This window comes from Lactuca sativa, chromosome 1 (genome assembly GCF_002870075.4).
Source record: "Lactuca sativa cultivar Salinas chromosome 1, Lsat_Salinas_v11, whole genome shotgun sequence".
Taxonomy (NCBI): domain Eukaryota; kingdom Viridiplantae; phylum Streptophyta; class Magnoliopsida; order Asterales; family Asteraceae; genus Lactuca; species Lactuca sativa.
In genome coordinates this window covers 54,766,112-54,910,290 of record NC_056623.2, presented here as the reverse complement: position 1 = coordinate 54,910,290, position 144,179 = coordinate 54,766,112, and the positions used below count along the sequence as shown (strand labels likewise).

Here is a 144,179-nt window from a genome sequence, read left to right as displayed (position 1 = left end):
CTCAAAACTCATCAATAGTATCAGAGCCTAGGTTTAGTTTTCTATTGAATTGATACCCATACGAATTTGAACAAGGAGTGAACAGAATCGTCATTTTTTCATCAAACACGTCGTGGTGTTCTTCGAACACGGTATGTTGTCTTGCGAAATCGACTCAACACGACGTGGCGATCATTTATAACAGCGTGTTGAGCTGTCAAATCCAAAAATATCATTTTTAATGATATATTATGAATTTATTAGGATAATTACCTTTAATAATATCGTTTAATTGTATAAATACAAATATTTTGAAATGTAATGTGATATCCTTATCTTAATTCATAAATTGGTTTATATTTTTCAATTTAATTAGTTGAATATTAATTTTGAAATTTTAAAATATAATCTTAGTATTTTTGAAAAGTTTCTAAAAATACACCATTATATTATATGTAACATTAAAAGTCTAATATATATATATATATATATATATATATATATATATATATATATATATATATATATATATATATATATATATATATATATATAAGACAAATTGGTTGTACTGCTAGTACCCCTCATTCACGAAGCCGATCTATAAGGGGGCATAAGGAAATTGCTTATAAAATGACGATTGAATGGGTGTCCACTCTTACCCACCGTGTGACATCCCCAAAATCTCGGCCAGAAAAGACCGATTTTCATTTATGCTTTTAAATATTTTCAGAGTAAATCCTTTTGATTTGAAAGAGTTGCGGAATTTGTTCCCAAAACAAAACATGATAAAATAATATTTATCAAAGAATTTCATCAAGAGATGCATTTCATTATATAATCAAAACTCGGGATGTCATGTTCCGATACAGACCATAAAGCATAAACGATAAACATTACAAGTCATTCAACAAATATATACATATACAGACTTGTAAACAAAACAACAAGATGATCCATCCATCTTACGCCCTTGTGCCACTTCCTGTAATACAAATAAAACTGAGTGGGTCAGGCTTGGGAGCCTGGTGAGCATATAGGGTTTTCAACCCACAATAAATAAGTTATATTTAATTTCACCAACCAATCACTATCCCGATTACCCATTCCCGTTATCCTCACTTTACGTCCCTAAAACAACTATCTCAAGGGACCTAATCTAGGATTTTCATCGGGACGGACATCACTGCGAAGGGGTTTCCTCAACAATAGATATCCTAAAGGCAACCATGAGGGGGATAGAGTACACCGGTGAACACATCGTTCACAACACCTACAGGTTATGAACCTGCTAGCGTTCCACTGGACTGTCTAGAAAGAGTCCGTGGTCGTTATCCATACTCCGCTGAATAACTAGATCAACAACAACAACAACATCGAGGCCTCTCATCTGTTTATTACACACCAACTATCTACCCATGTTCTACCCAACATATTAGTAGATAAAATATATATTTTCATACGTAGTTTAAAGAAAACCTGTATAGCATGCTTTAATCAACACATATATCGCATAACAGATGAGGCACACACACACATAACACATATCTCATAACGAAATAAGCAGATCTATAAGATAGAAGAGAGTGAATACTCATTCACACATAACACAACCAAATATATACACATAGCACGTATTTTTATATAAAATACTTCGTATTATTGTATTAGAAGAAATAACTACACACTCACTTGATCAGAAGACGATCCGACAGCACTACGGCTTATAGAAGTAGTAATCCACAGCAGATCTGGAAGATCTCCTCGAAAATCGAACTTCTCGCGGGCAGAGCTTCGACTCGGGAACCGCGCTTCTCGGGATCTTCGGGATCTCGGGACTTGCCTCGGGGCTAGAGTATGATACCGGGGCTTCGGGGTAGCTTCGGGGGTAAAAATGCAGAGCTTCGACATGAAAATGAGAGGGAATTGGCAAAAATACCCGGAACCCTCGCATCCTATTTATAGGAGGCTGGAGCCTCGGAGTACGCGGGGCGTACTGCGTTACGCGGGGCGTACTGCCCAAAACGTCATTGCTTACGTATCCGAAGTGCTCGAGTGCGAGTGTCGACATCCCTCGGAGTACGCTGGGCGTACTCGAGTACGCGGGGCGTACCTCGGATCAGATCGGTGACTCCTTCGGATAATGCTTCCGAATTTCCAATTAAATTTAAATACAAAATATTAAATAAACTTCGGAAATTCATATCTTCTTCATACGAACTCCGTTTTCGACGTTCTTTATATCCACGCGAAGGTGAGACTACGCTCTACAACTTTCGTTTAGACTCTGTCGGCTAATTTTGAATTTATTTTTTATTACTTATTTTTAATAGGCCGCGACAGAAACTTTCGTTATAAATTCATAACTTCTTCGTTTGAGGTCCGTTCTCGCCTAACTTTTTATCGCTTTGATACCAACAATGAGATCTTTGATTCTCATTTAGATTGCTTCGGCTAAAAACCGCTCGATCTCAAATCGAGTATTTCGGGCTGCACACCGCTAAGCCGGAACTTCGATAAATCATAACTTCCTCATACGAAGTCAGATTTGGGCGTTCTATATATATTCGGAAACCTCGTTTCGACTACTACAACATTAACCAAGGATATTAAGTTTATTTTACACTTAAATTTTGACGCTTATTTTTTTTTATTCTTAATTAATCATACCACATAATTAAGCAATTAAGCACAAAATACATAATACTCAAATAATACATTCTTATTATTTCAAAACGGGTTACAAAGGTTAACCTAGACTATTATATTGCTAAAAACGGCAAGCCCGGAAACACAGGCGTTACAATTCTCTCCACCTTAGAATGATTCCGTCCCCGGAATCACACATCAACAAACAAATGCGGATAGCGACCCATCATGTCACTCTCCGTCTCCCAGGTGAGATTCGGCCCATTCGTGTGTTTCCATCGGACAAGCACTAACCCAACCATCTTGCGTCGCAATTTCTTAGTCTTTCGGTCAACAATTGCCTCTGGTTCTTCAATCAACCTTTTGTTCTCATCAATTCTCAATTCAGAAATTGGAATTATGTCGGGAACTTCTCCCGTGAACTTCCTCAAATAACACACATGAAAAGTGTTATGAATTCCATTCAGTTCTTCTGGTAGTTCGAGCTTGTAAGCTTGGTTCCCAATCCTCTGAAGAACTTTAAAAGGTCCAATAAACCTTGGACTTAACTTTCCCCTTTTACCAAATCTTATAAGTCCCTTCCACGGCGAGACTTTAAGCAAAACCAAATCTCCAACTTCAAAAGTCATCGGTCTTCGCTTTTTGTCAGCATAGCTCTTTTGACGATCCTGAGCCGCTAACATTCTTTCCCTAATTATTTTCAACTTTTCAGCAGTTTGATGAACCAACTCCGGTCCCATAAACTGCTTTTCCCCAGCCTCAAGCCAACAAGACGGCGTACGACACTTCTGTCCATACAAAGCTTGGTAAGGTGCCATCTTAATGCTCGAGTGGAAACTATTATTATAGGAAAATTCTACCAACGGTAAATGTTCATCCCAATTACCTAGGAATTCCAGAGTACATGCTCTCAGCATATCTTCAAGTGTTTGTATCGTTCGTTCGCTCTGACCATCAGTATGCGGATGGTAAGCTGTACTTAAACACAACTTGGTACCCAATTCCTCTTGTAGACTTTTCCAAAACCTCGATGTGAAACGGCTATCACGATCCGACACAATCGTCAATGGAACACCGTGAAGCCTCACAATTTCCTTCACGTAAGAATTCGCAAGCTTCTCCATAGACCATTTCTCCCCGGCCGCTATGAAATGCGCACTCTTAGTGAATCGATCAACGACCACCCAAATCATGTCGTGACCATTCTTTGTTCTGGGCAGTTTAGTGACAAAATCCATAGCAATGTCTTCCCACTTACCCATAGGCACAGGCAAAGGTTCTAAACTCCCGTACGGTTTCTGATGTTGTGTCTTTACTCTCGCACAAGTCACACACTCAGCCACATACTTTGCAACATCAAGCTTCATCGTCGGCCACCAGTAGTAGGGTTTCAGGTCCCTATACATTTTAGTGCTACCCGGATGAATCGAGTACATGGTCTTGTGAGCTTCTTCCATCAGAAGATCTCTGACTCCTCCTGTCTTAGGTATCCAAATCCGATCTTGGAACACCTTCAGTCCATGACTGTTTACACCGAACACCAACGTTTTGCCCAAAAGTTCCTCCTTTCTGTCATTCTTCTCAGAAGCTTCCCTCTGAGCTTTCTTTATACTTTCCAAAATAGTTGACACAACTTCAATTCTCAACGCTCTTGGCCTTTTCCTTTCGGGATTGACTTTCCGACTGAGAGCATCAGCAACAACATTAGCTTTACCGGGATGGTAAAGTATCTCACAGTCGTAGTCTTTGAGTAACTCTAGCCAGCGTCGTTTCCTCATATTCAATTCTTTCTGATTAAAGAGGTATTGGAGACTCTTATGATCAGTGAAAAGTTTGCACTTCGTGCCATAGAGGTAATGCCTCCATATTTTCAGAGCGAAAACTACCGCTGCCAACTCCAAATCATGAGTCGGGTAGTTCTTTTCATGCTCTTTCAGCTGTCGAGACGCATATGCTATCACCTTTTCTCTTTGGGTCAAAACACAACCCAAACCAACACCAGACGCATCACTATAAACAGCGAAGTCTTCAACTCCATCGGGTAGAGAAAGTATCGGTGCCTCGCATAGCTTCTTCTTTAGCTTCTCAAATGCTTCATGATGCTTCTCACCCCAAGCATAAGTAGCTCCTTTGTGGGTCAAAGCTGACAATGGACTAGCGATCGAAGAAAAGCCTTGGATAAACCTTCGGTAATATCCGGCTAATCCTAAAAAGCTTCGAATCTCCGTGGGACTTTTCGGTTGTTCCCACTTCGTCACAGCTTCGATCTTCGCTGGATCAACCATTATCCCTTCTTGGTTGACCACGTGACCCAAGAATTGGACTTCACGAATCCAAAAATCACATTTGGGGAACTTAGCATACAGCTTCTCCTTCTTCAAGACTTCTAACACTTCTCGCAAGTGTCTGCCATGCTTCTCCTGGCTTTTCGAGTAAATCAGAATGTCGTCTATAAACACTATCACGGATTTATCAAGGAACGGGTTACAAACCCTATTCATCAAATCCATGAACGCTGCTGGAGCATTGGTTAGTCCAAACGACATAACCAAGAACTCGTAGTGTCCATATCTAGTTCTGAATGCAGTCTTCTCGATATCTTGCTCTCTTACTTTTAGCTGATGATATCCTGACCTAAGATCGATCTTCGAGAAATAGCTCGAACCTTGCAATTGATCAAACAGGTCATAGGATGTTGTTATGCGATAATGATTTGTAGATTTATATGTTGCATGTTGACTATTTATATGTTTATTTGTTGTATATGTCGACATAGTACTGTTTTGAGTTGAGGCTTTATTGTTATGTGCGTGAGCCACCAAACTGGGATACCGAGGATCACAAACAAGATGTGAATAACCATACAAATTAGCTTGGTACTCTCGATGTCATTTATCAATTTATCAATGTGTCGGTTAGCCACATGCGCTCCATTAATCTATGATAATTTACGAGACACCAATTTCCATCCTTTATTAGTTTGTATTAGTGTGCCGGTTAACCACACACGTTCCACTAATGAATTATATAAAGTGTAATGTGTAATTTCATGAATTAACATCAAATTCACATTTTTCCTAAAGTAACTAAGATTGGGAATTTTATAAAAACATTTAGTTACTATAATTTCATTATACTTATTAATGAGAATTATTTGTCCTATCAAACACGTTCGGCTAACGACCTTCCACCAATCAAGGAAGCGGTGTGTAACGCCTGTGTTTCCGGGCTTGCCGTTTTTAGCAATATAATAGTCTAGGTTAACCTTTGTAACCCGTTTTGAAATAATAAGAATGTATTATTTGAGTATTATGTATTTTGTGCTTAATTGCTTAATTATGTGGTATGATTAATTAAGAATAAAAAAAAATAAGCGTCAAAATTTAAGTGTAAAATAAACTTAATATCCTTGGTTAATGTTGTAGTAGTCGAAACGAGGTTTCCGAATATATATAGAACGCCCAAATCTGACTTCGTGTGTGGTTAACCGGCACACTAATACAAACTAATAAAGGATGGAAATTGGTGTCTCGTAAATTATCATAGATTAATGGAGCGCATGTGGCTAACCGACACATTGATAAATTGATAAATGACATCGAGAGTACCAAGCTAATTTGTATGGTTATTCACATCTTGTTTGTGATCCTCGGTATCCCAGTTTGGTGGCTCACGCACATAACAATAAAGCCTCAACTCAAAACAGTACTATGTCGACATATACAACAAATAAACATATAAATAGTCAACATGCAACATATAAATCTACAAATCATTATCGCATAATAACATTCCATATACCAGGATACATATAGGGATGAAAGTGGGTCCAAACCCTGACCGGATGGACCTGGACCCGGAAAACCCGGAACCGGTTAACGAGATTTTGTAGAATCGGAAACCAGACCGGTATATAGGAACCGGTTCCGCGTAAAGTGGGTCTAGAACCGGAAAACCCGGAAACATCAAAGTGGGTAGGTTGGAACAGGATAAAGTGGGTTTAGAACCAGAAAACCCGGAAAAACCGGAAATTTTTGGTAATTACTTACTATTTAGTGGGTTAAACTTTGAAAATTTTCATATTTATATCCCGACTTTGGGTGACTGTAACTCAATGAATATGAAACCAAAATTAACAAAATTATAGTCTAAAATCATGTACAAACTCTAAAATACACTCTAGAAGTAACCGCATGTCAATCCGACTTTAAATAAATGAGATTTTCATGTGTAAACGTTTTCACATAATACAAAGTACAAAAACAAATAGCTGAAAAGTTGAAAAGTTTCAGTTTTGAGATCCCGACTTCGGAGGGCTGTAAATTATTGAATGTTAAACCAAAAATGACAAAATTATAGTCTAAACTCATGTACAAACTGTAAACTACAATTTGGAAAAAACCACATGTCAATAGAAATTCAAACGAATTAGATATGCATGTTTTAAAACTTTCACCGAATATAAAAAAATTGAAAAACTAAAAACTTTCAGCTTTGATATCTCGACTTTGGAGGACTGTAAGTCAATGAATATATAATACTAGAAATGGCAAATTTATAGTCTAAAATCATGTACAAACTCTAAACTATATGCTGGAAAAAACCGCATGTTAATCGGAGTTGAAATGGATGAGATATGCATCTTTTAAACGTTTCACAAAAACCGGTTTCGGCCAAAAAAGTGGTTCCGGTTCCAAACATCGGTTCCGGTTTTTAGACCCGTTTTACCCAGACCCGATAGACCCAAACCAGGAACCCGGATAAAGCCAATTTTTGAACCCGGAACCGAAACTGGTTCTATATATTCCGGTTCTAACGGTTCTGGTTCCGGTCCGATTTCAGTTCCGGTCCGGTTTTCCGGTTCTAAATCTCATCCCTAGATACATATCTAACAGGTCGCTACAACATAACAACATCCTATATACCAAGATATAGACATAACATATCATTATCCCATAGCAACATTCCATATACCAGGATATAGATCTAACAGTTCGCTACATCATAACAACATCCTATATACCAGTATATAAATCTAGCAGATCACTACCACATAACAACATCCTATATACCAGGATACATAACCTAGTAGGTCGGCATTGGTGCCTTCGACCAACAAGTACAACGAGGAAAACTCATCTCTCAGCCTGAAAAGATACCTGGATGCAACACCGCTTTGTATACCAACTCTACAGGTCACCTGTACAAAAAATATTAACCTTGTCTGAAACCATTTCTCACATACCCAAAATACCCTTAGGTCAAACTTGTTCTAAATCTTAGTCAAAGGGGAAACTAAGTTAACTCAGCCGAGTACACCCAACGTACTTAGCTTATACACGCGACGTACTACACCTTGACCATATAACAGGGAGTCGACCACATGCGTGAAACGTACCATTAAGTACTCCCAGCATACGTGTTTGCTAACTACCTTTTCTAATAAGTGCTTAATTAATTAATCCCTTTCATCCAAAATCCAGATCTAGTCCTCAATTGATGTTCTTAATCATAAAGTTTCCAACTTTATGATCTTGCATGGCTATAAAGTGCCCAATACCAAAAACCATAACTCATCAACAAATTAAAACATCATAGTCCATTCATGGAAGGAAACTAAGGACCGAGATTAAATTTTTATGGCTCTAAACACTCCAAAATGTATAAAAGGCCAACTCATATGATTTAGAGTAAACCATACACTTAAACACCAAGCTTATGGGACCAACATGAACACAAATTCATGGATAACAAGATCTAAGCAAAAACTTCAACAAGGTTAGAGCTTTTTACCTCCAAGTGAAGCTTGATGGCAAGCTACTTTTGGATCCAAAATGCTTTACTTTCCTAAGATGGTCTCTTCTCTTTCTCCTTCCTTCAAAGACACCACAAAACACACTTTCAAGCTCAAAATGCACACACAAGTAAATAGGGTTTTCTTGGGATGAAAATGGGGATGGAGGTTGATGAATGAAGGGTCTCAAAGAGTTAAGGATGTTTAAATAGGCTCCAAACCCTAAAAATTAGGGTTTAAATCACTGCCACGTACGCCTAACGTACCAAGCATACGCTCAACGTATGTGATCAAATCTGAATTTTTGTTTAAATGTCATTTGTGACCAATTTGCAAAAAGTTCTCATACCAAGGGTCAAAAAATAAATACCCGGAAATCGAGGTGTTACAACTCTCCCCCACTTAAATTAGACTTCATCCTTGAAGTCCGTCGCCGCGAATAACTCATGGTAGTGCTCTGTTATCTCCGCCTCGGGTTCCTATGTCCATTCGGAACCCTTTTGATGAAACCACTAGATCTTGACCAATGTTACCACCTTTTTGCAAAAGGCTTCGTCTTCTTATCCAAAATTGCCACCATCCTCTCAACATAGTTCAGGCGATCATCGACCTGAATATCATCCAAAGGAACCACTATTGGATCGTCAGCTACACACTTTCGTAGCTGCGAAACATGAAAGGTGTTGTGAATCTAACTGACTCCTCAGGCAGATCCAACGGATAGGCTACCCTACCAACCCTGGAAATCACTCGAAACAACCCAATATATCAGGGCCCCAACTTGCCCCTCTTCTTGAAGCGTATTACACCTTTCCAGGGTGATACCTTCAGTAATACCATATCACCGACATGGAACTCCAAATCAGATTGACGTCTAACAACATAGGTCTTCTGCAGACTCTGAAATTTATGCAACCTCTGCCTATTCATTTTTGTTATACCCTCCACTTGAAAACAAATGGGACTCCTAAAACGAGTCTCAACTACATAACTGTCATAGAGGAACACAAACCATGTTAACATATTCCACAAACGCTTTTAAACATTTTGATATCTAGGCATCTTATAAAGAAAACTTGAGAGACCACTTAAAAACCCACAGCTGCTAACAAACAACCCAAAATTTTGAGAATACTCATTCGCAACGACTATCTTTCTCCCCTAACTGAAAGATCCAACTTCCAGTGAGGACCATGCAACGAGGTAACTCTTAAAACTACAACCATAAACCAACTCTATTAATGTGCCCTCGAAACCAGGACCCATCTGTTCTAAACTTCGGAAACCATGCTCTAGGAATGTTGATCATTCATTCGTCACACCTACCCCTAGTCCTTGACTAGGAAAACCACTAAAACATGCAAAAAGAATACTCACAACATGCCGATCATGAATTTTGCCAAATCCCAAATCTAGAAATTATATCCAAAAACTTTAGATACACACTTGACTTCCTAAAAACTCATCACCAACCCACTGCTCCCACAATCATAATGATTTTCCACCCCAAGAATTTCACGTTGCATCCAAATCCCTTAAAAACTCAGGTGTACCTCCATATGAAAAATCACCCCATACATTCACAATGACTTTTATGACTTGAGATTCTATAACTGATACCCAACGTTGGTTACCAAACTCTTACTAAATAGCCTGCAAAGCAAACGTGATTCATAATGTAAACACACTACAAGAGACTTCTAATGCACAATTGTTACTCCTAGCAACCTTTAACTACCCCCATGATCCAGAACAACTGATCATTAAGTCTTCCGACTGCCACAACGTACTAACACCCAAACATGACTAGAAAACTAAGGATCTGAGACCTAAGAGCCTTAATCAATTGACTACCAGGTCTCTCCCATATGCGTCATTCTGCCATTGGTTCATGATACATCGTGACACCATCCAACCATCGAGATGAGAAGCACGGTTCCTTACCATTTTTTTTGCCAAATCTCGATCTCAGCCATGAAGATCCCCAACCAGTATCATGTGAGCCTATGTACATACAACCATGATCCCACCGAGCTGCATGAATCTAGGTAATGTCTCACTTAACACTTACCAAAACCACATGAGCCATACCACACTACAATACACATTCATCCCACATTCTTACAACCATTCATGGTACGACCTCATTCATCCCATAAAATGCTACGTTCCAAGTCGTAGACTTACCACACTTTCACGCCCGTATACCACCTAGTGAACGCTACAGTTACCCCATGTTCTTACTACACTTCCACAACTACAATGGGCACTGCCCATGGTTTCACCAACCATCTACAAGAATACCTAATTGAAGATCAATATGAGCCAGAACCCCTACCGAGATACACAAATCCTCAATGTCCGATTCTCTGATTATGATCAAAACAAACTATTCTATTTCCCTTAGATATGAATTTCAAGTTAATCCGCATTTGAAATTATTATCGATATTTCTAAGAGATTCTCCATACTTGGAATCAGCCCATCTCTAATAGCTTCAAGACTTTTACTATAAATTTACAATCCATAGCATATGTACCCTAAACTTTCTAGTTTAATCACCATCCATATCAATAAACTTCCCATAGAACCTTCTCAACCATAAAATCGAAACCCACTCAAAAGTACATCAATTACATCTTGAAGTAGATTGATAAATCAACATTTGATCTACACCCTACTAATAATAGTGATTGATTCAATGAGCCAACCCCACCTTAAATTGATAATCAACTCGAGGAATACGCACTCCTCTTAACTCTATTTCATTGTCCCAGAAGGGACAACCGGCTACAATGAGATCTTGTCTAAAAGCTTTTGGCGCAAGAACTGTGTGCACAACCCCAAGCGCATGAATCTAACCCCAACTCACCCTGCACCCACTTCAGATCAATTCACAATCTTATCCACCATAAAAGATCTCAATAGTCTCAAACACCAGAAATCCAACGAACTTAAACTGCAACTTCCTTCGGCCCATCGCGTGGAAACCATCAAAATCAAGCTGGTTGTTGATCCTTCAAGTTGAATGCTCAGTCCTCCCCCGATCAGGTCTTACTCCTCATTATCCGACGTCTTCCACGTCGAAGCCTAAAACCAGTTCATCCAGGTACTCTCTAACATAGCTCTCGGTATGCAAATGGCATATGACAATTCTCGAATAATAACAAGTAATCGCAAGGAAAATCTCGATCCATAGATGGAGACGTCAGAAGTTTTCCCAACATTAGAGCTTCCAAACTTTTACAAATGATCCTCTTACTCTTATGATTTACGAAGCACCCTAAATGCCAAAACCCTGACCCATTAAAACCTATTGATGCTAACATAATAGTTCTAATAAGCTAACTATACGAATGACTATCCATTCAATATTAACCTGAGGATCAAAATTTGTGCCTGCCTTTTCTTGCGTTTCAACCTTGACCCCCTGTCGAACGGTGGGTATCTGGGATTTTACTCCCTCTACTACCCATGAAGGACAACAGGTTTGAGATGACCCAACTGGTGATAGTGGAAACATATTCAATCCTTCTTGCAGTCGCAAACGACATGCCCTTTCTCTCCGTATTTGTAGAATTTAAACTTGTGACAAGCAAACCCGTGGGTTCCACCATACTTCCCATATATATATCAAAGCCTCTTGACTTCCAATACCTAGGTTAGCAGCCTCAAACTCTTCATCCATCACTGAATGAGCCCTTTTTCTCTTTCTGGGTCACGTTTCCACATCAAGATCTCCCCCGGTACTCACCATAGCAGTCCCACTTACAATCTGCATGGCTGCAATTCACTCCTCAAACTTGGCAATTGGCCTGTCAGTTATCCGATCCATGACGCTAGATAACTCTTCCTTTAATATTTGTGAAACCTCAGTGGAAATCATCTGCCGTATCTTATCAAAACCCCAGCCTATCCTGGCCACTAGATCCCCTCGTGAACACCATATTGAAAATGAACCAAAATATATCAGAAAGGCCACAACTCATACCATTTTAGCCAAAACAGAGAGACTAAACTCTCAGGTTTGTAACTTCCTTGCTACGCATACGTGTCCTATGCTCTTAGTAACACGGGCCCATACTACCTTCCACACTTACCCGTATTTGTCTCAATGGATCATCACAAACTACCCGAAAACAATCCCAGAACTAGGATACTTATACATCATATGCTCACTCTCTCGAGAGTGGCTAAACATTCCTTAGTTGTCCTGCTACACACACTCACCCAATATGACACTCCCAACACTCGCTAAATAGCGCAACATGAGTACTACACACTCCCTAGGTTAATTTAGGATCCCCATCTCACCCCTGCCATCAACTACCGAAAGACCCTTATTGGTGCCAGTTAACTACTTCATGAATACAATCACATGCAACATAACTTAAATAATCAAAATTAAAAGATTCAACCCTACAACGGTTGGACTCAGACAAGAGTTACGCAATAGGACCAAATACTTCACTCTAAGATTATTTAACACATGCAACATGTGAATTAATGTATTCAATTAGTAGTTAATTCGCACCCGAAAGAGTCGTACAAACAACAAGCAAGGGACATACGAGTAGAAAAACTCTATAGGCATAAGGCATCAAAATTCAGGCAATTCTATCATGCAATTCCTAAAGATCCCAACCCTACAACTAGCATGCAGTTATATCATAAGCAAATAACAATATGGTTAATTTGGGGTATACTTTCTTTCTCCGGTTGATCGTATATGTCTCGTCCTTCCTTGGTTACTTTTGAAAACCATTTTGAAAACAAATTGGAAACTTTTGCAGATCCTTAGTTTAAGTATGGAGTCACATGAATGTTCGTCCAATTCTCTCAAACCAGAGCTCTGATACCAACTTGTAACATCCCAAAATTCAGAATAAATTTTTCATCTTTGCAAAAACAATCCGACAACCACAATTGTTTACAAAACATTGTTTGCAAGAATAATAGTCACAATCAGAGTATCCCAAAATCAAAAATCATAAAACCAAGAGGATATGCACGGTCACATCTTTTCTTTCCCACGGTCGTCTGAAGTACCTGAAATAATAAACCGAAACTGTAAGCCAACACTTAGTGAGTTCCCCCAAAGTAGCACACACAACATATAACATATACAATCATGCATGCTAGGTCCAATCAGTCATCGAACTAGAATACCTTCGGGTCCACAGCCATCAGACTGTATTACTCCTGGCCCAAATAGTCAGCAGACTGGAATACCATCGGATCCACAACCATCAAGCTGGATTGCCTCCGACCCAGTTACTCATTGGACTGCAATACCTTCTGGTCCATAAACATCGAGTTGGATTACCCCCACCCCAAGTATGATGGGTTTTGGGCATTCTAACACTTCCTAAGTGTACATGCAACCCTAATAACCTTGAATCTATGTTTTCTCTATATACATGCAAATTTCTTTTTCAAGGTTATTTCCTAACTAGCATGGCATGGAGAATAAATAAAATATAAAACTAGTAGAAATACATACCTTGATGTTGCTTGGATTCCTTCAAGACTTTGTGAGCCTAGCACCCCAAATGTTGTGCCTCAAATGCTTCACACAACACCACAAAACTTGGAATAACTTGAGAGAATACTTCTAGCACTCAAAATCGGTTATGCCCTCTCTAGTAACCCTAGGTCACGATTTTGCTAGCCAAAGGGTTCCTTTTATAATGGTGTCACAATTAGGGTTTCATTAAGAAGACCCATAATTGTCATGACTCTTCATTTCTCATGACCCATGGGTTTGTAACTCCCATGGACTATCCATGGAGCTCCAAGTGGTTACATCCATAACCCATAAACCATGGATCATTAATCCACTATAAAAGAATTGATGATTGTCATAATCAACCCTATATATTTAATTAGTCTCATTTCGATCACCAAATTAATACTAGATTAATACTTGATCAAATACAAATTAAATAATACTATTATTAATATATTAGAACTTATAATATATTAATAATCATAAGTGTCATATTCTCTCATTTACTCTATCCAAGTATTGCAATGCCATGCAACCCAGATGGACCATGCCGGGTCGAGTCAAGTACATACCAAATATAGTTATGGACTTAGACACTATATCCAACAGTCTCCCACTAGGATAAGTCTAATAACTATATTTGAAAATATGACTTCAAAATCCGACTAGCAATCGTAGCTCTTTCAAAGTCTCTCGGAACTGAGATGATGATAATACGTCATTTAAGATAAGTGATCATATAATCCTTTGCTCTCATGATATCAGCCGGACAAACACTTGGAACATGGTCTTACTTATTGTCCAGCATTTGTTTCTCGATCTCCGATTTGTTTCGACATAGAACTAAATTCAACACATCAATTAGGTTCTGACTGGGCCCGGTACATAGGTCAAAACAAAATCATCGAGGGGCCCAGATATCGCTTCTATTTCTAGAAGGAACAAATAAACTTCGACTGATATGCTTGTACTAACTACTTGTTGAATTACTCACAAAGGCACGTTTTATAACATCGAGTTACCAATGCGTTTTCGTACAATAAATGAATAACCAACTCATATCTCTAGGTTTGAAGATTTATATGATATTACCGTCTCACGGTCACTCGAGATAAATTCCATGAAGTGATGCAAGTGAGCGTGGGTTGAATCCAATACTCAGCCCTTATGAGTACTCATGAATGTTGTAGCAACCATTGCATTGTCTAAAGCACTTTAGCCAAATCATACAAGCCAAATTCATGACAGTCTTAAATCAATACTTACTTCCAAAGTTTGACTGACTGTGGATGGTTTGAATAATAACATGATTATTCTGGAAGTAAAAACATGCAAAATTGAAACATAGTAAACAATCAACACAAGATAGTAACACCTTACTCATAAATAAATAACAACTTTTATTTATCATCAAATGTCAATTACATTTTACAAGTTTCAGGAATCTAATTATTGACACTAAAATCATCCTTCAGCCCAATGTGCCTCGCATGCTGTAAATGCTTAACCATGCTCAGTCCCTTCGTGAGGGGATATGTCGGGTTCTCATCTGATGATACCCTCTTTGCCACGAGGAGTCCTTCTTCTATTCTATGTCTGATGAAATGGAATTTTCTGTCAATGTGCCTAGATCTCCCGTGATCTCTTGGTTCTTTCGCCAAAGCAACCGCACTTTCACTGTCACAAAAAATTTCCATTGGCTCCTTTATAGTTGGTACAACTCCAAGGTCTCCGATGAAGTTCTTTAGCCATATTGCCTCTTTTACTGCCTCGCTTGCTGCTATGTACTCTGATTCACAAGTTGAATCAACTACTGTCTCCTGCTTGGAACTTTTCCAAGTAATTGCTCCTCCATTTAGCATAAAGACCCAGCCTGACTGAGAGCGGAAATTATCCCTATCAGTTTGAAATCTAGCATCACTATATCCTTCCACTCTCAAGTCATCACTGCCTCCGAGGGTAAGGACCCAGTCCTTAGTCCTCCGCAAATACTTGAGAATGTTCATTACCACTGTCCAGTGTGCCTTGCCAGGGTTCCCTTGATATCTACTGACCATGCTCAAAGAAAAGGCCACATCAGGGTGAGTACAAGTCATAGCATACATGATCGAGCCCACAACGGTAACATATTGTATCTGGCAAATTTCAGCTATCTCAGCCTCTGTGCTCGGACTCTGAGTCTTACTTAGCTTGGCAATACTCTGGATTGGTAATTCTCCTTTCTTGGAATCTTGCATACTGAACCTCTTCATTACCTTATCCACATAAGTAATTTGACTAAGTCCAATTAGTCTCTTACTCCTATCTATCAATATCCTTATCCCTAGGATATAGGCAGCTTCCCCAAGGTCTTTCATAGCAAAACACTTCCCAAGCCAGGCCTTAACCTCCTGCAAAGTTGGGATGTCGTTTCCTATGAGAAGTATGTCATCCACATACAACACCAAGAAGCTAACTATGCTCCCACTTTCCCTGATATACACACAAGACTCATCCTCACTCCTAGAAAGCCAAACTCTTTGACTTTCTCATCAAAGCAAAGATTCCACCTGCGAGATGCTTGTTTCAATCCATAGATGGATTTTTCAAGCTTACACACTCTATTAGGGTATTTTGGATCGACAAAACCCTCTAGCTGAGCCATGTAAACATCCTCAGCCAACTTTCCATTAAGGAAAGCAGTTTTGACATCCATTTGCCATATTTCATAGTCATGAAATGCAGCTATGGCTAACAACACTCTAATAGACTTAATCTTAGATACTGGTGAGAAGTTCTCATCATAGTCAACTCCTCGAGTTTGAGTAAAGCCCTTCGCAACCAGTCACGCTTTATAAGTGTGTACTTTCCCATCCATGTCGGTCTTCTTCTTGAAGATCCATTTACACCCAACTGTCTTACGACCTGGTACATTGTCAACCAAGTTCCAAACTTGATTGTCATACATGGACTGAATCTCGTTGTCCATAGCCTCCTTCCATTTCGCAGACTCAGGGCCTGCCATGGCTTCCTTATAATTATTAGGTTCATCCAAATCTATCAGTGTACTATCACTGATAAATGTATCACCTTTAGTGGTGATGTGATAACCATAATAAAATTCAGGTCTGTTCCTCACCCTAGTGGAACGTCTTGGAGGTACAGACTCATCTATCGGCTCAATAGGAGTTTCCTCCTCAGGTTGGCTGATAGCATTTGAGGTTCCTTCACCACTTGACTCTTGAAGCTCCTCAAGGTCAATTTGCCTCCCACTGTCCCCTTGGCTTATGAATTCTCTCTCACGAAAGACTCCTCTTCTTGCTACAAAGACCACATTATCACTGGGTTTGCAGAAGAGGTAACCAAAGGATCTCTGTGGGTAGCCGATGAAAATACACCTCTCGCTTTGGGGCTCAAGCTTGTCATGAGTCTCACGCCTCACAAAGGCTTCACAACCCCAAATCTTGATGTGGTCCAAATTGGGCACTTTCCCAGTCCACATCTCGTGAGGTGTTTTGGCAACCTTTTTAGTAGGTACTAGATTAAGGATATGGGCGGCAGTCTCTAAGGCATACCCCCAGAAAGAGATTGGTAACGAAGCTCGACTCATCATGGAACGAACCATATCTAACAGGGTTCGATTGCGCCTCTCAGCTACACCATTCAACTGTGGGGTCCTGGGAGGTGTCAATTGTGAGACAATCCCACATTCCTTAAGATAGTCAAGGAACTCAATGCTAAGATACTCTCCTCCCCGATCGGATTGGAGCATCTTGATGTTCCTGCCCAATTGATTCTCAACTTCCTGCTTAAACTCTTTGAACTTTTCAAAGGTTTCTGACTTGTGCTTGATTAAGTAAATATATCCATATCTACTATAATCATCAGTAAAAGTCACATAATAACGATTAGCATCCCTTGTAGCAACTCTGAAGGGCCCACACACATCCGTGTGTACAAGGTCCAACAAACCTTCACCCCTATCACAAGTACATGTGAAGGGTGACTTTGTCATTTTTCCAAGTAAACAAGACTCGCAACTATCATCTGACTTGAGGTCAAATGATTCCAAGACTCCAGCCTTTTGGAGTTGGCCTATGCGCTTCTTGCTAACATGTCCAAGACGACAATGCCACAAGGATGCTTTGTCCAAGCTATCAGAAGAATAAATATACAACACATTATTTCCTAAATTGTCTACAACATTCACAGCTTCATATACACCATCACAAGGTATTGCTTTAAAGTAAAATACATCATTGTAATAAACATTAATAGCACCATTTTTATTATCAAATGAAAATGTAAAACCTTGTTTGTACAAGCCATGAAAATAAATAATATTTCTCGCCATTTCGGGAGAGTAACAACACTTATTCAAATCTAACATTAACCCATTATTAAGCAATAAAAAATAAACTCCTATCTTGGTTACAGGTGATGCTTTCCGGTTGCCCATGACTAAGTTTATCTTCTTGTGCTCCACTTGCTCACTTCTTCTTAGTGCCTGCAAATCAGTACAAATGTGAATACCACACCCTGTATCAAGCACCCAAGAATTAGCATTAGATGAGTTGTTAGACAATATTGTGTAAATACCTGCATGGGTGGGTTTAACCTTCCCATCCTTTACATCTTGCAGATATTTGGCGCAGCTTCGCTTGAAGTGTCCCTTATCCTGGCAATAGAAGCACTGTGCTTCCTTTGGGTTTGAAGAAGGAGTAATGGGACCTTTCTTTGTCCCACTTGAAGAGGAACCATCAAGAGTCTTACCCTTGGTACCCTTCGCAGGCCTTTTCCTCTTCTTACCCTTCCCTTGCCCAATTGCAAGAATAGGGGTTGTTAAAGGAGTAGAAGTAGCAACCGCTTTACCCTTAAGGCCATTTTCAGCTGTCCTTAAGAGTCCTTGAAGTTTGCTAAGTGTGACTTCCTCCTTGTTCATATGATAAGTCATACGAAACTGATCATAACTTGGAGGTAAGGAACGGAGAATGATGTCAATCGCCAATTCCTCAGGGAAGTCAACATTGAGCTTTAGCAACCGGTCAACGAACCTCTGCATCTTCTGCAAGTGACCGGTGATGGGTTCACCATCCTTCATCCTTGCGGTTATCATGGAGGAAATGATTTCATACCTCTCTTGACGCGCGCTCTGATGGTACCTTTCCATCAGATCTAGGTGCATCTCATAGGGGTAGAAATCTTCATAAGATTTTTGGAGTTCCGGAGTCATTGTGGCCATCATGATGCAGGGGACCTTGGTGGCATCCTTTTCATGTGCAATGAACTCCGCAAGCTCTTCTGGAGTAGCAGTGGCTTCATTAACAACCTTAAGCTCCCTGTCAAGGACATATTCTTTGTCCTCATAGCGGGTAATCATCCTGATGTTTCTGATCCACTCATTAAAGTTGGATCACCATCCATATCAATAAACTTCCCATAAAACCTTCTCAACCATAAAATCGAAACCCACTCAAAAGTACATCAATTACATCTTGAAATAGATTGATAACTCAACAGTTGATCTACACCCTACTAATAATAATGATTGATTCAATGAGCCAACCCCACCTTAAATTGATAATCAACTCGAGGAATACGCACTCCTCTTAACTCTATTTCGTTGTCCCAGAAGGGACAACCGGCTACAATGAGATCTTGTCTAAAAGCTTTTGGTGCAAGAACTGTGTGCACAACCCCGAGAGCATGAATCTAACCCCAACTCACCCTGCACCCACTTCAGATCAATTCTCAATCTTATCCACCATAAAAGATCTCAGTAGTCTCAAACACCAGAAATCCAACGAACTTAAACTGCAACTTCCTTCGGCCCATCGCGTGGAAACCATCAAAATCTAGCTGGTTGTTGATCCTTCAAGTTGAACGCTCAGTCCTCCCCCGATCAGGTCTTACTCCTCATTATCCGCCGTCTTCCACGTCGAAGCCTAAAACCAGTTCATCCAGGTACTCTCTAACATAGCTCTCGGTATGCAAATGGCATATGACAATTCTCGAATAATAACAAGTAATCGCAAGGAAAATCTCGATCCATAGATGGAGACGTCAGAAGCTTTCCCAACATTTGAGCTTCCAAACTTTTACAAATGATCCTCTTACTCTTATGATTTACGAAGCACCCTAAAAGCCAAAACCCTAACCCATTAAAACCTATTGATGCTAACATAATAGTTCTAATAAGCTAACTATACGAATGACTATCCATTCAAGATTAACCTGAGGATCAAAATTTGTGCCTGCCTTTTCTTTCGTTTCAACCTTGACCCCCTGTCGAACGGTGGGTATCTGGGATTTTACTCCCTCTGCTACCCATGAAGGACAACAGGTTTGAGATGACCCAACTGGTGATAGTGGAAACATATTCAATCCTTCTTGCAGTCGCAAACGACATGCCCTTTCTCTCCGTATTTGTAGAATTTAAACTTGTGACAAGCAAACCCGTGGGTTCCACCATACTTCCCATATATATCAAAGCCTCTTGACTTCCAATACCTAGGTTAGCAGCCTCAAACTCTTCATCCATCACTGAATGAGCCCTTTTTCTCTTTCTGGGTCACGTTTCCACATCAAGATCTCCCCCGGTACTCACCATAGCAGTCCCACTTACAATCTGCATGGCTGCAATTCACTCCTCAAACTTGGCAATTGGCCTGTCAGTTATCCGATCCATGACGCTAGATAACTCTTCCTTTAATATTTGTGAAACCTCAGTGGAAATCATCTGCCGTATCTTATCAAAACCCCAGCCTATCCTGGCCACTAGATCCCCTCGTGAACACCATATTGAAAATGAACCAAAATATATCAGAAAGGCCACAACTCATACCATTTTAGCCAAAACAGAGAGACTAAACTCTCAGGTTTGTAACTTCCTTGCTACGCATACGTGTCCTATGCTCTTAGTAACACGGGCCCATACTACCTTCCACACTTACCCGTATTTGTCTCAATGGATCATCACAAACTACCCGAAAACAATCCCAGAACTAGGATACTTATACATCATATGCTCACTCTCTCGAGAGTGGCTAAACATTCCTTAGTTGTCCTGCTACACACACTCACCCAATATGACACTCCCAACACTCGCTAAATAGCGCAACATGAGTACTACACACTCCCTAGGTTAATTTAGGATCCCCATCTCACCCCTGCCATCAACTACCGAAAGACCCTTATTGGTGCCAGTTAACTACTTCATGAATACAATCACATGCAACATAACTTAAATAATCAAAATTAAAAGATTCAACCCTACAACGGTTAGACTCAGACAAGAGTTACGCAATAGGACCAAATACTTCACTCTAAGATTATTTAACACATGCAACATGTGAATTAACGTATTCAATTAGTAGTTAATTCGCACCCGAAAGAGTCCTACAAACAACAAGCAAGCGACATACGAGTAGAAAAACTCTATAGGCATAAGGCATCAAAATTCAGGCAATTCTATCATGCAATTCCTAAAGATCCCAACCCTACAACTAGCATGCAGTTATATCATAAGCAAATAACAATATGGTTAATTTGAGGTATACTTTCTTTCTCCGGTTGATCGTATATGTCTCGTCCTTCCTTGGTTACTTTTGAAAACCATTTTGAAAACAAATTGGAAACTTTTGCAGATCCTTAGTTTAAGTATGGAGTCATATGAATGTTCGTCCAATTCTCTCAAACCAGAGCTCTGATACCAACTTGTAACATCCCAAAATTCAGAATAAATTTTTCATCTTTGCAAAAACAATCCTACAACCACAATTGTTTACAAAACATTGTTTGCAAGAATAATAGTCACAATCAGAGTATCCCAAAATCAAAAATCATAAAACCAAGAGGATATGCACGGTCACATCTTTTCTTTCCCACGGTCGTCTGAAGTACCTGAAATAATAAACCGAAACTGTAAGCCAACACTTAGTGAGTTCCCCCAAAGTAGCACACACAACATATAACATATACAATCATGCATGCTAGGTCCAATCAGTCATCGAACTAGAATACCTTTGGGTCCACAGCCATCAGACTGTATTACTCCTGGCCCAAATAGTCATCAGACTGGAATACCATCGGATCCACAACCATCAAGCTGGATTGCCTCCGACCCAGTTAGTCATTGGACTGCAATACCTTCTGGTCCATAAACATCGAGTTGGATTACCCCCACCCCAATTATGATGGGTTTTGGGCATTCTAACACTTCCTAAGTGTACATGCAACCCTAATAACCTTGAATCTATGTTTTCTCTATATACATGCAAATTTCTTTTTCAAGGTTATTTCCTAACTAGCATGGCATGGGGAATAAATAAAATATAAAACTAGTAGAAATACATACCTTGATGTTGCTTGGATTCCTTCAAGACTTTGTGAGCCTAGCACCCCAAATGTTGTGCCTCAAATGCTTCACACAACACCACAAAACTTGGAATAACTTGAGAGAATACTTCTAGCACTCAAAATCGGTTATGCCCTCTCTAGTAACCCTAGGTCACGATTTTGCTAGCCAAAGGGTTCCTTTTATAATGGTGTCACAATTAGGGTTTCATTAAGAAGACCCATAATTGTCATGACTCTTCATTTCTCATGACCCATGGGTTTGTAACTCCCATGGACTATCCATGGAGCTCCAAGTGGTTACATCCATAACCCATAAACCATGGATCATTAATCCACTATAAAAGAATTGATGATTGTCATAATCAACCCTATATATTTAATTAGTCTCATTTCGATCACCAAATTAATACTAGATTAATACTTGATCAAATACAAATTAAATAATACTATTATTAATATATTAGAACTTATAATATATTAATAATCATAAGTGTCATATTCTCTCATTTACTCTATCCAAGTATTGCAATGCCATGCAACCCAGATGGACCATGCCGGGTCGAGTCAAGTACATACCAAATATAGTTATGGACTTAGACACTATATCCAACAGTCTCCCACTAGGATAAGTCTAATAACTATATTTGAAAATATGACTTCAAAATCCGACTAGCAATCGTAGCTCTTTCAAAGTCTCTCGGAACTGAGATGATGATAATACGTCATTTAAGATAAGTGATCATATAATCCTTTGCTCTCATGATATCAGCCGGACAAACACTTGGAACATGGTCTTACTTATTGTCCAGCATTTGTTTCTCGATCTCCGATTTGTTTCGACATAGAACTAAATTCAACACATCAATTAGGTTCTGACTGGGCCCGGTACATAGGTCAAAACAAAATCATCGAGGGGCCCAGATATCGCTTCTATTTCTAGAAGGAACAAATAAACTTCGACTGATATGCTTGTACTAACTACTTGTTGAATTACTCACAAAGGCACGTTTTATAACATCGAGTTACCAATGCGTTTTCGTACAATAAATGAATAACCAACTCATATCTCTAGGTTTGAAGATTTATATGATATTACCGTCTCACGGTCACTCGAGATAAATTCCATGAAGTGATGCAAGTGAGCGTGGGTTGAATCCAATACTCAGCCCTTATGAGTACTCATGAATGTTGTAGCAACCATTGCATTGTCTAAAGCACTTTAGCCAAATCATACAAGCCAAATTCATGACAGTCTTAAATCAATACTTACTTCCAAAGTTTGACTGACTGTGGATGGTTTGAATAATAACATGATTATTCTGGAAGTAAAAACATGCAAAATTGAAACATAGTAAACAATCAACACAAGATAGTAACACCTTACTCATAAATAAATAACAACTTTTATTTATCATCAAATGTCAATTACATTTTACAAGTTTCAGGAATCTAATTATTGACACTAAAATCATCCTTCAGCCCAATGTGCCTCGCATGCTGTAAATGCTTAACCATGCTCAGTCCCTTCGTGAGGGGATATGTCGGGTTCTCATCTGATGATACCCTCTTTGCCACGAGGAGTCCTTCTTCTATTCTATGTCTGATGAAATGGAATTTTCTGTCAATGTGCCTAGATCTCCCGTGATCTCTTGGTTCTTTCGCCAAAGCAACCGCACTTTCACTGTCACAAAAAATTTCCATTGGCTCCTTTATAGTTGGTACAACTCCAAGGTCTCCGATGAAGTTCTTTAGCCATATTGCCTCTTTTACTGCCTCGCTTGCTGCTATGTACTCTGATTCACAAGTTGAATCAACTACTGTCTCCTGCTTGGAACTTTTCCAAGTAATTGCTCCTCCATTTAGCATAAAGACCCAGCCTGACTGAGAGCGGAAATTATCCCTATCAGTTTGAAATCTAGCATCACTATATCCTTCCACTCTCAAGTCATCACTGCCTCCGAGGGTAAGGACCCAGTCCTTAGTCCTCCGCAAATACTTGAGAATGTTCATTACCACTGTCCAGTGTGCCTTGCCAGGGTTCCCTTGATATCTACTGACCATGCTCAAAGAAAAGGCCACATCAGGGTGAGTACAAGTCATAGCATACATGATCGAGCCCACAACGGTAACATATTGTATCTGGCAAATTTCAGCTATCTCAGCCTCTGTGCTCGGACTCTGAGTCTTACTTAGCTTGGCAATACTCTGGATTGGTAATTCTCCTTTCTTGGAATCTTGCATACTGAACCTCTTCATTACCTTATCCACATAAGTAATTTGACTAAGTCCAATTAGTCTCTTACTCCTATCTATCAATATCCTTATCCCTAGGATATAGGCAGCTTCCCCAAGGTCTTTCATAGCAAAACACTTCCCAAGCCAGGCCTTAACCTCCTGCAAAGTTGGGATGTCGTTTCCTATGAGAAGTATGTCATCCACATACAACACCAAGAAGCTAACTATGCTCCCACTTTCCCTGATATACACACAAGACTCATCCTCACTCCTAGAAAGCCAAACTCTTTGACTTTCTCATCAAAGCAAAGATTCCACCTGCGAGATGCTTGTTTCAATCCATAGATGGATTTTTCAAGCTTACACACTCTATTAGGGTATTTTGGATCGACAAAACCCTCTAGCTGAGCCATGTAAACATCCTCAGCCAACTTTCCATTAAGGAAAGCAGTTTTGACATCCATTTGCCATATTTCATAGTCATGAAATGCAGCTATGGCTAACAACACTCTAATAGACTTAATCTTAGATACTGGTGAGAAGTTCTCATCATAGTCAACTCCTCGAGTTTGAGTAAAGCCCTTCGCAACCAGTCACGCTTTATAAGTGTGTACTTTCCCATCCATGTCGGTCTTCTTCTTGAAGATCCATTTACACCCAACTGTCTTACGACCTGGTACATTGTCAACCAAGTTCCAAACTTGATTGTCATACATGGACTGAATCTCGTTGTCCATAGCCTCCTTCCATTTCGCAGACTCAGGGCCTGCCATGGCTTCCTTATAATTATTAGGTTCATCCAAATCTATCAGTGTACTATCACTGATAAATGTATCACCTTTAGTGGTGATGTGATAACCATAATAAAATTCAGGTCTGTTCCTCACCCTAGTGGAACGTCTTGGAGGTACAGACTCATCTATCGGCTCAATAGGAGTTTCCTCCTCAGGTTGGCTGATAGCATTTGAGGTTCCTTCACCACTTGACTCTTGAAGCTCCTCAAGGTCAATTTGCCTCCCACTGTCCCCTTGGCTTATGAATTCTCTCTCACGAAAGACTCCTCTTCTTGCTACAAAGACCACATTATCACTGGGTTTGCAGAAGAGGTAACCAAAGGATCTCTGTGGGTAGCCGATGAAAATACACCTCTCGCTTTGGGGCTCAAGCTTGTCATGAGTCTCACGCCTCACAAAGGCTTCACAACCCCAAATCTTGATGTGGTCCAAATTGGGCACTTTCCCAGTCCACATCTCGTGAGGTGTTTTGGCAACCTTTTTAGTAGGTACTAGATTAAGGATATGGGCGGCAGTCTCTAAGGCATACCCCCAGAAAGAGATTGGTAACGAAGCTCGACTCATCATGGAACGAACCATATCTAACAGGGTTCGATTGCGCCTCTCAGCTACACCATTCAACTGTGGGGTCCTGGGAGGTGTCAATTGTGAGACAATCCCACATTCCTTAAGATAGTCAAGGAACTCAATGCTAAGATACTCTCCTCCCCGATCGGATTGGAGCATCTTGATGTTCCTGCCCAATTGATTCTCAACTTCCTGCTTAAACTCTTTGAACTTTTCAAAGGTTTCTGACTTGTGCTTGATTAAGTAAATATATCCATATCTACTATAATCATCAGTAAAAGTCACATAATAACGATTAGCATCCCTTGTAGCAACTCTGAAGGGCCCACACACATCCGTGTGTACAAGGTCCAACAAACCTTCACCCCTATCACAAGTACATGTGAAGGGTGACTTTGTCATTTTTCCAAGTAAACAAGACTCGCAACTATCATCTGACTTGAGGTCAAATGATTCCAAGACTCCAGCCTTTTGGAGTTGGCCTATGCGCTTCTTGCTAACATGTCCAAGACGACAATGCCACAAGGATGCTTTGTCCAAGCTATCAGAAGAATAAATATACAACACATTATTTCCTAAATTGTCTACAACATTCACAGCTTCATATACACCATCACAAGGTATTGCTTTAAAGTAAAATACATCATTGTAATAAACATTAATAGCACCATTTTTATTATCAAATGAAAATGTAAAACCTTGTTTGTACAAGCCATGAAAATAAATAATATTTCTCGCCATTTCGGGAGAGTAACAACACTTATTCAAATCTAACATTAACCCATTATTAAGCAATAAAAAATAAACTCCTATCTTGGTTACAGGTGATGCTTTCCGGTTGCCCATGACTAAGTTTATCTTCTTGTGCTCCACTTGCTCACTTCTTCTTAGTGCCTGCAAATCAGTACAAATGTGAATACCACACCCTGTATCAAGCACCCAAGAATTAGCATTAGATGAGTTGTTAGACAATATTGTGTAAATACCTGCATGGGTGGGTTTAACCTTCCCATCCTTTACATCTTGCAGATATTTGGCGCAGCTTCGCTTGAAGTGTCCCTTATCCTGGCAATAGAAGCACTGTGCTTCCTTTGGGTTTGAAGAAGGAGTAATGGGACCTTTCTTTGTCCCACTTGAAGAGGAACCATCAAGAGTCTTACCCTTGGTACCCTTCGCAGGCCTTTTCCTCTTCTTACCCTTCCCTTGCCCAATTGCAAGAATAGGGGTTGTTAAAGGAGTAGAAGTAGCAACCGCTTTACCCTTAAGGCCATTTTCAGCTGTCCTTAAGAGTCCTTGAAGTTTGCTAAGTGTGACTTCCTCCTTGTTCATATGATAAGTCATACGAAACTGATCATAACTTGGAGGTAAGGAACGGAGAATGATGTCAATCGCCAATTCCTCAGGGAAGTCAACATTGAGCTTTAGCAACCGGTCAACGAACCTCTGCATCTTCTGCAAGTGACCGGTGATGGGTTCACCATCCTTCATCCTTGCGGTTATCATGGAGGAAATGATTTCATACCTCTCTTGACGCGCGCTCTGATGGTACCTTTCCATCAGATCTAGGTGCATCTCATAGGGGTAGAAATCTTCATAAGATTTTTGGAGTTCCGGAGTCATTGTGGCCATCATGATGCAGGGGACCTTGGTGGCATCCTTTTCATGTGCAATGAACTCCGCAAGCTCTTCTGGAGTAGCAGTGGCTTCATTAACAACCTTAAGCTCCCTGTCAAGGACATATTCTTTGTCCTCATAGCGGGTAATCATCCTGATGTTTCTGATCCACTCATTAAAGTTGGATCACCATCCATATCAATAAACTTCCCATAAAACCTTCTCAACCATAAAATCGAAACCCACTCAAAAGTACATCAATTACATCTTGAAATAGATTGATAACTCAACAGTTGATCTACACCCTACTAATAATAATGATTGATTCAATGAGCCAACCCCACCTTAAATTGATAATCAACTCGAGGAATACGCACTCCTCTTAACTCTATTTCGTTGTCCCAGAAGGGACAACCGGCTACAATGAGATCTTGTCTAAAAGCTTTTGGTGCAAGAACTGTGTGCACAACCCCGAGAGCATGAATCTAACCCCAACTCACCCTGCACCCACTTCAGATCAATTCTCAATCTTATCCACCATAAAAGATCTCAGTAGTCTCAAACACCAGAAATCCAACGAACTTAAACTGCAACTTCCTTCGGCCCATCGCGTGGAAACCATCAAAATCTAGCTGGTTGTTGATCCTTCAAGTTGAACGCTCAGTCCTCCCCCGATCAGGTCTTACTCCTCATTATCCGCCGTCTTCCACGTCGAAGCCTAAAACCAGTTCATCCAGGTACTCTCTAACATAGCTCTCGGTATGCAAATGGCATATGACAATTCTCGAATAATAACAAGTAATCGCAAGGAAAATCTCGATCCATAGATGGAGACGTCAGAAGCTTTCCCAACATTTGAGCTTCCAAACTTTTACAAATGATCCTCTTACTCTTATGATTTACGAAGCACCCTAAAAGCCAAAACCCTAACCCATTAAAACCTATTGATGCTAACATAATAGTTCTAATAAGCTAACTATACGAATGACTATCCATTCAAGATTAACCTGAGGATCAAAATTTGTGCCTGCCTTTTCTTTCGTTTCAACCTTGACCCCCTGTCGAACGGTGGGTATCTGGGATTTTACTCCCTCTGCTACCCATGAAGGACAACAGGTTTGAGATGACCCAACTGGTGATAGTGGAAACATATTCAATCCTTCTTGCAGTCGCAAACGACATGCCCTTTCTCTCCGTATTTGTAGAATTTAAACTTGTGACAAGCAAACCCGTGGGTTCCACCATACTTCCCATATATATCAAAGCCTCTTGACTTCCAATACCTAGGTTAGCAGCCTCAAACTCTTCATCCATCACTGAATGAGCCCTTTTTCTCTTTCTGGGTCACGTTTCCACATCAAGATCTCCCCCGGTACTCACCATAGCAGTCCCACTTACAATCTGCATGGCTGCAATTCACTCCTCAAACTTGGCAATTGGCCTGTCAGTTATCCGATCCATGACGCTAGATAACTCTTCCTTTAATATTTGTGAAACCTCAGTGGAAATCATCTGCCGTATCTTATCAAAACCCCAGCCTATCCTGGCCACTAGATCCCCTCGTGAACACCATATTGAAAATGAACCAAAATATATCAGAAAGGCCACAACTCATACCATTTTAGCCAAAACAGAGAGACTAAACTCTCAGGTTTGTAACTTCCTTGCTACGCATACGTGTCCTATGCTCTTAGTAACACGGGCCCATACTACCTTCCACACTTACCCGTATTTGTCTCAATGGATCATCACAAACTACCCGAAAACAATCCCAGAACTAGGATACTTATACATCATATGCTCACTCTCTCGAGAGTGGCTAAACATTCCTTAGTTGTCCTGCTACACACACTCACCCAATATGACACTCCCAACACTCGCTAAATAGCGCAACATGAGTACTACACACTCCCTAGGTTAATTTAGGATCCCCATCTCACCCCTGCCATCAACTACCGAAAGACCCTTATTGGTGCCAGTTAACTACTTCATGAATACAATCACATGCAACATAACTTAAATAATCAAAATTAAAAGATTCAACCCTACAACGGTTAGACTCAGACAAGAGTTACGCAATAGGACCAAATACTTCACTCTAAGATTATTTAACACATGCAACATGTGAATTAACGTATTCAATTAGTAGTTAATTCGCACCCGAAAGAGTCCTACAAACAACAAGCAAGCGACATACGAGTAGAAAAACTCTATAGGCATAAGGCATCAAAATTCAGGCAATTCTATCATGCAATTCCTAAAGATCCCAACCCTACAACTAGCATGCAGTTATATCATAAGCAAATAACAATATGGTTAATTTGAGGTATACTTTCTTTCTCCGGTTGATCGTATATGTCTCGTCCTTCCTTGGTTACTTTTGAAAACCATTTTGAAAACAAATTGGAAACTTTTGCAGATCCTTAGTTTAAGTATGGAGTCATATGAATGTTCGTCCAATTCTCTCAAACCAGAGCTCTGATACCAACTTGTAACATCCCAAAATTCAGAATAAATTTTTCATCTTTGCAAAAACAATCCTACAACCACAATTGTTTACAAAACATTGTTTGCAAGAATAATAGTCACAATCAGAGTATCCCAAAATCAAAAATCATAAAACCAAGAGGATATGCACGGTCACATCTTTTCTTTCCCACGGTCGTCTGAAGTACCTGAAATAATAAACCGAAACTGTAAGCCAACACTTAGTGAGTTCCCCCAAAGTAGCACACACAACATATAACATATACAATCATGCATGCTAGGTCCAATCAGTCATCGAACTAGAATACCTTTGGGTCCACAGCCATCAGACTGTATTACTCCTGGCCCAAATAGTCATCAGACTGGAATACCATCGGATCCACAACCATCAAGCTGGATTGCCTCCGACCCAGTTAGTCATTGGACTGCAATACCTTCTGGTCCATAAACATCGAGTTGGATTACCCCCACCCCAATTATGATGGGTTTTGGGCATTCTAACACTTCCTAAGTGTACATGCAACCCTAATAACCTTGAATCTATGTTTTCTCTATATACATGCAAATTTCTTTTTCAAGGTTATTTCCTAACTAGCATGGCATGGGGAATAAATAAAATATAAAACTAGTAGAAATACATACCTTGATGTTGCTTGGATTCCTTCAAGACTTTGTGAGCCTAGCACCCCAAATGTTGTGCCTCAAATGCTTCACACAACACCACAAAACTTGGAATAACTTGAGAGAATACTTCTAGCACTCAAAATCGGTTATGCCCTCTCTAGTAACCCTAGGTCACGATTTTGCTAGCCAAAGGGTTCCTTTTATAGTGGTGTCACAATTAGGGTTTCATTAAGAAGACCCATAATTGTCATGACTCTTCATTTCTCATGACCCATGGGTTTGTAACTCCCATGGACTATCCATGGAGCTCCAAGTGGTTACATCCATAACCCATAAACCATGGATCATTAATCCACCATAAAAGAATTGATGATTGTCATAATCAACCCTATATATTTAATTAGTCTCATTTCGATCACCAAATTAATACTAGATTAATACTTGATCAAATACTAATTAAATAATATATTATTAATATATTAGAACTTATAATATATTAATAATCATAAGTGCCATATTCTCTCATTTACTCTATCCAAGTATTGCAATGCCATGCAATCCAGATGGACCATGCCGGGTCGGGTCAAGTACATACCAAATATAGTTATGGACTTAGACACTATATCCAACAAATTATTCATTAGGCTGGAATGCAACTATGAAACGGGTCCAATTAGTCATCAGACTGGTGTACCCTCGGGTCCACAACCATCAGACTGGATTACCTTCGGTCTGTTGGCTTACGCACATAGCAACAAAGCCTCAACCCAAAACAATAATTTGTCGACATATGCAACTAATAAACGTCTAAATAGTCAACATGCGATAGGCAGATCTACATATCACTATTGTATAACAACATTCCATATACCAGGATATAGATCTAACATGTCGCTACAACATAACAACATCCTATATTCCAGGATACAGATCTAACAGATCACCATCACATAGCAACATTCCATATACCGGATACTGATCTAACAAATCGCTACATCATAACAACATCTTATATACCAGGATACAGATCTAAAAGATCACTACCACATAATAACATCTTATATACCAGGATACATAACCTAGTGGGTCGGTATTGGTTCCTTCGAACCACAAGTACAATGAGGAAAACTCACCTCTCAGTCTAAAAAGATATCTGGATACACCACCGCTATGTATACCAACTATACAGGTCAAACCATTACTAAAATACCCAAAATACCCTTAGGTTAAACTTGGTCAAAGTCAAGAGTCAAAGGGTAAACTGTGTTAGCTCAGCCGAGTACGCCCAACGTACTCAGCTTGTACGTGCAACATACTAAACCTTGACCATATAATGGGGAGTTAACCACATACGCACAACATACCATTAGGTACTCCCAGCATACACGTCTGCCAACTACCTTTTCTAATAAGTGCTTAATCCATTAACCCCTTTCGTTTAAAATCCATATATAGTCCTCAAATGATTTTCTTAATCATAAAGTTTCCAACTTTAGGATCTTGCATGGCTATAAAGTGCCCAATACCAAAAACCCTAACTCCTCAACTCATTAAAACATCATAGTTCATGCATGGAAGGAAACTAAGGACCAATATTACATTTTGATGACTCTAAACACTCCAAAACGTTTGAAAGGACAGCTCAAATGAATTAGATTATACCATACTCATAAACACCAAGCTTATGGGACCAAAATGAACACGAATCCATGGATAAGAAGATCTAAGCAAAAACTTCATCAAGGTTAGAGCTTTTTACCTCCAGGTAAAGCTTTATGGCAAGGTACTTTTGCATCCAAAGTGCTTTACTCTCCTAAGATGTCCTCTTCTCTTCCATTTCCTTTAAAGACACCACAAAGCACGCTTTCAAGCTCAAAATGCACGCACAAGGAAATAAGATTTGCTTGGGACGAAAATGAGGATGGAGGCTGATGAATGAAGGGGTCTCAAAGAGTTAAAGATGTTTAAATAGGGTCCAAACACTAAAAATTAGGGTTTGAGTCTCTACCACGTACTCCTAGTATACCAAGCATATGCCCAGCATACGTGATCAAATCCAAAATTTCATTTAAATGTCATTCGTGGCCAATTTGCAAACAATACTCTTACCAAGGGTCAAAATCTAAATACCTAGAAATCGAGTTGTTACATGTTCATATGAACCAAACGTGTTTGCTTTTCTTATTTTTTCCTACTCATGACTGTTGTTTTTTGTTAATATATTTTGAACTTCTTTTTGTTATTCTTAGGATGAACATTAGTAGTGATATGTATTGAAAGGACCCACAATCCAACATATATATTCTTACCGAGTAGTAATACATTAGCAACCAGAGCAAATTTGGGATGGAGCCAAGACACACTTGAGTCCAAAGTTACATTGAGGCAAAGAAAACTTCCTGTCTAATTTGAATTAAGGATAACATGCCACCCACGATCACTTGCAAAAACATATGTGATAAAAGTATATAAATCATAAATATGGACATATATTGTCCGCCTCTTCAACACTACAAACACATTTTCCATAGAAGTTATCACTGTTGGATTAGTGTCTAAGCCCGTAACTATATTTTGTATGTACTTGACCCGGTTGTGCATGGTCCTTTTGGGTTGCCTTCACCAAAGCAACATGGTTGGAAGAACTCGACGAGTCCATAAGAGGACTCGACGAGTCGGAGCGTCAGACAGAGAGAATTTCGGGATTTCTTGTTGTTTTGCTTAAGGATAATTACCTAAATTGTTTTAGTCTAATAAAATCCGAATTTTATTACCTTTTTATCAATATCCTCATCAAAACAAAAGATAATTACCAATTGTTTAAATAATAATTTCCTTATTTGATAATACTTGATTATTTAAATTAATTATTGAGTTATCTTGCATGTAATATTGACTAGGTCAAATTTATATAATTATTAAATTAAATGTTTAATTGAAAATTATTTGCTATTTGATTTTTGTGTTTTGAAAAATTTCAAAACTTATCCTCAAGTTTTGAAATTTAAATTTTATGATCAAAATGTTTAATTTGAACTATTTAAATTTCAAACCCTAGAATTTTACAAGTTTAAAATTCGACCTTATACTTTATAATATTATAAGATTAATATATATATATATATATATATATATATATATATATATATATATATATATATATATATATATATATATATATATATATTAGGTGTGAAACCCGTGTATTACACGGGTTTTTTTAAAAAATAAAAAATTAATATGAATATATAAACATTAAATATTTTATAAAATAATGTTTTCCATAACAAAATGTAATATTTTGGAGTATTTATGAAAAAAATCAAATTGTTTGGAGCATTTATAAGAATTTATTATCAAATTAATAGAATGATAACTTTACATATATATAACCCATTAGAATTTTTTAGAAATTTATTTTAAGAAAATGGAAATTCCCAAAAAAATGACAAGTGGAAAATAACAATTTTAAAAATCCTAGAAAATGACATGTGTCAAAATGAAAGAGAAGATGACAAGTGGCAAAAGTATTTTCATTTATTAGGGAGTGTATATATATATATATATATATATATATATATATATATATATATATATATATATATATATATATATATATATAAAATTTAAATGCTAGTCTTACCGTTAGTAGGCCTCATTCACGAAGTCGATCTATAAGGGGGGTTATAAGGTTATGGCCTATAAAATGGCCGTTTAATGGGTGTCCACTTTCACCCACCGCTTCCTTGATTGGTGGAGGGAGGGTCGTTAGCCGAACGGGTAGGATAGGGCAAACCTTTCATCATTAAAAGTATAAAGAATCTATATAAAGTAACTAAATGTTTTTACAAAATTCCCAATCTTAGTTACTTTAGGCAAAGTGAATTGATGCAATCCCATGAAATTACACTCTGTACCCTTGCTAAGAAGTTAGTGGAGCGTGTGTGGTTAACCGGCACACTAATTGGTTTCTAAGCAAAGGTGGCAAAGGGTGACTCATTGTTTGTCATATTCTGATGGAGTGTGTGTGGTTAACCGACACATCGAATAGGTCACTGTAACAATGAGGGCACCGTGTACATTTGCATGGTTATTCACACCCAATTTGTGATCCTCGGCGTCCTAGTCATAAGCTAGAGGGGCATATCGAGATTTAAACATGCCATTGAAAGGTTCAATGAATCTCAAAAGAATCTAGGAGTTTTCAATACATTTAAAACTTAATCTTCTTTTCGTTTTTCATGATGGAGAATTAGTGAATCGTCATTCACTTACCTTCAAGTTATTTGCATGTTAGATTACGACATCCCTTTTCTAAAATGTAAATAATGTTGTTGGATCCTAGCGCTAATTTCTCATTTTGGGTGTTTAATTAGGGATTCATTTCTAATCAAACTTTGTTCCTTTCTTTTTCAGATGTCGAACATGAACAACAACAACGCTTTTGGCTCGAGTTCCTCCGACTCTTTCTCACTCATGAATTTGTGTGGGAGGGTGATATTCGACGAAAACAATTTCAACGATTGGATCCGCAACATTAGAATGGTCACCCATTATGAGGACAAAGAGTATGTCCTAGATAAGGAGTTGAAGGAGATCGACATGAACACTGCTACTCCCAAAGAGATCACTGCTTTTGAGGCCCACGAGCGTGATGCCACGAAAGTCCATTGCATCATGCTGGAGGCAATGACTTCCGAACTCCAAAAGTCCTATGAGGACATGTATCCCTATGAAATGCATCAAGACTTGCTGGATCGGTACCACCAAAGTGCGAGGCAAGAGAGGTATGAGATCATCACTTCGATGATCACTACCCGAATGGGTAGTGGAGAGTCCCTTACCACTCATCTGCAAAAGATGCAGAGATATGTTGACCGTCTTCTCAAGTTGAATGTTAACTTGGATGAAGAGCTGGCAATTGACATTATCCTTCACTCCCTGCCTCCCTGCTACAATCAGTTCCGCATGACCTACCATATGAATAAGGAAGAGGTCACCTTGAGCAAGCTTCAGGGCTTGCTTAGGACTACTGAGAGCAATCTCAAGGATAAGTCTGTTGCATCAACTTCCGCTCCAACCGCAACCCTTGTTTTGGCAATTGGGCAAGGGAGGGGTAAGAAGAGGAAGGCTCCCTCAAAGAGCAACCACAAGGGTAAACCCCAAGATAGTACCTCTTCTAGTGGAACCAAAGTTGGTTCTGCTAAAACCAACTCTAACCCGAAGGAGTCAGAGTGCCAACACTATCACAAAATAGGGAATTGGAAGAGAAGCTGCCCATAATATCTGCAAGCCATCAAGGATGGAAAGATCAAGCCATCTTACACAGGTATTTACATAATTAAATCTAATGATTCATCACGTTCTATTTCTTGGGTACTTGATACAAGATATGGTTTTTACATTTGTTCTGATTTGCAGGGCCTAAGAAGAGATAGGGATGTGAAGCATGGGAAGATAAATTTGATCATGGGGAACAGAAGATCGCCGCCAGTCACCAAGATCGGAATTTACTCTTTAATGCTTAATAGTGGATTAGGATTAGATTTAAACAATTGTTTCTATTCGCCAGATATGGAAAGAAACATCATTTCGTTTCATGGTTTATATAGACAAGGTTTTATATATTCATTTGATAATGAAAAGGGTTCTATTAATGCTTATCTTAATGGTGTATTTTATTTTGAAGCATTACCTTGTAATGAAATATATGAAACTGTGATGGTTGTAGATAACTTTGGAAATGATGTGTTGTGTGTTGATTTATCCAACGGTTTGGATAAAGCATGCTTGTGGCATTGTCGTCTTGGACATGTCAACAAGAAACGCATAGCCCAACTCCAAAAGGATAGAGTGTTGGAGTCATTCGACCTTAGGGACGATGACGTGTGTGAGTCTTGTTTACATGGAAATATGACCAAGTCACCCTTCACTAGAACTTTTGAGAGGGGTGAGGGTCTATTGGATCTCATATACACCGATGTGTGTGGGCCCTTTAGATCAACCACAAGGGATGCGAGCCGCTTCTACGTGACTTTTACCGATGATTATAGTAGATATGGGTATATCTACTTAATCAAGCACAAGTCAGAAACCTTTGAAAAGTTCAAAGAATTTAAACAAGAAGTGGAGAATCAGTTGGGCAGGAAAATCAAGATCCTTCGATCCGATTGAGGAGGAGAGTACCTAAATCTTGAGTTCCACGACTATCTTAAGGAATGCGGAATCATTTCGCAATTGAAGCCACCTAGGACACCGCAGTTGAACGGTGTGGCTGAGAGGAGTAATCGAACCTTGTTGGACATGGTTCGTTCCATGATGAGTTGTGCTTCACTACCTATCTCATTTTAGGGGTACGCCTTATAGACTGCTACCCATATCCTTAACTTAGTCCCTACGAAGAAGGTTGCCAAAACACCTCACGAGATGTGGATAGGGAAGGCTCCCTCGTTGGCATATATAAAGGTTTGGGGTTGTGAGGCTTTCGTAAGACGAGAGACTCACGACAAGCTCGAAACTCGTAGTGAGGGGTGTATTTTCATCGGCTACCCGCAGAAATCCTTTAGATATCTCTTCTATAGACCAAGTGACAATGTTGTCTTCGTTGCGAGGAGAGGGGTTTTCCGAAAGCGAGAACTCATAAGTCAAGGGGACAGTGGGAGGCAAATCGATCTTGAAGAAATTCAAGAACGGAGCGATGAAGGAACCTCTAATGCTGGCACTCAACCCGAGGAGGAAACTTCGGTTGAACCGATTAACGAATCATTACCTCTTAGACGTTCCGAAAGAGTTAGAGTTCAACCCCAATTATATGGTCTTCATATTACTACAGAAGGGGACACGTATATTAGTGATAGTGCACTAATAAATTTGGACGAACCTAATAGCTATAAGGAAGCCATGGCAGGCCCGAAGTCTGCGAAATGGAAAGAGGCGATGGACAGCGAGATTCAGTCCATGAACGACAACCAAGTTTGGAATTTGGTTGACCATGTTCCCGGACATAAGACCGTCGGGTGCAAGTGGATCTTCAACAAGAAGACCGACATGGATGGGAATGTGCAAACATATAAGGCACGATTGGTTGTGAAGGGTTTCACTCAAACTCCCGAAGTTGACTATGATGAAACCTTCTCACCGGTTGCCAATATAAAATCTATTAGGGTGATGTTGGCCATTGCCGCATTTCATAATTATGAAATATGGCAGATGGATGTCAAAACCGCTTTCCTTAATGGGAAGTTGGTTGAGGATGTTTACATGTCTCATCCAGAGGGTTTTGTCAATGCGAAGCATCCCAATAGAGTGTGCAAGCTTGAGAAGTCCATCCATGAACTTAAGCAAGCGTCTCGCAGATGGAATCTTTGCTTCGACGAGAACGTCAAAGAGTTTGGTTTTCTACGAAGCGAGGATGAATCATGTATATATGTCAAAGCGAGTAGGAGTATAGTTAGCTTTCTCGTATTGTATGTCTGATAGGTGCATTTTATGCACCTATTTTGCATGTTTATTTCCGTCTTTTTATAGCATTCCACTTCATAATTCTTGCATTTAGTTGATTATTAGGGTAATTGCATATTTCATTAAGAATGCCTAGTATTTCACTATTTTTGATTTATTTTGCAGGCATTATGGAGCATGGAACGTGAAGCTTGGATGCATGGATGCTTGGATGCTTGGAGCATAGAGCTTTGGAACATGAAGAGAAGATGAACCGGTCATTCCATGGCAGAAAACATGAAGATGGAGCCAACAGTGAAAACTTTCTGGAATTTTAGCAAAAAGCATGGGCCATGCCAAAAACACATGGTCAAGACAAATGGCCATGCCAAAAACACATGGGCAAAAGGCATGGCCATGCCAAAAACGCATGGCCTTATGGCAAGTCACGTGAACTTTAATTAAAAGAGCAGAAGAACGTCATTTGAAGGCATAACGGTTTTGGGAGCAGTTTCTGGCGATCTAGGGCAATTTTGGGAGAATTCTTGGAGCTTTTGAGAAGACTTAATCATTGCAAACATTTTGATTTCATTTTTGTAAGCATTAAACATTTCAATTCCATCATTTTTCTTGTTTGAATTGTTCTTAGCCATGTGTGGCTAAGAAACCCTAGTTTCTAGTTCTTGTTCAAAACATGTTGATTGCTTGACTTGAAGCATATGATTTGATGTTTGATTTGTGATTCTATTCTAGTGATTATGTTTTTGTTTAAACTAGAATCCTTGAATTTGATTTGTGTTTGATTGGCCACTTTCATGAATTGATTTTTTGTGCAGTTAATTAACGTTTAGGGCACCTAATCGTTCTATTAAGTTAATAATTGGTAACAAGCAATAAGTTTTCTTATTGTAAAACATATATCACATGTTTTCACACTTCCGAGCGTATGAGAAGAAATGAACATTGTTGGGAAGCTTGTACAAAACTTAATGCAGTTTTTCAATACAATCTAAGAGCGTGTTTAGGTTGAATTAGTAAAGCTAGGTCTAATCAAAGAGCGTGTTTTGGTTAGATAATTTGGCAAGCGAGAGGTATTAGAGTGTGTTAATATCTTTCAGTACCAACATAGAATAGCAATCTTGAATTACATCAAGTCATAATCAAGTTGAACAACATCATTGAGAACTAGAACTAGAACCGTTCAATTAATTTGTTTACAAATCTATTTCAGTTTGTGCATGCTTTTAAAGTAGATTGTTATTTAGTTATTTACTTTTGCAAACAAACCCCCCCTTTTGTGACCAAAGTACCTTGCGCAAAGAGGTATAGACTTTTGTCCCGTGTCTCTGTGGTTCGACCCTGCTTGCCTTGTACTACTTTTTTAGTGCATTCAAGCATCGTATTTTGGAGTATATCATACCCCTATTATTTGTTGGGTCTGACACGCCTAACAAATTGGCGTCGTTACCAGGGACATGGTGTTACTAATTGTTTATGCCTAGATCTTTTCGTACAGGTACACCACTGCCAATTGACTCGGAGATAGAGAAGACTGCAAAGAAGTTAAGGAAGCAAGCCAAGCTTCATAAGAGGTAACCGGTTTCCGGTACTTCTTCATCATCCAATCTCCCGGTCATTAACATTTGGGAAGATATTCCCCTCTCAAGTGTGTCCGCATCCGAAACAGAAAGTTCATCACCTTCACCTCAACCATCCTCATTCAGAAATACCACTCCACCCTCTTCACCTACTCATTACAGCCCAAACACTACACCCACAGAAACTTCAACCACTACTCATACCATGGGAGACAACCATGGAGGGAATCCACCACCCAAACAAACCCTTCGCCAATGGGCGAGGCAAGAGGTTACTCAACAACCTCTTTGCATCACCTATCCGGCAGCCACAAACCTTGAATTGAAATCCGATCTCATTCACTTACTCCTAACCTTTAGAGGCTTAGAAAATGAAGATCCCCACAAGTTCCTCATGGAGTTCCATGTTGTGTGTGTTGGCATGAAACCACACAATGTCACTGAAGACCAAATCAAGCTTAGGGCATCCCCCTTCGCAGTGCAAGACTCAGCAAAAGATTGGCTTTATGACCTTCCACCGGGGACGGTCAACACATGGGTAGATCTTGCACGCCTCTTCTTAGACAAATACTTCCCAGAAATGAAAGCCTCAGCCTTAAGAAGAGAGATAATTGGGATCAAACAACACAAGAGAGAAGTCTTTCATACATATTGGGAGAGGTTCAAAAAGCTTTGTGCCCGTTGCCCAAAGCATGGTATTAGTGAGTATCAAATCCTTCAATACTTCATTGAAGGCATGACTCTTTGGGAAAGAAGACTTCTTAATGCTTCAAGTGGAGGATCTTTGACTGAAAAGACCCCAACGGAGATTCGGGATCTCATAAAAAACATGGCGGAGGATTCAAAGCATACTAGTCAAGATGAAGATCGGTACACAGATGCACCTCGAGGTGTAAAAGAGGTGCACACTCCTAAAATTGAAGCTCAACTATCCGAGTTGACTAAGGTGGTAATGATGCTTGCTAAGGACAAAGGTGTGCAATCCACACCCCATCCCTGTGGCATTTGCACTCAAGTAGGACACCCGACTAATATGTGTCCTCAATTGCAAGAAGAAGAATATGAAGAAGCAAATGTTATAGGAGGCTATTCCGGGCATAATCAAAGAACTTATGATCAGCCCCGAGGCAATCAAGGGTGGAACAACAACCAAAGCATGGGCTATCAACAAAGACCACCACCCCATTACCAAGCAAGGCCTCCATTCCCACAACAAAATTACCAACCGAGGCAACTACAACCTCCTCCTCAACAAGTCGGATCCTCAAGTATGTCCTTAGAAGACATAGTCAAAAGCTTTGCCACCAGCACCCAAAGTTTTCAGCAGAAGACCAAGGAAAGCATCAAGAATCTTGAGCAATAAATGGCACAACTTGCTCAATTGGTGAGCAAAATGGAGAATCAAGGAAAGCTACCTCCTTAAACTGAAAAGAACCCAAAGCACAATGCTTGTGCAATTAGCTTGAGGAGTGGAAACAAATATGACGGCCCGAAGATGCCCGAAGAAGAAGAAGAGGAGTTGGTGATAAAAGAACCACCAAAGAAGGATGAAAAGAAAGAAGAAATGGTGGAGAAAAAGAAGCCGGAAGAGAAAGAAGCAAAGATCACACCACCACCTTTTCCATCAAGATTGAGCAGCAACAAAAAAGAGAGAGAAGATAGTGAAATCATGGCAATGTTCCGGAAAGTTGAAGTCAACATCCCTCTCTTAGATGCGATCAAACAGGTACCTAGATATGCTAAGTTCCTTAAGGAACTTTGCACATCTAAAAAGAAGCTGCGAGGTAATGCGATAGTGAAAGTAAGTGAAAATGTGTCTGCAGTTTTGCAGAAAAGGATGCCCCTAAAGTGCAAGGATCCAGGTGTTTTTACCGTTCCTTGCAAATTGGGAAACTTGTATGTCCCCCGTGCTATGCTAGATTTAGGAGCTTCAATTAATGTTTTACCATATTCTGTTTATAAATCTATTGGCATAGGCACTTTAACAAAAACAGGGGTGATCATCCAACTTGCAGATCGTTCTATAGTACACCCAAAAGGTGTATTAGAGGATGTTTTGGTGCAAGTTAATGAGCTTGTCTTTCCTGCAGATTTTTATGTGCTTGATATGGGAGATGATGACCATCCATCCTCGAGTTCCATACTTTTAGGTAGACCATTCTTGAAAACAGCAAGAACAAAAATTGATGTCTACAATGGTACATTATCCATGGAATTCGATGGGGAGGTCATCAACTTGAATATCTATGAAGCAATAAGGTACCCAAGTGATGTTCATTGCATAAATTTTGTTGATATAATCCAACCTTTGACTGAAAAGTGTTTTGAGTTGACTAACCATGATTTGTTGGAGTTAGTTTTGAGCAGGAATTTTGATAACAATTCAGTCAAAGAGATTGCAGAAAATTTCAAGTTAGATGAAGAGTTGCTGGAAATTGTGGAGAGCATGGAAGAAAAGAAGAAAATGAGGTATAATAATAGCAACGTGAAATTGCCCATTTCTAACACAAAACTTCTTCCTTCCGTTGTGCAGGCACCTAAGCTAGAATTGAAGACTCTTCCAGATCATTTGAAGTATGCATACCTTGGGGAAGAGAAGACTTTGCCTGTCATTATCTCCAACAAGCTGTCCGTTGCAGAAGAAGATGAGTTGGTGACTTTGCTGAAAAAGTATAAGAAAGCTATTAGGTGGACAATTGCTGACATAAAAGGGTTGAGCCCTTCCTTGTGCATGCATAAGATTCTCATGGAGGAAGACTTCAAACCAACTCGAGAGGCACAGAGAAGACTGAATCCACCCATGATGGAGGTGGTAAAGAAAGAAATCATGAAACTTTTGGATGCAGGTATGATTTACCCTATCTCTGATAGTAAATGGGTGAGCTCCGTTCAGGTAGTCCCGAAAAAAGATGGGGTCACAGTTGTCAAGAATTCTGAGGGAGATTTGGTGCCAACCCGTGTGCAAAACGGGTGGAGGGTTTGTATTGACTATAGAAAGTTGAATGCCTCAACGAGAAAAGACCATTTTCCCTTGCCATTTATTGACCAAATGCTAGAGAGATTAGCAGGTAAATCTCATTACTGTTGCTTGGATGGTTTCTCGGGTTTTCATCAAATTCCAGTAGCCCCGGAAGACCAAGAGAAAACCACCTTCACTTGTCCCTTTGGCACATTTGCCTATAGGCGTATGCCTTTTGGTCTATGCAATGCACCTGCAACATTTCAGAGATGCATGGTGAGCATTTTTTTTGAATATGTTGAAAACATCATTAAAGTTTTCATGGATGACTTCACAGTCTATGGAAACTCCTTTGATGAATGTTATAGGAATCTAACAAAAATTTTGCAAAGGTGCATTGACACAGATCTTGTGCTTAACTATGAAAAATTCCATTTCATGGTGGACAAAGGATTGATTCTTGGTCATATTGTGTCCCGAAAAGGCTTGGAAGTTGACAAAGCCAAGATAGATGTTATCAAAAGTCTTCCTTACCCGACAAATGTTCGGGAAGTTCGTTCGTTTCTTGGCCATGCAGGTTTCTATCAGCGGTTCATTAAAGATTTTTCAAAGATTACAGTGCCGATGTGTCAACTACTCCAAAAAGATGCTGAATTTGAGTTCACTCAGCCATGCAAGGATGCCTTCGATCGTTTGAAGGATTTACTCACCTCTGCTCCAATCATCCAACCACCTAATTGGGATCTCCCGTTTGAGATCATGTGTGACGCGAACAACACGGCTGTAGGGGCAGTATTGGGTCAAAAGGTGGGTCGAGCACACCATGTCATCTACTATGCATCAAAGACGCTTGATAGTGCACAATGCAACTACACCACAACAGAAAAAGAGTTGATCGCTATTGTTTTTGCGCTAGAGAAGTTCCGACAATACCTCCTTGGAACTAAAGTGATCATATACTCGGACCTTGCAGCCATAAAGCACTTACTTACCAAGAAAGATTCGAAGTTGAGGTTAATACGGTGGATGTTGCTTTTGCAAGAGTTCGATATTGAGATCAAAGATAAGAGCGGGAAAGAGAACCTAGCTAGTCGCCGACCATTTGAGCCGAATAGTTCAACCTGAAGATGCGATTCCCATCCATGACACATTCTCGGACGAGCACTTTTTTGCTATCCAAACACCACCTTGGTATGCGGATATATGCAACTTCATGGTCACGGGAAAGTTCCCACCCGACCTCACGAGGTCACAGAGAGATAAGATCAAGAAAGATGCGAGAAGGTACATTTGGGATGAACCGTACCTTTGGAAACATTGTGCAGATCAGGTAATAAGAAAATGTGTTGAAGAACATGAGGTACAATCTATCCTCAACTTTTGTCATAGTTATGCTTGTGGAGGGCATTTTGGTCCTCAAAGAACTGCCAGGAAAATTTTAGACTGTGGATTTTATTGGCCCCGACTTTTTCATGACTCTTACACTTTTTGTAAAAGTTGTGACAGATGTCAAATGACCGGTTCTTTGAGTTCCCGAAACCAAATGCCCTTAACCCCCATCTTGGTTTGTGAAATATTTGATATATGGGGTATTGATTTTGTGGGTCCTTTTCCTTCATCCTTTGGGAATTTATACATCCTTTTGGCTGTTGACTATGTTTCCAAATGGGTAGAAGCAAAGGCAACAAGAACTGATGATGCAAAAGTTGTTGTAGATTTTGTCAAGGCTAACATTTTATGTAGGTTTGGAACTCCAAAAGCCTTGATCAGTGACAGGGGCACACACTTCTGCAACAAAACTCTTGGATCGGTTCTCAAGAAGTATGGAGTCCAACATCGGGTGTCCACAGCTTATCACCTGCAAACAAATGGACAAGCTAAAGTGTCAAACAAAGAAATCAAGTCCATACTTGAGAAAACAGTGAACACAAACCGCAAAGATTGGAGTTTGAGATTAGACGATGATCTTTGGGCATACCGAACTGCATATAAAACTCCAATTGGGATGTCACCTTATAGACTTGTGTTTGGCAAAGCTTGCCACCTCCCTGTTGAACTGGAACACAAAGCTTTCTGGGCTGTCAAAAAGCTAAACATGAAGATTGATGAAGCGGGTGTTCATCGGAAGTTAGAGATCCAAGAGTTGGAGGAGATAAGAAATGAAGCATTCGAGAGTTCACGCATCTACAAAGACAAGACCAAAGCATTCCATGGTAAGTACCTCTCCCGTAAGACCTTTGAGATTGGTCAAAAGTTATTACTCTATGACTCTCGACTTAAATGGTTTTCCGGTAAGTTACGGTCCCGGTGGGTGGGACCGTTCATTGTTACTAATGTATTTGATCATGGTGCGGTTGAGATTAAGAGTAACAAAACTGGAAAAGTGTTCAAAGTTAATGGCCACAGATTAAAGGTTTTCTATGAAGGTTTCCAAGAGAAAGACATGGAGGTTGATAGCTTGGAACGCCCGGACTACATTGAGTGAACCTAAAGGGCAAAGTCGAGCCAAAGACTTGAAACAAGGGCGGCTAACCGAGAGGCAACTCGGGAGTATTTCTTTCTATTTTCTTTATTTTGATTTATTTCATCTGTGTTGCAAGTTTTTACGTCTTTTCGAGGGTCCCACACAATTAATTTTCCTATGTAATGCTCAAAGAAAATTTGGTTTTGAATAAAAAAAAAGGTGATTCGAGGTTTATAGAAAGAAAACGCACGGTGTCACATAAAATCGCATGGGCTACCCCTAAATCGCATGGTCATTTTTTTTTACCCGTGCCATGCCATCGAGGTTTTAAAAAAAAACAAAAAAATTTGCATGGGCTTGAAAGGAAAAACGCATGGCCGGGCAGACCGTGCGTCCCATAGCAGAAAAAAAGGCACGACCAAAGAGTTAACAATCGCATGGATGGACCAGCTTAAAACTCACGGCCTACAGCCCATGCGATTTGATCGAGATTACAAAAAACGCACAACCCCTTAAATTCTTTAGAAAAGCGCACGGCTAGGACTCAGGGACAAATCAGAACAGCCAAGCATAGCCTCGATCGAGCACTTTGCGTCTCACGATCGTGCGTTTGCTTCCCCCCTCCTTACTCTTTAACCGAGAACCCTTCAAAATCATAATCAATTTTTCGATTTTCTTCTTCAATTAATCCAAGATTAAGCCACCAAGGTATGTTACTATCAGTTTCTAACTTCATGATCTTCATTATCTAGATCGATTTCTTCAATTAGTGGGAAAAAAATCGAATTTTCCTTCATAAACCCTATAAACCCTAGTTCTTGATTTTTGTAAAGTTTGAATTAATTCTTGTATTGGGTTTCAAAAATTCTTGTATAGGGTTCAAGACCAAGCTTGGGGAGGTGCTTTTGGAAGAAAGATTAGAAGCTTTCATCTCCAATTGGACATTCCACCATTGAAGAGTTCAAGCCTTCTTGAGGTTGAAGATGAAGTGAATAATACAAGCCAACACCTCAAATCCAAGCGTTTAAACGATACATTCCTTCCATATCTCAAGTTTTACGCATTGAATTTAAAATTGTTTGGTTGGAATAATTGTAAATCCGTTCTTGTGCTTCATATAATTGTTCATTCGTGCTTGTCTAGTTGTGTTATCATTTTTGGGCACCACCCGTTTGTCATAAATCCGGTTTTTCATCATGCCAAAACGAAAAAACCCACAACCAAAAGAACAATGGGAATCCAAATATGGTGTCACCACCATTATTCACAACTCTCTTGAGCACCGTGAGCGATTCCTTCACCTTAAGGACCGCGAATATTCTCAACAACGGTTTGTAGATATTCCCACTCTCCAAGAACTAGAAGTTTATGATGGCGTCCATAGATTGTTTAGCAACATCGGTTAGGAGAGACTTCTCACTTTGGCACCAACTGAATCGTATAAAAACACAACCATTGAATTCTTACAATCTTTGGAATTCAAAGACAATGCCAAATGTCTCTCATTCTGTCTCATGCGTTTGCAATTTAAACAGAGTCTAGACGATCTTAGTGGGTTTGTTGGGATTTCTAAATTCAATACATATGGTCCTAAATTAGGCTACATGCGAGAGAAAAATAATCTTTTTAAAGCCCAGGCCAAAGCCTTTTGGAAGGAAATCACAGGACTTGATGTGTATGAGGCTCGATCCGCCAAAGCATCTCATATCATCCATCCAGTCTTAAGGGTGGCCCTCCAAATTATTGCTAACCTTGTCTTCCCCCAAGAAGACGTTAGCAGAGCCGATAAGATGGAGTTAGAAATTATTTGGTGCATGGTCACCGGCTTGAAGAGACCTCATTTTGGCGCCTTCCTTGCTTCCAAACTTCTTAAGGTCTCTACCAGCGATTATGGCCCTATTCATTGTCGCGGGATTATCTCCTATCTTGCCACCCGCCTTGCTTGTGCCGAGCTTTTTGAGAGCAAGCGCCCGGACCTCGAGAAAATCACACAAGGCACTAATACCATCACATCCAATGTCCTTATAGCCTCATCTTTCTTCCGTAGAGAAGGTGATGGTAGTATCACATGGCTGGTGCAAGGTGAGCCATACCTCTTAGTTCTTGCTGGGGATTTCAGCTCTCTCCAACTCTAGCAGGACATCACTCAGACTCGGTGGTGTATACCAAAGAACACTTCTGAAAATTCCATCCCACGCGCTCCCGCGCCCAAGAGCTCCTGAGTGGCCAGTCGTCGACCACGAAGACGACATCCTTATTCCTCCTGCTCACTCCATTGCTCGTCCTGTAAGGGGGTCCACTTCTGCTGCCCCAGTAGAGACTGCACGTTATTTCTACACCCGGCGGGCGACTTAGTACCACGACATATACATGAGGCGTTTTGATCACCTTGATCAAGCTGTTGCTGACATTCGCGCTGACGTTCAACAATTGACACAAACGGTACAACAAGCCATGCAGTTCATGCAACGTTGGGCCCCTCGCAACTAGTAGATTGCCCTACCCTCTCCGAGCATCGAGGACGATGCTAAATCTTAAGCTTGTGGAGGGGTCTTTATACATTAGGTTCTAGTTAGTCTCCACATGCATTTCATAAAAAAATAAAAAAAAATTAATTTTTTTTTTCCATTTTTAGCATTTTTATCTTTCCACATCATAAAAAAAAATCAATCTAAAGGAACATAATCTTCTTAAATAAGTTGAAGTGGTAAATTAGTCGTGGCTTGAGATTAGAACTTGTTCGTTTTTCAGTTAAAAGCTTGAAGCAACCCAATCTCACACGAACACGTCTCCCGAAGCTACTCGTGCAAAACAAAAAATGATAAGGTTATCAACATCGAAGCATAACGACATATATAGTTTAGCCCTTGGAACACACGATCGGTCTTATGAGTTATTGCTCATTCATATCCAAATTCCAAATTCAAAAGAGCCATAAAATGAATATAAAATTTCAGTGACTCGAATTCTCCATCGCTCTAAAAAGTCTTTTCTACTTATTCCCTTCTAAATACCCTGCTTGGGGACATTGTTTCCGACTATACTTACAAGTCTTTGCGCGTTTACATCAGTCCCTCTAAAAGACTCATAATAATAAATAAAAATAATAATAATAATAATAATAATAAATTAAATAAATAAAAATATTATTAAGTTAATCTGTGACCTTTGGGATTCGAACAAGTAAAATCCGAGGGGTGTTTTACACCTAATCGCCTAAAGTTGAATAGTTTGGGACTGATTGAGTTGAAAATTCGTTACACGGGTTCCATAGAAAGTCATGAACTTAACAATAACAAATAAAGCTAATCTGTGGCCTTTGAGGTTCGGTCAAGTAAACCCAAGGGATCTCTTTAAATCTAGCACACTAAGGTCATCTGATTTGGATGTGTTGGTTGGAAGCCCGTTACACGGATTTCAAAGGAAGCCATGAGCTTTATTTGCAGAAAAATATAATTAGATAGTTTGTATATATATATATATACATATATATATATATATATATATATATATATATATATATATATATATTTATGTTTATAGTTTAATTGAATAATGTGTTTGAAAAATGTTTGGTTGTAAACATTGGGACTGACTGTAAACTACTTTGACTGGTGTAAGTGGTTTGAAACATGTAACCAATCTGGGTAAATATTAGGGAATTTTTAGAAATTTTTTTTTGTTAGTCAACAAATAGCTGGAGTCGGTCATTGTCATGTTTTGAAAAATGAAAATGAGCATATTTTGCATCACATGTTTTCACGAGAGTAAGACCATAAGTTGATCCATGTGCTAACCCAACACCTGTAAAAGTGAACAAGAGTTGTAACTTTTGATTTTGTTGAGGTGCGTTAGGGAATGGCTAAAAACCTTGTTTTACTTGTTATATATCTTTGTGGGGTTAATGTCAAGTTATCTCAAGGACCGACAGTTACACCTTCGACTGTATGACATTATGAGGTTAATTGGATTGAATATGTTCGTTTGTTTTGTTCATTACATTAATCTTTGAAAAAACAAATCTTTTTGTACATATGTTATTTTCATTAGTTCTTCTTTTATTGCATGCATGCACTCTTAATTCCATTTAGTCCTTTTCGTTCCTTCCATTCTTTTCATCTTAGTTTCTTTTTAGTCACCTATCGTCTTTTCTAGGTAGATTCTCAATTTTCTCTTTCTTGAGGAAAAGAAAGGTCTAAGCTTGGGGAGGTTTGATAGATGCATTTTATGCACCTATTTTGCATGTTTATTTCCGTCTTTTTATAGCATTCCACTTCATAATTCTTGCATTTAGTTGATTATTAGGGTAATTGCATATTTCATTAAGAATGCCTAGTATTTCACTATTTTTGATTTATTTTGCAGGCATTATGGAGCATGGAACGTGAAGCTTGGATGCATGGATGCTTGGATGCTTGGAGCATAGAGCTTTGGAACATGAAGAGAAGATGAACCGGTCATTCCATGGCAGAAAACATGAAGATGGAGCCAACAGTGAAAACTTTCTGGATTTTAGCAAAAAGCATGGGCCATGCCAAAAACACATGGTCAAGACAAATGGCCATGCCAAAAACACATGGGCAAAAGGCATGGCCATGCCAAAAACGCATGGCCTTATGGCAAGTCACGTGAACTTTAATTAAAAGAGCAGAAGAACGTCATTTGAAGGCATAACGGTTTTGGGAGCAGTTTCTGGCGATCTAGGGCAATTTTGGGAGAATTCTTGGAGCTTTTGAGAAGACTTAATCATTGCAAACATTTTGATTTCATTTTTGTAAGCATTAAACATTTCAATTCCATCATTTTTCTTGTTTGAATTGTTCTTAGCCATGTGTGGCTAAGAAACCCTCGTTTCTAGTTCTTGTTCAAAACATGTTGATTGCTTGACTTGAAGCATATGATTTGATGTTTGATTTGTGATTCTATTCTAGTGATTATGTTTTTGTTTAAACTAGAATCCTTGAATTTGATTTGTGTTTGATTGGCCACTTTCATGAATTGATTTTTTGTGCAGTTAATTAACTTTTAGGGCACCTAATCGTTCTATTAAGTTAATAATTGGTGACAAGCAATAAGTTTTCTTATTGTAAAACATATATCACATGTTTTCACACTTCCGAGCGTATGAGAAGAAATGAACATTGTTGGGAAGCTTGTACAAAACTTAATGCAGTTTTTCAATACAATCTAAGAGCGTGTTTAGGTTGAATTAGTAAAGTTAGGTCTAATCAAAGAGCGTGTTTTGGTTAGATAATTTGGCAAGCGAGAGGTATTAGAGTGTGTTAATATCTTTTAGTACCAACATAGAATAGCAATCTTGAATTACATCAAGTCATAATCAAGTTGAACAACATCATTGAGAACTAGAACTAGAACCATTCAATCAATTTGTTTACAAATCTATTTCATTTTGTGCATACTTTTAAAGTATATTGTTATTTAGTTATTTACTTTTGCAAACAAACCCCTCTTTTGTGACCAAAGTACCTTGCGCAAAGAGGTATAGACTTTTGTCCCGTGTCTCTGTGGTTCGACCCTGCTTGCCTTGTACTACTTTTTAGTGCATTAAAGCAGCGTATTTTGGAGTATATTGTACCCCTATTATTTGTTGGGTCTGACACGCCTAACAGTCGATGACATACTACTCATTGGAAACGACATCCCGAAACTGCAGGAGGTTAAGTCCTGGCTCGGTAAGTGCTTCGCTATGAAGGACCTCGGAGAGGCTTCCTATATTTCGGGAATAGAGATAGTAAGAGACAGAAGTAAGAGACTAACAGGACTTAGTCATAATACTTACTTAGACAAGGTACTAAAACGTTTTAGTATGGAGAACTCAAAGAAGGGAGAGTTATCAATCCAAAGTAATGCCAAGTTGAGTAAGACTCAATGTCCGAGTACCGAAGTCGAGATAGTAGAAATGAGCCGGGTACCACACGCATCCGCAGTTTGCTCGATTATGTATGCTATGACTTGTACTCGCCCTGATGTGGTCTTCACTTTGAGCATGGTTAGCAGATATTAGGGGAACCCTGGCAAAGCGCATTGGACCACAATCAAGAACATTCTTAAGTACCTTCGGAGGACCAAGGAATGGTTTCTAGTCCTCAGAGGGAGTGATGACTGATGGGTTTTGGCCATAAGAACATCCTATGTGCTCATACAAACCCTAATGCTTGGATCTAGGTTTCTCTATTGTACATGCAATGTATCCAAGACTTACAATCTTAGATCTAACATATTATAAACTGAAATTAGGGTTTAGAGAATTACCTTTGATTGTTATGTAGCAATAACAATCTCAATTCCTCCTTACAATGACTTTAGAAAGCTTAGAGTCACAATTGTCACTCCTCTAATGGCTCACAAACACCAAGAGCAAGAGGATGAAGAATAAGGAGAGTGGAAGCTGCCCAAAATGTCCAGAAACCCTAGAGGAACTCTTAGCCACGTTTTTGGGGCTTAAGGGTACTATATATACATGTAGGCTATTAGGGTTTTCAACTAGGAAACCCTAATTTGACTGCTTAAGCCCTAAGCAGCCCATGGACCCTTTTATAATAACCCTTGGACGATTTCTAATGGGTTTCCCCATAGAATTCGTCCAACCTATTATTCCAAGGTGATCCATAGCCCAAATGTAATTATCTTATAATTACAATTCCAGTCCCTTAAGTTTAATTAATCTCTTTTAGCCACAAAATTAATTATCAATTAATTCTTGACTAATATTAATTAAACAATATGATTTCTCCTTTAATATATTATTCTCATAATATATTAATAAATCATAATTAATCCTTTCTCTCCATAATTCATCCTATCAAGTTGCTTTGGTGAAGGCAACCCAAAAGGACCATGCACCATCGGGTCAAGTACATACCAAAATAGTTATGGACTTAGACACTAATCTAACAATGACATAAAGGTGCGAGGGTATAGTGACGCCAGTTTTCAGACCGATAGAGACAACTACCGTTCGCAGTCAAGCTGGGCCTTTACCCTTAATGGAGGAGTAGTAACTTGGAAAAGTTCCAAGCAAGAGACAATAGCTGATTCAACGTGCGAATCAGAGTACATTGCAGCGAGCGAAGCGTCAAAGGAGGCGATATGGTTGAAGAACTTCATTGGAGACCTTGGAGTTGTGCCAACCATAAAGGAGCTCATGGAAATTTTCTGTGATAATGAAGGAGCGGTTACCTTGACCAAGGAACCGAGGGATCATGGCAGATCTCGACATATCGACAAAAAATATCATTTTATTCGACATTGGGTGGAAGAAGGACTCCTCATAGTAAAGAGGGTATCATCAGAGGATAACCCAACAGATCCACTTCGGAAGGGACTGAGCAGTGTTAAGCACTTGCAACACGTTAGGAGCATCGGGCTGAAGGACGATAATAGTTTAGATTAGATGGTTTAGAAACATGTAATAGATAACCTGTAATTAACATTTGATGATTAAATAAAAAGGTATTATTTATTAGTAATGTTACTGTCTTATGTTAATTGTTTACCTATTGTTTCAATTTTTGCATGTTTTGACTTTCAGAATAATAAGAATTATTCGAACTGTCCACAGTCGTTCATATGTTGGAAGTAGGTATGAATGAAGACTGTCATGAATTGGTGTGTAGATTGTCTAAAATGTATTAGACATTGCAAAGGTTTGCTACAACGTTCATGAGTGCTTATGATATTGATTTGAGCATTGGTATAAACCCTCGCTTACTGGAATCACTTCATGGAATTTATCTCGAGTGATTGCAAGACGATAATATCATATGATCTTAAAACTTAGATATATAGTTTATTGTTTGGTAATTGGTTATGCATTGATAATGCAAAAACGCATCAGTAACTTGATGTTATAAAATGCATTGTTGTGTATGATTTGGTTAGTGAATAATAAATGCGTATAAGTCGAAGTTTATCTGTTCCTTTTATCCTAAGAGGATAAAAGCGATATCAGGGCCCCTTGATGATTTGTTTTGACTTATGTGTCGGGCCCGGTCAGGACTGAATTGACGTGTTCAATTAAGTTCTATGTCAAACGAATTAGAGATCGAGAAACAATCTGCTGGACAATAAGTATGACTATGTTCCATGTAATTGTCCGCACGATATCTAGAACAGAGAACTATACGACCCCTTATCTAAAGGACAGGTTGCTGATAAGATTAGAGTTCGACAACGTCTTTGAGAGCTAAGATTGCTAATCGGATTGTGCTTACATTTATAGTTACTAGACTTATCCAAGTGGGAGACTGTTGGATTAGTGTATAAGCCCGTAACTATATTTGGTAAGTACTTGACCCGGTTGTGCATGGTCCTTTTGGGTTGCCTTCATCAAAGCAACATGATAGGATGATTTGTAAATAAAGAGGTTATTATGATTTATTAATTTATTATATGATAAATATATTAAAGGAGAAATCATATAGTTTAATTAATATTAGACAAGAATTAATTAAGAATTAATTATGTGGCTAAAAGAGATTAATTAAATAAAAGGGACTGGAAATGTCAATTGTGTGATTGGTTGTTTTGGGCTGTGGATCCATATGGATCATAGGGTGGACGAAATTAAGGTGTATGGACTCCTTGAATTCGTCCAAGCCTTATTCTATAAGGATCCTTGGACTGCTTAAGGCCTAAGTTATCCAATTAGGGTTTCAGGTTTTAACCCTAGCAGCTCAAGTATTTAAAGACCCCAAGGGATACAAAAATCGGCTACCAGAAAACCTAAGGAGTTCCTAGAGCCGATTTTGTGTCTACAACCTCTCTCCAAATCATCCTCTTACTTCTTGGTGTTTGTAAGCCATTAGAGGAGTGACATTTGTGACTCTAAGCTCCAAGGATAACAAGATTCAAGCTTTCAAGAAGAGGTAATCATCTAGATCTACTTTGTCATGTGAATTTTCGAATTGTATACTATAGCTCTAGGGTTTGCAAGTCTTGGATGAAAAGCATGTTCATTAGAGAAACCTAGATCCAAGCATCAGGGTTTTCATGTGCACATAGGAATGTTCTTATGACTCAAACCCATCAATCACCAATTAACAATTCACTCCCAAATTCTTTCTAAAATTCTAATACAGTCTCTCAACTAATACACTCTAAGTTTGACATTATTGCATAATCCCAAGTTGTGTCCAGATTGTGGCTGACCATAGTTCTTCCTTTATGATCAATAGGTATCAAAGCATCCAAATTAAGTAAGAAGACTCTAGTTTATAATTAGTCTCACCTCAAGCCTTTCCCTCGAGGACTTGGTTGTATAAACATTATGTTTTAACAATGAAAAGGATACATATAGTCGTGGAGGATGCGTTAGAGCAGTGTTGTTTTTGTGGCATCAATATTGAGGATGGTGATTTTTGGCTATTATACCTTTTTTTATGCGGATGATACCATATTTTTTGGTGAATGGAATCGGGATAACATCCTTAATTTAATTGATATTTTTTTTATGGATTTAGGTCTTCATGTTAACTTGTACAAGTGTAACCCTTTTGGCATTGGATTTACAAACACTTTGGTAGAACAATTTGCTTCCGTTGTTGGTTGGAAAGCGGTGAAACTCCCGTTTTCTTATCTTGGTCTTCCGATGAGAGTTATTATCTCTCGTTCTAAAGAGTGGAAACTGATTACTGACAATTTTAAGAAGAAATTATCGGCTTGGAAAATAAAGCTTTTGTCCTCCAGTGTTCATTCTATGTTGCTCAAGTCGGTGTTAGGATCTTTAGGGATTTATTACATGTCTTTATTTTCAATGTCGGAAATTTTAATAAGTCCATTGAGAAGTTGAGATAAGGTTTTTTCTGGGGAGAAGGAGGTATGAATGAAAGCTTCATTGGGTCAAATGAGATCTTATTTTAGCTAGTAAGGAAACAGACGATTTTGAGATCAGTTCTTTAGATGCAATTAATAATGCACTTCTTTTTAAATGGAAGTGGCGTTTTTTAAATAACCTAGATGACTTGTGGTGTAAGGTTTTAAAACTACTACATGGTCCTAATGATGGGTTAAAGGGTTCAGTTGATAACTCCATTATAAGGGGTAGAGTTTGGGCAAAAGTTGTTGGCATAATTAATTAACCACACGAAAAAGAGATTATTCTGCGATATGTTGTTCAATGAGTTATCAGTAATGACAATTCTACTTTATTCTAGAAAGATCATTGGGTTGGTGATAATCCTTTAATGACTCCGTTTCCAAGATCGTTTGCCTTAGAAACGGAGAAAGACTGCTCTATTAACTAGAGATGGGATGGTATTGATTGAAGATGATCTTGGTTTTGTTCCATTACTTCTTGAACCATATACGTCCATTTTCAACAACTTTTAGATATTCTTCGTGATTTTCACTTATCGGGATTCAGGAGGTAGACGTAGACAGAATTTGGGAGTGTTGGATTATTTCATGGTTGCGAAATTCAAAAGGCGTATTGATGATATTATTCTTCCAGTGGGTAATGTCCATACTAGATGGTTAAAATTTATTCCTCATTAAAGTTCATGTATTTTATTGGAGAACTTGTTTAAATAGACTTATCACATGTATAAATTTAGGCAGTAAAGGTCTTGACATTCCTTCAGTCATTTGAGGATGGTGTGATGTGTCATCTTGCTTCCACCATTTTGAATTTTATTGGTAGATGGTGTGATGTGATCATCCTGAGTTTTCATGGTATTCAAGATGTCGTGGATTGGATTGAGGCTTCTTGACTTTCAAAAGCAAATAAGTAAGTGTTGGAGTCGATAATTGCTATCATGTAGTGATTGTTGTGGAATTTTTCGTAATACCACTCTTTTTATGGGCAAAAGGTTAAAAGGAATTGAGTGACTGATTGATCGAGTATTTTTATGATTCGATCATAAAAAGGAATAGAAAATTAGTATTAGTAAAATGTCTTGACATTTAAGCCCTATTTTTTTTTCTTTTCTGATGTAATTTGTTTTTAGCTCTCCACTAACTTTTTTTAATAAAATCTTTTAGTTGTTGGATTTTTTGTAGTTACGATTTGCATTTGTACATGACCTACATCATTATCGAGAAAAAATATTGCATAATATAATGACTTATTGTATCACTGCACAATATCATAAATGAATGTTATATTAATGCAACTACATCAAACCAAAAAGAAACGGAAACTATAGAACTTGAAATGGTTGTTGATGTTGATGTTCGGTTCCAAACATTTTTGGGCTGAAATAAACAAAAAATAAGAGACAAGGAAATTTGTACTGAACATCGAAATGCATTAATTAAACATTTATGGGATGCATATGTTATCTCAAAAACTAATTTAAATTAACTGGTAATTAAAATTGTATGTTTTCAAATATATAATGAATATAATGTTTCTTTAGTAACGTACTAACACAATGTCGTAATTTTAGTTTTAAAATTATTCATAACATAAACTAATTTTCAAAATTAATTAATTAACTTGAATATTATTAATTTAGATATTAAACAATTAAATTGCAAGATACAATATATTGATAAAGTTATTATAATATTAAAATATATTTTCAGTGTTAACCGTAAACTTTTAGTATTGAAAAAAAATATTAGTGTAAAATTTACTTCAAAACAATATCTTAATGAGCCAAAATTTTAATAAATAAAATTGGCCTCGATTAATCATATACATTTCGCCTTATTGGCAGCTGAAGCCCAAACGCACAGTGGACTGGATTTACACCTTATGTTGTAATTCAGCCCAACAGCCGCCGATCGCCTCCCACCTCCGGAGCTCCGACTCCGTGGCCATATTTTGGTCCACGAAAGATGTTCTCAGTTTAGCATTTGTTCCAAGGTTTATACCAGACGACGAAGCAGAAATTCCTCAATCGATTCTAATCGCTCTTGTAAGGTTTGGCTTTTCTTTGTTCTCTATTATCTAATTGACATATTTGCTCGTGTTGCCTTTTGATTTTCAATCTTTGCTGAATTTGCATAAGAACAGCCTCGATTTTTGTTTTCACATCATTGATTCCTTTAAATTCCGACATTTAGCGTATTATGTAGGTATATAATCGAGTTCTTGGATGCTGAAGATCTTACTAATTTCAGTTTCTTTTTGGTGTTTGGCATTAAAGTCGAAGTAATAGAGTTAGGATGGAACATGATGAAGAAATGTTTTTGTATATATGTATATGTATCATTCCCAATGTGCCAAAAGACTTATTAAAAACATCAGATTTAGGGTATATAGAGTTCCTTCAAAGAAAACTTATTGCTAATATAAACCTAAAACTGCTTAATTCTGCATCTCAATTCGCTTTGTAATTGGAGATCTAAGCACCCCCATGAACTGTTATGCTTGTTAATGGAGATTCATTAGCTGCAAGTTGATCTTAACAAATCTGTACTCATTTTACACTATCCAATGGGGTCTTTTTTATTGGTCTACAGAGAAACTATTGAAGAGAAGATGCAATGGGAGGTTCAAGGGCACCAAAGTTATCTGGTATTCAGAAGCAAGTTCTTTCCCTATACAGATGTTTTCTCAGAACAACACGTTCTAAACCACAGGAAAACCGGGCCCACATGGAATCGATTATATCAGGTGAATTTCGTAAGAATTCAAAACTTATAGATCGCAAAGATTTCCTACATATTGAGTACTTGCTTCGTAGGGGTAAAAAGCAACTTGATCAGCTTAAAACTGTTGATTCTGTTACCTTATCTTCATCTAATCTAGACTCTACAAAATCATAATCACTTCTACCTCTTCTTTGTATCTGAAATAAATTTAAAGAAAAGATAGCATACAGTTATGTTTCTGATTGGTTTAAGCTGGATTTTGTATTGAATGAGTATGTATAAGACATGGGTTCATGTGTTACATTGAGTTTAGAGCTTATTATGAGGTTTTAACATTTATCAGTTATCAAACTAGTTAATTTTGGTTTAAGGGTGTAACTGTTATTCAAATGTATTTGAGGCTTCTTATTCCTCCTTCATTTTTGTTTCTGTGTGATTTTTTTAAAGTGGATTTCTGTAGCATTCAATAAGCATTATCTGTGAAAATTTACAAGAGTTTTATCTATAGTTAAGTTGTTATTTTGGTAGGGCACATTAGGTGTTTGATAAAATGCCAAAACAAAGTAATGCTACAAGTTGGAAAGATGATTTGTTTTTAATGTTTTTTGTGTAGCATTCACCATAAAATTTGATAACTAGATATGGCGGACCTTGAGTGCTGTAATGGCTGGCATTAGCAATTAGAAAAAAAATGTGAATTTCTTAGAATGTTCGAATTTAAAAAATGTATGTGAACTTGTTTAATAATATGTTTAGTTATTATGCTCATTTAAACTATTAATCGAGATGGGGTCAAATACATTTTGGATTTGTTTCGGACTAGTGTTATGTTATATCAAACTACTTTTTTCTGACCAAAAAATTCTTTTTGGATTTTGGACCAAGTATTTCGGATAGGAAAAGAAAAGTATTCCAGAATTTCAAGAACATGTTTGAAATCCGAAAAACAAATGTGATATGTTGAGAAAATGCTTAGTTTTTGCTATTGATATCTAAAAAAAGTGAAAGAAATATAGCAAAAACGAAGTAGATTACGATACAAATAAATAAACAATGCCATTTAGTTGAAAAAACGGTGAAATCACGGAGTAGATAAATTTTTTGAAAAGTGTTTGGTGGAAATGAGAAAAAAAAAATGAATGTTATATAGGTCATTTACTTACATCTTTCATCTTGTTATATTCCATAACAAGAAGTCATTTTTGTTATTATCCTAAATACAATTCTAGTTTAAGAAAATTATTTGGGGTATACCTGACCATTTAGTATTTTATTTATATAGAACCGAATTAAAAAAAAAAAAAAAGAAAAGAAAAAAGAAACGTTTCTTTAGTAATGTTTGGGTTACCTGATACGGTATATATAAACACGGGTGAAGATTGTGTATCCATCTTTAGAAACGAATACACAATCTTTAGCTTTGAACAATCGATTTTTATTAAAGATTGTTAAATCTTAGATGCTCCTTTAATGCTTAACGAGATTCTCGAATGGCATGAATTGCGTCATTTTGGTAAATTGATTTTAGTTTTTGACAGATTTTGCTTATACGTTTAAATTCACAAAAAATAAACATCTTACATAATATTGACTTTGTAGTTTCTTTAAATCAAGGGTAAAAGTGTAATTTAGTTTCTATCCCTAATAGAAGACTCTAATACGTTAAAACAACACAATTGGTAAAAAATGCTTATTATGAAAATCAACTTTTTTTAACCCAAACACTTAAAACGTTTTGTGCATATTGTTGATGCCAAACCACAATATACTAGTAAACACTTTAAATAAACGGTTTCAAACGCCCCATTAATGCATGTCTCATATGTGATGAGACGACTTATCGGTAAAACATGTTTATTAATTAATAAATGTGGGTTTATTAAACCGAGTATTTAGGCCACGCGGAGTGGGCTTGACATTGCATTAGTAGGAGCTGTGTCAGCTCGGCATGCCGAGGTCGATAGTCCAACTCGGTAAAAGTCTGTCATGTCTCTGTCCTCTCTTGCTACACTATATATCTTCCCATTCTCTCTTCTTCCCCAACACTACAAAACTCACCCTTTCCTTACTCGAGTTAAGGTGTAGTCCGACATGTCGATACCATTTGTCTCCACCTTATAGACATCTAAGCCTAAAATGTAAAAGGAACAATGATAAACTAATAATAAAGCTATACAAACACTAACACCAAGGAAAGTAATACAAAAGGAAGTATTATATACCATTATTGCCTTATTGTACATGCAACGACCACCTATATAAAATGAAAACGAAATGAAAAACACAAGCAAACAAAAGTTAATCAATTTTTTTGCAATCCTTTGGAATAATGCCCAAAATTATGACTAGTGATTTAAAAGCTTGTGTTGAATAACACGTAATTGGGTCAAAAAACGACGTAGCATCAACATCTTGTAAAAGAGTCATCAACTAGACAACCACAACTTCATGGTGGACCAAGATTGGCTCTTGGCTGGGGTGAAGCTTCTATTCTTGTACTACATGTACTTAAAATTTACAAGCTTTTGTACTACGACTTATTTCCCTTCACCAACCCAAATATTCTCTCTTTAAAGATATTTGTTAATTATTAATCATTATTGTCATTAATGGTATGAAGTAATCATAAAAACATGTTTGTGACTTACAATTAATATTATATATTTGAATATGTGGTTAGAAGTATATCTTAATCGAAGTAGTATTTCGTTGTCTAGAACATGTGATGGAAATTGATATCTTTCCACCAAACATGGATCAAATTTCGCTGATAATTGAGTTCATATATAATGCTAATTTACCAAGTTTGATTATTCATTCAAAGTCATGTAATTATTATTTTGATAAAATACAAATTGTTATAACAATAGTAATTTATATAGGAATTTTTGTTATGTAATTACAAGGCTGCATCCACTACTAGAGAAATATATTTCGTGTTATAAAGGTACATATAACATACAAATGTCTGTCATTAAAGTCTCAGTTGTAAATAAAGGATAATGCGCGCCCATTGACATAGATGCACAAGTATTTCATGTCGGGAGAACGATTTGTCTTTTATAAAAATATTCTTAAACATGTTTGTTTTGTGTATTTTCATGTCACATAATCAAATAATTAATGATAGGTTTAAACTGATTCGTACGGTATCCATCAAATCTTTTTGTAAAAAAAGCGTAAGGTATTTTTGACATATTTGACATTTTGTCATAGAAAACACGTTTAATTTACATGTCACAAAGAATATAAAAACATTTTCATGCATGCATGGAAAGTAACTTAACCTGATACCTAAACATCTAAGTCCATTGATTGCACACGATTTCAAAAATGGCCTCCTAAAGTTTTCTTTTAACGAGTAATTAATTAATTTGTTGTCCATTTCATAATTTAACAAGACTTGTAGTATCGGTAAGAATAGGTCGAATATTATTTCAATCTAAGTATATGATGTGAACATGTATTTTGTATGATATTTACAAAAGTATATAAAAAATGTAACATTTTTAAGTGATCAAGAATCTACATAGAGAAACAAGCACTGCTGGCGGCGGTGATGGTGGTGGGGGAAGCTTTAACCGGTGGAGCAACTCTTGAAAGATCATCACCAATTTCCTCCCATCTCCGCCTGTGATATGGCCGTGGAAGATCTTCCGGCACAATTGTCTCCAATGAATTCAACTGCCATGCCGGACATATTCTCTTACCACTCCACCGCTTCCCTTTTATCTTGGACGCCACCACCTTTGGCTCAATGGCAACCGCGTAGTCATGGTTATTTACAACTATGCCCTCCACTTGTAATCCAATTATCACACATGCCATTCCGACTACGCATTGATTCCTCCAAGAAACCTCCTTCTTTGGTCTACACAAACACAACCCAAAAAAGTCAACACAAAAACAATTAACTTTAAGTCTAGCAGGCGTATGTTAGAAGAGATGCGTGTGGTGTGCTAACGTGCACAGATTTGGGAGGGCGGGTTTTATAATGACACGTGTTCTTATAGTTGGATCAACGGCGGCTGATTCGTCGACGGAGGTAGGTTAATTTGACATACCTGACGCATGACGGTGGTTGACTGGTGGATGTGGTGGCCGGAGGAACTGTTGGTGGCCGTGGGTTGAAACAGCAGCTGGTTGTCATCATCACCATCTTTCTCTCCAAAAGTTTAATGGAGATGTGATCATGTCTATAAAGCCTTTTATTAGGATTTTTTAGGAGTATGTGATCTCATAGTTCGCCCACGTGGGTTGGACCCACTTAACGATTGACCCACAAATGTGAAAATGTTTTTTTGTAACAAGTTTAAAATCTAAACAATTAGATATTTATTTTTCTTAATCATAAAAACATATTATATTTTTGTAGTTAAAATTAACTTAATTATTATAAATAATCAGTTTAATATAAAATAAGAAGTAAGTACTGCAATATTGATAAAAGAAAATATTAATAGTAATATTTAAACCTTAATAGTCGTAACAAAAAACGTTACTTGCGGTATTTCAACACTTTTATTTTCCATGGCGTGTGGGTTTATTCGATGGTGACCACGGGAACAGGCTTGCACGTTTCCTTTTAAAATGGAGCAATGATGTGTATAAAAAATATATATACGAATCAATATATCTATTTTTTACGATGGTTACTTATCTTCCATAAAAATGACAAAAGATTATGAGTATTTATATTAAAGTTATTGTGATCGTGATTGCTGGGTTTTGTTCATATTTGTTTATTTATCTTTTTTGGAATTTGGTGGGTTTTCATCTACTCTTGATGACTTTGGGATCTTTTATTGATCGATGGATATTTTAAATATTTTGATTTCATAGATATAATAATAAATCTAGTTTATTCCTTAAAATTTTCTAATCTTCGATTAATGGAAGTTGATTGTTGCAAAGTAGCCAAAAACAATACTGGAATTGTAAAAATAAATCTTGAAAAAACAAAATATGTCATTAACAAATAGTTCAGGGACTAGTTTCGGAAAAACTAAATTCAGCCTTATAAACCCCATCTCAGTCTCACTAATGTCTCCGCCGATCTGAACCTTCCGGTGGGAGGCGATCGGAGAATTCGTGAATAGCCTGCCGGCGTCAGTCCACGCCATACCATATTCTTCCGATCTTCGCCTCCATTACTGCTGTAGCCAATGATTTTTGCGTAATTTTTTTTTATCTCGTTTCATTGTAACTTTTACACGATAGTTGGTACAAATTTCTAAATATTACGCAAAAATCGTTTGCTATCAGAAGATATCGGAGCAAAGATTAGATGGGTTTTTTGGGTTTGGCTTGGGTTGACTCCGTCAGATTTCATCTGTAGAACACAAAGATTATCTGTAGAGGTCTAGCCGTTTTCCCCGATCTAAACAGACCAAGGTATATTTATCTGGAAAATTGATTTATCGTAGTGTGTTTTGTTGAATAAAAATAGCCTGAATGTAATTGATATACTATTTAATTTCTTCATGTTTGTGTATGGTTATGCATCTCCTTGATTGGTTCTGCATCTGATCTTATCTATTCCAGTTTTTTAACCCATGAAAATGATTTGCATTTCTGTAGGATTTTCTTATTGGGGATAGAATTCATAGAATCTTGTGTTCTTCTACTGATTGTTGAAAAATGATATCTCCAACTTCCTCAGATAAGATTACATGAACACATAGTTATATGAATCGGAAATCGTTTATTTTCTGGAACATAATGATTGCCTTGTATTATATGTTACATGGAAATCATGAGTATAGTATAAGTGTATAACTATATCCAGGCTTAAACATCACCTAAATGCTTACTTTTTTTTTTTTTGTGTGTGTGTTCGATACATGCTAAACAAAATATTATACAAAAAGTTGATCTATGAATAAAGGTTCAATGCGATCTTGATAGTATAGCACATGTGACATGTTGAGGAGAAGAACTTGATTCATAAATCCAAACTATTCTGTTCATTTTTGCTTTATCTTCCCTGATTACAACTTCTATGAGAGTAATCATTCCACCTCCTTGAATCATATCACCTCATTCACATTCTCCAATTTTTATTATTGATTTTAGTGTCCCCCGAGCATTTGGTCTCTTACGATTTTAAATATTACATATACAAATTGTTAGATATGAGTGTAGAGTTCACTTTCCTTAATTGATAATTCGACCCTATGCAAGTGTTTCCCAAACTTCAATGCTACAAGATGGAACTTTGAGTTCTCAAGCACAAAGACTTCAATAATAAAATCAATAATAAAAATTGAGTTTACTCATTTGTGTTCACTATTAAAAATTAAAAATTTGCCTCTATAGTAGAATATTTTTTTAGTTACTATTTAACCACTTATAAAAAGTAGGTCCTCTCCTAGGAAGATTCCTGGAAACTCACAATTGATACAAACAAACAAAAACAACAAAAAGTAAGCATCAGTGAATGATAAAATATTTCTACACGGATTGTGACTTGTCCTCTTTGATTTAGTATAAGTCACGAACACACAAACACACACACACACACACACACACACTCATACACACAGTTAAGGCAAAATGGGAGGCAGGGTGACTGTGTTTGAAAACAGGGCAGCAGTAGATATGGAAATTCGAGTGTTTGTTCCACCTGCCCGGCCTGACCGATACCGGATGATCATTAGGGTCAAACCAGGTGAGGTCAGAAAAGTGTTGACCAAAAGGTTATGCAACTGTAATGAGTATTTCCCTTTCCCTAGTGAAAAAACTGATAACTATATCTTTCTCATGGTTTTCATGGATGGGACTTACACTGGTGTCACTTTGCTTCCATGGGAAGTAAAGAAATACGCAAAAATCATTGGCTATTATATGGATGACTGCCACGTCATCCTAAAAGGTGTTAGATGCACCTTCACTACCTTCTTCAGACTCAAGTAAAGACTACTTCTGGTGTTTTCAGATGAAAATTAAGACGAATTTGAAGCTTTAAACTAGCTATTATTTCTATAATGTGTATGTTTCTTTTGTTGTCTCATATATAAGTTGATGTGTTTATGTTGTCAACGTTTTGTGTTTAAATGGCTATGGAATGCATATTTCAAGCTTTATGCTTGATACTTCTTGATTCATTATACAGGGTAATTTACGTTAAGTATTTTTATTTATTACTTATTATTTTTTTGTACACCATATGTTGTTGAACTTGTAAAAAGTGTTCAACCATAATCACTTTTAGGATTGGTTATATTGGTTGCATATGTAAATTTGATTGTGTTATATCCACTTTTAGTATGTTTGACAATACTTACGTGTGACTATACTTTCGAGACTCATAAAATAGCAATTTAATAATAACTATATATCTATTCTATGCAACTGAAACAACAAGAAGAAAATTAGATTTTAATAAACATAAAACTAAACTAGATAATGTGGGAGGAATAAAATTTACACGATAGAAACAATTCTAAACTACGTATATCCAATATCCATCAAGTACAAATATATCAAACTATGTAAATGGAAGCTCATATTAAAACAATCACAAAAGTTACAATCTTGGATTCTCGTATGAAAAAAGTCGTCGTCTCTGTGGTTTAAAAAGATGTCTTGAACTAATGGTTGAGTGAAACGAATCCATCAAGAGATGATAATGTAGTGTAGCATATGAAATGATAGGTATAAAAGCAAAAACACTAATTGGAATTGCAACCGTGATTAACTTCTCTTCATATAGCAAGAAGAAGCTGATGCTAAAAGCAACCATCATGGTCATTATTGATAGGAAAAGTGTTCCTAAACCTATCAATAATTTTTTGGGTAATGATTTCAAGAAATCTTGTTGAGCATAGCGAGATGTGAGGATTGATAGGAACACAAGAATTGAAGTCGAAGATAAGATTAAAGAAATGGCATCCACTATGACAAACGCTATGAAGACCCCGTTTTTGCGAAACATAGGAAAGCCATCACTTTGGTTGTAACCACCTGGAATTGTAAAAGCAACTGCAAACACGATGGTGGCTATAAGTGCAGCAACCACCATGCATTGACTAGCTGTTCCTTTCATCCATTCCTCACCTTTCGACACTAGATCTTTATGGCTTTTGGTGAATAATTCAAGTGGTGTTAACCCATCATTGTTCTTCTCTTTTCTATAAAAAGGAGGAATCATAGACTCTACCTCCTGTAACACAATATACATGAGATTATAAATGTCATCCACCCTTACTTTTAACATATGGATGGAAGATATACAATGTGTACCTTGAACCATTGTAATTCACGTTGCATTTGAAAAGCTACTCCCGAGACATCCTCAAGTCGATTTTTCACTCTATTCTTACCAACTAAATGCAACATATTATTGCGATCTGTGTCTGTGAAACGAGTTATAATATCCTTCATTGATCCTATCTCATATAATAGTTTGTAGATACCCTCATTACGATGAGAAACAGCAATGTGAAATATACTTTGTTTATTTTCGTTCTTCTTCCATATAAGATCAGGATATTTACTAATGAGCTCAAGTACAAAGTCGGTGTTACCCATTTCTGCTGCAACAAACAATATATGAGACGAATACGTCACCCTTCCATTAATCACAGTCCCCGGACCTCTGAGTATATTATCTACTTCAGACTTTGGCCTTTCAACAACTCTTGTCCAAATCTTTCTTAGTACTTGCATAGCCTGGCTTTCCCCTACATCAGCTCCTACCTTTAAACAAATGCCTGCAAATCAATTAATAAAACTTGTAGCTAGTCGAAATACAATTACAAAAATTTGAAGACCATTTATAACAAAATAGATACTTACTTGACTTGACGATTCTCCAAATGTTATGTGTTTGTGGTTCGTAAAAAGCATAAGGCTTTTGAGCCAAAACTCCGAGTATGGTCCCATTTTGAGCGAGGTCTGAATGGTTTTCCAATATTTTAAGTGCAGCATCTGCAAAAGATTCCAACATCTCTTATTCAAACATGTTTTTAATTATTGTGTGTATGGTGTGTGTATATATATATCTTACCAAAGAGATCAAACTCAACGCACTTTAACAAAAGCCATTGCTTTGTCGAGGCTTTCCATTCAGACCCTTCCATTCTGTTGGACTTTTTGTAGAGATAACGAACCATATCAGCGTTCCCATAAAATGCAGCGACACAAAGTGGCACCAATCCTTCACTACCACGGATTGTGAGCAGGTTTTTGTTCTTAGCCACCATGATTTTTGCCATTTTCACGTTTCCAGCTGCAGCTGCTAAGCAGAGGGCAGTGTCGCCGGTTTTGGTTTGAAGTAGCAAGTGTTCGACTTCCATCATGTTGACAAGATTGTTTACGAAAGTGGTGCTTTCGCCTAATGCTGCAACATGAAGCGCTGTTTCACATCTTTCTGTGATACTAGAGTATAAAAGTTCTGGTGTCAATTGAATGATGATTTCCGCAGTTTTCCAATCTCCTTTAATCGATGCTTTGCACAGACGAACACAAATTTCATTGAAGTCTATTCTTCTGTCATCTAAGTATTAATTTCCGATATTATATTAAATATTAAACAAAAATCCAATGCAAGGGTTTTGTTGGTAGGATTTGTTGTATGAATGATACGGAGAACTTACCAGAAAGAAACTCTGGACTAGGAAGCTTTTTATGCAACTGTGATTGTGGTGGTGGTGGTGGTGGTGTTGGTGGTGCAGGATGCTGCCGGATTTTTGCATTCAGCTCAACCATTGGAACAACCTGTTATTGCCCTGCACAGCTGTAGTATTTATCATTACAATTATATTTGTCTTAAATGATCATCATAATTAAAAACAAGTTAGTAAGACATCTAAAAGTAAAACAAACATTTATTTCAATAACTTTCAAGTTCTTGTTATAACTGTGACAAGAGATAGTTAAACTAATCAGTAGTTTAATTAATACCTAATCGGATTTGATTTTAGAAGCTAAATGAATTCATGACATACTAATTGAGCCAGAAAGTCGTTTAGCCCCATCGTAGGAAGCAACTTTTAGCATGGACAAGATAAAATAAACCACTAATTAGCAATTGCAAATTTGGCAAACTTTTGTGCGTGATGTTTATATAAATCTTCCTTAATAAATGAAGGTTTTTTGCCACTTGTCATTCTCTCATGAGATTTGACACGTGTCATTTTGTGGTAATTTTGAAATAAATATTATCGCTTGTCAATTTTTGGTTTGTTTTCATTTTTAGTTAAAGTCATATAGTTATATATGTAAAGTATTAAATATCATATATATGATATTAAATTATAATAAATACGTTTTTTTCTTTCTTATTTTAAAGTTATACATTAAAAAATATTTTATTTTTATATTTTAAGTTTAATTATTTTTTAAATCAACCCGTATAATATACGGGTCTCACACCTAGTAAGGATATATAGTAGCTCAACACATCAGATTTGGCTTCTTTTAAAAACAATTTGTGGCTGCTTTTCTAACAAAGGCCATATCCAGGAGCCTATAAAATCTAATCCAATTTCTCTTAGTACCTTCACTTCTCTTGGTTAAATGTGACTAACATGCTAGATATAGGGACCATTTTAAATAAAGGAAAATTTCTAAACTTTGCACACACACACACATATATATATATATATATATATATATATATATATATATATATATATATATATATATATATATATATATATATATATATATATATATATATATATATATATATATATATATATATATAATACCCACTTTTATTTCCTAATAGAAGACTTTTTTGTTTTTTTTTTTTTCTTTTCAATTTTTCTTTCTCTTTACACTATAGAAGAAATAAAAGAAGCCATAATTTCTGGAAGCATATTTTTTTGTTATAATCGGTTCCACAAACGTGTTCCAATTCATTTTCAACCCAACACCTTCAGTTAATGGACAATACAAGTGTTGATGTATTTACGGGACTCGTAAAGAAAATCATTCATAACATGAAGTCAAACATGATGTTAAATTAGTTGATCTACCGCCGGTCATATAAAAACAAACATTTCAGAGCAACGTTATGGCAAATGTAGCAACAGCAAAACATACCTTATGAAATCCGGTAGTGGTACTCTGGCTGGTCTCTGCAAAATAACAAGTACTTATCCAATAAAGAAAAGAGGTTTTGAGAAAACAAGAGAAAGAAGAATCGACAGAAAATGGTGCACGAAATCTTGCATTCTATGAGTCATGAAAAATGTGAGAAATATGAAGTGGTTGTTGAGCTCCATCAGTATTGATTACTGCATTTATGAGTTTGAACTGCATGCTGAAGTCGTCCATTAAATCGGATCTGATTTGATAACTATAGTCCAAAGTCCAAACTTTAATTTTTTTTAAAGAGTTATCCATTAAAATAATTATTTTTGGTGCAAATATCACCCACCAACCTCCATTTGGGGAAAACAAATGACATTGACCATCGTGAGTTAGCCATATTTTGACAAATATATATATATATATATATATATATATATATATATATATATATATATATATATATATATATATATATATATATATATATATATATATATATATATATATACTATTATATAAAGGCATATTTGGTGTTTCTTGAATTTTAAGAGGTATAAATCTTACTACATGTTGTACAACCCTAAAATGCTATATAGTTTAAATGTCAAACAACTTTCATCTCCAAACCCTAAAATATAATTATTAATTTTCCGCAGCTACACCTATGGAGAACCATCGATATGTTGCTCTGCCCCTTCACACCTATATGGCCGCCGATGGTTTGCCTCACAACCACCATGACCGTCACTGCTTTTCTTATCCACCAACAAAGTTGCCGTCGTTGCTTTGCCTAATTAACCACAACCACACGCTTCGCTGCTCTTCCTCTATGCCACCAACATTGTTGTTGTTGCTTTGTCTCACCATGACAGTATGTGGCAATAGATCTGAAAAACTGGTGTTGAACAACATTGACATTACCAGCACCACAATTGCTTTGTCTCATGGCCATATATATTACCAGAACCGTGGTTGATTTATCTCACCACCATCCCATTAGCAATCACCACCAACCTAAACAGTTCCCCTATCATTACAGATGGAAAACATGAGAACAGAAGCGATACCAATGAGAAAAAAATATCACAAGACCTCTACACAATCTTTGTAAGGATGGTCTTTGGATTTTAGTGCTACACCAACCATCATTTCTATATTTCCATGTTTAATATTTATGCAGTTTTGTAGGTATACTGTTTAACTGAGAATTTGTTTTATATCTCAAATTCAACTAAAATGGAAATCATATATGAAGATTAGTATCATGTAAGCGTAGGGTATCATGAGGGTTTTAGGATATGATGGCTTTCTTTGTGTTAATGGATTTACTATTCTTTATCGAATGTTTATATTTCATAGTTTATTTGGAAAATAAGTGTATCTCCTTCACTTATTTTGTTACGGAAGCTACCGAAGGTGAACAATGGGCATCATGTAATACCATGGTACTCTAATTTTCTTTTTCATCTTCTTATTTCATGTATTTACCATGTAGCCTTTACGTGATACAACTTACACTCAAAATGGTCAAAACCAACCTTTAGAGTAGTCTATCACTCCTTTGATTACAGTTTTCATGGATCCATAGTTGCTTACTTTTCTAATGGCTATGCTTCTACTTCTTCGTATGCTTGATTTGTTTTTTTTTTTTTTTTTTTTAATATGATTGACTTATATATGAAACTACAAGTACACCAAGGTTTTTTTTTTTTTTAATCATTTTCTTGATTATTGATTATAAGATGAAGTTTATTATTTTTATCTTTGTATTTGTTTCTAGGTATGGATATAAATTATGCAAATTGAATCCGATAAAAGTATCATAAATCCAGGTAGCTCATTTGATCACTTTAGTAGATCATTTGTTACTCAAAATGTTCCTATTTACACTTTGTACATCATATAGGATTTTAATGATATTACAAATTAGTTGTTTTATTTTTTGTAATTTCCTTTGGATTTAGGATTGAATATACAAAGTAATACTTTTATTTGTATCATGTCTATATGATACTTTTACCAACATGACCACCATTCCACAACACTTACAGCCAAAACTTATGTGGAAACATATTGATGCTTGTTGTTTCTTATTTACTTGCTATTAATAAAAACTCAACATAAAACAAATTGAATTTATATTACATATTCCTTTTCTATTGAACCGCGTATCCATTATTAATACACTTTTAATTATCTACAATAAGAATCTTCAGGTTTAGTCCTCAGTGTTCGATTGAGATTCCTTCACAAAGTATTGGTTTCCTTTTCTTTTACTTGCAAGTGCCATGAATATCAAAGCATGCTTTAAAAAAATGGTATCTAATTTATGTGATTCTATCATGAATTTCTTATAGGTTAAATGACACAATACGTAGGCATTGGCAACAAAATATGGTTAATTTGTGGTTTGGGACTGAAGAATGTCTTTTGGTAGATCTTGTAAGTGTATGTTTGATTTTTATAAATTATTATGGCATATTTCAATAAAATAAATGTAATATTTCGGTTGAACATGGTGTATTATTTTGAAGCTTGGGTGCGTTCAGAAAATTTTTTTACAATTTGTATTGTGTTGACTGTTAAACGATTTCTTTTTTAGTAAATAAGAACTTCTAAGAGTTTGACTTCGTTTGAGATCATTTGTATTAGAAACTACATCAATTTGATTTCGTATGTATATTTAATTAGTCTTTTGGTTTTGCAAATACTCCTAATTAATCATCACCATATAAAAAGAAAAAAATTGAAAATATAGTTAGATTTTTTAAAATGTTATAAATATCATTAAATTGAATATTATATAGCGTATTGTATATCTTAATTTCATTCAATGATAAAGAACAGTGGCTCAAATTTCTAATATTATTTGAGGAAGTAAAATTATTACACCCATCTTTTATTGAGCATGTTTTAAAAAGGATAGATGACCAGGTCAACAAAACAAATTTTATCAATCATTCAATTTCTACATTTACTCGAATAAGTAGAACCTAAAGCCATATAACTAGAGCTTGTTGCATATGTAGTGTACATGTTACAACATTCACCGTCCATCGAAAAGAAAACCATTGGACAAAAGAAAATTCGTTTTGTGGTGTATTTATTGTTGTAAAATTATTCCCTGAAAGAAACATATTCTACCCTCCTTCCTCTTATTCATCGCCCGCCGCATTGCGCGGGTAGCTGACTAGTTGGACTAGTGATCCTACCCTAAGCCCACAACCAAACAAGGAACAGGAGTTACGGTATTTAGCAATAGTCTTAAGTCTGTTAAAGCATACTTATACGTAAATAGATATACAAAAATATGATTTTGATAATAAACGACAATCTAAAATAGTTTCAAAAGAGTTTTAAAGTGTTTTTAACAAGTTTTTGAGTATAAGAAATCCCTTTGTTTAATGTTTTCACATGTAATGGTTAACACATTTATAAGCATAAAGAAATCCTTTGATTTGTTTTCACATGTCAATGATAACATAATTCCATTGTGTTTTACTTGTATTCTCCCCCTAAAAAGCATTTAAAAGTGTTTAAAACTGTAATTTGTAGGGGTATGAACTCACCTTGTGGGGGTGATTCGAATGAAAGTTCGATATAGGATGTTTGATATAGGTGGTTTGACTCCACAAGCTAGTTCCCGGGACAAAACAAGTCCTAAATGGCAATTTATGCAACATAATGACATTCAATTAGCAATTATAACCTCTAAGGCATTTGAGAAACAACCTAGGATGCAAGAAACGCTTACAAATGAAGTGTTAGAAGCAAAGATGGGAGGCTGCAAGGTGTTCACGGCCCAAGAAGGGTTCACGGTATGACATCCCCAAAATCACGGCCAGAAAAGATCGGTTTCATTTATGCTTTTAAAATAATTTCAGAGTAAATCCATTGATTTAACAGAGTTGCGGAATTTGTCCCCAAAACATTACATGATAAAATAAGATTTATTAAAGCATTTCTTAAAGAAATGTATTTTCATTATATATCAAAACTCGGGATGTCATGTTCCGATACAGACACAAAATCATAAACAATAAAACATAGACCTTACATAGTTATATACAACTATTGGTCTATAACAAAAATATCTTCACAAATTCCCCAACTTATGCTCTCGCGCCATTACCTGTAATACAAAGAAACTGAGTGGGTCAGGCTTTGGGAGCCTGGTGAGCATATAGGGTTTTCAACCCACAATAAATAATTATATTTAATTTCACGAACCAACAATAACCCGATTACACATTCCCGTTATCCTCACTTTACGTCCCTATGACAATAACTATTACAAGGGACCTAATCTAGGATTTTCATCGAGACGGACACTACTGCAAAGGAGTTTCCTCAACAATAAATGTCCTAAGGAAACCATGAGGGGGATAGAATACAACAAATGAACACTCAACTTCACCAACACCTACAGGTTATGAGCCTGCCGTCATTCCACAGGACAATCTAGAAAGAGTCTGTGGTCGTCATCCATATTCTGCTAAATGACTAGATCACAATCACATCGAGGCCTCTCATCAATTTATCACACATCAACTATCTACCCAAGTTCTACCTAATATTTTTGTAGATAACAACATACATATGCATTCATATGCAACTTAAAAACTGATAAGATACTCATTCAACACTCATCCCAAATAAACAGATAACATATATATACATGTATATTTATACACACGTAACTTGTATTCTAAAACAGATACTTCATATCTATGTGTTAGAAGAAAGGGAATATACACTCACTTGATCAGAAGATGATCGGGGAGCATTACAGCTCTAAGAGTAGTATTTCTTCGGTGAAACCGGGAAATCTTCACAAAAACCAGGCTTCTCGTGGACAGAGTTTCGGCTCGGAAACTTTACTTCTCGGGATCTTCGGGGCTTCGGGACTTGCTTTGGGTCTCGGGGTGATACCGGGGATTCGGGGGTATAATTTTCACGTAGATCGATGAAATAAGGGTGAGAGAGAAGAGATTTGGCAACCACAAACGGTTGCACTTTGATATCTATTTATAGGGTGAAGTCTGCCGCGAACGCAGTGCGTTGCCCAAACAAACGCAGTGAGTTCCCGAACGCAGTGCGTAGGAGCGGGGTTCCGCTCCTATCCCTTATCCGCTGAGTCAGCATCGACGTTGCCACTCCGGAGCCAAGTATCAAACACAGGGCGTTCCCACTTTGGGATGCGTGCCTCAAACTTCAGAAATTCATAACTTTCGCATACGATATCTGTTTTTGAAGTTCTTTATATCCACGTGTAGGTGAGATTATGCTCTACAACTTTCGTTTAGACTCCGTCGGCTAATTTTGACTTTTATTTTTATTATATTATATTTATTAGGCCGGGACAGGAAAACTCCGTTAGAAAATCATATCTTCTTCATCGGACATCCGTTTTCGACTGTCTTTTTACCGTTGGACTACTATTGACGAGATCTTCAATTCTTGTTTAGATTGTTTCGGCCAAATATCACTCGATCTCTATTTTTTGAGATTTGGGTTGCATACTACTAAGTTGAAACTTCGAAAAATCATAACTTCCTCATACGAAGTCAGATTTAGACGTTCTTCTTATGCACGCTCTCGGTTTAGCTTATTCTACGACTTTCGTTTAGATCACTAAGGCTAAATATCGCTCTTTTGTAAATTTACTATTTACGTCACGCAGTGTCGCGCTGGTTCTGTCGCGAAACTTCGACAGGTCATAACTTCTTCATTATAACTCGGATTTCGGCATTCTTTATGTATTCGGAAACCTTGCCACGATCACTACCACATCCTTCATAGATATAGGGTTTATCTAACATTTCATTTTTACGCTTATTTTTATCCTTAATTCGTTTAAGTCACACAATTAAGCACAAAACACATAATACTGAAATAATACATCTTTATTATTTCAAGACGGGTTACAAAGGTTAACTTACACTATTATATCATCATTAATGCCCAGCCTAGAAACACGGGCGTTACACACGGCCCAACAAGGGTTCACGGCCCAATGATCTTGAAGTTTTGATGAGTAAGTGAAGGTCCTAAGCAAGTTCCCTTTGAGAAGAAAAGGAAGAGGATGATATTTGAGAGGGAAAAAGGTGTTTACGGTTGATGATCTTGAGAGAGAAGGCTAGAGTTCTCTGTCAGTAGTAAAGAAGTGAAGTAAAAATTAGCCTAACTCATATATATATATATATATATATATATATATATATATATATATATATATATATATATATATATATATATATATATATATATATATATATATATATATATATAGGGATGGGAGGTTCACGACCCCCACCGAGGTTCACGGCCCGAAGGCTGTTCTCGGCCCGAAGCCTCGGTCCAAAGGTTTTTCTCACTTATCATACAACACTTTAGAATACTAGGCTTAAACACACTCATTTCATTAATCTAATCTAACCAAAAGATAATGAAAGAAATAGGTTTGACCTTTGATTGATAAGTTTGAATTTAGTTGACCAAATTTAACTTTTACAATATAGAATTTACGGGTTGTCAAAATTATTGAGAGGAAAAGTGTTCCTGGACCTATCTATAATTTTTGGGTAATGATTTCAATAAATCTTGTTGAGCATAGCGAGATGTGAGGATTGATAAGAACACAAGAATCGAAGTCAAAGATAAGATTAAAGAAAGAGAAAATTCATCAAATAACAAAAAGGAGGGGAGTCACAACAAAAAACCTAACCTTTAGCGACGACAATAAACGTCACAATTGATGCCCTGTGTCGTCACTAATACCTTTATGTCGTTGCTATTACCTCGTAGCTAATATTCGTTTGTCGTTGCAAATGGCGTCGTCTGTAATACTCGTCGTCGCTAAATGTTTATGTGGTCGTTATTGGCGTCGTCTCTTTTGATATTCCGTCCACCGATAGGAGTTTTTCCAGCTACTCCTCCCGGAATCAGTACTCAATCGCAATTGGTCAATGTTGTCCATAAATGTGTCGCTGCTAATGTTTTTTTTTATTATTTTTATTTTTTTTTATTTTTTTTGAAAAAAACAATTTATTTATGATATTAGTTTTTTTATATATATATTATAAAATGCAAATTTGATAAAAATACATACCACATTACATAAAACATCAAATATACCACATTACATAAACTATCTAATAAATCAAAAATAACATCATCCATAACATAAAACAAGAAATAATGTGTGTCTTCGTCTTCCCCATTGTTGTTTTCCTCGTTGTTGACTTTGTTTATAAACAAGCGGATAATATCTCCAATTGTCGTCACAAACGCCGGGTTTTGAAGAAAAACATTCACATCAACATCCTACAATTAAGTCACAAGCACATTAAGTCATTAAAAATTTAACAAACTATCAAACTATCAAACCGCCAAATGAATTACGTCGTTAACAATTTAACAAACTATTAAACCTCCAAATCAATTAAGTCTTTAACAATTTAATAAACCACAAAAAATTACTATAAATGCATCAAGTTCTTAACAATATAGCAAAACTACCAAATTCTTTAAGAATTTAACAAGTACCTGTGTTGATTGTGGTACTTGTGATTGTGACTGCCATTGGGATGGAACACTTGTATCCGTTGTAGAAGGAGGTTTAAGCCTAATGCCTCTCACATGCCCCCTTTGAGCACCTAACACCTTCTCAAATATTGCGATCCAATCAATGGAGTCTGGATCACCACCAGAGTCGCTATGTGATGAGTCTGTAAAGCAACCTCAACAACTAAGGCATTATGTATTTCACAAATATTGTCAATATACGTTAAAATCAACAAAAAAAAAACAATCTACTTCATTTTTAAGTAACAATAACTTACATATTGGTCTTCAACCAAAGGATCAACAAATTCCCCTTTTTTATTCACATGCCCACGATGAAATGCTTCAAGTCTATACAAAATCTGTTTAACATTACAAAATATGTTATACTTGAATAAACATTAAAAAATATGTTATAACTGAATAAGCATTATTGTAACTTATGTTCATAAAACAAGCACTACTGTGGCTGCAGGTTCGTCCACGATTCTTAACTACTTGCTTCTTCCGACATTCTTTCTTTTCATTGGATCGTTTTTGATGCTTTTTGTTACGAAGTGGTCAATAGCATCACTCCAACACTGTAGATCCATACCCCAGGGGCCTGAGCCCTTGCTGCCTCCACATCCCCTTCAAAACCAGTAAAACGATTTGCAATATTTTTGCGGCTTCTATACCGCGCACATATCCGATTATTCAGTGACGCCCAATAAACTGAAGCCATGGGATCATTTGAAAATGCTCCAAAATTTAACCACGTCTACAAAAAATAAAGAAATTAGAGTTAAATTAAAATTAAACATATAAATTTATAAATAATTTACCGAAAGATACTCGAACATGTCAACCCTTTCAGCTTCAGAAACTTCTTTCCATGTGTCCTTATCGAAACCGATGTCGCGCCACATATAGCTCCCAACCTCCCGAATGAAACATTTGTATACTTCCAAATTGGAATGTGAGTATTTAGGTCAAATATTATCATCAAAGGAAAATTGTCGTTAGCTGCAAATAACTTGTACATTTTTTTGTTTACTGTCAGGCCTCTTCGTTTTGGAGGCACCGTTGCATAAAATAAATATTAGTCAAAATAATTTTTTATATACATACAATATGAAATACAATGAAATAGAATAAATCTTAATTACCATCGATCTGGTGATCCAGAAAACCTCCATGGAATGAATGTGGTGGCTCATCATTACTGTTACATGCATGACCCATCACAACAGCCATAAGATGCAGCAATGCAATCTAAAAAAATGACATCTTGAAAAATTATAACATAATATGAATATATATATATATATATATATATATATATATATATATATATATATATATATATATATATATACACATACACATAATATGATATGATTACAACAAATACAAACCTTGTTTTACTAGTCAAATGTAAATTTTTTTTATTTATTCTCAGCCTCAGACATTTCAATGTCTGGTGACACATCACTATCATAATCAGAATCCTCCTCATCATAATTGGTCTCACAGTCAGACATATTATTGATGATACCCGTTGGTGGACCAACTTCAATATCATATTCAACCGATTGAGAATTTTGAAAATACTAGCTAAATTCGATTGAAAGAGTGAAATTAGAAGAAACATTACTAAGAGCATCATCAGTGGAATCATTGTCGATATTATCAATGGGATCATGGTCGACACCATTCATCGGTAGACCCCAAAATCTTATATGATTAACATTTCAACAACCTACTGTTGGTTGTCATTTTTATCACTTCGAGATGGTTCTTGGATGTAAAATACTTGCTTGGCCTGCATAACAAATATAAGTTGATATTCGCTGATCAATTCGCGTTGTGGGTCGATACTTGTGAAATTATTATCATATTTAACTCCTGCAGAATTGAACCACTTGCAACGTACAGTGGAATACTTATGAGGATAATGTAACACAATAATCTCTTCTAGCTGACCATAATATTTCTGCTTATTCTCTCCTTCAGTTAGAACCCCCGAGTTTTGTGTTGATCGTTGGACATCATAAATAAGTACCATAAACCTAACACCATTCACTATGAAAGCGGTATAAGTAAAAGCATTCTCATGCACACCAATTGAAAGAGCCGGTATCTCCTTGTTAAACTCTGGAGATTTTTGTTTTTTACATATCATAGACCTTGTGAAGGAACCATTTAGGGAATTCGTTTTTTCATCACTTTTTTGATGTAATGATTTGAATTCACTACATAAGTACCATAATATTTCTACTTATTCTCTCCCTCGGTTACAACCCCTGAGTTTTGTGGTGATCGTTGGGCGTAATGCATAAGTAACATAACCCTAACATCATTCACTATGTAAGCGGTATAAGTAAAGGCATTCACATACACACCAATTGTAAGAGCCGCTATCTCCTTGTTAAACTCTAGAGATTTTTGTTTCTGCATATCATAGACCTTGTGAAGGAACCATTTAGGGAATTCGTTTTTTTTCATCACTTTTTTGATGTAATGATTTGAATTCACTACATTGATGAAAAAATAGATAGATTTTGAAAAAAAGGAGAAATTAAAAACAGACAATGATTTTAAAGATAAGAACACTTACACAATTAACTTTCTGACTTCTTCACAACTATCATGCACACATCATTGTAGAAGTTTTCTCTCTTTTAGACTGAGATTTTTCATTTCCTTTGCGCTAGCCGGTCGACATTTAGACTGAAACACCCATAACTTTGTTTCTTCTATGACAACATCCTCGTTTCTTTCGATGCGATTGAATCGAGTCTCGAATTCTTCAAGGTACATCGAACAAAATGTTAATGTCTCTTCAGCGACATAACCGTCAGCTATAGAACCTTCCAGCCCCGCCTTGTTTCTGACATAGTTTTTTGGTTTTTTCATATACCTTTCGAAAGGATACATCCATCTCATACATAACGGGCTCCGCAAATAGCTTCATCAGGTAAATGCACAACTAAATGAACCATAATGTCAAAAAACGTAGGAGGATAGATCACTTCTAACTTACATAATATTTTATTAATTGCTAATTTCTCTTCTTTCATATCGATAGTATTCTCGAGCAAAGTTGCTTTAAAAACATACAAAGCTCAACTATTGGTGTATAAATACATTTGGCCAAAAGCCCTTGCATAAGAATGTGATAATCATGAGATTTCAGTCCAATAATGTTAGTATTGTTTTCATTCACTTTCTTGCTGATGTTAGATCCAAACCGATCCGACAGTTTCACATGTCTTATAAACTTACAAAAAAGAATGTGATCAGGTTTCATGAACGAGTAAGGTGGATTAGGAATGGCAACGGGGCGGGTTCGGGGAGGGGCATGGTTTCCAAAACCCGCTCCGATATCTTTCGAGTATCTTATCAGGGTGCCCCGTTGGGTTTCGGGTTTTCCCGTCGGGTTTCGGATATCTTATCGGGTTTACAATAATTCATAACGAAATCTTTATTCTGTTTTAGGGTACCCCGATATCTTATAAAAATACATGTTCTAGCATCTCTTTTAAATTAAAAATATGATGCATCACTTTAATAAAATAAAACTGGACGTTATATTAAAAACTATTTAATTTAAGTTTAGTGTAATACGTCAAAACATAAAAAAATGACCATTCACACCAGATTGTTAATAACTAAAAAGATTGTCCACGATAATTATTTTATCTTTGAACGCGTGCAATTAACATGAAAAGGTTTCGAATATATATATATATATATATATATATATATATATATATATATATAATTAGGGCAGGGCGGGTTGGGGAGAGGATAACCCACTCCCTGCCCCGAACCCGATAACGACCCGTTACCCGACCCGAAATGATCGGGTTTCAGGTTTCCCCGTTGGGTTCGGGCTTTTTTTGCCATCCCTAAGGTGGATGGGGTTTAAGAAACTTGTTGCCACTCTTTTTCAACCATTGTCTTTTCCGAATGTTCAATTTTGTCAAGTCCACCTACCATTTGATGTGTCTTTAGACTTATCATTCATCAGAGAAGTACCAAAAAGACTCTCACCCACATTTTTTCAATACGCATAAGATCGAAGTTGTGCTTCAGCTCCTGAGAAGACCAATACTCAAGTTCAAAGAATATGCTCTTTTTAGAACAATTCAACTCAAAATCCTTACGGTCTCTCTTAATACCAGCTCATTGAGTAGCTACTTTACCCGGTGGACGAAAAAATAGATAATCATGTTACGCTTGTATTTCTTCCTCAAAAAATTGTCTTTAAGGGTCTCTTGTCTCGTGTTGGCCGTTATAGGCCAAACTTTTTCTCCATGGATGGCTAACATCTAAGAACCAAAGATGACCAACATATGCGACTTTATATGACACTAGGTATGAGGGAGTGTCTTCATTGCAAGTCGGACAAGCTTGGTATCCTTGTCCGCTCCAACCGGATAAACTATTACGAGCTGGAAAATTGTTTATTGTCCATAACAACATCGCTTTCATATTGATGAATGTACATGTCGTTGGGTCTTTAGTACGCACGCCAAAACACCACAACTGCTTCAACTCATCCACCAACGGCCTAAGGAACACATCCAAGTCCTTCTCGGGTGCTTTGGGGGCCAAGAATCAACAAGGTCAACATGAAGGAGGACTCTTTCATGATTAGACATGGTGGAATATTGTAAGTGGAGAGTATGACAAGCCACATGCTATGAGGATTACACATGTTACCAAACGAGTTAAAACCATCAAAAACAAGCCCTAAGTGTATGTTTCGAGGTTCCCTCGAGAAGTTAGGATACTTCATATCGATTTTTTGCCATGAAGTTCCATCAACGGGATGAAGCATCGTACCATCTTTTGATCGCCCGGTACTTTGCCGAATCATATCTTTAGCTATGTGTCTAAAACAGTACAAACGTTGTAGTCTGGGGGTCATAGGAACTATCGTAACACCTTATGAGCCACCTTTTTACCTTTTATATTTTCATCAACCCACTGACTCTCATTACAAAATGGACACATTTGTAACAACTTGTTTTCTTTCCAGAAAAGAAACCAGTCGTTTTTACATACGTGTATCGACTCATAACCCAAGCTGATCTTTTTAAGTATCTTTTTTGCTTCATAATGTGACCCGGGGTGGACCCTGTTTCCTTGAGGAAATGTACTTTTCAACAACTCAAGAAGCTGATCGAATGAACTATCAGTCCATTTGTTGATCACTTTGATATGCATCAGCTTTACTAAAAAGTCAAGGGACAAAAATGAACATCCAGGATATAATTTTATTAGACTTCCTCTAACAGCTTTTGAAATCCATTATCAACACCGCTACCCTCTGTATCCGAGTTCCCTTCGTAGCCGTTGGTATCGTTTTCAATCACACCTCCTATAACATCAACAATAACATCGACCATCTAGTTACTACGTGGTATATCTTCTACAACCGGATGAACTGTATTTTCGCTGTGGCACTTCCATATAATATAATTTGGACTAAAACTATGTTGAAGTGTATGGAATTTCATTATGGCTAGTAGTATAAAGTTATTGACATTACATTTGTTACACAAGCATCTGATTTGGCCTTTGTTATTGACGTGTGGTTTGGACCTCTCCAGATTTTATTAATAGACATGTTACGGTTTTCAATAGTAGTCCCGGTTTCATCAGATGCAACATGTCTATTGATAAAACCTCGACTATTATTGAAAGTAACTCTACCATGTTCCAAAAAGGACTCGAATATTTTCTTGAGAGTTCCAAGCCACATGTCGATAACAAAGGCAAAATCAGATGCCCATGTAACAAATGTATTGTCAATAATTTTATACTACTAGCCATAATGAAATTACATATACTTCAACATGGTTTTAGTCCAAATTATATTATATGGAAGTATCACGACAAAAATACAGTTCATCTGGTTGTAGAAGACTTACCAGGTAGTAATGATATGGCCGATGTTATTGCTGATGTTATAAGGGGGTATGATTGAAAACGATACCAACCGCGATGAAGGGAACCCGGAACCCGGATACAGAGGGTAGGGGTGTTGATGATGGATTTCAAAATATGTTAGAGGAAGTCCAATTAAAATTATATCCTGGATTTTCATTTTTGTCCCTTGACTTTTTAGAAAAGCTAATGCATATCAAGGTGATCAACAAATGGACCGATAATTTATTCGATTAGCTTCTTGAGTTGTTGAAAACTACATTTCCTTAAGGAAACAGGGTCCCTCGTCACATTATGAAGCAAAAAAGACACTTAAAAATATAGGCTTGGGTTATGAGTCAATACACGTATGTAAAAACCACTGTTTTCTTTTCTAGAAAGAACACAAGTTGTTGCAAAAGTGTCCAGGTTGTAATGAGAGTCAATGGGTTGATGAAAATAAAAAGGGTAAGAAGGTGGCTCAGAAGGTGCTGCGATACTTTCCTCTGACCCCCAGACTACAATGTTTGTACTATTTTACACAAACAACTAAAGATATAATTTGGCATAGTACCGAACGATCCAAAGATGGTACGATTCTTCATGCCGTTGATGGTACTTCGTCGAAAAAAATCGATATGAATTATCCTAACTTCTCGAGGGAACCCTGAAACGTACACTTAGGGTTTGCTGTTGATGGTTTTAATTCGTTTGGTAACATGTGTAATCCTTATAGCACGTGACCCTTCATACTCACCACTTATAATATTTCACCATGGCTATGCATGAAAGAGTCCTCCTTCATGTTGACCTTGTTGATTCCCGGCCCCAAAGCACCCGGGAAGGACTTAGATGTGTTCCTTAGGCTGTTGGTGGATGAGTTGAAACAGTTGTGGAGTTTTGGAGTACGTACTAAAGACGCAACGACATGTACATTCTTCAATACGAAAACGATGTTCTTCTGGACAATAAACGACTTTCAAACTCGTAGTAGTTTATCCAGTTGGAGAGGACAAGGGTAAAAGGCTTGTCTGACTTGCAATGAAGACACTCCCTCATACTGAGTATCAATAAAGTCGTTTGTATTGGGTATCGCTAGTTCTTAGATGCTGACCATCCATGGATAAAACGTTTGGCTTATAACGGCCAACACGAGACAAGAGACCCTCCAAGACAGTTTAGTGAGGAAGAAATGGAAGCGCAACACGCTTGTCTATTGTTTTGTCCACCGGGTAAAGTAGCTGCTCAACAAGTTGGTATTAAAAGAGATCGTGAGGATTTCGAGTTCAATCAGTATAAAAAGTGCATATTTTTTAAACTTGATTATTGGTCTTCTCCGCTGAAGCACAACTTTGATCTTATGCATAATGAAAAAGTTGTAGGTGAGAGTCCTTTTGGGTACTTCTCTGATGAATGATAAGTCTAAAGACACATCAAATGCTCGGGCGGACTTGACAAAATTGAACATTTGGAAAGTCAATGGTTGAAAAAGAGTGGCAACAAGTTACTTAAACCCCATCTACCATACTCGTTCAGAAAACCTAACCGCATTCTTTTTTGTAAGTTTATAAGAGATGTGAAACTGTCGGATGTGTTTGGATCTAACATCAGTAAGAAAGTGAATGAAAACAATACTAACATTATCGGGCTGAAATCTCATGATTATCACATTCTTATGCAACGTTTGATACCCATTGGAATTAAAGGGCTTTTGGCCAAAGGTATTTATAAACCAATAGTAGATCTTTTTATGTTTTTTAATCAACTTTGCTCGAGAACACTATCGGTGAAGGATATGAAAGAAGCAAAAGCAGCCATTATTAAAATATTGTGCAAGTTAGAAGTGATCTATCCTTTTGCGCTTTTTGACATTGTGGTTCATTTAGTTGTGCATTTACCTGATGAAGCTATTTGCGAAGGCCCGATATGTATGAGATGGATGTATCCCTTCAAAAGGTATACGAAAAAACTAAAAAATTATGTCAGAAACAAGGTGATGTCGGAAGGTTCTATAACTGAGGGTTATATCGCTGAAGAGGCATTAACATTTTGTTCGATGTACCTTGAATATGTCGAGACTTGATTCAATTGCATCGAAAGAAACGAGGATGTTTTCATAGAAGAAAAAAAAGTTATGGGTGTTTCAGTCTAAGTGTCGACTGGCTAGCGCAAAGAAAATGAAAAATCTCAGTCTAAAGGTGAGAAAACATCTACAATAGTTTGTGCTTGATACTTATTACGATGTCAGAAAGTATATTGTGTAAGTGTCCTTATCTTTTAAATCATTGTCTGTTTTTAATTTCTCCATTTTTACTAAATCTATATATTTTTTTCATCAATGTAATGAATTTAAATCATTACATCCTGAAAGTGATGAAAAAACCAAATTCTGTAAAACGTTCTTTCACAAGGTCTATGATATGCAAAAACAAAAATCTCCAGAGTTTAACAAGGACTTATCGGCTCTTTCAATTGGTGCACATGCGAATGCCTTTACTTATACCGCTTGAATAATGAATGGTGATAGGTTTATGGTACTTATGAGTGACGCCCAACGATCAACACAAAACTCAGGGGTTCTAACTGAGAAGGAGAGAGAATTAGCAGAAATATTATGGTCAGCTAGAAGAGATTGTCGAGTTGCATTATCCTCATAAATATTCCACTCTACTTTATTGTTGCAAGTGGTTCGATTCCGCAGGAGTTAAATATGATAATAATTTCACAAGTATCGACCCACAACGCGAATTGAGCAGTGAATATCAACTTATATTTGTTATGCAGGCCAAGCAAGTATTTTACATCCAAGAACCTTGTAACATCCCGGGATATCAAGAGTAAAGTTGAAGGGCTAAAAGTGTAATTGGGAAAGGGCAACTCGACGAGTCCACGAGTGGACTCGGCGAGTAGGGTCGGGATTTTGGTCGCGTGGTAAGTGGCCAACTCGGCGAGTCGGCGGCTGGACTTGGCGAGTTGATGCTGAGTGGAGAAAACCCTAATTTCGGAGGATGAGCCCTATATAAAGGACATTATGCCCTCTTCCCAGCCTCCTTACCTTCCCTTAAGTCCAGAAAACCCTAGAAACGCGAGTGTGAAGGATTGAAGTGCAATTGAACCTTGGAAAAGAGATTTGGAGGAAGATCTTGGAGAGTTAGGAGGCTTGGAGCAAGGGGCTTTGCTTAGATTCAGATTTCATTGCTGTTGGGGCTTCCTTTTGAGGTATAATCTCGTTCTTGGGCTGTTATTCTTCTAGATTCATGCTTCTTGGAATGTATGGGAGGCTTAGCTTGTGGTATCTTGAGTTTGAAGAGTATCTCTGAGGTTGTTACCTCAGATCTGGATTGGAGGAGGTCTTAAGTGCAATAAAGTCCCTGTTCTTGAGTGATTGGTGAAGCCATCTTGTCCCAAACCCTAGCCCTAAAGTGTAAAATGCCTAGATCTCTTTGGATTCACGTAAAGTTTGCCACTTTACATGATGGATGGGTTGTAGGAGGCTAGATCTACGTTTTGGATCAATTGCATGGCCTGGAAGGTTCTGTTTGGGATGAGATCTAGAGGCACTCGACGAGTCACAAAGGTGTACTCGGCGAGTTGCTTGAAGATGGACTGTAACTCGGCGAGTTGGAAGAACAACTCGGCAAGTAGTTTGAAGATAGCCTTAGACTTGGCGAGTCTATTCTTGGACTCGGCGAGTCTGGTCGTGAGGTCCAAGTTTCTTCTGGTTGAGCTGTGACTCGGTGAGTCGAGTGAGAAAGGACTCAGAGTTGCTGGACTCGGCGAGTCTTGGGGTGACTCGGCGAGATAAGTTGCGGATGGGGGAAGTTCTGAGCATGGGGACTCGGCGAGTCATCGGGTAGACTCGGCGAGTAGAGTCAGTCAGGAGTTGACCTTGTCTTGTCTTTGACCAAGGGTTAACTAGTGCATTCCAGGGGCATTTTGGTAATTGTTAGATTTTGTTTAGAGTTCAGAGTCTTGGTGTTGGCCAGTGTTGGAGATCGTATCAGTGGTTGGTGTAGCTTGGGTTTATCTGCTCAGTCGACAATTTCGAGGTGAGTTATCCTCACTATATCATCGGGGTCTAAGGCACCAAGGCCGGCCCTTTATCGGATTGAGATCCGGGTATTTGTTGTTATGTTATTGCTTTGATATGTTTGCATCCTGGTAGTTAGGATGGTATATGTTAGAGACCTGGTTGAGGTCAGTATCCTGTTATGTAGGGTGATGCTATGCTAGTGACCGGTTAGGTCGGTATCCTGGTTAGGATGATGATATGTTATGTGATCTGCTTGATCGGCTTGTTGACTGTGAATTGTTATATGATTGTATATTTATGTGCACATGGTTGTTTGGGCTGGAGTTGTGTTGAGGCGGGTCCTACTTTGTGCTGTAGGCCAAGATACCCAGGGCGGACCGGTTGTCCCGAAGGCCCAGCGAGTGGTCCGGATAGGCTGTAGGCCCCAAGAGGGCGGACCAGACGTGCCAAGGCTCAGAGAGTGGACCAGGCCGACTGAAGGCCCGGTGCGGGCGGACCAGTCATACTGTAGACTCAGAGAGAGTGGACCAGGTGGATTGAAGGCCTGGTGCGGGCGGACCAATCACACTGTAGACTCGATGTATATGGCTAGACTCGGAGGGTGGACCAGGTGGACTGTTGGCCGGTGCGGCGGACCAATCACACAGTAGACCCGAAGTGCATGGCTGTTCTGTGATCGGATATGTTATGGCATGTTATGCGTCTATGATATATGTGGTTGGTATTTTGGGGATATCTCACTAAGCTTTCGGGCTTACAATTGTGGTTTAATGTTTTTCAGGTTTTTCAGGAGACCGTGGCAAGGCAAAGGCGTGATCGTACTGCTTCTCATGTTTATGTTGTGATGTGATTCTGGGAATACTCTAAATTAATTGTATTGGAAACCTTTTTGTAATAATTTAATGAAATCGGGTTGTTTTTGAAAAGTTTAAATTGGTTGGGATTTTATGGTCGTTACAAACCTTCTCGAAGTGATGAAAATGACAACCAATGGTAGGTTGTTGAAATGTAAATCAAAGAAGATTTTGGGATCTACCGATGAACGATGTCGACCATGATCCCATTGAAATGATCGACAATGATTCCACTGATGATGTTCTTAGTAATGCTTCTTGTAATTTCACTCTTTCAATCGAATTTAGCAAGTGCTTTCAAAATTCTCAATCGGTTGAATATGATATTGAAGTTGGTCCACCAATGGGTATCATCAACAATATGTCTGATTGTGAGACTGATTATGATGAGGAGGATTCTGATTATGATAGTGATGTGTCAGCAGCCATTGAAATATCTGAGGGCGAGAATGAATAAAAAATCTTTACAGTTGACTAGTAAAACAAGGTTTGTATCTGTTGTAATCATATCATATTATATGTATATGTATATATATATATATATATATATATATATATATATATATATTCATATTGTGTTATAATTTTTCAAGATGTCATTTTTTAGATTGCATTGCTCCATGTCATGGCTGTTGTGATGGGCCATGGAGGTAACGAGCCACCACATCCGTTCCATTGAGGTTTTGGTGATCACCAGATCGATGGTAATTAAGATTTATTCTAATTCATTGTCTTTCATATTGTATGTATATAAAAAATTATTGACTAATATTTTTTTATGCAACGGGGCCTCCAAAAAGAAGAGGCATGGCAGTACACAAAAAAATGTACAAGTTATTTGCAGCTAACGGCAATCGGCCTCTGAAGATAATATTTGACATAAATACTCACATGCCGATTGGGGAAGTATATGACTGTTTCACTCGGGAGGTTGGGAGCTATATTTGGCCCGATATCGGTTTTGATAAGGACACATGGAAAGAAGTTTCTGAAGCTGAAAGGGTTGGCATGTTGGAGTATCTTTCAGTAAATGATTTCTAAAGTTGTATATTTAATATGTTTAATTTTGATTTATTTTTAATTTCTCTATTTATAGTAGACATGGTTTGGTTTTGGAGCGATTTCAAATGATCCCATGGCTTCAGTTTAGTGGGCGTCACTGAACAATCGAATATGTGCGCAGTATAGAGGCCGCAAAAGTATTGCAAAAACTCGTTTTACTGGTTTTGAAGGGGATGTGGAGGCAACAAGGGCTCAAGCCCCTGGGGGTATGGATCCATATCGTTAGGGTTATGCTATTGACGACTTCTCAACAGAAAAGTATCAAGAACGATCCGCTGAAAACAAAGAATGTCGGAAGAAGCAAGTAGTTAAGAACGTGGATGGACCTGCAGCTACGGTAGTGCTTGTTTTAAGAACGCAAGTTACCCTAATGCTTATTTGGTTATAACATATTTTTAAATGTTTATTCAAGTATAACATATTTTGTAATGTTAAACAAAATGTGAATAGACTCGAAGCATTTCATCATAGGCATGTGAATAAAAAAGGAGAATTTGTTTATACTTTGGTTTAAGACCAATATGTAAGTTATTATTACTTCAAAATGAAGTATATTGTTGTTTTATTTTGTGTTAGTTTTAACGTATCATGATAATCTTTATGAAATACAATATGTGTAACATCCAGAAATAAGGTATAACTATTTAACCCCTCTTCTTTTCCAAGTTGTCAAAACTAGCCCATGGAAGGAAAATGTAGAAAATGGGTACGCTAGGCGTACTGAAAAGTACGCTGCGCGTACTCATGAGCGTTCTCTTGACGCGGATACTACCTAGTACGTTGGGCGTACCATAGTGTATGCTGGGCGTACTGGTCTCAGACATGAAACCGTAAATGAGGAATGAGCACTATAAAAGGAACATTATGGCCTCCATCCCAACCACCATTTTCAGAGAGTGAAACCGTAAAAGAGCCAACCCTCGTTTTAGAGCTTGTGTGTGTGTGTGTGTGTTTGATCTTGATAAAGTGTTCTTGTGAGATTGTGAAGAGAAGAAGGGCCATTATAGAAGCTAGAGTTGGAGTGCAAGCCTTGGATCTAAGCTTTACAAAGGTTGGAGCATCATTTCGAGGTAAAAATCTCAAAGCTTTCTCAACCTTTTTGGATTTGTGCACTATGGACAATTTTAGGGTTTTTGTACCAAAGATGGAGACTTTATGAGTAAATGGTCTCCATAAGCCTTGATCTGCTCCATTTCAGTATAAAATGTGTTGTAGATCCATAAAAATCCAATCTTGATCGTTAATATTGAGTCATGCATGAGATAAGGGCTTAATGGGGAAAGAGGATTAGTGTTTGAAGTGATTGGTGACCTTTACAACCAATGAAAGGCTTCGACTTTATGGATTAAGCGATAGTAGAGTGACTAGATCTGAGATATGAGCTTGTATCTTAATCGATTCAGACCTAAAGCATTAAGAGCATGAAACTGAGACTGACGCTGGGCGTAAATCTCAGAACGCGCCGCGTAGGGGTTGAGATTCCCGATTCTGGATAGCCGGGGTACGCCCCACGTACTGCCCTCTGTCGACTTTCGTTGACTTTTAGGGTTTGGTCAACAATTGGACATTTGGGCCATTGGAGGGGTAAAATGGTCTTTTCCCCTACTGAGAGATTATAGGAAGGGATTAGTCTAGCCTTTGAGAGTTGTTGTTAATTAGAGGTAAATTACTTTATACGATTAAGCGGAGGCTAGATCAGTATTTCGAGTTCGAGACTTTCCCAGATTACCCGAGGTGAGTCTTCTCACTATACATGTTGGGTCAAAAATACGGTTTATGCTTTGCTTTTCTAGGAAAATATATTTTTCTATAATGTAATATGTAATTTTATGGTTGTGTACGACCGTACACATTTGTACGGCCGCACACCTTGTGTATGCCCGTACACAGGGTGTGCGGCTGTACATATGTGTACGGCTGGTGTCTCATATATATAGGGTGAGGAGTCATGTGAGTGTAAGGCTAGAAGAGAGAGAAAACGAGAGCATATTATAGAGAGAGAAAGTTAGAGAGAAGAATAGTGTGTGAGAGAGAATCTTATGTGTTGGAGCATCATTCATATCATTGAATACATCACAAGATTCATCATCTTCTTCTTCTCCTTCTCTTCTATTTGATCTGACATCCAATTGATTGAGATTCAAAACCATCAATTGGATCTGATTGATACACAAGCAGATTGGGGACTTACAATTGGTATCAGAGCTTGGATTGTATCAATCAATTTTGTCATATCTGGAGCTTATTTGATCTTATTTTGAAAATATTTTGCATTTTTGGATAGATCTCTGAAAAATAAAGGGGGTTCGTTCTTTGCATTTTTCATAAAAACGAGTTTTTGATCAAGTTTTAGAGCAAAAAAGAATGAAAAACGTCGTTTTTTCGCGAAGCTGTTGAAGGTGTGCGGCCGACTCGGTGTGCGGTCTCGGTGTGCGGCTCGGTCTCGTGTACTGCCCAATCCTCGCATAGGGTCCGAAGTTCGAACCTCATCCTCGCTTCGCAAGCAGCATCCTCGCATCGTTCATTTTAAAAAAATAAGAAACGCTTTGGAATTGCCAGGTATCGAACCCGGGTCTCCGATTCTTTCCTCCTTCAACGCCTTACCAGTTGAACTAACCTGCCGCTTGCTTCAATACTTCGAAATCTTATTCAAAAGCACTCCTGTTCGGTTCCTTATTTCGCATATTGACTCTTTTAACCCCAAAAATCAATTTCTTTCATTTTTAAATTTCATTTTCAAACAAAAATTTTAGTTTTTAAATTTTGACTTTTTACTTAAAATTTTGATTTTGACTTTTAACGTTTGACCTTTGACTTTAAACTTTGATTTTTTCGTTTAACTTTTAAATTTTCAAATTTAGCTTTTCGATTTGACTTTTAAGGTTGACTTTCTCAGTTTTTAAGTCAAAGGGCAATTAAAAATAAAAAAGGATTATTATAAAAAAAAATGAATTCCGCATCAATTCCGATAAATGAAGTTTCATGTACTCCATCTTGTGAAACTACTATTAAATTTCTCCGAGATCAAATTGATTTATTATAAAGAGAAAATGAGGACCTCAAATACGAAGGCTATACTCTTAGGAAAGGTTAGAAACCTCTAAAAGCTCAATTAGAGGCCAAGACTAAGGACTTTAGGAAATTACAAGAAGATTACACCAACGAGTGTGAAAATTACGATCACATTAAGAAAAAACTTGTTGTTTTAACTGAAGAACTTGACGCTTTGAAAATTAAGTGTGGAAAAACAGATGTTAGGTTAAAAAATTATACTGCGTCAAGTAAGACAGTCGAATCCTTAGTTGATAAACAATTGAGTTTTAAAGATAATCAAACCATGGGTTTAGGGTATCATAGTGTGTGGTGTGCCACCTCCTTTTAATCACAACTATAACCCACCCCTTGAGACCAATGAGGAAGAAATGCCTGCTCAGTATGGCCAAACCCCTGCTCCAGATTCAGTTAATACTGAACAATCAGGGCCAACTGAGGGCGTTGAGGTGAAGAATACTAATGTTTTTACTTCCTATGCAGGTAAAGTAGCAGAAGATGAGAACAAGGAGAACACAACTGAACAAACCAATGTCTCCTTGAACTCTGAATTTGTTGCTTCTAACTCAGCTGCTTCTGATCAACCTGTTGTTGAGAAATACATGCCACCAATTCTAGCTAAAGAGAGTGCCTGTTGTAATTGTGCTTGTGGGAACAATAAGAGACAAGGCAAGGATACGCCACTAGGGGCAGGAAGAAACAACTTCCCAGTGAAGAAAAATACTTGCTTTCACTGTGGCAGACCTGGACACATTGCCATAAATTCTCCAAATCGCGTATATGTTCCCTACTACGCACAAGGATGGCAAAATGCGCCAAGAGGGAGATTCTCCAAAGGAAATCATTTGAGATCACAATCACAAAATGGCGACTGGAATGCCCAGAAGGCCAAGAATCAAACCCACAAGGCCAAGAATCAAAATCCCAAGGGAAAGAAGGGAATGTCGGCTAAGAATCCCAATCCAAGAGATGTTCCAGTGAAACAAAGACCGGTTAGGTCAAAGTCATCTCGGAAGCCGACTTCAAGTTCAAAAGCAAGTACTGATCCACCCATCAGATCAAAAAAGAAATGAGTTAAACCCAACTACAAATGGGTTCCAAAAGCTCAATCTCTCAAATCAACTAATGACTCTAATATTTCTTCATCTTCTGTTTGTGATAAACAGGATATGTCATGGGAGAGAGTATCGTGCAAGGATGAAAAAGGTCAACCTGGTTTCAAAATGAATTGGGTTCCAAAGACCAACTGATCCCGCTCTGTGTCGGAGCAGCTATGGTGGTATATCATCAGACTTCGGTTTGTTGGTAGTGGCTGTTCCAGGCACATGATAGGGGACATCTCTCAACTGTACAACGTTCAGACCTTTTTTTGAGAGTATGTGTCCTTTTGCGGGAAAGGAGGAAAGGAAGAGATCACAAACGGGGTTAGTGCTTAATGACATGAAGAATTTTTGGATCTGTTCTGAGATTATGCGTGTTGTTATCAGACCTTCTGGATGCAAATTCAATCGGCGAATTACGGTTTGCGTTTTGCTCTCTATACTCTTGAGTTTATCTTACATTGATTCATTTCAAAGAAATTTTTCTTTAATTTTCTTATAGTTTTTCGTCAGTAGGTATTGTTTGGGAAGTGATATCAAGTGAGTGATAACGGATAGTCAAAACATGTGTAAGGGACTGAATCTGAATTGTCTAGACTCTGTGTTCAATGTGCTGGTAGGCATGAAGGATTTGACAGTGTGGATTTAGATAGGATTGTTTGGACTGAACATACGACGCTCGGGTAGAATGAGCAGTGAGATAAACAAGGGAACCCACATGATACACTAAATTAATATGCATCTAGAACTGTGGCTTAACTTTTCCTTGATGTACGAACTTATGTCCTTAATTATGGTTCTGATAGGGCGACTGGGGGGTTCTGATAAAGTAGGTCTGTAGGAAATTATTTTCTTGCTTTCTATCTGTTAGTCATATGTTGCTTCCTCTGCGTGATTGGAAGAGATCCGACCTGGAATGCAACATATGCAGCTCTATTTCTACGCACCTCCCTATCTATGAAATTCTATCTATCTGTTAGTCATATGATGTCTCCTCTGCGTGATTGAAACATATCCGACCTGGAACATAGTATATGTAACATTCTACCTCTCAATCCTTCTATCTCTGTTAGTCATATGTTGTCCCCTCTGCATGATTGAAAAAGATCCGACCTGGGACACAACATATGCACCTATTTTTAAATCTAACTTCCTCTTTAATAATTGTTTACTCACCTAAAGTAAGGAGTGCTTAGAAGTTCTTGATAACCAGTGTATATCAGGAAGCGGGAAACACATTCTAGTGCAACACATTAAATCATTTAGAGGTTGTCTGTAGATCTCGCTGCTTAATTTAAGTGGACAACAATAACCGTGGTCGTCGTCAGCTAAATGGTTTATTTAGAAAAGTTTGTCAATATCCTTCGTGTTTAAGTGGACCACAATATCGAAAATTAACCAGATCTTTTCATGAATGTGAAGGTTATGATAAACAAAGTTAAGACTGTCTCACAACTTTGATCCCAAATAATTTTGTTTTTGTTAAATTTGTTCATAGTTTTCCTCTATGCACAAATTTAGGGGGAGAATTAAAAAAATCAAACAAAAATTAAAAAATTAAAAAAAATAAACAAAAATCAGAAAAATAAAAAAATTCAAAAAAATATTGTGTGCTAACTTTGTTTTTTAGTTTTGTTTTTACCTTTCAGTTTTGTTTTGTCTTGAAAAGTGAATTCAGGTGTAGATGAGACTCATGGAGATTGTATCGAGATTTCTGAGCCAACGCTTCATCTGTGATCATCGAAGAATTTTCATTCAAAGGAGCAAGAAATGAAGATTATTCTTCCAACATTCAATTTGTCAAACCCAGATGCAAGGTGAAGCTGTAATTGAAGATTATGTGACGGATTGCATTGAAGTCTCCACAATCAATCTGCTGCTATCTATAAACCTGCTGAAGTGATCCAGAAGATTCATTCTCTCTGTTCTCTCTGAAGATTCTCAAGCTGAAAGCGCCATCTTTCATGAATCTCTACAATAAGCCTCCTCACCCAATGTGCGTTAAATGTCAAATTCTGAAGAAAATCCCAACTGATTGAGATGAATTCATTCATTGAAGATTCATCAAGATCATCTTGATGCTGTGAAGAATTTGAAGATTAATGCTGAAGCCAAACTCGCGATGAAGATTAACAAGAAAAGTCAGATACTTTTTTGGGGGAGCTTGTTGGGTCAATTAGAAAAGAAAGCTATAAACCAAGGGGAGATTTTTGGGTAAAAAATATGGTTTATACTTTGCTTTTCTAGGAAAATATATTTTTCTATAATGTAATATGTAATTTTGTGGCTGTGTACGGCCGTACACATGTGTACAGCCGCACACCTTGTGTACGGCGATACACAGGGTGTGTGGCTGTACACACGTGTACGGCAGGTGTCTCATATATATAGGGTGAGGAGTCATGTGAGTGTAAAGCTAGAAGAGAGAGAAAGGAGAGCATATTGTAGAGAGAGAAAGTTAGAGAGAAGAATAGTGTGTGAGAGAGAATCTTATGTGTTGGAGCATCATTCATATCATTGAATACATCACAATATTCATCATCATCTTCTTCTCCTTCTCTTCTATTTGATATGACATCATCCAATTGATTGGGATTCCGCACCATCAATTGGATCTGATTGATACACAAGCAGATTGGGGACTTACAATACATTACCTAGAATGGTATCTATGTGCAGAGCGGAGGGTCTTATGTGTATGTGCATGTTTGTGATTTATGTGAATTGTGTTATACATATGCTATGTGTTATATAGATCGTACCAGAGGGTCCTCAATTAGACTAGACCGGCGGGTCCAACAAGCTAGACCGGACCGGAGGGTCCAACGACCTATAGGACTGGAGGGTCCCGCTGAGACACATTGACCGGAGGGTAATACCGAGTTATAGACTCGAGTGGCTTATGTGCTGTATGTGGTATTTTGGGGAACTCACTAAGCATTTATGATTACTGTGTTATGTGATATGTGTTTCAGGTACTAGTGAGGATCGCGAGAAGGCACCAACATGATTTGTACACATTGACAGATGATTTTGTAATTGAGATTTTGGGATATGTTTTACCGTGATAACATTTGATACACTTGAGTTTTGAGATGATTTATATGAGATATGTTATGTTTGAAAAATGAAAAATTGTTTTAAATTTTCATGTCGTTACAAGTTGGTATCAGCGCCTTGGTTTGAGGGATTCGGATGCACCTTCAGGCGTATCTGAACTCAAACTGTGGATTTGAGAAAATCTTTCATAAAGGAAACAATTTTTCTAAAAAGAGTAAAAGATTTTGAGAAAAGCAAAAAGGAGCAGTGTGTACGATCAGCGAGCGCCCGAACGGTGATTTCCTAAAATACCCTTACATTATGTGTTATGAGATATTATGTGATGTGCTAAGCATGCTAGAGTAGGCTAGGTAAATCATATCTTAGGACTAGGGTGGCCTGATATGTGATGCGTTATCCTAGGAGTTTATGCTACTGTGAGTTGCTTTGAGTTCATGTAGGTAGCAGAGAGTCGCTTGTGAGAAGTCTGCATGAGAGTAGGCTGAATTCAGGGGGTATAGAGTACTTTCGAATTGGGATCGTAGGAGGAGGACTTGGTGTGGATAGGGATACGGTGTGGAAGGTAGTATTAGGGCTATACTACTGAAAGCACCGGATCGGTAAACATCCAAAGTAAGAGTCCTTAGGGTGCTAAAGAACAAGTAGGAACGGTTGATCGAGTGTGAGTATTCTCGGTCGATTCTCTGATTATTTTATGTCATATTTCAGAGACCTCATGGTGGGAACGCACCACAACCCAGGAGGCAGTGGTACTAGTGATACTAGTGATGAGAAGATCCGTAGGATGATTCACGAGGAGGTGGCCGCAGCCATTCGAGCTAAGATACTGGAGATGTTTGGGTCTATAAAGACCACGCTGATTGAGACATTCAACGAGCGATATGCTACTCTGACTAAGGCGGCTGCTGCTGCAGCCACTGCAGCTGTCGTTGTCGCGAGGCCACAGGGGGTTGACTCGTTGCTATACCGAGAGTTCAGTAACATGAAGCCACCAGAGTTTGACAGGACTCAGGATCCGATAGTCGCGATAAGGTGGATCTCTAACATTGAGGGATGCTTCTACACATGTTCATGTCCTGAGCATATGAGGGTACGATTCGCGTTGAACCAGCTTCGCTTAGGAGCGAAGGATTGGTGGAAGTTTGTGACGGCTGACTTCACTCCTGCAGAGATTACAGTGGTGACTTGGGAGCGGTTTACCACCATGTTCCGAGATGAGTATGTTCCCCCGGTGGAGAGGGGATGGCTGGCGTAGGAGTTGTTGTCCCTCAAGCAGGGGACGGAGTCCGTGACTGTGATTAAACGAATGTTTCACGAGAGGGCGTTGTTTTTCCCTAAGAATGTGTCTACAGAGCATGCACGCATGAGTCGATATCTGAGCATACTGAGGAAAGACATTCGTGAGTTCGTGGCGAACTCAACATATCGAACATCTTCCGAGCTCTAGGAAAATGCCCGGAAGAGGGAGATCGAGCTAGAGACTCAGGCCAAGGAGGAGGTTGAGTCTCAGAGGAGGGATAGGCGGCCGACACAGTCTCAGCCGGCAGCCAAGCGGGCAAAGCCCGCCGATTCAAGATCTGGAGGACCGAGGGGCCGCACTTGTGGGAAGTGCGGCAAGAGCCATGAGGGGGTGTGCAAAGCGGGGGTGTGCTATAGGTGTGGCAAGGAGGGGCATTTCGCGAGGGATTTCCCCAAGGGGTTTGTAGTATGCTTCCATTGTAACCAGACTGGCCATAGGAAGGCCGAGTGCCCATAGTTGATTTAGGGATCATCGTAGGGATCTGCGCCTTCTACCGCTTGAGCTACAGAGAGTCGGCCCGTGAAGGTCGAGGCACCGAAGGCTCGCGGGAGAGCCTTTCAGTTGACATTGGAGGAGGTCCACGCAGCGCCCGATGTCGTGGCTGACATGTATTCTTTTATTTACTTATGCTGAATTCAAGATATTGTGCTTATTTTGTGGTATGCATAGGTACTTTCCTTGTGAATTCTGTACCTGCTTTGGTGTTATTTGACTCGGGTGCGAGTCGATCTTTCGTGTCATTAGCGTTTAGTCAGCACATCAGTATCCGATGAGAGGCGTTGAGTCGACCTCTGCGAGTTTCTATAGCTGACGAGTGAGCGATTTTTGATACTAATGTGATTCTAGGATGTGTACTCGAGGTTTTCAGTGTTGAGTTCCCGATAGATTTGGTACCGATTGCAATGGGGGATGTTTGTGTCATCGTGGGCATGGACTGGTTGAGCCGATTCAGAGCTGTTATTGACTGCGAGCGTCAGTTGGTGACCATACGAGACCCTAGTGGGGGAGTACTTATGGTGTACGGTGAGGGTACCTGATTTAGGTCAACATTTTTCTCGGCTACCAGAGCGAGACAGAGTCTACAACAGGGCTGTAGAGGATTTGTAGCCTATGTGATGGATACACGAGTTGCCGCAGAGAGACCGAGTTCTGTTGGTGAGGTTCTGATTGTGCGAGAGTTTCTGGATGTTTTTCCCGAGGATTTGCTGGGTGTGCCTCCCAATAGGCAGGTGGACTTTCGCATCGATTTGGTTCCGGGGGCGGCGCCTATTGCCAAGGCACCCTATCGCCTTGCGCCACTGGAGATGCAGGAGTTATCCTGCAACTTTAGGAGCTGTTGGGGAAGGGATTCATCCGACCGAGTAGCTCACCGTGGGGAGCGCCTATCCTTTTTGTCAAGAAAAAGGATGGGTCACACCGGATGTGCATTGACTATCGGGAGTTGAACAAGTTGACGGTCAAGAATCGTTATCCACTACTGAGGATCGACGATCTGTTAGATTAGTTGCAGGGTGCGTCTTGGTTCTACAAGATAGACTTTAGATCTGGATATCATTAGATGAGGGTACGTGATGAGGATATTTAGAAGACGACATTTAGGACTCGTTATGGGCATTACGAGTTCATGGTGATGCCTTTTGGGCTCACCAATGCACCAGCAACGTTCATGGATCTCATGAACCGAGTGTGCAGGCCGATGTTGGATCAATCGGTGATTGTGTTCATCGACGATACTCTAGTGTATTCGAGATCCATAGAGCAACATGAGGAGCATCTGAAGGAGATTCTTGGAGTATTGAGATCGGAGAGGCTTTATGCCAAATTCTACAAGTGTGATTTCTGGTTACGAGTGGTCCATTTCTTGGGACATTTCGTTAATCAGAATGGGATATTGGTCGATCCGGCCTAGATTGAGGCTGTTATGAGTTGGGAGGTGCCGAGATCCCCCACCGAGTTCAAGAGTTTTCTGGGGTTGGCCGGCTACTATCAGAGATTTATCAGAGATTTCTCCAAGATTGCCGTTCCCCTCAACAGATTGACCCGGAAGGGCGTTGCTTTTACTTGGGGTCCCAAGCAGCAGACCTCATTTGAGACTCTTCACCAAAGATTATGCGAAACCCCGGTGTTAGCCCTTCCAGAGGGAATGGAGGATTTTGTAGTGTACTGTGACGCGTCTATATCGGGGTTTGGTGCGGTGCTTGTGCAGAGAGGGCACGTGATAGCATACGCATCGAGGTAGCTGAAGCCTCATGAGACGAGGTATCCCACCCAAGTTTTGGAGTTGGGGGCAGTAGTGTTCGCCCTCAAGGTATGGCGTCATTATTTGTATGGGGTTCGGTGTACCATATACACGGACCACAAGAGTTTGAAGTATCTGATAGATCAGCCCAACTTGAACATGCGCCAAAGGAGATGGTTGGATGTGGTAAATGATTATGACTGTGAGATCCTGTACCACCCAGGCAAGGCTAACGTGGTAGCCGATGCTCTGAGCTGCAGGGCGGAGCGTGCCCCGATTCGAGATATATGCATGAGGATAACGGTGATGACTCCGGTATTGGATACCATCCGAGAGGCCCAGGAAGAGGCTGTGAGACCGGAGAACCGCAAGAGAGAGCGGGTGATCGGGCAGGTGTCTGAGTTTGTTACTGATAGACAAGGGCTTATGACCTTTCGCGGTCGGATTAGGGTGCCGTTTATGGGCGGGGCACGTAGCATATTGATGCAGGAGGCGCACATATTGAGATTCTTGATCCATCCTGGGGCCACTAAGACGTATTTGGACCTAAAGAGAGATTATTGGTGGCCCTGTATGAAGAGGGATGTTGCGTGGGTAGTAGAGAGGTGCTTGACCTTTCGCCGAGTTAAGGCCGAGCACCAGTGTCCGCATGACAAGTTGCAGCCACTAGAGGTTCCCCAGTGGAAGTGGGAACATATTTCTATGGATTTTATCACCAGCCGAGGACTGCTAGGGGTATTGATGCAATTTGGGTGATTGTGGATCGGCTGACGAAGAGCTCTCACTTCCTTGCTATCAGTGGGAGCTCTTTTGTAGAGAGACTGGCAGAGATATATGTGAGAGAGGTGATGTCTCGGCATGGAGTGCCGATCTCGATTGTGTCAGACCGTGATGTACTTTTCACTTCTAGGTTTTGGAAGAAGTTTCATGAGGAGTTGGGTACGAGATTGCATTTCAATACTGCTTATCACCCACAAATAGATGGTCAGAGTGAGCAGACGATACATACGCTTGAAGACATGCTTCGAGCATATGTCATGGACTTCAGTGAATGTTGGGATACATAACTACCCGTGGCTGAGTTTTCTTACAACAACAGCCACCATTCGAGTATTGGTATGCCTCCTTTTGAGCTTTTATATGGGAGGAGGTGTTGGACCCCCATATGTTAAGGAGAGGTAAGGCAACGAGTGATGGGTAGCACTGAGATAGCGCTTAAGACGACGGAGCAAATTCAATAGGTCAGATAGAGGACACTGATAGCCCAAAGTCGCCAGAAGAGTGATGCGAATAGGCGGCGATCCGAGCTCGAGTTCTAGGTTGGAGACTTTGTACTCCTGAAGGTATCTCCTTAGAAAGGAGTGATCCGATTCAGGAAAAAGGGCAAGCTGGGGCCCCGATACATTGGTCCTTTCAGGGTGGCCACTAGAGTGGGCAAGGTAGCGTACCGTTTAGAGCTACCTGCGGAGTTGAGCCAGATCCATGATACTTTCCACGTATCCCAGTTGAGGAAGTGTATAGCCGATGAGATGACAGTAGTGTCGCTGGAGGATATTCAAGTGGATGCAAGCCTAAATTACATTGAGAGGCCGATCGCAATCTTGGATCGGAAGATCAAGGTTCTGAGGAACAAAGAGGTGCCTCTGGTTCAGGTCCAGTGGCAACATCAGAGAGGGTCCGAGCTGACTTGGGAGCCAGAGTCGGAGATGCGGGAGCAGCATCCAGAGTTATTTGTAGAGTGAGACTTTGAGGGCGAAGTCTGATTCTAGTAGGGGAGAATTGTAACATCCAGAAATCAGGTATAACTATTTAATCCCTCTTCTTTTCCAAGTTGTCAAAACTATCCCATGGAAGGAAATTGTAGAAAATGGGTACGCTGGGCGTACTGAAGAGTACGTTGCACGTACTCATGAACGTGCTCTTGACGCGGATACTACCCAGTATGCTGGGCGTACCATAGTGTATGTTGGGTGTACTGGGCTCAGACATGAAACCCTAAATAAGGAATGAGCACTATAAAAGGAACATTAAGGCGTCCATCCCAGCCACCATTTTCAGAGAGTGAAACCCTAAAAGAGCCAACCCTTGTTTTGGAGCTTGTGTGTGTGTGTGTGTGTGTGTTTGAGCTTGATAAAGTTTTCTTGTGAGATTGTGAAGAGAAGAAGGGCCATTATAGAAGCTAGAGTTGGAGTGCAAGCCTTGGATCTAAGCTTTACAGAGGTTGGAGCATCATTTCGAGGTAAAAATCTCAAAGCTTTCTCAACCTTTTTGGATTTGTGCACTATGGACAATTTTAGGGTTTTTGTACCAAAGATGGAGACTTTATGAGTAAATGGTCACCATAAGCCTTGATCTGCTCCATTTCAGTATAAAATGTGTTGTAGATCCATAAAAATCCAATCTTGATCGTTAATATTGAGTCATGCATGAGATAAGGGCTTAATGGGGAAAGAGGATAATTGTTTGAAGTGATTGGTGACCTTTACAGCCATACAAAGTCTTAAAGGCTTCGACTTTATGGATTAAGAGATAGTAGAGTGACTAGATCTGAGATATGAGTTGTATCTTAATCGATTCAGACCTAAAACATTAAGAGCATGAAACTGAGACTTACGCTGGGCGTAAATCTCAGAACGCGCCGCGTAGGGGTTGAGATCCCCGATTCTGGATAGTCAGGGTACGCCCTGTGTACAGAGTTGGTACGCCCCGTGTACTGCCCTCTGTTGACTTTCGTTGACTTTTAGGGTTTGGTCAACAATTGGACATTTGGATCATTGGAGGGGTAAAATGGTCTTTTCCGCTTCTGAGAGATTATAGGAAGGGATTAGTCTAGCCTTTGAGAATCGTTATTAATTAGAGGTTAATTACTTTATGTGATTAGGCGGAGGCTAGATCAGTATTTCAAGTTCGAGACTTTCCGAGATTACCCGAGGTGAGTCTTTTCACTATACATTACCTAGAATGGTATCTATGTGCAGACCGGAGGGTCTTATGTGTATGTGTATGCTTAAAATTTATGTGCATTGTGTTATAGGTATGCTATGTGTTATATAGACCGGACCATAGGGTCCAACGACTCATGAGGCCAGAGGGTCCTCGATTAGACCGGACCGGAGGGTCCAACGAGCTAGACCAGATCGGAGGCTCCAACGAGTTACGGGACTGGAGAGTCCCGCTGAGACACATTGACCAGAGGGTCATACCGAGTTATAGCCTCGAGTGGCTTATGTGCTGTATGTGGTATTTTGGGGAACTCACTAAGCATTTATGCTTAACGTGTTATGTGATATGTGTTTCAGGTACTAGCGAGGATTGCGGGAAGGCGCCGACATGATTTGTACACACTGACAAAGGATTTTGTAATTGAGATTCTGGGATATGTTTTACCATGATAACATTTGATACACTTGAGTTTTGAGATAATTTATATGAGATATGTTTGAAAAATGAATAGTTGTTTTAAATTTTCACTTTGTTACAAAAGGCCTTAGTTGCCGAGGTTGCTTTATAGACTCATCACATAGCCGATTTCGGTGGTGATCCAGACTCCATTGATTTGATCGGAATATTTGAAAATGTGTTAGGTGCTCAAAGGGGCATGTGAGAGGCATTGAGCCTAAACCTCATTCTACAGCGGATACAAGTGCTCTATCCCAGTGGCAGTCACGGTCACAAGCACCGCAACAACACTGGTACTTGTTAAATTTTTAAAGAATTTGGTAGCTTTGCTATATTGTTAAGAAAGATGCATTTATAGTAATTTTTGGTAGTTTGTTAAATTGTTAAAGACTTAATTGATTTGGTGGTTTAATAGTTTGTTAAATTGTTAACGAATTAATTCATTTGGTGGTTTGATAGTTTGTTAAATTGTTAATGACTTAATGTGCTTGTGACTTAATTGTAGGATGTTGATGTGAATGCTTTTCTTCAAAACCTGGCATTTGTGACAGCAATTGGAGATATTATTCGTTCGTTTAAAAACCAAGTCAACAACGAAAAAAACAATGATGGGGAAGACGAATACACATAGTATTTCTTATTTTATGTTATGGATGATGTTATTTTGGATTTATTAGATTGTTTATAGATGATATATTTGATGTTTATTTTGGATTTATTAGATACTTTTTGTAATGTGTTATATTTAATGTTTTATGTAATGTAGTATGTATTTATTTATGTAATTTTATCAAATCTGTATTTATAATATATAAACTAATATCATAAATAAATTATTTAAAAAAAACTATATTGGTGACACCTTTAAGGATGACATTGACCAATTGCAACGACTACTAATTCCGGGAGGAGTAGCCGGAAAAACTCCGACCAGTGGTCGGAATATCAATAGAGACAACGCCAATAGCGACAAAATAAACATTTAGCGACGACGAGTATTATAGATGACGCCATTTGCGACGGCAAACGGTATTAGCTACGAGGTAATAATGACGACTCTTTAGCAACGACATATCATCGCTAAAGGTATTAGCGACGACACGGGGCATCAATATGATGTTTTTTTGTAGTCGCTAACGGTTACGTTTTTTTGTTGCGTAAATTAAGTTAATTAATTAATTAAGAACCAATTATAATGCTATACATCTTTTTGATTGATAAAGGTAAATTGCAGTAAAAGAAAGTCGAAATATATTTGTATCACCAACTACGCAAGGGTTTTGTTGGTAGGATTCGTTGTATGAATGATACGTAGAACTTACCAGCAAGAAATTCTGGTACATGAAGGTTTTTATGCTAACTGTGATTGTGGTGGTGGTAGTGGTGTTGGTGGTGCATGATGGTGCCGGATTTTGCATTCGGCTCAACCATTGGAACAACCTGTTATTGCCCTGCACAACTATAGTATTTATCATTGCAATTATATTTGTTTTAAACGATGGTCGTAATTAAAAACAAGTTAGTAAGGCTTGAGGGAGTGCGGTAGAGGGTTCACACCCTTGCCACATCAGCTTGGAATATCACCCCCTCCCTGCGGTTTTTGTGTAGTACACAATGCACTACCGCACTGTGGCACTCCAAGGAAGCCCTCATCTCTTCTTATTGTCATTCCAATTGACCGTTGATTGGTCAGATTTAAAAAAAATGTTTTTTTTTTCCTTTTTAAACCTTTTAAATTGAATGTATCTCCACTGGGTGTGACATGAAACCATATTTTTATAGTAATTACTCACATGTCACCTAAGTGGCAGTGAAAGGAGTGTAAATTATGTGAGACCACTCCTTCTAGCCTAAGATATCTCATGTAAAAGTAAAACAAACATTTATTTCAATAACTTTATCTACTTTTAACACTTTAATTTTCAATCACGAGATGTTACAACTGTGAGAAGAGCTATATAGTTAAGCTAATTAATAGTTTAATACCTAATCGGATTTGATTTTAGAAGCTAAATGAATTCATGACATATATACTAATTAGCCGTAAGTCGTTTAGCCCCATCGTATGCAACTTTTAGCATGTACAAGATATAATAAACCAGTAATTAGCAATTGTAAATTTGGCAAACGTTAATTTGTGCGTGATGTTTTATATAATATATAAGGATAGCTCAACACATCCAATTTGGCTTCTTTTAAAAACAATTTGTGGTTGCTTTTCTAACAAAGGGCATATATAGGAGCCTATAAAATGTAATCCATTTTCTCTTACCTTCTCTTCTCTTGGTTAAATGTGACAGACATGCTAGATATCGGGACCAGTTTAAATAAAGGAAAATTTCTAAACTTTGCACATATAAATAGATATACCCACTTTTATTTCCTGTTAGAAGACTTTTTTTTCGTTTCGGTTTTTCTTTCTCTTTACATTATAGATAAAATAAAAGAAGCCATAATTGCTGGAAGCATATTTTTTTTTTGTTGTAATCGGTTCCACAAACGTGTTCCAATTCATTTTCAACCCAACAACTTCAGTTAATGGACAATACAAGTATCGATGTATTTATGGGACTCGTAAAGAAAATCATTCATAACATGAAGTCAAACATGATGTTAAATTAGTTGATCTACCGCCGGTCATATAAAAACAAACATTTCAGAGCAACGTTATGGCAAATGTAGCAACAGCAAAACATACCTTATGAAATCCGGTAGTGGTACTCTGGCTGGTCTCTGCAAAATAACAAGTACTTATCCAATAAAGAAAAGAGGTTTTGAGAAAACAAGAGAAAGAAGAATCGACAGAAAATGGTGCACGAAATCTTGCATTCTATGAGTCATGAAAAATGTGAGAAATATGAAGTGGTTGTTGAGCTCCATCAGTATTGATTACTGCATTTATGAGTTTGAACTGCATGCTGAAGTCGTCCATTAAATCGGATCTGATTTGATGACTATAGTCCAAAATCCAAACTTTAATTTTTTTTTAAAGAGTTATCCATTAAAATAATTATTTTTGGTGCAAATATCACCCACCAACCTCCATTTAGGGAAAACAAATGACATTGACCATCGTGAGTTAGCCATATTTTGACAAAATACTTGCGATATTTGCGAGTAATACATGTAATCTTATCTGTGACATTAATCATTATTAATTCTTCTAAAAAATATCAGTAGAACGGAAATATTTGTAATCCTGAAAATAGCGCTATTTTATTCATTATTAATTCTTCTAAAAAATATCCGTAGAACAGAAATATTTGTAATCCTGAAAATAGCGCTATTTTATATATATACACAGGGCCGGTCCATTCATTTTCAATGCCTAGGGCAAGATACTGAATTAATGCCCTAATATAAAAAACAATTTATATAACAAAAATGAAATAAAATTTATAGCCAACTTAAATCAAGGTTATACAAACAAAATCATACAAAAATTCATTTAATACAATGTCTAGGTTCATTTTTTGGAAGCCAAATACATCTTATTTTATTTTAATTAAAGACTTTGTACAAATTTATATTTGATACTTGAAATTTCCTAGTCGGTTTAATCTTTGTTGTCACGGTACTTCGAAGAGAAATACAACCTGTAGTTAAGTATCCATAACCACAACCTGAAAAGAATATAAATTATTTCAGAATTAACATTTCAAATTTTCAGAAATTACATAAACATAAGATTTTCAGAAATCTGATACATCATATTATTCAGATAACTTATTACATTTTCCTATACATCAGATTTTCATAATTGGAATTCAAATAACAGAAATTCAATAGCAGAATTTTAATATCATAATTTGATAGATCTTTGTTGAATCTATCGTGTACCCCAGACATTCTAACAGATTCACAGCAACAAAACACTCAATAATATGAGAAAATAAGATATAATTCACATTCATTGGAGAGGAATGGACTCTCCAAAAGAAGAACAAAGTTCTTTACAAATCAATTCTTAGCTACTCAAAACAAAAACCTACAGGGGGATAAATACTAACAAGACTCAGGGAAGTGGTCCCAAAAATAGACCCGGGACAAGGTTAGTGCTCCCACATAACCAATAACAGAAAAAATTCCAAAAAGGACCAAACTACCCCTGAAACTTCTAATAAAGCAAATCTACTAAAAGCAATCAAGGCTAAGTTGGGGCTTATCATAATTTCAGTATCAAAGATGCATCAGTTTTTAAAAATAAGAACTTCAGCATCTCAATTCACTTAAGAATTTAAGATACATCAGATTTTCACATTGCAGATTTTCAATATCACAATTTCAACATCAGAAATTCAAAATCAGATTATATAGAATTATAAAATTCGGAATCTTATAACGGATTTTCAAAATCAGGATACACATATCAGATTTTCAATTAGAATTTAACATGCATCAGATTAATCAGAACTAAGAAAAAACAATTGCATCAGAAATTTAAGAAAATCTTATAGCATAAAACCTTATAAAAGTTTCAAGAAATTTAAGAAATTAAATTACCTCGGAAAATTAGGGAATTTATATCAGCCCTGGATCAAGAAGATTACAACTTTGATGGATAACTTATTTTCCGCAGTAAGTTAGTTATATAAGAAAACTAAAATTTCATAAAATTAGGGAAATTTATAACAACCTTAAATTAAACTCTATTTACAATATTTGGGAAAACTTACATGGATCGATTAGGAGGACCGAATCATTTAATTACTCTTTGAAACTTCACTTTAATATGACCAATTAGAAGAGTGAATGATTGTCTGAATCTTCAGAAGAAGCAAAATTAGGAGGAGCAGCTTAGCGAGAGTGGGAGAAGAGAACAGGACAGTTGGCTTAAATTAGACTAGATCAAGATTTTTATTTTGAATGGTCCATCACCTTGTAAACCAGACACTTCGTCTTCGTCATCTTCAATTATTATTGGTGGGTATGTGGCTGGTGCTTGGATCGAGAAGTGGGAAGCGTGCGAAATCAAATTCCAATCGGCATCGAATTAGGTCTAATTGTTAATAAGTGCTTCCGGCTGCCTCTTTTTGAAATGCATTGGACGTGATAGCGGATCAAATATGGCCCAAATAACAAAATACATATAACAGACTTTGAAAGATTCATGCCCCTTCAGGATTTGCAGCCCTGGGCCGTGGCCCAGCTCGCCCTGGGCTTGGGTCGGCATTGTATATACATATACAAAGTCACAATTTTATAAATAGAAGTAAATTATGCTATGTTAATATTATAGTTAACCTAATTTATAATTTAAATTTAGTTTTTGAATTAATTTAACATTATTAACCAAATCATAATAATTATGAGAAAGAAATTGAAAAGTCTTGGAGTTTTTAACTGAATGTGGTGTAACTAGAATATCCGTGCGTTGCACGGAATACAAAAATATATTTGAAATCTTTACAATTATATGTTTTTTAAATACATCAAAGATGTTGTTATCTATTATATAATAAATCTTATAATAAGTAGCTATAATGATTGTTCGTTCTGAATTATATGATAATGTAGACATGTTTTAAAATTCTATTATTTCAATTGTCTCAATGATATCTACCTACGGGTTACTAATGAATAAAATTAAATATAATATATGGTTTAATGATATTTATAATTTTTGTTATGATTAATTAGTTTTAAAAAGTTTATTATCTTAAAATTTTAATTTCTTTTATTGTAATTATTTAAAACATCAAACATTGTTTTTGTTATTAAATGTAACATTATAATTTTTGTATATAATGTTACTTTTAACCGTTGTTGTTGTAAGTTATTTAAAATACTCGTATGTGGAAACTCTTAATTATTTTAATTGGTTTCATAAATTTAACTTTTTTTAAATTTATTTTATGAATATTGTTAGTTTCTTTGATTGTAATTATTTAACACAACAAATATTGTTTTTGTTTTCTAATGCAACATTATAAATTTTATTAAGAATTCTTAAATGTAACATTATAACAACATTGTTTTTTGCTGATTTGAAAATTCTTAATGATTAAAAAAATAGTTACATGGTTTTTTTTTTTTTATTAATTTAGAATTACAATTTAGGTTTAATACTATAATTTACAACTTTAACTATTTATAAAATAGTCTCTCAAATTTTTAAATGAAATTTTGATTTAAGTTAACCGTTTAACATTATATTGAAATTAATAATTTAACCATTTGCATAAAATCATAAATTATATAAAATTTATAACTTTAAAATGACAATTGCTCACATACAACAACATATCTAAATTAACTAATAAGTTGACTATAATATGTTTAAAAGATAAAGTCGTAATTTATTATATATATTTTAAATATTGTAGTTTAGTTAATTTCTGATTACAATTTAGTTTTTGCTTAAATTTAACATTATTAAACAATTTATAATAATTATTACAAACAAATTGAAAATTTATGGATGTTTCAAATGCTTGTGGTGAACAACGTAGGTTAAAAATTTATTGTTAAAATATTAAAAAATATATTTTTAAAATGGTTATGTTATTGGCATTAACTTTGACATAATATATTGAGCAATATTATTTAACGACATCAACTCAACTTCCTCATTAATAAAATTAAATATGATTATCTATTTAATATTATTTTTAACAATTGTTATGATTGATTATTAAAATTTTACTTATGTGATTATTTTCTAATTTCAATAATGATATTCATTTAAAATACAAGTTATTTGTTGTTAACGTTATGTAATTTATAAATTGATGTTATTATCATTTAAAATTATTGTTTTTTAGTTTTAAACCACTTATTATATTAATAAGTTAAAGAAAACTCTTAAGAAACACTTAATATTACTATTAAAATGTGAAACATACACTAAATAATAAACTGATAAGATAGACAATTTGCATTTCGAAAGAGGCTTGCATGGATAATATGACATATCCATGATTTTTATAATTTGATTTTATTATTTATAATTTTGGCTCATTAGTTTTAAAACCACTTATTATTATTAATAAACGAAAGAAAGCTTTTAAAAGACACTTATTATTATAATTAAAATGTTAAACATATACTAAAATATAAAGTGATAAGATAGACATTTTGCATTTTAAAAGAGACTTACATGGATACTATGGATAATATTGCGTATTCATTGCTCTTAATTTATTATTACTTTGAAGCAACACAAACTGTAACGACCCAATTTTCAAGTCTAAAAATTTCATTTTAATTAGCTGACTCATAAAAACATTCATAAGAAAACACTGTGAAATCTCATCATCTCATAAAACAATGTATCATGTATGAAAAGCCAAGTCATAAAATTAGTAACATGTCAGAGTACAATCCCAGAATATCCTTAGTGCAGAAAACAAAGAGTGTATGTATGATGTGCCGCTACCGCGCCAGCACCTTCTCCTTCGCTGAAGAAGTACCTGAAACCAAAACTGTAAACTGTAAGCACGAAGCTTAGTGAGTTCCCCCATTGTACCATATACCATACAATCACATAGCATACATACTACCGGGAAACTCTGGGGTGCCCGACCTACCCGTACGGCCATTCTGGGGTGCTGACCTACCCTTGCGGCCATTCTGGGGTGCCGTCTTACCAGTGTCAAGCCATTATGGGGTGTTGACCTACCCATGTCAAACCTTTCTGGGATGCTGACCTACCCGTCAGTCCTAACAACCGACCCTCGGGGGACTATTCCACCCCGTACTGCTACTGTCACATATTTCATAACATAAACATACTATCAGACATATCTGGGGTGTCCGAACTACCCTTCGGTCCTAACAAACGAACTTGGAGACTATTCCCCTCCTACTACCACTATCACATATACCATATCATGTCAGCATATAAACATATCATCACATACTGTCAGACATATCTGGGGTGTTTGACCTACCCTTCGGTCCTAACAACCGAACTCTACTACTATCACATATAACATATCATGCCATATAACATATCAGGTAATAGCAAACATAGATGATATCACAAAGATAATCATCTAATCATACAACTCCTACTGGTGGGCCGACATTATGGTCGTAGACCCACCGCTACTGGAAGGTAATTCACCTCGAACGAGTAGCTGCTGATAATTTATGCGAGAAACCTCTATCTGTTGCTGCTCCGGAAATCCTCCGGCTATAATTCCCATAAAACACTCAGTCAAAAAGTGATATCTACTCTTGGGGTAAAATGACTATTTTACCCACAACCAAGTCCAAGTCAAAGTCAACTGCCAGTTGACCCGACTCGCCGAGTTAGGCCGTCAACTCGTCGAGTCCCTAACCCTTTACCTGTCCTTATCCACAACTCGACTCGTCGAGTTTGGCAACAACTCGATGAGTTCCTGCTCTATATGAACATCGAATGAACCTTCATTCGACTCGTCGAGTTGTATGAACAAATCGTCGAGTTCACCTTCATCCGATGAACAAGTTGTTGGGTTTTAAGCAATCTAACACTTCCTAAGTGTGCATGCAACCCTAATAAACCTTGGATCTATGTTTGTCTAATACACGCAAAATAATAATTTTTCCAAGGTTCATAACCTATCTAACATGGCATGGGGTACTTTTAAACATAAAAGAATTAGATGAGATTACATACCTTTTGATGATGAGTTTGATTCCTAAGGAGTTTGAGGGCCAAGCACCAATAGTGTGAATGCCTCAAATGGAATCACAAATCACCACAAACTCTTAGAAAACTTTAGAGAGAGTGTATACACACATAGAAAATCGGCCACACACACAAAACCACACTAGTGGCTATTTCATGCAACATAAGCATGCTTATATAGTGTGCATGGTTAGGGTGAAACCCTAATAACCCATGACGTTTCCTTTTCCAAGGATCCATGGGTTAAAAGCTCCATGGATCATCCATGGACTTCCATATAAGCCTAGCCCATTAACAAATGAGTGTTAGCCCATACCATATAAAACAATAGCCCACAATTTAATTAGTCTTCCTTTTAATCTTTAAATTAATTCATAATTAATTTAAGACTAAGACTAATTAAATAACTTCATATTAATATATTATAACTTACAATATATTAATAAACATATGTGTATAACTCTCATAAAATTATCCATAAATAGTTCGGGTGAAGTGCAACCCAAATGGACCATGCCGGGTCGGGTCAAGTATGTACCAAATAAGTTATGGACTTAGACACCTTATCCAACAGACTCCCACTTGGATAAGTCTAATAACTATATTTGTGTATGTTACTTCAGGAACCAACCAGCAATCGTAGCTCTCGAAAACTCTGTTGAACTATGAAGCGCCATTTTAGATAAGTGATCATATAATCCTCTGTTCTCATGATATCAGCTGGACAAATACATGGAACAACGTCGTACTTATTATCCAGCAGTTTGTTTCCCGATTTCCGATTTGTTTGACAAAGAACTTAATCGAACACATCAATTTAGTTCTGACCGGCCGGTACATAGGTCACAACAAAATCATCGAGGGGCCCAGATATCGCTTCTATTACTAGAAGGAACAGATAAACTTCGACTTATATGCTTGTTCTACTACTTGTTGAATTGTACACAAAGGCACGTTTTATAACATCAAGTTACTGATGCGTTTACGTGCAATCAATGCACAACCAACTCATAGGTAACAACTCATATCTCTAGGTTTGAAGATTTATATGATATTACCGTCTCACGATCACTCGAGATAAATTCCATGAAGTGATACAAGTGAGCGTGGGTTTATTCCAATACTCATAACTTATGAGCACTCATGAATGTTGTAGCAACCATTGCTATGACTAAACCTATTTAGCCATCTACAAACTCGATTCATGACAGTCTTGATTCATACCTACTTCCAACATATGAACGACTGTGGAGTGTTTAAATAACTTAGTCATTCGGAAAGAATAACCTAGCTATTTTGGAAGTCAAAACATGCAAAGTGAAACACAATAATAATCGAATCCAATATGGTCTCAGAACCCTTTTGAATATAAATAGAACCACCTTTTATTTATCACCATATTGATTACACATTATTCATTGTATAATGTTTCAAACAATCAACTTAAGACTTGAATAAAAAACAACAGTCGTCCTATGCTCCTAGCATGTACACTTTGTTTTTCTAAACAATAGTTATGCCATACTCCAAGTATGCATACTATGTTTGTCTATGATCCTTACATTGTGATATAGATCGATTGAACATGATTCCATTGATACTCATTTCACAATCCCAAATCCTTATTGTAAATGTGAGAATCCCTGATTCCTATCATTTACCAAAAAGTCTGTTAGATTTTAAACTTTTATGCAATGTTCCTCTTGTAATGATTATGCACAAAGTCACCAAAACCTTGTCACTAGTCATTACAGAGTATTCCAAAGAAGATCAACTTCTATGGAACGGAAGTCTCATATTCAAAGTACATTGCTTTGAACATCCTTCTTGCATTAAGGTTTTCTAATCTTACATAGATTGAATAACTTCCACCTATGGAGACATTTCCATAGTCCCATTTTGACTATCACTTCCGAACGAGAGTTACTTCTTTTCAAAATATGTCAATATGGTCCTTTCCGACAACTTACATCATACTTCCAACTTTCCCTGAGCAACCAATCTTTGGCGAACCTCAGATTGTCCTCGATAATTGCTTAATCACTTTAGTCATATCCAGTTCTAGACTTTTCCCTTCTCAATGCCTTAAGCATTTGGAAAATTTAGAAAAGATGAATATTATAGCACATGCAATCGATCCTATATCCGAAGCATATGGGACACGATTCATGATGTTTGACATAAAGACATGATACTAGACCAGTCTTTTGCTACAATATTTTTTATTTTTTTATTTGCTATGTTTTCAAAATTTAACTATGAAGAGGGATGCCGTAATCATAATTGAATTTTGAAAACGCAATATATATAGAATTTCTTCAAGTTGAACCATTCCAACATAAAATTCATATATATATATATATATATATATATATATATATATATATATATATATATATATATATATATATATTCTTGACTAAATATGATTAATATCTCAATCTAAGCTTTAGAATTGAAATGAAGTATAATTTCCTCTCCCTTAATTATAGCAAAACAACTTTTCAACCCCTGCAACTTCACGAATTGAAACTTTGTTTTCTATAATTAACATTGCTAACTTGCAACACTAAACGTAATAATCATGCTCCCACTAACATGATGATTATCAGCATAACACTTATGCTCCCACTAGCTCTGACACATTTCCAGAAATGTGTTGGACTTCTGAAATTTAGATTCATACACCCTTTCTTAGATAGCTCACATGTGTGTTTAAAGAATTTTCAGGACTATGAAAAGGGATGCCGTAATCATAGTCTAAATTGCTTAGGCATTTGCCATTCCTCACAAGTCCATGTTAGTGTGCCGGTTAACCACACGCGCTCCACTAACGACTTTTGAAAATGCAAATAACACAATTGATATCTACGTAAAATCTACTTAATGAAAGCGTTTCCTCACCATCATTTTCATGAATGGGAGAGAAACCTTATGACACTTAGATTTTATAGTGTATGAGTTCCTATCCATGTGAATTTGTCAAAACCATAATCACAAGATAAGGTTAGTGACAAATTCAGTCTTATATGGATTAAACTTGTTCAATCTTAGTTTCTTGTCACCTTGGTAGCACAAGGCCCACCAATGCTTCCAAGTTGAACTCTGATAACTCACATGCAAATTCAACTTATTTGAAGTAGGTACAGAAATAAGAATTATATCAACACGATAGGTTGCAAACCTTAAGTCGTGTGCTAGTGATAAATTCAAGATTTAATGACTCTTTCTGGATCTTTAAGGCTCCCACTGTCCCCTTGATATATAAGTTTCCCCAGTCAAGAACCATTCCTTGACAAAACAAATATTCAAGGGATAGTGCGGATTCTTATCAAGACTAACACTTCACACAATTGGTCTTAGTTGGTCTTTGTCTCATCCAAGACATCACAACTTACCAATCTCAAATGTACAAGAGTAGAATACATTTTACTCTTACATTTGACTAGTGTTAATAAATCTTCCTTTATGTCACCCTAGGTTACAATCTTGGAGTATGACTCTAAGAATTGTTTTGGAACGAAATATGACTCATCTTCTTGATTTTAACCAATCCAACAATTCATGACCTCTCTTCTTAGTCATAACAATGCACTAAGACGTCCTTAGAGTATGAATTTGTGATATGGTTTCATAATCATTAAGATGATCATGAAATACGATACTAAAGTACTCTCCCATCCTTTCAGATTTGAGAAACTTTTATCTTTCTGCCTAATTTGATTCTTCTCATTTGTTTTGTCATACATTGTAACCTTTCCAATGTTACAGAATTATACTTAACCTTATAAGTATAATCATATTTACTAATCTTTAGTAAATCATGACAAATCAATCTTTGTGGTGGACCTTGACCAGCGCACACCCAGTGTACCTAATTTCTTAGTCCTTCAATTGACTCACATATACATGTGATCAAAGAATTAGTCTTAATTTTCAAAGATGAAAATTCTCATTCATCATACAATACAACTTGTATGATTCCAAGTTTCTGTCCAATTGAAACTTGGGTGATGAAAAACTTTCTTCATTTGGTAAATTCAGACACTACCACAAATGAAAGAATGAAATCCACTTTCCAATATTGCTATTACTGGAAACATATAAGCAACAATTTTCCACAGATGCCATTGTAAGGATATTTTTAAAATAAATAAAATTAAAACCCTTTTTTTCTTTTATTTTAAAACTTTGTGGAAAAACTTATCCACATGAAAACCTTGTTGTTATCTATTCATAAGCAATATATTATAACTCTTAAGCAACAGCTCAAAATTCTAATTACCGAACCATGCGATCGAAACCCACTTTCGCAATCAGAATCAACATATACTTACTTTAAGCTTCCTATCTTTTCTTTGATTCTTAAAAACATCAGTATGTGACCCATTCACATTATGTAATAAGAATCTCCAAATAGGAACTTAATAGAGTTAGATAGTGGACTTTACCCGAAGTAGAGTCAAACCTCTTGACTTGATCAACCTTATGACCTTTCAGGTGAATAGGGCAGCTTCGCAACCAATGCCCCTTCCTTTGGCAACAAAACACATGGACCCTTTGGTAATGGCACATGAGACTATCTCATAATTTGCCTTTCTCTTTACCATTTGGTCAACCGAGTTGACTATGGCCGATCCCTTTCCATTGGGAAGAGAAATCCTTTTCTAGATATCCAATGCTACCATTGTCAATGTCCATGTAGACTTGGGAAGTTGTTCTTTTAATCAAATTTTATTTACTGGTGTTCCAAATCATTGTTGATTCCACAACACCAAGCAAATAGATAACATCATTAAGGGTCATGTCATAGTCCGTCTCATAGTAGTCCCAAAGAGACTCACTATGTTACTAAGAAAGTGATTGAACATCCAACTTTCACGGGACTTTGACACCCAACTCTCCCGGCTTGTCAATATGTGACTTTATCTCCAAGATGTGAGCACACATAGACTATGCTTGCCAATAGGGATTGAGTGACTTTAAACTTTTCAAGAACTTGTGGGTGAGGGAGAATAATTGGAGGAGGTGGAGGAAGTGAAGCATGATGTTGAGGGACACCATCTTCAAGAGATTTGGGAAGATCATAGTTGTCTGAACCAGACATCTATAATGGGAGAATATCAAGTTAGTTGATTCAAAATCCTTAATATAACACCCAATATGAAATATTAAGGCTAGGACCCAACACAATATTTTATAATTTGGAAGAGGGATGCCGTAATCCAAGCTATAAAATATTTGAAGGTAGGCGAATGACGATTCACCAATTTCCACCATGAAAAACGAAATAATTTATTAGGTTTTAATTGGATTTGAAATTCCTAGATCTTTTGAGATTCATTGAACTTTTCAATGGCATGTTTCAATCTCGAGTGTGTCCTCTCAAATTTTGTGACTGGGATGCCGAGAATCACAAAACAAGGTGTGAATAACCATACCAATTCACTTGGTACCCTTAATATTATCACCTAATCAATGTGCCGGTTAACCACACACGCTCCATTGATCTATGACAAACATTAAGTCACCCTTCGTGATCCTTACTAGTCCAAGTTAGTGTGCCGGTTAACCACACACGCTCCACCAACGACTTGGTAAGGTACAAAGTGTGAATTCCATGGGCTAGCACCAAATTCACATTTTTCCTAAAGTAAATAAGATTGGGAATTAAATAAAAACATTTAGTTACTTTATAATAATCATTATACTTTTAATGAGAATTTAAAGTCATTGTCCTACCCGTTCGGCTAACGACCCTCCACCAGTCAAGCAAGCGGTGGGTGAGAGTGGACACCCATTAAGTTGCCATTTTATAGGCAACAACCTTATACCCACCTTATAGACCGGCTTTGTGAATGAGGCCTACTAATGGTAGAACGACTTATTCTTATACATATATATAATAATTAACTATTAATGTTATAAATAGTATAAGGGTTGAATTTTAACTATTAAAACTCTAAGGGTTGGAATTAAAGTTTATTAAAGTGTGTGAAACTTTACAAATTACAAAACTTGAGGGCAAGTTTTGTAACTATCCAAAAACTTTTCATTTCATAACTTATGAATTAAAGGTTCATTAAAATGAAGACTCTTCATTTTCATGTAACTTATGTGTTTAAATGTGTGTTAAAGAAAAGTGACCTTTGGATATCCATAACTTGAGGACAAATTATGGACTCCATTAAAACACATAAATGATCAAGAATTAATTCCAAACAATTTAGCAAATAATTCCTATCATCTTCTAAATTCATAAGAACATGAACATGATCATCAAAATTTCAAGAATTATATGAACACATAAAAATCATGGAATTTTGATATATGCTATTGTAAATGGATTAGAACAACCATTACACCAACTAAAACAAGTTTTAAAACACCAAAACAGTTTAGGGTAATGTTTCTAGTCCATTTCCAGCAGCAAAAGTCAAAATTTTGCATTCCGATCATTCTACCTCTTTTTTTTTTTTTTTTTTTTTTTTTTTTTTTTTTTGTTTTACTATTTTGCATCAAGTATCAAACAAGCAAGCCTAGGCTCTGATACCACTGTTGGGTTTTGAGCAATCTAACACTTCTTAAGTGTGCATGCAACCCTAATAAACCTTGGATCTATGTTTGTCTAATACACGCAAAATAATAATTTTTCCAAGGTTCATAACCTATCTAACATGGCATGGGGTACTTTTAAACATAAAAGAATTAGATGAGATTACATACCTTTTGATGATGAGTTTGATTCCTAAGGAGTTTGAGGGCCAAGCACCAATAGTGTGAATGCCTCAAATGGAATCACAAATCACCACAAACTCTTAGAAAACTTTAGAGAGAGTGTATACACACATAGAAAATCGGCCACACACACAAAACCACACTAGAGGCTATTTCATGCAACATAAGCATGCTTATATAGTGTGCATGGTTAGGGTGAAACCCTAATAACCCATGACGTTTCCTTTTCCAAGGATCCATGGGTTAAAAGCTCCATGGATCATCCATGGACTTCCATATAAGCCTAGCCCATTAACAAATGAGTGTTAGCCCATACCATATAAAACAATAGCCCACAATTTAATTAGTCTTCCTTTTAATCTCTAAATTAATTCATAATTAATTTAAGACTAAGACTAATTAAATAACTTCATATTAATATATTATAACTTACAATATATTAATAAACATATGTGTATAACTCTCATAAAATTATCCATAAATAGTTCGGGTGAAGTGCAACCCAAATGGACCATGCCGGGTCGGGTCAAGTATGTACCAAATAAGTTATGGACTTAGACACCTTATCCAACACAAGTTCTGACCTTGACTCGTCGAGTTGTATGAACAACTCGTCGAGTTCATCTTCAACCATAAGGAGATTGCCTTGGACTCGCCAAATATGTTCTAGCACTCGTCGAGTCCCATGAACTCCATGTCTAAGGCTAAGTCCAATACATTGGTCACTGCTTCGGACCTTCTACAACCCTTCTAACACCCAACTGAGTTCTTTTGACCCTCAACAAATATGGGACATTATGCCTTGGACTAGTCGAGTCCCAAGAACGGACTCGCCGAGTCGATAACGTCATCGAAGTCTGCTGCTTATTCCTGGAATGCAAAATACTTAAATAAAAATACATACCAAGAACCAGGTGCTACAAATCTCCCCCACTTATTTCAGACTTTGTCATTGAAGTCTGCTGCTTATTCCTGGAACAGCTTTGGGTAATGCTCCATCATCTTATCCACTGGCTCCTAGGTCCATTCCAAGCCTTTCTAGTGCTGCCATTGCACCTTCACGAGCTCCACCCTCTTGTTCCTCAGATCATTCGACTTCCGGTCGAGGATTGCCACAGGTCGCTCGATGTAATTCAGACTGTCATCGACCTAAATATCCTCTAAGGGTACCACTGCTGAGTCGTCCACCAGGCACTTTCGCAGCTGGGAGATGTGGAAGTGATGTGGATCTGGCCGAGTTCGGCTAGCAGATCTAACATGTACGCCACCTTGCCCACCCGGGCTAAGACCCTAAACGGTCCAATGTACCTGGGGCCCAACTTGCCCCGTTTCCTGAATCGGAAGACGCCCTTCCATGGCGACACCTTCAGGAGAACCATATACCCGACCTGGAACTCCAGGTCTGATCGGCGCTTATTAGCATAACTTTTCTGCCGACTTTGAGCAGCCTGAAGCCTGCTCCGGACCTACTGAATCCTTTCTGTCGTCTTGAGCACTACTTCGGTGCTCCCCATTACCCTCTATCCAACCTCGCCCCAACATATCGGGGTCCTGCACCTCCTCCCATACAACATCTCGAAGGGAGGGTGGTCAATGTTCTCATGATAACTATTGTTATAGGAGATCTCTGCCAATGGAAGGTAGGTATCCCAACTACCCCCGAAGTCTAACATGCATGCTCGTAGCATATCCTCCAGAGTCTGGATGGTTGGCTCGCTCTGACCTGCGTTTGCGGGTGAAAGGCGGCGCTAAAATGCAGGCGAGTACCCAGCTCGTCATGAAACTTCTTCCAAAACCTGGAAGTGAACTGCACATCCATGTCTGAAATCACCGAAACTGGCACTCCGTGTCACGCCACTACCTCCCTGATATTGATATCGGCCAACCTTTTGTGCAAAATACTTTCCTGAATCGGGATAAAATGGGCGCTCTTTGTCAATCGATCGATGATGAACCAAATCGAATCCACTCCCCGCACGGTCCTGGGAAGCTTTGTGATAAAATCCATCGTAATGTCTTCCCATTTCCACAGTGGGATATCCAACGGCTGCATCTTTCCATGTGGCCTTTGGTGCTCGACCTTGACCTTCCTGCAGGTCAAGCACCGCTCCACGTACCATGCTACATCCCGCTTCATGTAGGGCCACAAATAGTCCAAACAAAGATCCCTATACATCTTCGTTGCCCCGGGATGAATGGAGAATCGAGATTTGTGCCCCTCCTCTATCAGAACCTGGCGCACACCCCCATGGTACGACACCTACACCCTGCGGTGTAGGGTCAACAACACTCGACTATCATAATTGAAGGAGGAAACATGGCCTACAATCCGCTCACTCTTCCGATGTTCCTCCTCTATGGCCTCCTGCTGGGCCTCTCGAATCTGCTCCAACAGTGGAGTCACCACTATCATCCTTAGACAGATATCCCTGATCGGCGCTGCCTTGTGGCTAAGTGCGTCGGCCACCACATCGGCCTTCCCCGAGTGGTAAAGGCTATCACAATCGTAATCCTTCACCACATCCAAGCACCGACGCTGCCTCATGTTTAGATTCGGCTGATCCATGAGGTACCTCAAACTCTCGTGGTCTATGTAGATGGTACAACGAACCCCATAGAGGTAATGACGCCAAATCTTGAGGACAACACAACATCCCCCAGCTCCAGCTCATGCGTCGGCTAATTCGCCTCGTAAGGCTTCAACTGCCTCGAAGCGTAGGCGATGACATGCTCTCTCTGCATAAGTACTGCTCCTAAACCCGAGATGGACGCATCACAGTACACAAAAAAATCCTTCATGCCCTATGGCAGGGCTAAGATGGGCGCCTCGCACAATCTCTGTCTCAGTGCGTCGAATGCGGCCTGCTGCTCAGGCCCCTAATGAAAACCATGACTTTCCTCTTTATCCTGGTCAGGGGTACGACTATTTTGGAGAAATCCTAGATGAATCTCTGATAGTAGCCGGCTAATCCTAGGAAACTCCGAATCTCAGATGGAGACCTCGGAACCTCCCATCTCATCACGGCCTCCACTTTGGCCGGGTTCACCGATATCCCGTTCTGGTTGACAAGATGCCCGAGAAACTGCACCCCGTGCAACCAGAACTCATACTTGGAGAACTTAGCATACAAGTTCTCCCTTCTCAAAGTCTCCAGAACCTCTCGCAGATGCTCCTTGTGCTCCTCCTGCGTCTTGGAGTAAACCAATATATCATCAATAAATACTATCACAGACCGGTCTAACATCGGTCTACACACGCGGTTCATGAGTCCATGAACGCGGCAGGAGCATTAGTGAGCCCGAAGGGCATCACCACGAACTCGTAGTGGCCATAGCACGTCCGGAACGCAGTCTTCTATACACCCTCCTCTCTGACCCTCATCTGATGATATCCTGAACACAGATCAATCTTGGAGAACCAAGATGCTCCCTGTAGCTGGTCAAAGAGATCATCGATCCGTGGGAGTGGGTAACGGTTCTTCACCGTTACCTTATTCAGCTCAGGATAATCTATACACATCCGATGCGACCCGTCCTTCTTCTTTAAAAACATAATCGGGGCTCCCCGGGGAGAATTACTCGGTCTAATGAATCCCTTGTCTAACAGCTCCTGCAACTGTGTAGACAACTCCTGCATCTTAGGAGGAGCCAACCGATACGGAGTCTTGGCTATCGGAGTCGCACTAGGGACTAGGTCGATCCTGAACTCCACTTGTCGCTCTGGAGGTATCCCAAGAAGCTCCTCTGGGAACACATCCGCGTAGTCTCGCACCACCAGAACGCCGCTCACCGTCGCCTCACCCTCCTCCCGGGTATCCATGACATAAGTGACATATCCTACGCAACCCTGCTGAAGGTAATGCCTTGCCCTCGCTGCCGAACATAAAGTTGGGCCTCGCTGTGGCCTCTCGCCCTGAATCACTAACTCTCCCCTCCTGGGGTCCTGACTCGTACCAACTACTGTGCGCAATCTATCACTGCCCCATTGGGGCTCACCCAATCCATGCCTATACTCACCTTGTTCCCTCTTAACGGAATAGGAACCAGTCTACCAGGTAACGCTCATCGAACAATCTTAAAACACAATCTCGGAAGACCTCAGATGCTCGCACTGACCGGTTGTCCACAATCTCGACCTCTAGAGGGCAATCCAACATGCCCTAAAACTCAGGAAACTTCTTGCTAAGCGCAAGAAACATAAATGATCGGGTAGCACCCGAATCAAACAATACCTGAACTGGGATACCGTTCACATGGAACGATCCTAAACAGAGCACATACATAACATATCAAAATCACAACAACATATCATAAAATCATAAACAAGAAGTCATACCCGTCACCACATCGGGTGCAGTGCGTGCCTCCTCAGTAGTCAACTGGAAGGCCCGACTCGTCACTACCGGAGCCTCAGCCTTGGCCTGCCGGCCATCAGTAATCCTCAGGGTCGCTGGAGCTGGCGCCTTCACTGGCGTTGCTGCTCTCAACTGGGGGCAGTTGGCCTTCTTGTGGCCCCTCTGGTTGCAGTGGAAACATAACAACTCAGAGGTCTGAATAACCGCTGCAGGGGCGGTTCAATCCCTGCTGAAGTGCCCCGTCTTGCCGCACTTGTCGCAGCTCGACGATCCCAATCTACATGCCCCTTCATGTGGCCTGCCACATTTTCTGCAGCGACCTGGTCCTGACTGGCCTTTCGGCTTACCATCTGATCCTTTGGGCTTCTTCCCCGAAGCCCTGATCGTCTGCCCCTCCTCTACCTTCCTCTTCCGGACATGCTCCAGATCGATCTCCCTCTCCCTTGCCCTAGCAATCATGGAATCCAGGGTAGGGCAAGCTGAAAAGCTAACATGCTCCCGAATGTCGGCTCGCAGCATGTCATGATAGCGGGTCCTCCTCATATCCTCATCTCCCGCATACTGGGGCACCAGCAACGCCCTCTCTCGGAACTTGGCGGTGATCTCTGCCACAGTCTCCGTAGTCTGTCTCATATCTAAAAACTCCCTGGCTAACTGCCGGAGCTCCACTGCAGGTGCGAACTCCGCTCTGAACTGGGTCATAAAGTCCAGCCATGTCATAGCCTCAACAAGCAAGGCTCCCAATGAGTCACCAACAGACTCCCACCAATCTCTAGCTCTGTCTCTCAAACACCCTGCTGCATATCTCACCTTCGATCCCTTGGGGAAGAAGTTGGTCAACTACACTGACTCAATGTCCGCAATCCATCGTCTGGAAGCAATGGGATCCTTCGCCCCATGGAAATCCGGTGCACCACTGCCCCTGAAGTCCTTAAAGGACAGTGTGCGGGATCCTGACTGGCTGGTCGCCATGTCACTCCTGAACGCCCTAAGGCGATCCTCCATCAGCTCAACAATCCCTTCCTTGATCGACCCAAAGATGACTGGGGTTACATCAAGGATGCCTCTAGTGATCTCAGACGCGATGAACTCGCGTAGCTTCTCATCCATTGGCTCGGAGCCTGAACCGCACCCCGATCCCTCTCCTAAGCTGCCAACTGTTGGCCTCGGACGTAGTACCACCATTTTGCAATACATCATGACAACCGTCAGTGATACTGGTACATCTAGAGGGATCAAACCCATCACAAGTTCCTTGGTCTTGCCTCAGCCTCCCTTAATTTGAGTACGGATCCTCTACTTTCAGTAGTACGGGCCCATACTACCTTCCACATATATCCGTAATTTCCTCAAGGACTGCCTTGACTCCACCAAGTCCCTTTTACCATTGCTGATCTATGCTACTCTCATCCTAGGCTTACCCTAAGGAACCTCTGACTCCACCCAAACCGGTCCTCAACTGCTAAAGGCTTCCTTGTGATGCCAATTAGCCACCACCTGAATACCAACACATGTGACGGGGTTCAAATAACCCTTCAAGTAAAAGACTTGTCCCTACAACGGTTAGACTCAAACGAGAGCTGCACAATAAGGCCAAATCCAACACTTTGAGATTATTCAATCCTAATCACATGTGACGCGACGTACTCACTTAATGGCTAACTCCCATCATCCAGAGCCCTACAAGCACGAAGCAAGTATCATTCGGACATAGGAAACTACTCAATCAACTCTATTCTCCTAATGAGAAACTGTACCAGCATACAATGCTGAGCTCATACTACCAGGCATAACCTAAACAAGCTATCCTATTACTGTCTACTCAATACTAGCATGCAATTCTCATAAGTTGAAGCACATAAAGCAGGCACATAAGGCATCATTCCTAGATCCTTAGTCCTATTCTAGCATGCTGTTCTACTGAAACTGATAAACATAATATAAACTTGTATGGGTACTTTGGGGAATACTTACTTGAGCTCGGCCGGTCGCGCACATCACACACTTTGTTCTTTCCCAAAACTCTTTTATCTTAGCTTTTAGGAAACCATTTTTCTTGTAAAAATCTTTTAATCCCTCGATTTGAGTCCAGAAACTCCCAAGGGTGTGTCCAAATCCCTCAAACCAGGGCTCTGATACTAACTTGTAACGACCCAATTTTCAAGTCCAAACATTTCATTTTAATTAGTTGACTCATAAAAACATTCATAAGAAAACACTATGAAATCTCATCATCTCATAAAATAATGTATCATGTCTGAAAACCCAAGTCATAAAATTAGTAACATGTCACAGTACAATCCCAGAATATCCATAGTGCGGAAAACAAAGAGTATGTGTATGATGTGCCGCTACCGCGCCAGCTCCTTCCCCTTCGCTGAAGCGGTACCTGAAATCAAAAATGTAAACGTTAAGCACGATACTTCGTGAGTTCCCCAATCGTACCACATACCATACAATCACATAGCATACATACTGCCATGAAATTCTGGGGTGCCCGACCTACCCGGTACAACCATTCTAGGGTGCCGATCTACCCGTACGGCCATTCTGGGGTGCCGACCTACCCTTGCGGCCATTCTGGGGTGCCGTACTACCTGTTTCAAGCCATTCTGGGGTGCTGACCTACCCATGTAAACCCTTTCAGGGTGCTGACCTACCCGTCCGTCCTAACAACCGACCCTCAGGGACTATTCCACCCCCTACTGCTACTATCACATATATCATAACATAAACATACTATCAGACATATATGGGGTGTTTGAACTACCCTTCGGTCCTAACAACCGAACTTGGGGACTATTCCCCTCCTACTACCACTATCACATATAACATATCATGCCGGCATATAAACATATCATAACATACTGTCAGACATATTTGGGGTGTCTGACCTACCCTTTGGTCTTAACAACCGAACTCTACTACTATCACATATAACATATCATGCCATCATGTAACATATCAGGTAGTAGCAAACCTAGATGATATCACAAAGACAATCATCTAATCATACAACTCCTACTGGTGGGCCGACATTGTGGCCGTAGACCCATCGCTACTGGAAGGTAACTCACCTCGAACGAGTAGCTGCTGATAATCTATGCGAGAAACCTCTGTCTGATGCTACTCCAGAAATCCTTCGGCTATAATTCCCACAAAACACTCAGTCAGAAACTAATATCTACTCTTGGGGTAAAATGACTATTTTACCCCCAACCAAGTCCAAGTCAAAGTCAACTGCCAGTTGACCCGACTTGCCGAGTTGGGCCGTGAACTCGTCGAGTCCCTAACCCTTTACACTCCCTTATCCACAACTCGACTCGTCGAGTTTGGCAACGACTCGACGAGTTCCTCCTCTATATGAACATTGAATGAACCTTCATCCGACTCGCCGAGTTGTATGAACAACTCGTCGAGTTCACCTTCATCTGATGAACATGTTCTGACCTTGACTCGTCGAGTTGTATGAACAACTCGTCGAGTTCAACTTCAACCATATGGAGATTGCCTTGGACTCGCCGAGTCTGGTCTAGCACTCGTCGAGTCCCATGAACTCCAGGTCTAAGGCTAAGTCCAATACATTGGGTCACTCCTTCGGACCTTCTACAACCCTTATAATACACAACTGAGTTCTTTTGACCCTCAACAGATATAGGACATTATGCCTTGGACTCGTCTAGTCCTAAGAACGGACTCGCCGAGTCGATAACGTCTACAACCTAAATCCTCGATTTCTAATGTACAACCTTTGACCAAAAGATAGATCCAAGCCCCTAAGATCGATCTAGCACGTAAAGTTTCGAACTTTACATGCATGCATGGGACTTTTGAGCCCAAAAGGCTCTAAAATGGCTCTTATGTTGCATGGGACCTTCCTTGGGCGCAAAAGCAACCCAAATCTGCCTTGTGACTCCTCCCAGGACTTAGATCTGAAGTCTTGACCCTAACCATGTTTGCAATCACGGTTGGCTACCTCATATGGCTTAAAAAGCCCTAAATCTTCCCCAAAAAGGGATCTAACAAACAAGCAAGCAAGGTACAAACTTTATACCTTTCAAAGATTGCAAATGATGAACCAAACTCGAATCCTTCAGTCTCCTCTTGATCCTTCTATGCTCTTCCTTTTTCCTTGAGGTCAAAACCAAAAAAAATCACTCAAAAGCCTTAGATCTTGCACCAGAACACTTTGGGTTTGCTATGGAGGGTTTTGTCCAGTCAGAGCCTACTCGTCGAATTCGGGACCTGACTCAACAAGTCCATCACTTAAATCTCGCGTCCCATCCTGCTTCTACTCGGCGAGTTGGTCTTTCAACTCGCCGAGTCCCAGACCAAGAATGCAAGATACTTAAATAAAAATACATACCAAGAACCAGGTGCTACACAAACATACAACATATATATAATATTTAATTAAATATTATCTATATTCCATAACAAATGACAGATAACATGAATCTAATCTAATTTACATTAAAGTTTCAACCACAACATACAATGATTGTCTTAAAAGAATACTTAAACCAATAAAAATATAAAAAAATTAGTATATAACAAACTTACAAATTAAAAACTTTAACATAATAACATGACTCAAAAAATGGTCCAAAGCCCTCGAACCAACACAAAACCTTTAAACTTGTTTTCTTTGTGAATGTTGTATGTGATTTGCATTTGTATGTCTACTCAAAGACAATGATATTTTTATAATAGACTATCCATTAATTGATTATTAAACATATTATATAAGTTATAAAACCTTTCATGATGTTTGATTAATTACTTTGAAGGTGAAAATATGCAGCAGTTTCAAATGCATGAGGTGTTTGGAAAATTGTGTGGGGGTTTCAAATGCATGAAGTAATAGGAAAAATGTCTCCTTTATAAGTATATTATGATATATATATATATATATATATATATATATATATATATATATATGTATGTATGTATGTATGTATGTATGTATGTATGTATGTATGTATGTATAAAGAGAGAGAGAGAGAGAGAGAGAGAGAGAGAAAGAGAGTTCAATTCAGAAAAAAAAAGGTTGAGAATGAGGAAATCATTCTCAACCACACATTTATTTTGCCGCAAAATACTTAGTTGTACTGATGGAATGGGTGACGGATCCACATGTGTTTCCCAACCAAACATGTTTCCATAAGTATGCTAATCATTACCTTAATATACACAAAAACATTTTTTTTTTGTTTTTTTAGAATGCTATTTTATCGAAAATTTATTTTAAATATATCAAAATTCATAATTTTTTATTCTCTATAAATAGACATCCATATTGATATAGTTTTAAGATAAAATAATTTTTTTTATAGTTTCAACTATCGTTATTCATAAGTGAATAAAAACGCATCACTCTATGATCCTAAAATGATGATCACAAGGGACCTATCCTAAATGATCAATGTAAGCAACGTGTAGACAATATTGCTTCGGGGATTCCATAACAATATATTAATGGGTTTTACATGTAATAGTGAGGACAAATCCTTACACTCTTAAGGGTACATGCAACCTACTTTAATCTATATCATAACACTATTGAAGCCACATACTATTGAACAACAAAAATTCTAAAGCCTAATAGGAATCAAAAGTCACAAAGAATTACATACCTCTGATTTGTTATCGTAAACAAACCCTTTGATTCCAAAAAGATCAATCCAAAAGTATCTTTGAAAACATGCTCCAATTGTGTGCGAGCCTCTAATGATTCACACTCACAACACAAGAACCCTAGAAAGATTAGGAGAGAGGATCAATTTTTGGATATGGTATGGAGGAATAGAGTGGCCAAAAATTCCATGGTTTAAGGCCCTATTTATAGCTAAGCAAGAAACATTTAGAAACCCTAATTTAAACATAAAAGAATATTATCTCAAATAAGGCAGTTATCTAGTTCCTTGATTATCTAATGGAGGCTTTCCAGAAACCCTAAGGGGTCTCCTAAAAACCATCCATAGGAGGAAGTATCTAGAACCTCTCCTTTGCTCAACTTTTAAACAATTATAACTTTAGTCCTTTAACCTTTAATTAATTCCTAATTAGATCCGATTAATTCTAAATTAATTATAACTATTTCTAATTAATATATTAATTATTTAATATATTAATAAACCATTTATCTATTTCATACAGTCAATCTAAACAATTTTTTAGTTATAAGAGCAACCAAAATGACTTTAATTTTATTTATCACATTATACCAATTTAGTTACGACCTTAGACAACTTAATCCAACAGTCTCTCACTTAGATAAGTCGCTAACTATAATTGAAGGTACAACTCAAAATAACTAGTGAATATTGTTTACAAACACACTAACAGACTCCTTTAGTCCTAAGATAAGTGATCATCTATTCCTTCATTCTTCCCGATATCATATGAACATGAGACATGGATTAGAATAAATCTCTTGTACAAGATTCTTTTTACTGATAATCTCGTTTTGTCATGACGTCATTAGACTACAAATTGAACACATCAACTTAGTCCTGGTTGGGCTCAACACTACAATGTCAACATCAAAAACACCGAGGGGCCCAAAGATACCATTTGTCCTATTATGAAAAAGGAGCGAATAAACTTTGACTGTATAATCATACATTTTTACTTATCAAGTCATACATAGAATTACACTTTATATCACCCAGTTACAAGATGCATTGGTGTAAACCAATGCACAACCGATTCATAAAACATGACTTATATATCTCTATTTTATGAATACAATATATATTATCATCTTAGAATTACCCGTGATTAAATCCATGAAGTAATCTCTAAGTAATCTCTAAGTACTCATGAATTTTACAGCAATCCCAATGCAATGTCCAGTCTTTATGGACAATATACAAACCATTCATGATGTCTTGTGATTTTGTAAGATTTATGATGAAAGAAGTATGAACTCAAAGCATCTTATTGAATGAGTGATTTTCATATGAATTTTAAGGATTAAAGGTTTTCTTTTGAAGGAATTTTATGATTTTAAGCAATAAGCACATAAGAAAAGAGTATGTTTGCTGCTACGCTGCTACTTTGCTAGCAATCCTTAATTGGTGCAACACCAGTTAAGAATTTTGATTCCTAGCGAGAATGAAGTAACCAAAGCGTCATATCGTTTTCCCAAAAAAATATGATTCCCGCTCAAAAGATTTTCGATTTCTTGTTTCTGCTTAGCTGCCTGCATATGTTTCTTATCCTACCTAATACTTGCTTAACCTATTTAGCCAAAAAAAAAAAAATCAACACAGGCCAATATAAAATCTGGAAAAATTTACGGCCCTATATTTTAGTGGGCTATGTTCATGGGCACCTTTTGAACACCCCTTGGGCCGGCCCTGCTAGGGGTTTTTTTGTAATTTAAATTAGATAGCCAAAGAACTCTTGGTCTAAATACTTATTGCATGGTTCTAGCTTGTTTGATATATTGCTTTTGGGTGGGATCATCTATTCGACTGGCTATCTGATTCCCGATTACATATGACTATGTATTCATGAGGTGGTTGTTAGTATTAGAACTGGCTCCACTGTGGATATGAACATGAATTAAATAAAAGACCAAGATGTAGCCCTTGACATATGTATGAATGACTAGGATGTAGCCCCTGACATATGTATGAAAGACTAAGATATAGCCCCTTACAATCAGTATATTGGCATAGTACCAGTGGATGATACATATGATTCTTGTATTCATGTTGAAATGAGAGTTGACATATCGGTGCTAGAGCCGATAACTTTGTTTGTATGTATTGTATGTATGGTGGAACATGTGGTATACTGATGAACTCACTAAGCTTTATGCTTACAGTTATGGATTAAATGTTTTGCAGGTTGTCCGTAAGAAGAGCTCGGCAGAAATGTACACTCGCATCGGAGATTTGGTTTATGTTGTTTTTTAATTCAACTCTGTTAACATTATGATTTTTGAACAAATGAATGTCACTTAATGCTTTTAAATAAAAGTTTTTAATTGGTTAAGTTATTTTAAATGAAAATTCTCTTTTTGTAATTTGGGGACGTTATAGATTTGTTTTATTAAGTGCTCTTTTTAGTACTTTAGTTATTTATGTTGCATGGAGTCATAGTTGATTACGTCAGTGTGCACATGTCCTTCATTTTAGGTAGAAAGTAGTTGGGTGCATTTTGATTTCCTCTTTATTGAGTCGTACTAGAAGGTGTTTTTTCAATAGTTCCAAGAAGAGAAATTAAATATACGCTTACTTATTTTTCCTACCCATCCTCATACCACTTTTAGATTATGATAAATGTAATAAGAATTTATTAATTTTATTTAATATGACAAGTCTCACAATCGTAAGTGTATAGGAAGATAGTAGGAAACAAAAAGTAGGACGATATTTAATTTCTCCTCCAAGAAATGTAGTTCCCTTTGAACTTTCAAAAAGTAATACCGAAAAGCTTCCCCAATCCTTTGTGTTCAGTTATATCATGAGTATGAGATTGAACTGTTGTTCTTTATATTATATTCCAACACAATAGATATTGAAATTCGACTTTTGGTTCCACTTGACCGACCTGACTGATACCGGATGATCATTAGGGTCAAACTAGGCTAGGTCAAAAATGTGTTTTGGTCAAACACTTTTCTTTCTCAAGCTTTTCATAGTTATGCAACTGGAATTAAGCTTTTCATGGATGGGACTTACATGAGTGTCACTTCGCTTCCTTGGGAAGTAAAGAAATACGCAAAAATCATTGGCTATTATGTGGACGACTGCGATATCATCCTAAAAGGTGTTAGATGCACCTTCACTACCTTCTTCATACTCAAGTAAGGACTACTTTTGGTGTTTGCAGAAGAAAATTAAGAGGAATTTGAAGCTTTAAACAATGTATTATTTCTATAAAGTGTATTTGCAACTCGGCATACCACGTTTAGTTATTTTCTTGTTTCTGTTGTTGTCCTATATATAAATTGATTTCTTTACATTGTAAACGTTTTGTGTTTAAAATGGCTATGTGATGTATATTTCAAACTTTAACTTATTCATGATACTTCTCAATTCATAATAAGGGTAACGTTATGTTAAGAATCTTTTTATATACCATATGTGGTTGAACTTGAACTTGTAAAACGTGTTCAACCATATTCATTTTTAGGATTGGTTCTAATGGTTGCATATGTAGAAGTGATTATGCTTTTTCCACTTTTAGTATGTTTGACAAAACTTACGAGTTAAGTTGGAGTGTATATTTAAAACTCATAAAACAACAATATAGTTTTCCATTTCTCATTTACGTGTTGGTGATTTTAGTCACTACTAGAAAAACAGCCTTTTACGACGCTCATTCCGCGTCGTAAAACGCTCAGACGACGCGCAAATGCGCGTCAAGGAAGGCCCTATCATAACGAGAGACGACGCGCGTTTACGACGCGCAATTACGACGCGCGTTTACAACACGCAATGCGTATCAAGGAAGGCCCTGTCATAAAGGAAGACGACACGCATTCGCGTGTCGTAACCTTACGACGCGCGTGTTTATGACACGCAATGCGTATCAAGGAAACCCCTGTCAAGAAAGGCCATGTCATACATGAAGACGACACACATTTTTGCGTATCGTAATTTTAATTTTTTTTTAAAAAAAAAATTATTTATAGATTTATTGATTTTCAAATTAAATTTGCATTTCATGTCTCATAATAGAAAATAAAATATCATATACAAAAAATACAATACATTGCACAAAAGTTAATGTCATACAAATAATTGTTCCATGGAAAGATAAAATAAATCAATAGACGTTGTAACAAAAATTTACAAACTTATAGTTCTAATAACCTAATGTGTGCCTTACTGTAAACAAGATATGTGTTGATTTTTTTAAATGTGTGTTTGACTTGTCTCCACTCTTCCTTAGTAACAATATCTATATTGCCTGCAAAAAAAAACATAACTACAAAATAAGTGTTGTCTAGGATCAAGAATGTTGCCAAACTAGTAAGCATAATACAAGTATAAATATATAATACAACAAAAAGTTGAGTAATTTTACAAAACAATGTTATAAAGAATAATGACTTTACCATACCAGTAGCATCTATTGTTGAAGATGCAACAGGAAGCATAGGATTTGTATAGTCCCTGTGTAAGACATTGATCAAGGCCCAATGTTGCCATTGATCAAGGTGGATAGTGTAAGCACACTTACTAATTTTCTTTGAATTACCTATAAACATGTAGAAACATAATATTTAAATAAATAATAACATTTTATCTACAAATGACAAAATATGACCCTCAATAGTAGCATAAACGGTTCAGTTTCCTATAATATATATATATATATATATATATATATATATATATATATATATATATATATATATATCATAAGTTGGCATCATGTTATTTGAGTATTTCCCCAATTGGTAAGCTACCGAATTAATTAAAAAATAAACAGAAGGAATTTCATTTGTTTTGGTTGAAGGTTATTCACATGACCTTTAATAACTTCTAGTCTAAACTTCAAAACTATCAAAAACGGCAAGTTAGTTTCTATTATGACTTTCTAACCCTGGTTCAAAAGACAAAACAAGATTAAAGATATGGGCTCAAGCATCATTCAAGGTCAGCATACCTAGAAGTGTTTTTCTTTCTAGAAGCTCCAAGCTGGCACCGGCACCTGTCCAGATGTGGCTCATCTTGTCATTCCCTTTCCACTAAGTTCCACTAGTTTCTTCATAATAGCCTAGGACAAGAAAACTTATTCACACATCATCATGTACTTGGGAAGACTATGCATTGTGGGTGCTTATATCAAGGGTATTTTAGTAATTTGACTAAAGATTAAAAACAATCTAAGAGGGTAGTATGTATCTGTACCCATATAAGGAAATTCCCAATAATAGTTTAGATAGTTTCCAAAGTTTCACTAAATGACTTAATGGAATCTTGTCCAATGTCCAATCCCATCCAACCATTAGGAATACTATTGGTCAGAATAATTTGTAATTGAACAACAGCCACACCCTTTTATGTGCACTTCCTTAAACTCCTGCCACACCCAACAAAAACCAAACCAAAATTATCACAAACTGTGTAAAAACTCCTATTTAAGTAAAGATGTGAGAAAGTAAATTAGACTTATAACTTCAATAAGTGAATCATGTTGCCATAAAAGGGAAGTATATTTCCTTAGGAGATATCTTAAAGTCCTAAAAGAAAAGATATAGAACATTTATGAGATATAAATTTGCAGCAGGGAATAACTTTCCGTTATATTCTTATACATGATTTTGACAAAGAGTAAGATTTCAAATAGAAAATGAGGACAAACGGATGAAATATATGACTAGGTCTAAAGGAAAGATAACAAGAAAAAGGTAAAAAACCTGAAACATATCAAACATGTGATAAAAGGTAAAAAAAAACCTAAAGGGATGCATTCCTTCTAATACTAGCACGTGTGGAAACTGATGGGGAACTAGCTTGCTGGATCAAACGGTTGCTGAACCTGTAAGTAATTTTCTCAAATACATCATATTAATTAATTAATTAATTAATGGATTATAAATAAATAAATAAGGGTGGTAGGGTCTTACTACAAAGCTTGGGACATGAGAAGCATCGCTCGCATGCCTGAGACTCGGTGTTTTCAAAAGATGTAAACCAAGAAGCAAGTGCTCTGATGTAGCAGCTAGCTCATGGATACTCGTTGTTGTACCTGTTAACCACAACAACAGAAAAAGCTTATGAAGACCTTGGAAACAACCACCATTCATGTATTTATCAGTATGCTTCAAAATAAAGATGGTCATTTAGTGTATCAATCAGAGTAGGAAAGAAACTTACAAACATCATTACCCATTCACCTGCTCTGCTTCATCTATTCAGGCAGTGCCTTATTTGATTTTCTCTTTTCTTCTTCCTTTAGCTGTTTAAGCCTATTTTCATATTTCAAACCAAATTAATTCTAATATAAAAATATAATATTTAGAAAAAAAAGACAAACCTAGCACCAGAGGACTCTGATGGTTGAGAAGAGGATCTTTTTGCACGCCACGCACTTATTATTCTACCTGCATTCTCATCCACAACAGGCTTTGCACCTCCAATACAGTGGGATTTAAGGATTATTCATCAGGAAGTCACTTAAATGGAGTAGTGATGGAACCTAGAAAGCACAGGCAACAAATTAACTAAATGTTTATTTTTATTTTTATACATGATAATGTTTGGGAAATTATTGTATACAGTCCGTTTATAATCGAGTATTTGAAGGCGTTATATGCAAGTTATGATGAAACCAGCTTAAGGAGGAATGGAGCTGATCTTTTGAGCAGAGTAAGGATAAAGTTTCTTCATGAAGAAAACTTAAATTAGGTTTAGGCTGTAAACTTGACATGAAGAAAATATACAGTGGACAGTCATAAGATGGTAACGAGCACCATGAAAACCACTACAACTACGATCTGTGCAACCATAAGAACCAGAGCAAGAAAGAAAGCATACCTTAGTTCAATCCGAGCTAGGGCTTGTCAGAATGACAAAAAAATCACGAGCAGCATCTTCGACGTTGTGTGGGATGAGAAGTTGTAAGGCCCTAAATCGTCAGCTCTAGGATAGAAGTAGATGGAGCAGGTAAGTTCTTCATACTTTCCGATTAGATGTCGCGAATTCAGATTCCAACGGGTGCAGGTGAACGAAATTGTTGTCGATTTCTTCTTGGTGTTTCAACGGCGTCGGGAGGAACATCGTCTTATGATTGGTCGTCAATCGGAAAATTTTGTATGTTTTTTGTTCTGATTTTTTTTGGGTGTTTTGCTTTTCCGGGGATTTGTTCCCAGGTGAACGGAATTGCTGTTGGTTTTGTGTCTTCTAGTTCGGCTTCCTGTTGAGATTTAGGAACTGGAAGGGATTGTTGTCTTGTTGGCCTTGATCTTCTACTGGAATTGTTACATAGTCCTTCTAATTTCGAAGAGCTAATAGGTCGATGGCAGAGGAAGGTGTGAAAAAGATGCGACGTTGGCGGAGGGTCGACGACCAAGAAATAGCACAAAGTAGTGGTCGGAGTGTGAGGGGAGTAGTTAGCGATCGATGTGGGAAGGGGAAAGAAGTATCGCCGATTAGGGTAAAGAGGGAAGTGAAAGCGGGCTAGGTTAAAGAGGGAAGTGAAAGCAGGCTTTTCTAATTTTTGGGTTTTTCTTTTACCCGCTTATTACTAAAGAGCGCGTTTCATTAAAAAATATAAAGCGACATGTTTAGATGACGCATATTTTATAATAAGTGCCCTCCGTGTTTTTTTTCTAACACTTATTCTAGGGCACGCAAGAATGCGCGTTCTAAATCCTTAAAATTTCTAGAGAGCTGACATTATTTTTAGGTCACGTGCTTTTGCGTATCATAAATCACTGCGTGACATAAATTGCGCGTCATTAAAGGTCTGTTTCTTAGTAGTGAGTTTTATCAACATATTTTAGTAGAGTTGTTATAATTAATATTGAGATAGACTGAGCTCTACTTATTAACCGAGATAGGAGCGGGGTGCATACTCGGAGTGATAAATGTGAACTCGGGAATACAAGAGTCTAAGGGGGCAGAGCCCCTCAGTGCAGGGTTCCGAGGGGCTCTACCCCTGCGTGGGGTCTAGGGGCAGCGCCCCTTACGGGGTCCAAGGGGCAGAGCCCCTAACGATGGAAAAGGTCAAGCCATGCAAATTCCTGCCAAAACTAGTAGTGATATCATGATGATGCCATAAGGTAGTTATGTCTTGTAACTAAATATTTTTGGCGCCAAAATACATGTAACCAACTTACAACTGATTCTATCATCCATTTAAGGATGATTGAAGTTCCAAAATTCGGTTGGAACATAGATACTCTCGAGAATCATACTTCTGATTCTATCTATCTTCTCAAGAACACAAAACAACAAAGTTATTTTTTTTTTCTGTGTTTCAGATTTGGACGTGACACGACTTCTAAATTGTCATTCTTTAGATTATCCCAAATCTGATTTCGTTATACCCTATGTTATAGGTTATAAGGTAATCAGAGACATTGGAAAGTGATTGTAATCATGATCCTTGAAATATCCAAATAAACTGATATTCTTAGGACGCCAAAATCTAACATTACGTTGTTCTTTTTTCGTACCACTATACAGTTTTAAACTACACATTAACTGCATCTTTCAAATACACATAATCAAAGTTAGTAAATGGAGGCTCAAATTCAAACAATCATAACAATTACAATTTGGGATTTTCATAGAAAAACAGTCGTCTCCGCGGTTTAAAGAGATATCTTGAACTACGTGTCGAGTGAAATGAATCCATCAGAAGAGGATAATGAAGTTTAGCATATGAAATGATAGGTATAACAGCAAATATGCTAATTGGAATTGCTACCGTGATTAACTTTTCTTCATATAGCAAGAAGAAGCTAATGCTAAAAGCAACCATCATAGTCATTATTGAGAGGAAAAGTGTTCCTAGACCTATCAATAGCTTTTTGGGTAATGCTTTTAAGAAATCTTGTTGAGCATAACGAGATGTAAGGATGGATAAGAACACAAGGATTGAAGTCGAAGATAAAACTAAAGAAATTGCATCCACTATGACAAAAGCTATGAAGAGTCCTTTTGGGAGGAACACGGGAAACCCATTTTGGTTGTAACCACCTGGAATTGTAAAAGCCACAGCAAACACAATGGTAGCTATAAGTGCAGCAACCACCATGCATTGACTAGCTGTTCCTTTCATCCATTCCTCACCTTTTGACACTAGATCTTTATGGCTTTCGGTGAATAATTCAAGTGGTGTTAAGCCATCATTATTCTTTTCTTTTCTATAAAAAGGAGGAATCATAGACTCTACCTCCTGCAACACAATGTAAGTTATTATATATCCATATTTTTTCATAAATCAAGTAGCTTAATTAAAGAGAATCATGTTAGCTTAATTAAAGAGAATGATGTACCTTGAACCATATTAATTCACGTTGCATTTGAAAAGCTACTCCTGAGACATCCTCAAGTCGGTTTTTCACTGCATTCTTACCAACTAAATGAAGCATATTATTGCGATCTGTGTCTGTGAGACGAGTTATCATATCCTTCATTGATCCTATCTCATATAATAGTTTATAGATACCCTCATTACGATGAGACACAGCAATGTGAAATATACTTTGTTTATTTTCATTGTTCTTCCATATAAGATCAGGATATTTACTAATAAGCTCAAGTACAAACTCTGTGTTCCCCATTTCGGCTGCAACAAACAGTATATGAGAGGAGTATATTACCCTTCCATTAATCACAGTCCCGGGACCTCTGAGTATATTATCTACTTCAGCCTTTGGCCTTTGAACAATTCTTGTCCAAACTTTTCTTAGAACTTGCATGGCCTGGCTTTCCCTTGCATCAGGTCCTACCTTCAAACAAATGGCTGCAAAAAACACATCAACAATAATTACACTTGAAGATCATTTATGACAATATATGGATAATAGCTACTTACTTGACTTGATGATTCTCCAAATGATATGTGGTTGTGGTTCCTTAAATGCATAAGGCTTTTGAGCTAAAACTCCAAGTATAGTCCCACTTTGAGCGAGGTCTGGGTGGTCTTCGAGTATATTTAGTGCAGCATCTGCGAATAATTTCAAAATCACTTACCGAATCACCAAAAATCCAAACAGAAGTCAAATCTTACCGAAGAGGTCAAACTCAATGCATTTTAACAAAAGCCATTGCTTAGTTGAAGCTTTCCAATCAAGCCCTGTCATTTTGTTAGACTTTTCATAAAGATAATCCACCATATCACGGTTTCCATAAAATGCAGCAACACAGAGTGGTTCTAATCCTTCACTACCACGGATGTTCAGCAGGCTGTCGTTCTTAGCCACCATGATCTTTGCCATCCTGACATTTCCAGCTGCAGCTGCTAAGCAGAGAGCAGTGTCGCCGGTTTTAGTTTGAAGTAGCAAGTCCTTGGGTTCCATGATTTCCACAAGATTATTCACGAAACTGGTGCTTTCGGCTAATGCTGCAACATGAAGTGCTGTTTCATGTTTTTCAGTGATGCTACAACGGATGAGTTCTTTGTTCTTTTGAAGAATGGCTTTTGCAGTTTTCCAATCTCCTTTGATTGATGCTTTGCATAGACGAACACAAATGTCATTGAATTCTCCTCTTCTGTCATCTAAGTATTAACAATACCAAGTTAATGACAAAACCTAGCTATTCTGTAAATTAAGGTTGAGCGCCAATTATAATGATAAGATTCCTTGTATGATATAAAAAGCTTACCAGCAAGAAAATCTTGACAAGGAAGATTTTGTTGCAACGGTGATGGAGGTGGTGGTGGTGGCGGCGTTGGTGGTGCAGGATTCTGCCGGATTATTGCATTGAGCTCAACCATTGGAACTAATTAAGATTTAAGCCTGCTCTCCTACTGTACCAATTGCACTACACATCGATAACAATAACCACCGGAATCGTATTTTATATACGTAGCATTTATGATATCAAACTTTTCAAAGGCAAATTTATTATAATTTTAGTAAGATATCATTTCTTTCTTCACGATTGCATGTGAAACGTTTATTCGTACAAATTAAACATACTTTTGTCATTTTAATTTGCAATCATGAAGAGAGTTAGTATTAATACCTAATCGGATCTGAATTTAGAAGATATAGATTAAACTTATGGCAATTGCCACCAAAGTATACCTTGTTGAAATCCAGTAGTGGTGGCTTGGCTAGTCTCTTGAAAATAACAACTAATTATAAAAAAAATGAGGTTTTGAGAAGATAAGAGAAAGATATATAAATATATAAAAATGATGCAGGGGATTATTAAACTCTTCCGGCAAGGAGTCATGAAAAACGTGGGAATGATGGTATTGCTTGTTGAGCTCCTCTATTATTGAGTACGAAAAACATGAATGTTGAAATGGATTTAATTTGGTGACGAGAGTCCAAACTAGTACTAGCCGGTTTAATCTTAACTTATAACTTTATTGGTTGTTCCAATATTTTATCCTCTTTTTCAAAATTGTTCAACTTAGAACAAACATTAAAACTTCAAATAATTGCGTACATATATTTTTTTTCTTTGAAAAGGGAGGGACAACAATTCACGCAGCTAGGCCAAAATCCTTTTGTTCGTACATACTATATATATAACACAACTAAAAACTTCCAAATTGACTTGTTAGAATTATAAACTTATTTAAAGTGTTCACATTTATGAATTTTTTTTATACATGTAGGCAACGAATTTGTTGGAAATGTTCTCATATATGGTCATTATGGTCAACTAAAGCAAGTTACAGTTTACGTGACATATACAACGTAGCAAAGATAATTACCGAGGAGGGTAATGAACTATTGGTACTATTCACATGTAGACAATTTTTTTTGTTCATGTTCGACCCTCCAACTTGTTAAAATTGTTCACTTAATATCATTGTTTCAGAAATTTAAATCGGTAGTTGAAGTCGGAACATTCGCTCCACTCTCGTTACCTCTAACTACTAATGGCCTATATATCAAGTAAGAAAATACAATCAACTAGCCAACACATATTAGCATATAAATCAACCGTCTAAAGTATGCTAGTGCACCTTTTAAGTTCTAACTATGTAAGCATACGACATAATGAGTTTGTGGTTTTATGTGAAATACCTTAGTGTACTAAGACCCTTAAGGGGTATTTAAGGGAAATATCTTAGTGTATTTAGGCCATGTTAAAATTTCACATTGATGATGTCGACAAGTTAGGTGTATTTGAAAATAAGATTAAAAATGAACTCCAATTACTTTACTAATATAATTCGGTCGCACAAAAGAAAATAAATATACAACCATTTGATTTGTGTGAGAAGCTGTCAATATCAACAAAATCAAATTCTTGTATATTTATTTTCTTTTGTGCGGCCGAATTATATGAGTAAAGTGATTAGAGTTTATTTTTAATCTTCTTGTCGAACACACATAACTTCTCGACGTCACCAAGGTGAAATTTAAATATGGTCTAAGTACACTAAGTTATTTCCATTAAACACACCTTAAGGGTATAAGTACACTAAAGTATTTCCCTTAAAACCACACGAACTCACTAGACCCTATGTTTACACGGTTATAACTTTAAAGATGTACTAGCATACATTAGATGGTTGATTTATATGCTATTATGTGCTAGCTGATTGATTGTATTTTCTTACTTGATATATTTTGAGAGTTTTGCATCAGTTTTAGTACATCAATGGTAATAGTTGGTGACAGTTTATTAAAGAAGGCTATAAGTAGTTTCAGGCAACAAAGGTTGGAGCAAATGTTCCTGACTTCAATTATCAATTTAAATTTATGAAACAATGATATTATGTGAACAACTTTAACAAGTTGGAGGGTCGAATATGAACAAAAAAATGAAATTAGTGAGTTATGAACAAAACCAATAGTTCTTTACCCTCGTGAATAGTTATATTTGTTGTGTATATGCCACAAAAGTTGTAGCTTGCTACAGTCATTTATAATTGTCATATGTAAATAATTCCAATAAATTTCTTTCAGACACAAATATATATTAGGCAAAATCCCGTGTGTTGCACAAAATATAATTATATAGTTAAAATATTAACAAATATATTGTGTTTCAAAATAACTATATTAATATTAGTAATTGTGAAATAATTATTATTATATTACTTTGAAATAAATATTCTAATTATTGTGAACCATATCATAAAATAGACATCCTTTGGAATTACATCATCTTAGATATAATTTACGATTTATGTTTTATGTTTTATATCCTATTTAAATTAACCAATAAAAATAATTTGACAATTCAAAAGGTGAAACACTAAAATTATAATAATTTATATCAATAATATATTTAATTAATAAATTATGTATACTAGCTTGATAGTTGACTAGGCCACATTAATTTTAAAATATTAACTATTTTTAATATAATAAAATTTCAGATTTAAGATATATATATATATATATATATATATATATATATATATATATATATATATATATATATATATATATATATATATATATATATATATATATATATATATATATATATATATATATATTTATATATATTCCGAACAAATTCAAAAGGTAGCAACTTATATAAGATATTAAATATTTACAATTATATGTAGGTTGCTTAGAATAAGTAAGTCATTGTATTATTTAATTCTTAGGATTTTAATGTTTTAAAAGTAAATAAATGGTTACCAAGAATGATGACATTTAATTTAACAAATTAAGTTCATTATCTAATTTGAAATAAAAAATTTATACACATTACAACTGCTAAGCTTAAACACAAAACACTCTAAGTGAGGTCGTTTTAGAGCTTAGTATACCATCTGGATGCATGTTCTTCCTCCTTTTTATATTCATTACTTCATCTCGATGGAGATTACTTCTTCCCACAATAATGAACATAATTAATACTCCTTATTCCATATCAAGATTTCAGCTTCAATCGTGAATCCCCAGCTTCAAGCGTTAATCAATAATTTCCGAATTGCCTTCTTTAACAGCATAAATGAGAATTCCCCAACTGCCTTATGTAACAAGTACGATCCCTTTTGTATCTATTTTCTAAAGATTCCTTCTTCTTTGTTAGCGTCTATAGCCTCCTTCCCCACCACCATCTTCTACCACTTAATCCCCCATAGCCTGAAAAATTGGTCTCAACTTCTTAACTGATTTGATCAAAACCTTAGAGATATATTTTTTTAGTAGGTTATCTTCATGGCTGATACTCTACAGTTCGGTCATTATGAGGTAACTCGACTTACAATTAGTTTTTAGCTCACCCTTCTTGTACTTTCTACCACTTAATGATGCGCAAAACACATAAAAAATCTTTACAAGAGCTCAAAAGCACCACATAAAAGCTAAGGGACAATATTAGGGTACTGAAGATATGGAGGCTAGGTAAACATGACGAAATGAGGCTATCATATGGTTTATATAGGGTGCACGCCCTAAAATTAGAGTTTCATAATTGCTCACGTACGCCATACATACTCCGCGTACGCCCAACATACGTGGATGAACTCTATGATCATAATAGGCTAGTACGTTAATCGTACTACCCAGTACGCCCCGCGTACTAGATTAAGGACCAATTTTGCGAACTTGTGAGAATAGAGATTAAATATGAAACTTACCAACTTCAAGTGTTACAATTCTCCCTCACTTGAATCAGACATTGTCCTCGAAGTCCGCTGCTCCAAATAACTCTGGATAGTGCTCCCTCATCTCATCTTCCGGATCCCATGTCCATTCAAAACCCTTGCGATACTGCCACTGGACTTTCACCAATCTTGTTCCTCAAGGTTTCTGTCTTCCGGTGAAGAATTACCACCGGCCTCTCAATATAATTCAGGGGGTCATCCACCTGAATATCCTCCAATGGAACTATTACGGAATCATCCACTAAACACTTCCGCAATTGAGAGACATGGAACATGATATGGATTTGATTGAGATCGTCTGGAAGGTCCAAGCGATATGCAACTAGGCCCACCTGGAACAAAACCCTGAAAGGACTGATATACCTAGGGCCCAACTTACCCCTCTTCCTGAATCAGATGACACCTTTCCTCAAGGTGACACCTTCGGGAGAACCATATCCCCCACATGGAACTCTAAGTCCGATTGGCGTTTATCGGCATAACATTTCTGCTAACTCTGAGCTATCTGAAGCCTACTCCAAACCTGTTGGATCAGTTCGGTAGTCTTGACTACTACCTTGGTACTCCACATAACGTGCTGAACGACCTCACTCCAACAAATCGGGGCCTGCATTTCCACCCATAGAGCTTCTCAAAAGGAGGTCGATGGATGATGGGTTGATAGTGATTGTTATACGAAAATTCCGCTAACAAAAGATACGTATCCTAACTCCCATCAAAGTCCAAAACACACGCCTGAAGCATATCCTCTAAGGTCTGAATAATTCGCTCGCTCTGATCATCGGTCTGCGGATGGAACACTATGCTTAAATGGAGACGAGTAACCAATCGTCATTGAACCTCTTCCAAAACCTGGAAGTAAACCTGACATCCCTGTCTGAAACCACGGAAACCGGCACCTAATGTCGTGCCACAACCTCCCTGATATATACCTCATCCAATTTCTCCGTAGATATACTCTCCTAAATTGGGTTGAAATACGTGCTATTGGTCAACCGATCCATGATGAGCCAAATCGAATCCACCCCGTGCACAGTCCGAGGTAACTTCATGATAAAATCCATGGTAATATCTTCCCATTTCCATATGGGAATCTCCAACGGCTGCATCTTGCCATGAGGTCGCTGATGCTCAACCTTGACTTTCCTGCAAGTCAAGCACCTCTCCACATACCAAGCCACATCCCGCATTATGCAGGGCAACTAATAATCAGGACGAAGATCTCTATACATCTTCGTCGCCCCAAGATGAACGCAAAACCTAAACTTGTCCATCTCCTCCATCAGAATCTGATGCACACCGCCCCTTATATGTAATCCAAACCCACCGATGAAGAGTCAACAACCTACGACTATCATAATTGAAGTAAGCTACCTAACCCACAATATGCTTACTATTCTGGTGCTCTTCCTTCGTAGCCTCGACCTGAGCCTCACTAATCTGCTCCAAAAGCGGACTAATCTCAGTCATCCTTAAACATATATCCCTGATCGGAGCCACAACCGCCTTGTAGCTAAGAGCTCGGCCACCACATTAGCCTTCCGTAGGTGATAAAGGATCTCACAATCATAATCTTTCACCACATCCAACCATCAACACTTCCTCATATTCAGATTTGGATGATCCTTCAGATACCTCAGGATCTTATGGTCCGCTTAAATTATACAGTGGACCCCATAAAGGTAATGTCGCCAAATCTTGAAGGCAAAAACCACGGCCCCCAGCTCCAAATCATGCGTAGGATAATTCGCCTCATGAGACTTCAACTGCCTTGAAGCATAGGTGATCATCCCTTTGCATCAACATTGCCCCCAAACATGTGATCGACACATCACAATAAACCACATAATCATCAATACCCTCCGACAGGGTCAAAATCAGTGCCTCGCACAACTGCTGTCACAACATCTCAAAAACTGCCTACTGCTCAGACCCCTAGTGAAATGTAACCGTCTTCTTTGTCAACAGGGTCAAAGGAATAACTATCTTGGAGA

The 144,179-nt window shown here is 37.7% G+C and overlaps 5 protein-coding genes and 2 long non-coding RNA genes across 14 annotated transcripts; 3 read left to right on the top strand and 4 right to left on the bottom strand.

Moving 5' to 3' along the window:
- The first annotated feature begins 39,832 nt into the window (after positions 1–39,832).
- On the top strand, positions 39,833–40,990 carry LOC111911584 (uncharacterized). The gene has a single exon (XM_023907338.2). The coding sequence runs from the start codon at positions 39,833–39,835 to the stop codon at positions 40,988–40,990; it is 1,158 nt and encodes a 385-aa protein (XP_023763106.2).
- Positions 40,991–56,776: 15,786 nt separating this feature from the next.
- LOC111911594 (succinate dehydrogenase assembly factor 1, mitochondrial) lies at positions 56,777–58,030 on the top strand. Of its 2 annotated transcripts, none has more exons than XM_023907347.3 (2): positions 56,777–56,932; positions 57,480–58,030. In XM_023907347.3, the coding sequence occupies exon 2, from the start codon at positions 57,504–57,506 to the stop codon at positions 57,783–57,785; it is 282 nt and encodes a 93-aa protein (XP_023763115.1). In that variant the 5' UTR covers positions 56,777–56,932; positions 57,480–57,503; the 3' UTR covers positions 57,786–58,030. The 2 variants fall into 2 exon arrangements, with proteins under 2 accessions (XP_023763115.1, XP_042756706.1); XM_042900772.1 differs by having other exon boundaries at positions 56,780–56,937.
- A 2,990-nt stretch (positions 58,031–61,020) lies between these two features.
- Positions 61,021–61,829, bottom strand: LOC111911593 (protein CHLOROPLAST VESICULATION). The gene is made up of 2 exons (XM_023907346.2): positions 61,676–61,829; positions 61,021–61,482 (listed from the first exon to the last, which is right to left on the bottom strand). Exons 1-2 carry the CDS (start codon positions 61,768–61,770, stop codon positions 61,137–61,139), a joined length of 441 nt encoding a protein of 146 aa, XP_023763114.1. The 5' UTR covers positions 61,771–61,829; the 3' UTR covers positions 61,021–61,136.
- Positions 61,830–61,871: 42 nt separating this feature from the next.
- Positions 61,872–64,717, top strand: LOC111911596 (uncharacterized). The gene is made up of 2 exons (XR_002856918.3): positions 61,872–63,005; positions 63,192–64,717. It is a non-coding gene; the product is annotated as an uncharacterized LOC111911596 (long non-coding RNA).
- A 318-nt stretch (positions 64,718–65,035) lies between these two features.
- Positions 65,036–68,851, bottom strand: LOC111911581 (ankyrin repeat-containing protein ITN1). Of its 2 annotated transcripts, none has more exons than XM_052770453.1 (6): positions 68,664–68,851; positions 67,211–67,350; positions 66,622–67,110; positions 66,411–66,542; positions 65,856–66,325; positions 65,036–65,775 (listed from the first exon to the last, which is right to left on the bottom strand). In XM_052770453.1, the coding sequence occupies exons 2-6, from the start codon at positions 67,320–67,322 to the stop codon at positions 65,140–65,142; spliced, it is 1,839 nt and encodes a 612-aa protein (XP_052626413.1). In that variant the 5' UTR covers positions 67,323–67,350; positions 68,664–68,851; the 3' UTR covers positions 65,036–65,139. The 2 variants fall into 2 exon arrangements, with proteins under 2 accessions (XP_052626413.1, XP_052626414.1); XM_052770454.1 differs by having other exon boundaries at positions 67,211–67,342.
- Positions 68,852–75,713: 6,862 nt separating this feature from the next.
- Positions 75,714–105,091, bottom strand: LOC128125850 (uncharacterized). Of its 4 annotated transcripts, none has more exons than XR_006189934.2 (5): positions 104,936–105,091; positions 103,560–103,688; positions 76,499–76,980; positions 76,203–76,404; positions 75,714–75,980 (listed from the first exon to the last, which is right to left on the bottom strand). It is a non-coding gene; the product is annotated as an uncharacterized LOC128125850 (long non-coding RNA). The 4 variants fall into 4 exon arrangements; XR_006189932.2 differs by having other exon boundaries at positions 76,203–76,384; positions 103,560–103,696; positions 104,936–105,090; XR_006189930.2 differs by having other exon boundaries at positions 76,203–76,384; positions 104,936–105,089.
- Positions 105,092–131,675: 26,584 nt separating this feature from the next.
- LOC111911591 (uncharacterized) lies at positions 131,676–138,830 on the bottom strand. 3 transcript variants are annotated; one of them, XM_052770446.1, is made up of 14 exons: positions 138,680–138,830; positions 138,255–138,413; positions 137,659–138,147; positions 137,464–137,595; positions 136,922–137,391; positions 134,454–136,821; positions 133,954–134,115; positions 133,794–133,885; positions 133,544–133,665; positions 133,374–133,455; positions 132,825–132,996; positions 132,580–132,690; positions 132,031–132,168; positions 131,676–131,877 (listed from the first exon to the last, which is right to left on the bottom strand). In XM_052770446.1, exons 2-6 carry the CDS (start codon positions 138,364–138,366, stop codon positions 136,192–136,194), a joined length of 1,833 nt encoding a protein of 610 aa, XP_052626406.1. In that variant the 5' UTR covers positions 138,367–138,413; positions 138,680–138,830; the 3' UTR covers positions 131,676–131,877; positions 132,031–132,168; positions 132,580–132,690; positions 132,825–132,996; positions 133,374–133,455; positions 133,544–133,665; positions 133,794–133,885; positions 133,954–134,115; positions 134,454–136,191. The 3 variants fall into 3 exon arrangements, with proteins under 3 accessions (XP_052626406.1, XP_052626408.1, XP_052626405.1); XM_052770448.1 differs by having other exon boundaries at positions 132,026–132,168; positions 132,580–132,996; XM_052770445.1 differs by having other exon boundaries at positions 132,580–132,996.
- Between the last annotated feature and the right edge of the window lie 5,349 nt (positions 138,831–144,179).

Bases quoted from the DNA above. Each gene is read 5' to 3' on its own strand.
- LOC111911584 (XM_023907338.2), top strand. From the start codon at position 39,833: ATGGGAGACAACCATGGAGGGAATCCACCACCCAAACAAACCCTTCGC.
- LOC111911594 (XM_023907347.3), top strand. From the start codon at position 57,504: ATGGGAGGTTCAAGGGCACCAAAGTTATCTGGTATTCAGAAGCAAGTT.
- LOC111911593 (XM_023907346.2), bottom strand. From the start codon at position 61,770: ATGGTGATGATGACAACCAGCTGCTGTTTCAACCCACGGCCACCAACA. The intron at 61,483-61,675 runs GTATGTCAAATT...GTGTTTGTGTAG, and splicing joins CAACCACCGTCATGCGTCAG to ACCAAAGAAGGAGGTTTCTT.
- LOC111911581 (XM_052770453.1), bottom strand. From the start codon at position 67,322: ATGGTTGAGCTGAATGCAAAAATCCGGCAGCATCCTGCACCACCAACA. The intron at 66,543-66,621 runs GTAAGATATATA...AATCTTTTGCAG, and splicing joins CGTTGAGTTTGATCTCTTTG to ATGCTGCACTTAAAATATTG. The intron at 65,776-65,855 runs GTACACATTGTA...ATTGTGTTACAG, and splicing joins GTGAATTACAATGGTTCAAG to GAGGTAGAGTCTATGATTCC.
- LOC111911591 (XM_052770448.1), bottom strand. From the start codon at position 138,366: ATGGTTGAGCTCAATGCAATAATCCGGCAGAATCCTGCACCACCAACG. The intron at 138,148-138,254 runs GTAAGCTTTTTA...GTTAATACTTAG, and splicing joins TTGTCAAGATTTTCTTGCTG to ATGACAGAAGAGGAGAATTC. The intron at 136,822-136,921 runs GTACATCATTCT...ATTGTGTTGCAG, and splicing joins GTGAATTAATATGGTTCAAG to GAGGTAGAGTCTATGATTCC.